This window comes from Myotis nattereri (genome assembly GCF_964212035.1).
Source record: "Myotis nattereri genome assembly, chromosome: 9".
NCBI lineage: Eukaryota > Metazoa > Chordata > Mammalia > Chiroptera > Vespertilionidae > Myotis > Myotis nattereri.
The window spans coordinates 54,045,971-54,167,866 of NC_138084.1; the positions used below are offsets into that span (position 1 = coordinate 54,045,971).

The 121,896-nt window shown below is 38.0% G+C and overlaps 1 protein-coding gene across 3 annotated transcripts; it reads right to left on the reverse strand.

Moving 5' to 3' along the window:
- Positions 1 to 10,454: 10,454 nt before the first annotated feature.
- Positions 10,455 to 121,149, reverse strand: PICALM (phosphatidylinositol binding clathrin assembly protein). Of its 3 annotated transcripts, XM_081100128.1 has the most exons (23): positions 120,764 to 121,149; positions 83,697 to 83,839; positions 77,940 to 78,015; positions 75,686 to 75,788; positions 68,338 to 68,431; positions 64,330 to 64,441; positions 63,010 to 63,116; positions 61,063 to 61,104; positions 55,858 to 55,943; positions 53,462 to 53,585; positions 53,055 to 53,191; positions 50,626 to 50,729; positions 44,792 to 44,938; positions 40,742 to 40,822; positions 36,928 to 37,035; positions 34,294 to 34,425; positions 34,162 to 34,192; positions 33,887 to 33,986; positions 30,233 to 30,256; positions 28,779 to 28,838; positions 25,473 to 25,577; positions 14,012 to 14,114; positions 10,717 to 12,601 (listed from the first exon to the last, which is right to left on the reverse strand). In XM_081100128.1, exons 1-22 carry the CDS (start codon positions 120,891 to 120,893, stop codon positions 14,022 to 14,024), a joined length of 2,139 nt encoding a protein of 712 aa, XP_080956254.1. In that variant the 5' UTR covers positions 120,894 to 121,149; the 3' UTR covers positions 10,717 to 12,601; positions 14,012 to 14,021. The 3 variants fall into 3 exon arrangements, with proteins under 3 accessions (XP_080956252.1, XP_080956253.1, XP_080956254.1); XM_081100126.1 differs by lacking the exons at positions 14,012 to 14,114; positions 40,742 to 40,822 and having other exon boundaries at positions 10,455 to 12,601; positions 44,792 to 44,917; XM_081100127.1 differs by lacking the exons at positions 14,012 to 14,114; positions 30,233 to 30,256; positions 40,742 to 40,822 and having other exon boundaries at positions 10,455 to 12,601; positions 34,294 to 34,410; positions 44,792 to 44,917.
- Between the last annotated feature and the right edge of the window lie 747 nt (positions 121,150 to 121,896).

A 121,896-nucleotide genomic window follows, 5' to 3' on the forward strand; every position in this document is an offset into this window, starting at 1 on the left:
GGCTCTGGCTTCGCTGCAGGTTCTGGGGCAAGTGTGCAATTAACTTCAGGTCTTTGATGTTCTTTGCGACATTTCATCTATGCTTCAGTCATTTTCTCCAGCTGCTTACAAAGTGTCTTCTGTGACTGGTGTGCTATTTATGTGAAAATGTCACTGTGGGGCATAGCTGGGCCTAAAATCTGGTGAGAAGGTACACACCTTCACCCTGTTGTGTGACATTTACTGAGCACGAGCAGTTTGGACTTGCCTACTGTTCATTTTTAAAGTTTTTGACACTTTTTAGCATTTCATTTCTTGGAAATATTTTCATTTAAAACTATCATTCTTTTCTCGAATCTCAACTTATAATATGCGACATGGTAGGGTATTGAAGTCTTTGATCAGAAATGAGTTCAAGAAATTAGAGATTCTTTTACTAAAAATCAAATGACTATGACAGAGGCCACTAGTTTTTCTTCCAGTCTATACGCCCCTTCTTCTGTAACAATGCATTCATTTAGCTGCTTTGGCTGAGTGGGGTCACCCAACTTAAACACTCTACTTCCAGGCTTCCCTGGCAGCCACATGACGAAGTTCTGGCCAATGGATTGTGAGTAGAAGTTGTGCCCAACATCTGTGTCTTCCCGTTTCCTCCCTTACTCTCCCGTCCTCCATCTGCTGCTGGGATGTGCTTAGCTGCTCAGCCACAGTTGATGTGAGATGAGGGGAGCACCTTAGGAAATGTGGAACAGCAGCACACCTCACGCCTAAACGAGAACACCTGCCCATCTTGTGGGCACAGCTGCTCTGCCAGCCCAGACTTCTGTGTGAGGGAAAATAAACTTCTGGCTTGGTTGAATTACTGAGTGTAGATTTTCTGTTATCCACCGCCAAACCCCATCCTAATACAGACTCTAGCATGACCTTGCGAGAAGTCAATGGTTTTTTATAGTAAAACGTAGTCTGTACTAAATAAGGTCTGGGTAAGTACAGTGGGGCCTTGATTTACGAGTTTAATTCGTTCCGAGACCGAGCTTGTTAAGGAGCTCGTTAACTCAAATTACTCTATCAACTCAATGCAAAAAATCAGCCGAGAGACAGCTGGTATCTCAAAAAACTCGTTAGTCAGGACACTTGTAAGTCAAGGCCCCACTGTACTTATTCTTGGTTAAAATAAAATAGAGGATGGAGCTAAAATTACTTTAGAAATTATTCTGTTTTATAAGAGGGCATCTAAAACTGCGGACCTAAGTCTACTTAGATGTGTGGAGCTGGCTATCTTCAAAGAAGTGTTCTCACACCCACGTGCAGTGTTATGGAGGCTGCCTCGGGCCCCAGGACTCCGCTTGTGCGAGGATGTCGAGTCAGGGGACAGGGCTCTGCTTTGGAAGCAGCTCATGGGATCTCCACCAGCACTTGGAGGACGTCAACTATGCAAACACAGCAAAGTGGACGGTTCCCAAACTGATAGTTTCAAAGGCTCTTTAGTCATACTAATAATAGCATATACTTAAATGTGCTTATTATATGCACTTACATATATTAACCTAGTTGATCCTTCTTGTAATCCTATAAGGTAGGGTCTATAATTATTCTCATCTTACAGATGAAGGGAAATTCAGTAACTTTTCTACAAGTTCCCAGCTAGTCAAGGAGCAGTGTCAGAATTTGAACACAGGTGTTTTGCCTCCAGAATCATCCCAATAAAAATGATAGCAATTATGCACTGAACCTTTATCATGTGCCAGGCTGTTCTAAATGCATCCATTTACTAATTCATTAAATACAGCAGCCCCACGAGGTAGGCATTATCATGCCATTTCCCACATGAAGAATCTGAGGCTGTGTGAGTAACTAACTTGCCCGGACGAGTGTCTGAGCGCACAGTATGCCTGCAGAGCCCACACCATTACTGTCCTGTTGCACCAGCTCATCGAGCAGCAGGGCTTCCCGCAGTGATGAGGGTGCTTTCGGAAGGGAAAAGGAATGCTCTTCATAGGAAAGCGTTTCTGTAAATTGTCCTCTGTATGTGTCCGGATGCCAGCAGTCCTTTGCCCTCTCTTCCTTTTCCTACCTCATCTCAGCCTTTCCCTTCCCCCTACCAACTCTGCAGACAGTCTCTGCACCTTTTTTTTTTTTTAACTTAACTCCTACTCTAATTAGCGCCATTAGTAGATTCTTTCCTTTAAAAAAAAATCTTAAATTTTTTTTGTTATTGTTGCAGAGAGGAAGGGAGAGATTGAAACATCAGTAATGAGAATCATTGATCGACTGCCTCCTGCACGCCCCCCACGGGGGACTAAGCCCACAACCTGGGCATGTGCCCTGATTGGGAATCAAGCTGTGATCTCCTGGTGCATACTGGTAGGTTGGCACTCAAACACTGAGCCACTCTGGCTGGGCCCTTTCCTTTTTTTTTTTTAAACTTTATTGAGATATAATTGACAAATAATATTTTAAGAAATTTGAAGTTCACAATGTGATGATTACAGAATACACTGTGAAAAGATTCCTCTCAAGTTAACATAGCCAGCACCTCACATATTTACCTTTGGGGGAACATTTAAGTTCAACTCTTAGCAAATTTCAATTCTATAATACAGTTGACCCTTGACTAACACAGGACTGGGGCACCGAAAATGTGTGTATAACTTAAGTCAGCCCTCCGCATATGTGGATTCCCACACTCAGATTGAAAATACAGTGCAGTGCTATCAACCATAGTTATCATGTTGTACATTAGATCCTTAACAACTACCCCTTTGTCTTGAGGGTCTCATAAACACAGCCTCATGGGTTTTCATAGTGAGGTGTTTGGGGGATCCATCCCTTGTATGGGAGTCTTAAAGGTTGAGTTGCTAAAGGTGGGATCCAAATCTTTCACCCCTTAGAGAAAAGCTGGAATTGGGGGTTTCCTCCGCATTGTATGGTGCTGTGGCGAAGGCAGGGTGTACGGCCAGAGTATGTCAGCCTTTCCTTCTTATTCTGATGCATTTTCTCTCTCACCCGATGTGTGGGAGTCATTCAGCTGGCTCCTGGATTTCTATCAAAGGTTAACTGGGCAGCATGTAGCGTGTATTCAGTGTGTCTGTCAGAGGGAGGAAGTCCAGGAGCCTCCTGTGCCATCTTGGTCAGCCTCTAGTTCTTTCTCCTGATTGTCTCTTACCTTTGGCCAGCCCTCCAGCTAAGTTTTGTTCATGCTGGAGGACTAGGACAATAGTCTCCCGACTAGTTCACACGTTTCTTTAGTCCCTCAATACAGCCGCCTCAGTGGTCCTTCTACCAACAAAAGTCTTTAAAGAGTCCTCTGCCCAACATCTGCAGTGCTGTCCCAGCTCAGACTGAAAGCCAAACCTCAGCAGGACCTGGCGAGTCCTGGCCCACTGCCGCCCTCTAACCACAGCTTCCACCACGCTCCCGCTCACCCACTCTGCTCCAGACCCCTGGTATCCTTGCTGCTTCTCAGAGAAGTCAAGCACAGTCCCCTTTAGGATGTTGGGTCTTTCCCCTGCTTGTGTGAGAAGGGGAATCAGTTTCTGCATCTTCCCATCTTCCTCACTTCATTCAAGTCTGTTCAAAAGTCACTTCATCAGAGGTCTTCCTTGATACCCTAACCCAGTGGTTCTCAACCTTCCTAATGCCACGACCCTTTCATACAGTTCCTCATGTTGTGGTGACCCCCAACCATAAAATTATTTTCGTTGCTACTTCATAACTGTAATTTTGCTACTGTTATGAATCATAATGTCAATATCTGATATGCAGGATGTATTTTCATTGTTATAAATTGAACATAATTAAAGCATAGTGATTAATCACAAAAACAATATATAATTATACATGTTTTCCGATGGTCTTAGGCGACCTCTGTGAAAGGGTCGTTCGATCCCCAAAGGGGTTGCAACCCACAGGTTGAGAACCACTGCCCTAAACAAAATAGTACCATATTCTTACTTCACTCTATCCTTTCACCCTTTTTCTTAGAGCACTCATCATGAGTCATAGAATACTTCATTGCCTACTACTATAAGAAAATAAGCTCATGAAAGCAAAACCCTGCCTTACTGATTTTTGCACCTAAAACTCCTGGCTCACAGAAGGCACTCAATGTGTGTGGATGAACAAGGGAGAGTGACTTTACTTTCATCCTAAAAGCTTCCTTCGCCTATACACCCTTTGCTTATTATCCTTTACCTCTTTTAGTTCCTAGCCAAGCATCTTGATACCACCACCATTCTCCATTTCATGCAGTCTGGCTCCTGTCCCTGCCAATGCCTGGGTATGGCTAGGGTAAGTGTTAAGTTCTAACTGTTGGAGCCAATGGTTAGTTTTGAATATTTCACTTACATTCACCATTCCCCACTTCTTTAACTATGTCCCTAACATCTCTTCCCCGGTTTTTCTCCAGTTCTGTTCTTTCCTGGTCTCCATTAATTTTTTACTATCCTTGAATAATGGAGATAGTCTCCAGGACTCAACATTTACCTCTTTTCTTATTCCACAAAGAACAATCGCTGTGATAGGTATTTTTCTGCATAAAGTATTTTCGATAGTTTGGATTATTTTCTTTAGATTTCCAGAAGTGAGATTACAGGGCAAAGAATACAGATGTTTTAATGATTTTTTGAAAGAGCTGTCCAATTCACAATGTCCCTAAAAATAATCAGTTCCTAGTTTTCCCTCCCAGAGGTGTTAGGAATCGAACAGCAAAATAGGCAAAAAATATAGATGCAAAGGGGCAGAGAACTCAAGTTCTATTAAGAGGCAATGAAGAGAAAAAGGCTGAGCACAAGTTTCAATAACGGAGGTACAATAAACCCTGTATTTAACAGACTTGGACTTAATGGACAAAATTTCCAGTCTGTATGTCATAACACTCTTAATTTTAAAATGCTTTTACCCAAGATTTGCTTATGTACTATAGGCGCTCCAATCCCGGGAGCACCATGCTGTTCTTTGCTAGTCGGAAAAAATCACGTGTGTGACCAGAGGGGAAAGACATAGCCTTTATAAATTACATCTGGGAAAGACTGGATGGCGGCCTGCTGGGTGAGTTTCCACATTTGGCCAGGGTAGGCTGCAGTGGTCAGCAAACTGCCGCTCGCGAGCCACATGCGGCTCTTTGGCCCCTTGAGTGTGGCTCTTCCTAAGCCTTAGGAGTACCCTAATTAAGTTAATAACAATGTACCTACCTATATAGTTTAAAAAATTTGGCTCTCAAAAGAAATTTCAATCATTGTACTGTTGATATTTGGCTCTGTTGACTAATGAGTTTGCTGACCACTGGGCTAGGGGCATCTCTAGCAGAGGGGAGAGAGAGGAGAGGGCCGTGTTGGGAAAGGCCTGCAGGCAGCCGAGGACAGAGCCTGGTGAAGCTTGTTAGCAGTCAGTGACATGGGAAACACTCAGGTCAGGGATGCTCTGCTCCTCGTGGCCGCTGCCAGGTGGACACTGTTCCACTGACTGGGAGGGGGAATTGGGCTATATCTTCACTTGCGCCTACAGCTTGTAATTAAATTAACAGGTTATTTTTTTATTCATTGTCATTTTTAACAAATGTTAGCGAGTCGGCCATATGTTGGAAAAGACACTGTAGTAATTTCACCGACATAAGTAAATATTACATATCTACAACTATAGTCTACATAATTAAGTCCAAGAGTCACCACTTGCAAACCATATTCGGTGAATGATTAGCACGTGATCACACCGCATCACACGTGGTAATTGGTTCTGTTGTCCGGTGGGGTGACTTTCTGCAGCAGTTTTAACACAAGTCAGCTGATGCTCCCACATGCGCTAAGCCAGGCCCCCACCCTGTGCATTTGTTTACTCTGGTGACTAGTTGAGGGCACGCATTTATTAGACTTATTCATTATAAATTTAAAATTACAGTAATACATGTAGAAAACTTCTGTGAAATTAAGCTTTTCATACGTAATTTTAATTACACAAACATGTCTAATAAGTAAAAACAGGTAAACGATTTTGTCAATTTTTTAACATATGCATTCGGAAAACATACGTTATGACAGACTTTCAGCTTTAACAGATATCCCCTCCACCGAATTAGTCCGTTATATGGACGTTTTACAGCTGAGAAGGGTTGGAATTGTAGGCCTTGGGCACTTGATAGGCAGTGAGCCACAGGCACAGGATTGAAGGGCAGGGTCTGGGGCCAAACACATGAATCCCCTTGTGATGGACCACCCCACCCCTCACCCTTCTCAGAAAGCAACATTTTGGGGGAAAATTATCAGTGGGAAACATGTATGTATGCTAAGGCTTGCAATTAAAAAACCATGCAGAGAAGCCGCCTGAATACTGTGAAACTAAAAATGCCTCGTGGGTCCTCTGGTGTCCCATACACAACCCAGGACGAGAGATCTGGGGAGTTGCACTTACCTCCTAAATCTCAGGACAGTAAAACTCGCTCAGTGACCGGGAAAGCTGGTTCTCCTAGGCACCTGGGATCTGCATTTCTAGTCTTCAGTCAAGACTCCCTCCTCCTACTTCATTTCCCGACTAAACCTCCCGTGAGGAAGAAAATGTCACTGGGCCATCATCCACAAGACCCTATGTTTCTCAATACCTAAACTACAGCACGATTTGCTTGCTTACAGGAAAGGATTCCCCAAGTGCAAAGACCCCGGTGTCCCGAGCACAAAAACCAACATGGTGGTGGGGTAGCGTGTGCGTCAGGGCCGTGCGCTAAAGGGCCGCGTGCCTAAAAGTACTTAATCCTACACCACCGCCTATAAACATAGAAGGCTCCTGCCAGAGTTGGGGAGATGTGATTAGCAGGTTATTTCCCTGGGTAAACTTCCTAAAGGTGTAATTTTTCGGGTAAGGGTAGGAACTCTCAAAACTTCTAACAACTAAGGCCAATTCTCCCCGCCCCCAAAAGCTGTACTGGCTTAATACTCCCCTCAGCTTTAGCTGCAGTTCGTGCACTCTTGCCTGTGCTGTTATCTATACAAATCCTCTACACCAGTTCACAGACAGGGGTATGGGCAGACCCAGGGCCAGACCAGAGGCTCAGGAACACAGCTCTACCACTTAGTTGATAAAGATCACACAGTAAGTGACTAACCTCTCTAGGCCCGTTTCCTCGTCTATAAAATAGGTATAAAAAAGTGTCTCTGCCACACACTTGAGTAAGGAACAAATATACATATAAAAGCACTAAGAATGTGAAGGAAAGCCCCTATTCTGTAAAACTACTGTTTGGAATTCTCTGCTATTCTTTGGACGGCCTCTACCATATTCTGAAAAACTTGCTTTCTAGCCTACTTGAATAGTGGGGGAGATAAACTTAGCTATCTGACCTTGTAGGCCAGAGACTAGATACACCCAATGCCATGCCAGATGCATTTTCTAATTGATAGAACTGTGTAGTTTTCAAGGCCGCCGCCAGCAAGCGCACAAAGGGCTGGCTCTTCTATAAAAAGGGAAGTTCTGCTTGTAGCTTTGCTTAGAATTTGGATTCATTTCCCTAAGCCCGCCGTGGTGAATAAAGTGTAACTCCAAACTCTCAGAGCGCTGTCTGGTTAAACAACATTACACTTGGAAAGCACTATTGTTTTCATTGAAAATTTTAGTTACTATTAAAGATGAACTTTTTTCATTGGTCATTAGTATTTGTTTTTTGGTGAACGGAGGTTTTTAGTTATTATATCCTTCCCCTTTTCCTATTTGACTGAGATAATCACCTATATTTTCCTCCTAATTCCCTACATGTATACTCTTCAACCAATTTGGAATTTATGTTGGTGTATGGGGTAGAGAATTCTGCCCCTTCTCCAAATGGACATACGCTACTAATAAAACAATTATTAAATAGTCCACCTTCTTTTTAATACTTCTGATACCAGGTGTATGGATTTTCCACATCAACCACAGAATAGCAGCTGGTGTCCTATAATTCTTACACCAACTAGAGTTAGCTCAGTCCCACAGATTGCTCCCCCACCCCCACTCTAGATGCCAATTCTAAGTCTAGGTTGTCACCGGTACTTCTGATTGACTAGCGATGCAGGGTTCCTATAACCCCCTTCTTGGGTCAATTGCTTGCTAGAATGGCTCAGAGGATTCAGGTAACCACTTAACACTGACCAGTTTATTCTATAATAAAGGCTATGATAAAGGATACAGATGAATAGCCGTATAAAGAGATAACATGGGTTCAGTGTGGAAGAGTCTCGAGTGCAGGAGTTCCTGTCACTGTGAGTTAGGGTACACCACCCTCCTGACATGTGGATGTTCACCAGCCCGGAAGCTCTCAAACACCTTGAATTGTTCGTTTGTTTTGAATGTTTTTACCGCTTTGTTAGAGAGTAAGGGGTAGAGGTAGAAACATCGATGAGAAATATCATCCATCAGCTGCCTCCTGCATGCCTAGGGACTGATCCCACAGCCCAGGCATGTGGCCTGATCTGAATCCAACCAGTGACCTCTTGGTTAATGGGTCAATGCTCAACCACTGCGCCATACCAACCTGGCAATATTGGTATTTTTATGACAGCTTCACCGTGTAGGCATAATCAATCATTATCTCAGTCTCCAGTCCCTCTCCCCTTCCTGGAGGATTGGGGTTGAGACGTAAAGTTCCAAGCTTTTAATCATGGTTGGGTCTTTTTGGTGACCAGCTCCCAATCTAAAGCTATTCAGGAGCCTGACAAGTCACCTCACCACTATCACCCAGGAAGATTCCCAGGGATTCAGGAGCGCTATATCAGAAACAGGTCAAATACAAGAACCAGAACAAAGGATGCTCCTATGCTCTGAACACTCAGGAAATTATAAGTTTTAGGAGCTCTGTGCCAGGAACCTACTTTATGACAAAAATGATCATAAAAGAGATTTTGTTTTGTCTCTTAGAACAGCTACTAGGCTAGCTGGCAGAGCCAGGGTAGTGTGCTTCAAGCTTCCAGTAATGTTCTAGAAAGGCCAAGGAAATCAATGGTAAATTGTGCGCCTGAGTGCAGAAGCCTGGAGTCCAGGTGCACAAAGGGGAGTGGGGGCTGCTCCCTTCTCGTGATACTTCCTGCCCTCCAGTCCCAGTCAAGAGCAAGATAAGGCAACGCTTGCTTATTGGTCATATAGGACAGCTGCCAACTGCCTAGGCTCAAGGGAGACAGGAGGGGTGTCTGGCTGTAGAAGGCTCAGGCCAGGCAGGGTTTAGCTCCCTAGGAGATTCTCACACAGCAATTTTTATTTCAAAACCAACTTTTGAAATTAGCTTTAACAGGTAAAGAAAACGAGATTTGAATGAGAACGTATTAGGAATCCAATTTAACTTTCTCCTTGCTTTTTTTCTATTTCTAGCTCTTTGCCTCAAGATAGTCACAGCTGCCCCAAAAGAAATACCACAGAAAGAGCTTTACACAATTTTTGACAATGTGGGTGGTTTCATATAGCATAAAAACTACACCTGTGCTACATCAATAACAATGGAACATTTACTAAGTGCTTATACCAGAATTAGACTAGAAATACCAGCTAGCAACTTAGAAAATATTTCCGATTGCTGACACACTGAATAGAACACTGCCTCTTAATAAAGACAAGAAATTAGTCGAGATTTTCTGAGATTGCATGAAGATGACATTGCAGCCTTCCCATTCAGTACCTATTCAGACAGAATTCCAACAGGGCTGGTCAGAACCACGGAAGGAGCAAGTGTGGCTGGAGAAAGTCCTAGGATCGTTGCAGAGGCCACTGATGTAAACGGTGGCGCCACCTTTTCTGGAAGGTAAGAATGAGCTATCAAGCTGAGTGCTGTGGCTCCTCATAATACTCTGTGATATATCAAACAATTTTGAAAATGATTTGGGATGAGTACAGCTGCCTTCTACTAATAATTTTATCTTTCTCTGTAGCCACTACCAACTTTGCTGGTTGGGTCATAAAATGGTGTGGACATGTACAGGTTTATAACCTGGTTTAATTAGCATTCTACGGCTGATTTACCTCACCTGTTACATTTTGATTAAAGTTAATATAAGCATATGTTTTGTGTTTTTCCTTGTCATTAATGTCTAGGCATCAGAAAGGAGGCAGGACATGTGATCCATAGGAGAAGATCACCTGGGAATAAAGACTGGTCATCAGTCTAGACCAGCCGTGGGCAAACTGGCCCACGGGCCAGATCCAGCCCGTTTGAAATGAATAAAACTTAAAAAAAAAAAAAGACCGTACCCTTTTATGTAATGATGTTTACTTTGAATTTATATTAGTTCACACAAACACTCCATCCATGCTTTTGTTCCGGCCCTCCGGACCAGTTTAAGAACCCATTGTGGCCCTTGAGTCAAAAAGTTTGCCCACTCCTAGTCTAGACCACGAGGGAAATTCTCTTTTCAGTTTACACATTTGAATTAACAACAGCAGGTCACAGGCGAAACAATGAACCACGAAACCAGACTTGACTCCTCGGTCTGTCAGCTCATTGATCTGAACAAGTTTCTTTTTTAGTTCCTGATTTTAATCTGTAAAATGGGTAAAGTATGGACAATACCTATGTATCCAACAAGCCCAAAAACTGTGTGAACAAAAAATAAGATGGAAACATTTACAAAGCATCTTCACAAACTGAAACATACCAACAAATATAAGGAAACATAAAAGGAACAAGCCACAGACCTCAAATATAACACCTACTCAAACACCAGCAGAGATAAATAAAAATCTGTGATGTTAAGGAAGTTAACTTACAAAAGAGCAATTTCCCAATTAATATGAAAATGGTTTAATAATTATGAAACTTAAAAACTGTTCAAATTAACAAAGTATATTGATTAAAGGCTATTTTTTCCAACCATGGCAAATATAATGCAAACATTTATCAATGCACAAAGCTTTTAATCCTCTATTATGTATTCTGAATCCTATTCACTGTTCAATATGACACATGATACAGTCAAAGGTTTCTTTGGCAGACATAACCACATGCATCAATATGTCAATGCTCAAAGCGTTCTCCTCCTTGAACTTACCTGACCAAAGGCATCTGATCAAAAGGCAAAAATGAAATTTTTTTTTTTCAAAAATGAAAATTTTTAATAAGTAGTTTAGTTTATCAATAAGCCTAGAAGGTAATCAGAAGTACTAAGATAAGTCTTTTCGGAAATTAAGTTAAAACAGTAAGAAACTTTACTTTCTATTAAATCAGCAAATATAATCACCTGCATATACTTTTATTAGCAAAAAAATGATGATACTGATGATAAAGAAAAAAAAATGAAAATGTACCTCAGACCAGAATAACATAAAAGTTTTGTGGAAGCTGCATTTTATTTGAAAATCCACCCATTTTTGCTAACATACATTTTAATATTGTAAACAAAAATAGAATCTGCAAAGACAATGCAACAAGTATGCTTAAACTCATGTACAGAATTGCTTTCCTACAACAAACTTTCCTTCTTAAGGCCCCTCTCAACCCAAATGTTAAGATGTATTTACACAAAGCACCGATCAACAGTGCAGTTTATTTGTTAACTAAACTCTTGGCTAGACATCAACTTTAAAGATATTATTTACCCTTGTTTAAAAGGTACATGATCATAACATGGCATGAGCCAAATAAAAGGTTCAAGGATTTTGTCCCTTTCCCTCCCCCCATAACACCTCCTAGAGTTTTACTGAAAAGAAGGAAAGTCTTGAAGTGAAAGCAATTCCTCACATTCATTTTGGAAAGGCCCTAATGTCAAATGGAAAATAATGACATGCCAAGCACAAAGCAGTAAAGTTCCTTCCCAATGCACTAATGCTGAATTTAATGTAGTGCTTTTCCTAGTCAGTGAACTGTTCCCTTGCAAAATCCTAGGCACAGAGTTGACTATAAGAATTAATGCATTTATAATGCTGTCTTAAATCCCATAGAGACTGAAAATTCTTAAGCGATTCAGACCTATGGACTTGCCTTAAAATATTTAGTGCTCTGTATGTCAGCTGAAAAGCATTCTGAATCAGATTCATTCTTGTGGATAAAAATCAAACATACTGTGTACACCCATACTCATTTTCATAAGGAGGTTTGATACAATATTAATGTTATGTAAATTGATAATCATAAATAAATACAAATACTTAAGGAATGTCTACTGCAAACTGAATATATAATTTTTTTAAAAAAGAAAAATTAACTGTAATTACTGTTTTTGTCAGGATTGGAGAAAAGAAAGATACTGCATAATCGAGAGTTATGATTTTGATCCCCCCAGAGTCCTGTTGCATTACAGTAAAGGACACAGCTCTTCTCTCCGGCAGCTTTTCCAAATACAAATTTTGCACTTTCCAAATGAGGGCTTTTCTTGGTAGGTTACTGATTATGGGTATTAATAGAAGTTGAAAGAACTGAAGGGTTAGTCACCAGAAAGACAGATCTTAGTCTGAAATCATGGCAATTCTTGGCTTTATAAACTGTATTAATACATTCTCCTATAGACTAGTCCCAATTTCCTTCATGGGCCTCCATTGTGTTACTGTAGCATTCTAATGGAAGAAGAGAGTTTAGGAGACAGCAGTTTGGATTTTGCTGCAAGTAAGTATTTGCTGCTTGAGCACTTGTCGTTTTGAAATAGTTCCATTCTCTTCCATCTAGTTACATAAACTGTATCTGGGGGGCGAAAAAAAGCATGTTAAGTTATTAATTCATTGCACTGTAGGACGTCTTCTCACAAATAAAACCGCTTTATGACTTTTACCATTCAACTGGCTCAGAAGTGTTCATAGCATTCTTATCACAAACTTCAATTATAAAACAGTATTATCAGTTTATCATGTGGCAGAACTCAATATTTGAAGCATAATTATAAATATCTTTTTAATTACTAAAAACCAGGGGGTAAAAGAAGGCAAATGAACAATTTTTTCATAAGTTCAGAAAATCTCTCCATGAACATAAATATTCCATGTAAAATCTTTTTTAGGAAAGCAAAATTTAAAACATTATTTCCAAATGATATCATAAAATTAGTGATAGTTAAAGGAATAGTAATATTATGCTTACTAAATCATTTCTTTACAATATAAATAAAAATCCAAAAGATCAACAAGGAAATACTTTTCAATTGGGTGTCACTGTTCACTCAGACCCTTCCCTCATGATATCCATTAAGCTGCTCATCCAGAGAAGTAGAAGTAATAGTAAACTATTATCAAATCAGAAGAGTACAAACTCAAGATCTAGAAGGTATACCTGCACTGTGGGCTATAGCAGCAAGAACAAATTACACTGTCTTCCAGCAAAAGCAGGCAGTGTGGATCAAATGCACAAGCCTTCTATCAAAAAGGCCCCAAGGATTCACTTGCCCTTAACAAAAATAAATAATCTGATATAATAAAGAGCTAATATGCTAATTAGACTAGACGGCGGAATGACCTTCTGGAACAACCTTCCAGCACGACCAGTGGGAGGGGCCGCGGGCCTGCGAGGGCCGAGCCCCTTGCACGAATTTTGTGCATTGGGCATCTAGTACTAATATAAGCTGTGTGTTTCAGTTGGGTTTTTTTGGGGGGGTGGAGGGGGAATGTTACTATTTTTAGATGAAAAGGCATACATAAAAATATAGCCCTTTAAAGAAACTGTTAAAATGAATTTTTCACACTAACCCTGGCCATTATGTTAAACCAACGATGCTCCCAATCAAGCTCTGAGCCGATGTGTAAAAACGGTGTTGTTTGTTCTCTATGATTCTATTAAACTGACTAAAACATCCAGTTTTTAAGGGTGGTATTTGTTCTCATCACCTGATGTGAGCAGTGGATGCTTCCATGTAAACATGAGAAATGGTCTTTTGATTTAATATCTCCTAATTATATTAAAGATATTTTCCAAAAGTTATTTGTCCCTTCTGTCCTATCTTGATCTATTTTTACTCTTCACCTAAAAAATAGAGGAGGAGGAGGAGGAGGAAGAGAGGGAACCAAGTCCTTTAAAGAACTAAGGAGAAGAGTGAATGGTGCTTCATGTTTGATAAATTTTTTAAGTACTTAAGTCCCCATCTCCCCCAACAAGCAGCAATACCTAAAGTGATTTATAAGAAATCCTCCAAAGAGAGCTCTGCAAAAGGGTCCTTTCCTGAAGCTCTGTGAGGACTGTGACTGGAGGGGCTGGATGCTGCCGACAGCTAGGGGGAAGAAGACAGAGAGAGGGAAAGAAAAAAAGAGCTCAGAATGACAGAACATGAAAGCAGAAAATGTAATGAAAGAAGTGGTTTTTGTTTTGTCAACTTTAAATATAAAGGCAGCCTTTGTAGAAAATGAAATTCAAACAAAAATTTCAGTCACATGTCAAGCTAAAGGGCATCCAATGGCATGTGTCTTTCAGAAAAATTTTGTTTCTGGAATTCCAAAGGAAGAAAGTCTTTTACCCAAAAAGGTCGATATTAAGCTGACCCACGGTTAAGATTATTATGCTATATGTGCATCAGAGAGGGAAGAAGCACACAATTGTGTTGTTGTTGTTTATAATTGAGGGAAGATGGCTTCCTGTGTCCAGTCTGTCTGCCAAAAGCTGTGCAAACTTTGACCTAGTCCAGACCCAACATATCGAGCTGCAGTATTTTTTCCTTCCTTCTTCACAGGACATGCAAAGTCCTGTCCCCAGTGCTCACACTATTTGCACAGAGTTGGCTCCTGCCTGATACCTAGACAGGGTGGAGCTGATGTGTACACTCTGGGAGGGGAAAGTGATCTTAGAGGTCACCTAGGCTAACTGCCCAGAATTTAGGAAATTAAAGATTTTTATTCTGCTTCCTGCTTAAATATGTTTGCTTGATTCTTGGAATTTTCTTCTATCATTTAATTTGGATGTATGTTAAGGCAAGTAGACTGTTGAACTCAATAACATCATCTTAGCTATTCCCTCAAAGAAAGACAGTCCCTGAAGAGCCAAGATGTTCATTTTCATACATCTATCTCCTTCACTGAGCCTACATTTAGTGTATTCAAACCAGACATGAGCCATTTTAGTTCAGAACTTGTAACTTTTCCCCTTCCCCTGCATGAGATTGCAGAGTCATGTAAGCACAGAGCAATTATAAAATGAGCTGTCCTTTTTATGGGCGTTCAATTGAGTATTAAATCAAAGTTGATTAAGTAAAAAGTTTCAATTCATACTTCAACACTCAAATCCTATAAAGGATTTCATGATCCCAAATCTGTCTTTATTGGCTCAAAGTGATCTTATTTCTACCTTTTTATTTTAATTTTTAAAGAAAAACACTATAGAGATTAAATAGCCAATGAGTTTCAGCAAACACTATATCACAAGTATATGCAATGTGCTGTTTTGGATGCCAAGAAATCACTGTCAGTTTTATCAGTGGTTGAGTCATTTTCCTAATTCATACCTTGTTCTCAGAAATAAATGTTCAAAAACAATGGAAAAGATGATGGAATTACACAAGCAGCTACAGATGGGAGGACACGGCAGCATGTCTGGGTTTGGGGATTCAAATATCATTCACACAGAGACAGATTAAGGTACAACTTAATTAGAAAGATGTCTCCTACGCCCCCTTTAGACCAGCCATGGATAACTAATCAGAGACTGATGATCATCATCACTGAACTGGAGGGAGTCTAAGATTTACTGGATTTTTCTCCAAAACAAATTTTCTCTTTTGTTAAAATAAAAACAAAAACCTTGCTTATTGCAATTAGATAGCATTCAAAGTCACAAGTCTCCTATGACAGTCTCACACTAACATGTCTTCTTAAACCACATGTTTTCATGAGCAGCAGTCCGAAGACCTGATAAAGCCCCTGAAGAATATGATAAAAGGGAACACTTTTATTCACCTCAATGTATGAGCATACAGGTAGAGAGAATTCCTAGAGACTTACAAATAATGCTGAAGAGGATCAATTTTCCTTGGGAGAAAACATGCTAATTTCTAACTATATACTTCTACTATTTCTTAAATTGGTAAAATAATTAGACGTATGTCTCACACCAATAAATATGTAGCTAAATTAAAACATGAGAAAATAAAACTTAATATTCCTGCAGTAAGTTTCATATCATCAATACCCATCTGAAGCAGGTGGCCCAGACTGGTTAGGCTGACTATAGAGAGCGTCAAGGACAGGGCCATGCAGCAACCCTGGACCATCTGGTACCACTGGTTCCGGCACATGTACCAAAGCATAGGCACACCATGCAAGGTTGAGGGCCTGCCCTGTAGGTTGACTCTAGTGCCTCTGTTAGCCACTTCCTGAATGTGTGTTCAATAAACCCCATCTTGTGCTTCTGCCCATCAGTTACATCACAGAGTTAGGCCACCATTACTCCTGTCACTCTCAAAGCACTAATCATCTTGTCTCAGGAGGCACTGGACCAGGGGTGGGCAAACTTTTTGACTCAAGGGCCACAATGGGTTCTTAAACTGGACCGGAGGGCCGGAACAAAAGCATGGATGGAGTGTTTGTGTGAACTAATATAAATTCAAAGTAAACATCATTACATAAAAGGGTACGGTCTTTTTTTTTTTTTAGTTTTATTCATTTCAAACGGGCCGTAGTTTGCCCACGGCTGCACTGGACAGTGACCTCGGAGCATTTCTCTTTGAAGGTCTGTTGTATCCAAACCTCTCTACAACTGAAGACTGCTGCTAACGTCTATAATAACTTAAAACTGTTAACACAGAGGAATACCCTCGACCTTATACAGTAGAGAAAAACCTGTCTTTTAGCCACACTTCACAGAGACAGGTGAGGAATAGCATTATCTGTAGTATAAGATATTGAAACACCACACTGTATTTTTATATCTCTATGCAAGTGCACTCAGATGCACCACCAGTGGCTTGGCCATGTTCTAGACATTATCAGAAAACAACCTACTATTCCATGATTCAGTTTTACAGCTAATGTCTCTGCAGAATCCTATTAAGTAGAGCCATTATTTCTTTTTATTTTTGCTAATCCTCACTGAGGATATTTTCCATTGAATGTGGGAGGGAGGAGAGACAGAGAGAGAAACATTGATGCGAAAGAGACACATCGATTGGTTGCCTCCCACATGCACCCCGACCAGCGCTGGGGTTGAGCCTGCAACCAAGGTATGTACCCTAGACCAAAATTGAACCCCAGACCTTTCAGTCTGCATGCCGACGCTCTAGTTTGGTTTAAAGAAAAATCCAAACTGTGTTTCATATATGAGCTTGAGGCTACCTGCTTTCACCTGATTTATATACTGGGCTTCCACTAAAAATGTCAAAGGAGACAGTTCCTTGGTCTTAGACCAGTGGTTCTCAACCTTGGCTGCACATTAGAATCACCTGGGGATCTTTTTAAAATCCTGATTTCTAGGCCTCATCCTCCGGAAATTCTGTTTCTTTGTTATGGGGTGCAGCCAAGGTTGAGAACCACTGTCTTTGACATTTTCAAAAAAGGTTTCTCTCCCCCACAAACAGGCAGTGTCTAAGCTATATTAAGTTGGAGGAAAAAAAATTTTAATTATAAAACAAAGCTTGGTACTTCAGGGTGATACCACTTCTACAAATGTTGAGTCAATTCAGGTGCTCTACTTCTAGAGCGTGATGTGTCTGGCCTGGTCTGGTGGCTTAGTTGGTTGGAGCATCATCCCATACACCAAAAAGATCGTAGGTTTGATTCATGGACAGGGCACACAGCTAGTTCAATCCCCAGTTGGGATGAGTACAGGAATTGATATTTCTCTCTCACATCGATTGTTTCTCTTTTTGTCTTGTCTGTCCGTTTCCCTTCCCTTCTCTCTAAAAATCAATAAACAATTAAAAAAAAATCCTGCATCTGGTTCCTGTGCAATGTCCACAGTCCTCAGCCCACGTGAATGAGTCAGGCCCTAATGTAGCCCATGCCCACCCTATCCTATCTATGTGTTTATCTGATGTCATCAAATAATAATGAGTCATAATTAATATTTCAAAACTATGAATTATTTATAATCAAAACAACCTGTAATTCATGGAAAGAAATATAAACTGTACTTTAATACGTTAGAATTTGGAAACAGGAACAACTCAGTGAATAGGGATAATTTCTGAAAATAGGGCAATCTTAAAGCATTTGTCTAAAACTAAAAACCTCCTTATAATAAATAATTTTTTTAAAAAACAACAAACCTCGATGTTCCTAAGTCTATTACAAATATTTTCATTTGATCCTTATAGCAAACCTATAAAGTATATAAGGTAAAAATCACCATTTTATGAAGAAACTGAGGTTCATCCAAGTTACATAAGTCACTTGTCCTGAAACACCAAATTAGTTAGGAGCTGGGTTAAGACTGTGTTGAACTGTGTCCCCTACCCAAAAGCTATGCTGAAGTGCTTCCTAACCTTTGGGTACCTATGAATGTGACTCTATTTGGAAATATGGTCTTTGCAGTTGTAATCAAGCTAAGATGAGGTCGTTAGGTGGTCCTTAATCCAGTGACTGGTGTCATTTATAAAAGGAGGAAGTGCCCTGAAAAGACAGAGACAGGGAGGATGCCATGTGACAGAGGCAGAGGTTGAAGTGTTGCAGCTATAAACTAAGGAATAACTGGGGCTACCAAAAGCTGGAAAAGAAAGGATCCTACTTCTAGAGCAGCGGTTCTCAACCTGTGAATCTAAGTCCTAAGGGGTCGCCTAAGACCATCGGAAAACATGTATACAATTACATATTGTTTTGTTATTAATCACTATGCTTTAATTATGTTCAATTTGTAACAATGAAATTGGGGGTCACCACAACATGAGGAACTGTATTAAAGGGTCGCGGCATCAGGAAGGTTGAGAATCACTGTTCTAGAGCATGGCCCTTGTTTTTGGACTTCTAACCTCGCAGAACTTGAAAGAATAAATTTCTATTGTTTTAGGCCAGTGGTCAGCTAACTGCGGCTCCGAGCTACATGCGGCTCTTTGGCCCCTTGAGTGTGGCTCTTCCACATAATACCATGTGCGGGCACACATGTACAGTGCGATTGAAACTTCGTGGCCCATGTGCAAAAGTCGGTATTTTGTGGAAGAACCACACTCAAAGGGCCAAAGAACTGCATGTGGCTCGCGAGCCGCAGTTTGCCGGCCACTGTTTTAGGCCGAGTTTGTGGTACACTTTGTTACAGCATCTCTAGGACACTAATAACAGACCCAAATGCAGCTCTGCTGATTCCAAGGTTGGTGCTTTGTTTCCTCTCAAAAATCTGCAATCCCAATTAATTTCAACTCAGCCAGAATTTATGGCTGTATTTAACATACTGGAACAAATTAAAGAAAGAGTAGAGAAACTTCTAAAAAGAGACTTCTCTACTAAATATTACACAGTCAATATAGCCCTGTGCTTTCTACACACACAATGCTCTACAATTCAGTGGTTCTCAACCTTCTGGCCCTTTAAATACAGTTCCTCATGTTGTGAGCCCAACCATAAAATTATTTCGTTGCTACTTCATAACTGTAATGTTGCTACTGTTATGAATCGTAATGTAAATATCTGATATGCAGGATGGTCTTAGGCGACCCCTGTAAAAGGGTCGTTCGACCGCCGAAGGGGTCGCGACCCACAGGTTGAGAACCGCTGCTCTACATGTTCATCATGAAGATTTTGTAGAACTTCACAGTCACCCAAGATTTTACAAATACATTCTGTTTTTTTAGCTTTTAGAAAAAACATCCTCAGCAAAACCACCATTAAAATGGTCTTATTCTACAGGTTGTCTTATTAACTACAGTGATCACTGAATGGGACTCCTCAAATTTTAGCTGTGACTAACTGTGGTGTACGCTGGGGACTCCAGAACCATTCTCAGCTATGACACTAAATTCCAATCCTAAAGTAAATTCCCTCATGCTATCTTCTACTAGGTAAGGCTGAATGAGCACAAAACACTGCTGACAGAGCAAAAGGCCTTCACAGAAATACAGCTGGGCAGACCAGCTGACAGAAGAGGCACCGCCAACAGCCACAATTAACACACCAAGAAAGTAGGGGGGGGGGGGGACCACGGACCTCACAAAACTAGCCTGAAAGCAAAGACAGCCATTAGTTCTCACACACAAGAAAGTCATTAGAAAGGCCATTTTTTGTAAGACTCAAATTATTCCAATATCTAAAGCCTACAACAGTACCCCTATTTAGAAGGGTAAAAAGTGAGTACAACAAACCATTGTTTCCTTTTAGACACTTAACTGATGTCAGACCTACTTAAAACTGGCTATTACAAACAAAAACACAGCCGCCATTTTGTATCTTCAGCCTTATCCTCCATAAACAAAACTGGCAATCTCCCATAAAAACACCCAATACCACTCAAGAAACATATAAAACTTGTAATGTGCTTATGTTAAAAATTAATGATCAAATTAAACACTCTCTGGTCTCACGTTGCTTTTGGAAAACAGACTGATGAGGAATCACTCTGAGTTTTTCATTCAAGTACGGTAGGAACATAACCAGCACAACAGCCCTCCCCGCAAGGATCTTCAACATCTCCACGGCCTTGTAAGCATTCCTCTTCAACACGTTACTTCACATCAGCGACTTCCAAAAGAAACCAAGACTAAGCACCCGGAAGAGAAGGTGTACGAGTCCCCATTCTCTGCAAGTTAAGAAACAGACCCACTGGTAACCTGCAACCACCAATCAAAAAATGAGCAAAACTGAGGAAGCAAAGAGGAAAAAAAGCTTTAACTACAGAGATCTAGTATTTTCCATGTAGTCAAACACCTAGGAAGATTCACTAATGTACTTTTTCTTTTTAAAATGCACAATGTTAGGCATGAAATAGAAGAACTCAGTACCCTTCTTTAAGCAACTAGCAGTTACAAAAAATTATCTGAAAAATAAAGAATAAGCCAGCATAAAAAATGGGGACACAAAAGGGTTGAGTGTATAGAAAGGCATAATTTCAATAATACAGTGTTGTCTATGAAATTAAAGTTATAATAAGACAATTTCCTAAAGAACAGAACCAACTTTCTCACTAGCAAGCACTAATGCAGCACTTAAGAGTAACCTAAATAATAATGTAGATCACAAAGTACAATGTTTGGAATGCTCACTAAATAAGTAGCAAGAAGATAAACATATCTGGGAGGGCTAAAGTACTCTCAAAAATATTAATTTGATTTTAAGAGTAAGTAAGCAAGAAAACAGGAGCTGTAAGGTATTCCCTAGGCAAGGAATGGCTTTTAAAACATTTCAAGGAAGCGGGAAAGATTTTTGGCAATAGCTATAGAAGTGGGATTTGATGAAAAGATTTTACTTTGATGGGATTTCATTTTATATGCAAACTACCATTTATTTTATAATGTATGAAGAGATGTCCTCTACCCTCAAAGAAGTTTCAATCTAATTGCAAAAATAGAGCAAGATGAGAAAAACTAAAAAGTAATTCATTAAGAAAAATTATGTTGGTTCTAGCTAGCATTGAATGGATAAAATTAATCCAAGGAACTGACTAAGAATCATTAATAATTAAAGTATGAGAAAAATCTCACCTACTTTAAAGATAGTTTATTTTTAAAATTACTAAAAATATTTAATCATGAAATTAAAGGTGTCTTCATTCCTCAGGCGACAGTCATCCAACATTTTAGCTTATAGTAGCTATTAACCAATAAGTTAAAGCAATTTTGAACACTGCTATATTTTCAATGGTTACAAGTGAATGAAAACAGTAAATTACATGATGGAAAAGTTGTTTTTCAATCAGATCTACTTGTTTGACAAATAATATTCAAAACCTCTTATGAGTCGGGTACCATTCTAGGAACCAGGGATACAGAACTAAACAAGCCACATAGAAGCCTGCTCTAAAAGGCTTACAATCTAGTATCAGGGTCTCTTGCTAGATTGGATGGATGGATGGATGTGCAGACAGACAGACAGACAGACAGATATCAGGTAGTAATAAGTTCTACAAAGAAAAATAATGCAGAACAAGGAAAAGAACTTCAGACTTCAGAAAGTCTGAAAAGAAATGAGATGAGCAGAGAATGAGTAAAGAGTAAATAATCCATTTTTATGACAGATTCTTATGACAGATGAAGGACTTCTGGAAAAGAAGTAGGAGCAGAACACTGGATACTTATCAAGAATTGTAAAGGCACGGGGACTGAAGACCCTGAATGACTCATTATTGCTCTTACAAGAGACTTGGGGAGGTGGCTTTAATACACAAGGAAAACTGAGGGGATGCCTCGCCTGCTCACTTGTACTTTTGAATGCAGAGATAAGATGCTACAGATACTACCTGTAGAAGGTCAGTGAAGTATCCAGGTAACTGATTAAATTAGAAAGGCAAGGAGCACAGGGGGAGAGAGGTTCAAATCCAGGTGAAAACGAGACCACGGGAGGGAGGATCTAATGCGAGCAGAGAAACGATCAGTGGGACTATATGATAGAATACATGGAGAACAAAGGGGGTAAAGGAATTCAAAGTAACATTAAAACAGTGGTCCTCAACCTTCCTCATGCCGCGACCCTTTAATACAGTTTCTCATGTTGTGGTGACCTCCAATTTCATTGTTACAAATTGAACATAATTAAAGCATAGTGATTAATCACAAAAACAATATGTAATTATATATGTGTTTCCCAATAGTCTTAGGCGACTCCTGTGAAAGGGTCGTTCAACCCCCAAAGGGGTCGCGACCCATAGGTTGAGAACCACTGCATTAAAAAGGTTCAAGATTCTAACTTTCAACTGATTCAAATGACGACTGTGAGGAGACCAAAGCCTTTCTGAGCCACTTCACTGGCACCAGATTTTCTCTTTTTCTAGTTATCAACTGATTCCTTTATGTGCTCTTTCAATCAATAATATTTATCATTAAGTACTCACTTCAAATTTGACTTCTCAACTAAAAACTGACCAATGTTCTCATTCTGTTCTACTCTGGCATGAAGTAATTAGGAAAAGGCATTTCTGTCATGGTTTCTTTTCATGCACACGGAAATTCTTGCACTTTTTCGGTGTTTCAGTGAGTTATGTTTTTTTTTATAGGCAAAAGGATATAAAAACCTGGGTTAAGGCAGATGCTAGAGGGTCAGCAATTTTTTTAAAGGTAGAGTTTTATGACAATTTCTTTTAAAACCATATTAAAAAGATTAGAAAAACTAACATAAAATGTTTCGAGGTTGATAGTATTATCCAAAATTGTAGAGAATGTTCTTGACAATCATAGTAGTTATATCCTTAATGCAGTTTATATTCTAGAAGGAAACCCAAGGAATCTGCAGAGTGGTTCTGACAAAAGGAAGACAGTGCTCCGAAGGGGTCATATATAGCCATCAGCTCAGTCCTATATTGATAAGGCAGTGTAGCACTAAGGAGCACTGGACGAGGATTAGGAATTCCCAGGGATAAGTTGAATTTCACTAGTCATTCAGTTGAAGAATCTTTCCAAGTTTCAGCTTTTTATATCTATAAAGACAGTGATACTAGGCCCATCTATCTATCTTAAAGATTTTTTGAGATAATTATTCTGTTTCTGAGACAGGAGCTTGCAAGACACCACCAGACTGGGTGCAGAGTTAAGCCACACATCAGGAAAACTCTTCTGTAGCCAGCAACTTCTGGTAAATTTATAGCTCTGGACTACAGTGTGTATTTTTTCCCTTAAATACATTTAAGTTCTTATCACTTAGTCTCTGACAGTGATACGATCCACATAACTCACGGAAACACCAAAATAACAACAAGTTAATTCTTTAAAATAAATGATATATATCTGAAGATAAAAGAACAAAGAAAAAAGTAAAGAACATGAGGAAAACATAATCTCAAGAAAACATCTACATAAATACTTAGGAAAATCATCAACATCTTAAAAGATTATCAAAATCTAATTTGTTTCTTTAGCAAATTAAGCCAGCACTTAAAAGTACTGCTGGAAAGCCCTGGCCAGTGTGTGCAGTGCATACAGCATTGGCTCCCATTCTGAAGGATCGCTGATTCGATTTCTGGGCAAGTACCTGGGTTGCAGATGCAATCCCAGCCCCAGTCAGGGTACATACAGGAGGCAAATTATCAATGTGTCTCTCTCACATCAACATTTCTCTTTCTCTCTCTCTCCCTACCACCCCATCTACTCTCTCTAAAAATTACTGGAAGAAATACCTTCAGATGATGATTAACAACAACAACAACAACAAGTATTGTTAGTAAAAGACAGAATAGAAAAAAAATCTATACATACCCATAACCCATTTTATTTAAAAGATGCATAAAGCCCTAACTGGTTTGGCTCAGTGGCCAGAGTGTCAGCCTGTGACCAAAGGGTCTCAGGTTCAATTCTGGTTGAGGGCATGTACCTCAGTTGTAGGCTCCTCCTCGGCCCGGGCCCTGGTCAGGGCTTGTGTAGGAGGCAACCAATCAATGTGTTTCTCTCACACCGATATTTCTCTTTGTCTTTCCCTCTCTCTTCCACTCTCTCTAAAAATCAATGGAAGAATATTCTCAGGTGAGGATTAAAATGAATAAATAAATAAAAATACCCCCCCACAATGATCTTATAGTTAAATGCAGATGACTTTTAATAAATAAATAAAAATTAACTGACTTATAAAAGAGTAATTATTATATCTATTACCCTGACATCCAGGTGTACAGGACTCAGCTGATTTAAGGAACAGGAAGAAAAGGTCACTGTGACATAAAAGAAGAGGCATCTGGGCAAATATATGAATTGCAAAAAGCATGGATTTTACCTCCTAATAAACTAAATTCAAAATCTGCTCCCAGTTACTAGTACTCCCTGAGATGCCAATTTATTATAATGAGTTAAATACTCAAAAAGTCTGAAAAAAATGCCTGGCCAGTGAGGCTCGGTTCGATTCCTAGTCAGGGCACATGCCCAGTTTGTGGGCAGGATCCCCAATGGGGGTCATGCAGGAGGCAGACCATCAATGTTTCTCTCTCATTGATGTTTTCATCTCTCTATCCCTCTCCCTCCCTCTCTCTAAAATCAATAAAATTTAAAAATAAATTTAAAAAATTTAAAAAGACTGAAAATGAAAGGATCTCCTAATGCTTCACTAGACTATGAAATACATGAGACTAGATTCAGACTGGATCAACACCAACTAATTCTGGCAATGTAATACTATGTGCACTGGCAAATATAAAACTACATGCATCCAGTAAAAAAAGAGTAACAGTCCATTACCAACTGCACTGGCACTCCAAATGACAAGGCAGTGGAGCTCTGAGGCCAAAGTTTCCAGGGTCCACGAAGGAGATCATGCCAAAATCATGAACAGAAACAGGTTCCTTACCCTCAGAAAAACTGTCCTCTAGATTCATCAACAGTAAGTTACCAAGCATTTTCCATCTTTAATATTTGTAATCTGCTTGTCCTTTCCTTCCAAATAATCAATAATCCTAAAAGCTCTTAGATGAGAAAGATATAAAGCACTAACTTGTTTCTCAAGTTGTATGAAAGGGCATTTTTAGCATTGTGCTCCTTCCACACCAAGCACATCAAAACAGTTACATGTAGCACATTAATTAATACCTGTGCTCCTGATACAGGGCCAAAGGGGTTTGGTGGTCTCATGACAGGCTGGTTGTATATTAAGGTTGGTTGTGTCATTACAGGTACACTTCCCATTTGAGGAGGCTGAAAAATAGAAAAATACCAAGTTAAAGAATGTGGCTCACATCTCCCTTATTATAAAACTAGAGGCCCAATGCACAAAATTCATGCAAGAGTAGGCTTTCACAGCCCCAGCTGCCTCAAGGCCCCGAAGCCCCACCCACTGGTTGTTCCAGAAGGTCGTTCCGCTGTCTGGTCTAATTAGCATATTAGCTCTTTATTATATAGGATAAGTAAACAAGAAGGATAACAGGGAGGAAAACTACTACTACTTTTGCTTTAACTCAAAGGCAAAATTCCTGTAAATGCAAGTAAGACTGATAGATAAAAATTTTTAAGAGTATTTAGTTTGGTATGGAAAGTCTTTAATGTGCCCATTTTTAAAGCCTGTATAAAAGCTTAGGTTTTTCTATACAATGAGTTGTAAAATTTAAACCTTATGACAGTATACCAGACAAAATAATTTAGACCAAAAATTTTTCAAATTTTCCATCTTTACATATAGGGAAACTTAAAACTGTAAAATGACTAAGATAGTTCAAAGTAACTGCCTGTGTATATAAAATCAAATTCTTTTTTACTTATTTTTATTTTTTAAATATATTTTATTGATTTTTTACAGAGAGGAAGGGAGAGGGATAGAGAGTTAGAAACATCGATGAGAGAGAAACATCGATCAGCTGCCTCCTGCACACCCCCCACTGGGGGGATGTGCCCGCAACCAAGGTACATGCCCCCGACCAGAATTAAACCTGGTACCCCCAGTCCACAGGCCAACGCTCTATCCACAGAGCCAAACTGGCTAGGGCTAAAATTAAATTCTTATGCCATGATGCACAGCTGATTCTTTGAAGAGTTACTTTCTGTGGATTTTTCATTTTATTTGAGACATTTTAAGAGAGAAGAATCAAGAAGCTTAGTTAATACACAGAGAGGTTAGTTCATTCTTGACTAACTGAAAATAGAATCTCAACTGACCATCTTTTGCTTTAAAAATTACCACTCCAAAACAAACAAAAAAAGGCACCACTCCAGCCCAGCCAGGGTGGCTCAGTGGTTGAGCGTCGCCCTATGAATCAGGAGGTCACAGTTCGATTCCTGATCAAGGAACATGTCTGGTTTGAGGGCTTGATCCCTAGTATGGGGAGTGCAGGAGGCAGCTGATCAATGATTCTCTCTCATCATTGATGTTTCTCTCTCCCTCCCTCTCCCTTCCTCTCTGAAATCAATAAAAACATATAGATATTAGATACCCGACGTACAAAATTCATGCACTCTGGGGGGCAGGGGTTGTCCCTCAGCCCAGCCTGTGCCCTCTCACAGTCTGGGAGTCCTTGAGGGATGTGCAACTGACAGCAGCTGGCAGTTGCACATTCTTAGTGCTGCCGTGGAGACAGGAGAGGCTCCTGCCACTGCTGCTGCGCTCGCCAGCCTTGAGCCCAGCTTTGGGCTGAGCGACACTCCCACTGTGGGAGTGCACTGACCACCAGGGGGCAGCTCCTGAGTTGTGTCTTCCCGCTGGTGGTCAGCGTGCATCATAGCGACTAGTCGTTCCAATGATTTGCATATTAGCCTTTTATTATATAGGACATTTAAAATTACCACTACATGCCCTAGCTGGTTTGGTTCAGTGGATAGAGCGTTGGCCTGCGGACTGAAGGGTTCTGGATTCAATTCTGGTCAAAGGCACATACCTCAGTTGTAGGCTCCTCCCCAGCCCAGGCCCTGGTCAGGGCACGTGTAGGAGGCAACCAATTGATTGTTTCTCTCACATTAATATTTGTGTCTGTCTTTCCCTCTCTCCGCCATGCTCTCTCTCTACACATACACAAAAAAATTGATGGAAAAATATCCTCAGGCGAGGATTATAAAAAAAAACACTTAACACTCCATGGTATAAAATTAACATAATCAGTGACAAACTAGAGCACATAAACCACTGTATTATTTGGTTAAAATGCATTATAATCTTATCTTTCTATAAGTTCTATTTAACCTTTCAAGTAGACTCTTATTTGTAGAAACTTCACTTTAACTTTATTGCCTGAGTTTTTGTATAGACTCCTTTTTTATGTAATGACCATCAACCCGAAAGCTGTGAAACTTCTTCATATGTAGGAAAAGACCTACTTCCAGAAGATGTAAATGAAAAAGTAGCACAAACACCACCATAGCAATACCAAGGGATGTAGTGCTATCTCCTATCAGCAACAGTTCCTCAAACATGTACAGGGGGCTGAAGCCACTAACTCCATTTCTTATCTAAGTGAGTCTATATATGAAGAGTTAGGAGAATAAGGGCAGTTTATAATGTAGATTATGGCCAGCTTAAAGTTAGAGAGCAGTTTTTATATGATACCAACCATTGTCATAGGACAATTTCTCTGGCTTTTACTAGACTAATTTTAACTCTACATAATTCAAGAACTATTAATTCTTCCCTTCCCCTATAGTATTAAGCTCTAAGACTTCACTGGTCACAGCAATAAAGACTTGGAGTTAATATTAATGTTTGAGTTTGTAATGAAGTATAAAATACCTAGCAAAGTTATGATGAAAAATAAGCCACTAATACTGTGAACGTTAATAAATGATTATCTGTTGTATGACTATTCTAGAAACACTTATGAAACCAATGAATGCTGTGGTGCACACAAGGTTCTGTGTTAGGCACTAATGGTTATGGGTGGCAATAAGTTCTTTTTGCAGTTACATTTGTAATAAAAACATGTTAAATATAAATCAACCTATTTTTAAAAGGCTGTGTATAGAAAAACTAAAGGCCCAGTGCACAAATTCGTGCACCATTGGAGTCCTCGGCCTGACCTGCAGGATTGGGCTGAAACCGGCTCTCCGACATCCCCCGAGGGGTCCTGGATTGCAGATTGTGAGAGGACGCAGGCCAGGCCGAGGGACCCCACTGGTGCATGATTGGGGCCAGGGAGGGACGTGGGAGGTTGGCCAGCTGGAAGGGCTCCAGGACGTGTCCGGCCTGTTTTGATCAGTCCTGATCGGCCTGACCCCAGCATTAAGCTCTAAGACAGCACTGGTCACAGCAACATCTAACCTACTGGTTGGAGCATCTGCTCCCTGGTGGTCAGTGCATGTCATAGCAAGCAATGATATGCAGCCTTAGCATATCATTAGCATACTTTGATTGGTTGAACAGATGATGGGACGACCAGACACTTAGTATATTAGGCTTTTATTATATAGGATACTTACAATTCCATATCCTATCATGCCTGTGGGTGTAGTAGCAGGATAGGCCATTACAGGGGGTGCCTGAAATAGTAAAAGAAAAAATAAACAAAAAAGTATAACTCCTGTATGTCAACTGAGTTTAAGGAATTAATAGCTGTAGTTCCACTAAAAGAATTGCTAAGACAGCTGTGATTAAATGTGACACATGTGATCATTAATAACTGTCAATTTGTCAACTATAATCAAAAAAAACTTTCAATGCTCAATGAAAAAAGGTGCCTTGCAATTAGCAGAAAAGCAGAATGATTAGAAAGAAAAAAAGTACCATTTAAACTTAGCTACTTAAACAATGATCTAAGATTTCAATAGGCTTTTACAGCTTCAAAAATCTGCAGATTTTAAAAAATATTCATAATTCTAAACTTTAAAGTCTTTTACTATAATAAAAAATGTTTCTGAATGTTTTCCTAGGCTCTCCAGTTTTTAAGCAAAGAAAAAAACTAAAGGTCCCAAATCAATGAACAATTTGATCTTCCAAAAAATTTCTACGGACCTCATTCACTTTTTTCAAAGAACCCCAAAGAGTTCAAACCATTATTGAGTATGATGATTTCTATAAAGCACACAGCTCTTACACAAAGTATGTATACTAGCATTCCTTATTAATTCCATAAATTATTTAAACTATCTTCTGCAAAGCAGCAAAGTTGAGGAGCAATGAATTTTTAAATCTGTTTATGCTTTAATGTTTAACAGAACCACCCACCACTAAGAAGATCCCCTCCTCCTTTAACTCATGCTCCATAAATATCTCTCTTAGCACAAATCATTTTAGATATTATTTGCTGTCTTAACAACATTCCCTGTGTGTGTTATCTTATAATGATAACTAAAACTGAATACAGGCGAAAGACCAATAACACTGCTAAAACATTAAAAAAAAAAAACACAACTGGAAATATATGGCAATTTGAACATATGCATGGAGAAGGTAAATGAAGCATAACTAAAGTGAATAGTTAGAAGTTTAGTATTTGGGTGAGCATGTAGGACTTATTGGTCTCTCCCTACTTAAAAACCAAGAGCTGCAAGAGCAGAAGACAAACTGCCAAGTACAGCAGAAGCCTGTAAGATATCATGCAATTGTTATTTTCAACATTACCACAATCAACATTTCCCTTCATTCAGAAGTCATCAAGTGCATAGTGGCAGCAAAGATACACACACAGACACCCAGCCATCTGGCAGCAAATGGCAGAATATTAAGCAAGAAAAAAAATCTGTATTTCCCATGCCATCATCAGAATCAATTCTGCAACACACCCATGAAATCAGTAGATGCTAGGAAGAATTTTTGGCACACTGAAAATCTGAATGTGAAAACAAGTAATAGCTGAAAGGTTATGAGATTCTGCTATAGCAGTGGTTAATAGCATGCCAATTTATTGCAAAAAGGCTAGTTTTTGGTCACTTACGTATTGTGGAAAATGCATGCCATTCTGTTTTTCCCAGGGAGAACAATTACATAATGCAATAACACTGGATTAGAACAAGTACTTACACAACGGAAAATACACAGAGCGCATTTTAGTTCACATGTACATTCACTAATTACCTAGAATCCCTTATATTTCCGGTATCTAATGGAAGACATCTATACTAAAACACTATCAAGGTTGACAAGGGAAACTTAGTCTTCGGCATTATCCCCTTGCATACATAATAGTTTAATGATTACAAGTGTCATTAAACATAAAACCTATCAGTAGTGTCAATAGTACAAAATTCAATGCATCCACTAACAAGGTGGGGTCTCTAATAGCAACAAGGATGTATCATATAACATCTAGGAAAAAAAACAAGCATAATTAAAAGATGTGTAGTATAACATTATTATATATTTTAATAAAATTCCAAATAATGTTTTAAATTTTTAAAAAATTGTAAAACCTTGACAGTGTTTAAGGATTATTAAAAAGATTAGAAATGTAAAGAAATGTAATAAGCAGCAGTTTACCTAAGTAGTAATCACATCACCAGCCCTAAATGTTAGTCATTAAAAAGAAATTCTACAAAATACATACACACAAATATTTTAACAGAATCTTAAAAGATGATACACATCACCATATATGACACAGCACCATAAATATTGCTCTTATCAACTTATACACAAATTCTAGATTGTTAGATTCCTATTATATTCCAATAGTCAATCTTAGGTAATGTGCTATCTACAAACGCCTAATATTTCATATGGATTAATACCAATTCAATGTAAAATAAAATATACATTGTATCTTCATATCAGCATTTGGATTTACATCATTCCTCATATATTATCAATGTATAATTCACACCTGAGGCTATAAAATCCACTAGCCTAACCTCATGCCATTCCCTAGTCAGTAAGGTGTGTTAGAGTGGGGAAAACACTGGATTCAGAATCAGAGAGATGGATTTCAATTTAAATCTCTTTTCTAGCTGCTTTGCACTTGAAAAAAAATCACCTGTTCAAACACCCCCAAGAGTGTACTTTTTATAGACTCAAGATAGTGCCTATGTGTGTGTAAAACCTAATTTATTTATTTATTTATTTAATATATTTTATTGATTTTTTACAGAGAGGAAGAGAGATAGAGAGTTAGAAACATTGATGAGAAATATCAATCAGCCGCCTCCTGCACACCCCCCACTGGGGATGTGCCCACAACCAATGTACATGCCCTTGACCGAATCGAACCTGGGACCCTTCAGTCCGCAGGCTGACGCTCTATCCACTGAGCCAAAGAGGTTAGGGCAAACCTAGACTATTTAAATCTAAGGTTTTATTTTTAGTGATGGTAGTGATGACTATCAGTGAAAAGTTACTGCCTTAAAAAGGTGGCTAAACCAATATTACTATCTATTTATGAAGACTGAAGATAATAGAATTCTTTAGATAATGTCCCACAAAATTTTATCAGCACACTATTTTATGATTAACATAAGGAAATCAGGGCAATGTTCTGAAAGGGATTTAATAACAAGTAGCTATAACAAGGATAATGCGGAGTTTCTAGTAACAACAGGAAGGCTAATTCAATATGTAGCTTGCACTGTCAAAATGCCGCTATTAGTACACTGTTACAAGAAAGCATGTTTCAAAATTTTCCACAAAAAGAAATTGGTTTTCTCTGACCCAGGAAGACTTATTGGGATGGTAAAAAAGCAGTTGACCAAGGATAGGAGTAAACCCATAAAGCTAATCTGGAATATTTACAACTTAGAGTAATTAAAAACAGTAACAGAACTTCTTCATAACTATATGATAATTAACATATATAATTAATCTTCATTATTCATGGATTTTGTATTTGCAAATTTATCTACTTGCTAAAATTTATTTGTAATCTGAAAATCAATGCTTGTAAATGCTTTTGAGGTCATTTAAGGTCATTTATAGACATGTAGAATGGTGAACAATTTGTCTCCTTGGGCATTCGTTACCAGCTGAAGTTGAACAAGAGAGACTCAGCCAGATTTCAGCTCTAATATAAAGATGATGAGAGGATGGAGAAGGAAGGGAACAGTGCAGTAGTGAGAAGCAAGCAGCTCCGGCTTTGGGGCCAGTTGACAGAACTAGAATTTCAACTCTGGCACCTGTTACTGGAGTTGCTTCAGACAAGTCAAGTAATACTTCTAAACCTCATTTTCTCTTTTGTAAAATAAAAAATATAAAATCTACCAGAACAAGTTTTTTTTTAGGATTTATCTAGGTAAGATGTGTGTGTGCGTGTCCGTGTGGGTGTGTGTGTACGTCCATGATTATACCCACACACAGTTGATTCTCTACTGTCAACAGTTGTTTTGCTGTACTTGTGTTCTTAAAGTTACCCTAACACTGAATTAGTAAACACTGAACCATTGTTGGGCAAATATGTATGTGTGTGTGAACCTAGCATGTTCGGGTGACTTCAAGAACATAAGTGCAGCAAATAGAATCAATGTATGCATTATATGACAATATTAGTAATAGCCAAGCAAATATAGTTTCTTTACCAATGGTAAGATCAGAAAAAAAGTAAAAATTTTATGTTCTAGATCAGTGATGGCAAACCTATGACACGTGTGTCAGAGGTGACACGTGAACTCATTTTTTTGGTTGATTTTTCTTTGTTAAATGGCATTTAAATATATAAAATAAATTATCAAAAATATAAATCTTTGTTTTACTATGGTTGAAAATATCAAAAAATTTCTATATGTGACACGGCATCAGAGTTAAGTTAGGGTTTTTCAAAATGCTGACACGCCGAGTTCAAAAGGTTTGCCATCACTGTTCTAGATAAATGAATAATAAATTTGAAACCAGTGGTAGAGGGTAGTGATTAAGGGCATATGCTTTGGGATTAGGCTATCTGGGTTCTAAACACCCATCTAATCATTTAAGAATTCTGTGATCCTGGACATAAGTACTTAACTTTGTGTCTCCATTTCCTCATTTGTAAAATGGGGACAATAACAGTTGCTACCATTTAAGTTTAATTTGAGGATTACAGAAAATAAAACCATATATATTTATTAGAATACGCTTGACACAAGTAACCTTTAAATAAATGTTAGCTGTGACCGGTTTGGCTCAGTGGATAGAGCATTGGCCTGCGGACTGAAAGGTCCCGGGTTCGATTCCAGAAGGGCATGTGCCTCTCTCCCTTCCTCTCTGTAAATAAATGTTAGCTATTAAAATGTACCTGCACCTGGTCATATGGCTCAATAGTTAAGCGTCGACCTATGAACCAGGAGGTCACAGTTCAATTCCCTGTCAGGGCACATGCCCAGGTTGCAGGTTCGATCTGCAATTTGGGGCATGCAGGAGGCATCCATTCAATGATTCTCTCTCATCATTGATGTTTCTATCTCTCTCTCCCTCTCCCTTCCTCTCTGAAATCAATAAAAAATATATTTTTAAAAAATAAAAAATATTTTTAAATGTAACTGCAAATATAGTCAACTAAGCCTCCTTAAATACAAATTACTTATACTTCTAAAACTCAATAATAACAATCTTTCCATTTATGTCCATCACTTTAAAAACATTCTTTACCTAAATTATTCGTGTTAGTATATCGTAAGTTCTTTTCACTCACCACTGTTGCAGCATTCCAAGCAGTTGTTGGCGCAACTTTTGGTTGCCAGTTAGATCCTCCAGTTAACTTCTTTTCACCTGGCTGACTCCAGTTTACATCACTTTAAATAAAGATAAATGACATTATTAAGTTCTGTTATCATGAAGTTTCTTTACTATCTATTTAGATTGAACAGATCATTTAAAATGCAAATGACATCTCTACACACACTTTCAAGATGAAAGCCAAATCCACCTCTAAGCGGCATATGGGAAAGAATACAAACAAAAACTCACTTCTTAGTGGTTCCATTGCCAATGCCAAGATCTAGGACAGGGGGGAAAAAGAAATCAGTTAAAAACTACTTTTAAAAGATAAATAAATAAAACTTATTTTAAAGAAGGTTAGGGAATCCAAAGAATACTTACTGCCCACAAGATTAGCTAAGGATGAATCCAAGTCATCAGATACCAGCTTGTTAGGTGGAAGTTTGGAAACAGGAAGACTCTGGTTCTGAGAGGCCACTGTTGGTTTGAGAAGTCCACCTAGTTCATCAAAGCCTTAAAGTTACAAACAGACGAAATAGGATTTGTAAGGAACTTTCTGGTGCTACAGCTTTCTAAAGGAGTTCTCTGCCTTTTCTCATTGTTTACCAGGAAAGTCCTCCAAAAAATGGGTACTAAGTATATTCTTAAATGGAAAAAGAAGAAATTCACCACTTAAGTGAACTGATTGAGAAGGCTATATTTGCTTTGACAGAAATAATGTCTTATTTCAGGACAATATTACAGTTAGGTTAAAGGGGATGAAGAAAGCACTCAAGTAAACTTATTCCAAAGTTGTAAAAGAGAAAGGAATGAAATACAATTCTGTCCCTTACCCAACATTTTCTTCAGACTCACTTATACCTGAAGCAATACAGGTAAAAAAAAAAAATACATCTCTGGAAACTTAGAGAAACGTTTCTTTTTTTTTTCTTTTAAATATATTTTATTGTTTTTTTTACAGAGAGGAAGGAAGAGGGATAGAGAGCTAGAAACTTTGATGAGAGAGAAACATCAGTCACGTTGCCTCCTACTAGGGATGTGCCCGCAATCAAGGTACATGCCCTTGACTGGAATCGAACCCAGGACCCTTCAGTCCGCAGGCCGACGCTCTATCCACTGAGCCAAACCGGTTAGGGCAAGAAAAGTTTAAGAAATAATATTTTAAGAAATAATATTTTACAGACCTTTTTATACTCTTCAAATGGAGAATATAAGGTGTATGTAAAATAGTACATTAGAAGCTAGTCAAAATAAATAATTTTGGGTCTTTCTAAAACCAGCTAACCTAAATTATACCTGAGAAATTGCTAAAGTATACTCCAACTGCATAAAACTATCTACTAAACTAGGACATTGCTTAGAAATGAAAAAAAAATCCCCTATGGTTCTCTACCGAAGGGTAGAAAGTAAAAAATAATCCAATCAAATCAACCCCTAAAGCACTACTAGTAAATAGCTCAATCTAGGAATACCAGAGAATCTGGGGGGGGGAAAAAAAAAAAGAATGCAGCATTAACCCTTTGAGTGCCAACCAATATCCTAGGAATTATGCTAAAATTGCCAAGGCATTTTTGATTTTACAGCAGTTTAAGAAAAAAATTATGAATCCCAAGTAAATGAAGTTACATATTCAATATCTTCCACAAAATTGTCATCTTCACAGCAAGAATTGACATATTTAGCAATATCATCATCACTAATAAAAGCAGACTTAGAACTAACTGGACACTGCAGGAGGAGCGCGATAGCGCTCCCCGCACTTTTGGCGAAAGACAGGAGGAGCACGATCGCGCTCCCAGGCACTCTAGGGGTTAAAAATGGTGTTTTAGCCCTGGCTGGTTTGGCTCAGTGGATAGAGTGTTGGCCTGTGGACTCAAGGGTCCTGGCTTCGATTCCAGTCAACGGCACAAGGGCCCAATCCCCAGCAGGGAGCGTGCAGGAGGCAGCCAATCAATGATTCTCTCTCATCATTGATGTTTCTGTCTCTCTTTTCCTCTCCCTGCCTCTCTAAAATCAATTAAAAAAAATTTTTTTTAAATGGTGCTTTACTAGTACATAGGGGGGATAAATGGTGATTGAAAGAGACTTGATTTGGGGTAGTGAACACATAATAAAATATATACATGATATATTACAGAATTATACACCTGAAACTTATATGATTTTATTAACCAATGTCACCCCAATAAATTCAATTAAAAGATGGTGGTTTACAAAATATAAACAATTGGTCTCTTTTCTGAATCTCTTTTCCCAGCAAGAGAAACTCAAAAGGAAAATGTCAAATGCATCAACAAATATAATTGTAACCCTACTAGTGTATGGAAAAAATAAATTCTACATCTACTTGCTTCTTTCTTTTTGGATGACAAATAATTGTATATTATTAAATTAAGACCAATGTCAATATATTTCTTTAAATGGCTTGAATTTAACTACTAACCAAAATCAAAGATTGTCCCATGTTAAGAATAGAAATGTCAATTTTATAAACTTCCAATTAACAAGATATTAAATGGAAATAATTAAGTAGAAACCTGGCTCTACAGATTTATAGTAAAGGATCATTCTCAAAACAATACAATGCCCCTATACCCACAACTCTGATATTTAATATAGTCTAGCTATTTATACATATACTATCTCAATAAGTACCCCAGGTTACATTTTCCTTGTTTTCAAAAAAGCCAATTTCCTTTCAGTAAAGGTAAAAACGATGAGTAATCTACACAGCCATTATCATCTCAGTGCTCTCATCTGAGCAAAATCTCTTTTTCTGCATCTCTTATTTAGCTCTAGGAGAAACAAAATCTTCCCAGAGTAAAAAATGCCACTAGGAAAGAGTAACAGTTAATAGTCCCGTGAAGCTCTCATCTAGTGGTTGGAAGGGGAGGAACAACTTCTTTGACTACTGCAATTTAATCTATTTACACATGTTAATAGGAGCATTATCTGTCCTTACACAGAACCTAATTAGAGCATTATAGTAATGTTAATAAAATAATTTTTTCTTACCCCCAGAATCTACAATAACGTTGGTAGATTTATTTCCAAACACAGATTCAAAGTCAACATTAAGGCCAGCTGAAGGATGTGGCTGTGCACCTGGGGAAGAAGTGAATCCTAAGAAAAACAAAATACAAAATGCTCAATTCTTTAATAAGTCTATATTTATAGCTCTTTAATAATAACAATAGAACGGAAAAAGCAGTAATTTCCCACAGCATAAACAAAGCCAACCCTGCAAGCAGAATGCTTCCTACACTACCACATCTTTTTTGTAGTGATTACATTTTCCATAACAAAATCATCCCACTGTCAAAGAAAACTAACATAAGAGCAACTGAAGTTGAACTATCAGTATGTTTCATTATAGGAAAAAAAAATCTTTGCTTATTTTTTACCTTAATGTTGATAATAGTTAAAAAAAACTAAACACATCTAAAACATACACAGTGTAAGGGCTCACTTGGGAATGAAATATGTAGTATGTTGCTTTAAAAATAGATGAATGTACTTAGTATCAAGAGTTGTTTTTGCTCTACCAATTCACCTTCCATGACAGTGTCAAGATTCTGAAAGTTACAACCCACTAATTCTTATGTCTCCCTCCTGTCAAGATGCCTTTCTAATATCACCCTCCCCCCAAGAAAAACATACAAAAAAATTAAAAAACAAACAAACAGATTATCCTTAACTCCCACCACTCTCTAACTTCAACTTATTGCTTCCAACAGTGGGGCTGACAATATATACAATCAAACATGCTAATTTACCTAACTCTGGTCTAAAATACCAGAACATAAATAGGAAATCTTCTTTCTTGTGTTTTACGCTGATTCTAGTATTATTAAATCAACACCCAGTTCATGCCTCTGAAACCATACTCCACTGAGGTAACTAATGTAAGGTTTTCAATTGTGTGAGGTTATATTTCTGTGAGGTAAGGTTCTGAATTTCTAGGGGCTGAGAAGAATTAAAATAATCTAAAATGATTAGGGCTATCACATGATTTGGGGAGCTTTGAAATCACCGAGTATATATCCAAATAGAGATTGGTCTAGCAAAGATCACAAAGAAGGAATTCTTTCTGTTTGTTGAAGGCTGTAATAAATGGCTCCTACATTATCTTCCATCTCTAAATTCTATAAACCCAGAATGTAAAAAAAAAAGAATAAAAAGGAAATCTGATATTAGAAGATTAACAACTATATTATTAGGGAGAAGTTAAACCTGAGTCCTAAACATAGGCTCTCTTTCTTCCTCTTTCAGCTTTCTGCTGAAGGACTTATAGTCTGTCAGAATCTCACTTTGAGTTCTTAATGTACACTACACCAAGATACAAAGAATTACAATATGATGTTGTACCAAAAATACTGGTCTTAACACATTGCGTACCGCATAGAAATCTCTAAGACATAAGCCAGGGACCGCACGTTTTTGGGCAAACTGTATGTTATTTAAATCATTATAATGCACTTTAGGTATTGTTTTTCAATAATTATAACATTTTTATTTACAAAAACAATTAAACAATTAAAGTTCCTAGTACTTTTTAAACGTATGGTACTGCGTAACACATTTTCCTCTATGAAGAGGGACCAAACAAAATTTACATAAGTATCTAGATTTGCTCCTTTTACCATGGGCGTGAAAAACGAGAACATTCGTGAGCGGTCCTTAACAGATGGCGCGCGAAACACGAGAAAACTCCTGAGCGGTACGAAATGTGATACCACGGGCTCTTCTCCTTACAAAATTAATCAATGTATCTACTCAAGAAACACAAAAATCTATCATGCTTAATTATATGTCAAGGGTATCATTACACTGCAAGAAATACACATATTGTTCTTTAAATCATTCTGGAAACAATATCTTGGCTATGATGTCACTAAGCATTAGAAAATACATGGAACAATAATTTATAACTAGGACAGTAAGGATATCAAATTTTCTCCCAACTTTCTGAAATTGGTTGATATTAGAGATAAGCTTATCTTTTATAGAAATACAAAAACAATTTTATTACTTTCTGTAAAGAGAGGAGCACTTTCTGAGGTTCGTAGGGGGAACAATCTGTGAGATCACATTATTATTACCTAAAAGTATAAAAGGTTTGAAAGTATATAAAGTAATCCACAACTAGTACCTCTACATAGACATAGAAAACAGGTAAAAATGAAATGTTTAATAAGTTATACTAGCTGATTCACTACCAGGGAAGCAACAGCATATTTTCAAAATAACTGTTTTTTAAAGTAATTTATAAAGGCTGGTAATACACATACATACCTTCAAGGTAAGAGTTCTGTGATATTTCAATGCTCATGAACTTAATGGCCTTTTGTCCCTGGGTTACTTTTTGGGAGACTGTCAAGGATTGCCAACCTTTAATTTTTAAAAGCGACTTAAAACAAAGGTACGAAATTTATATTATCATTTCAATAGGAAATTTTAGGGACAAAAAAATAAAAGATGAACTAAGACTCTGAGTTAAGGTAAATTTTATGGAATAATCACTACATTGAACTGGCTACTCTGATTTCACCAAGGCCCAGTGAAACACTGTCACCAACCATCACCACTTTGTAGATGTACATTTAGAAACCACTGCCCTGCAGGGCAAATCTTAGGAGGGCAATACTATATTAACTAAAAGGTAAATGGTGAACAATCTTTTGAGACAGGAAAACATTCTTAACACCTTTAAGAAAAATTGGCTGGGTTGTTAATGAGTTTTGGTGGTAGTTCTGTAATAAATGAGGCCTCTTTTTTTTTTTTGGTGAAAGTAACTGCTATTTTATTAATACACCATAAACAGGGTATTTATTACTTAAAACTCATAATAAACCTATAATAGTTACTATTATCATCCTCATTTTACCAATTAGGAAACTGAGAGATTTTACAACTTACCCAAGACAAAGATTTTATAAGTGGTGGAACCAAGACTCAAATCCCAATTTGTTTGATTCTAGAATCTAGTAGGAGTTTTCAGTTTATCCTAATCTTATATAAACCAGTATCTCATCTTACATAAACCAGCAGGTAGAAAAATAAATTATTATTATAGCTATAGTAATTAAATATCTCTGTTCAGCAGGACTATTCAAGATTTAGGATTTCTTGAGCTTTTCACAGCAACTGCTTGCCAAAAGAATGAACAACCCTTAGCAATTTTAAAACCTAAAAGCAATGCAAAAATAACCAGTGCTCAAAATTGTACCTGATGATTAAATACTTAGGTAAAAAGTACATTCCAAATACGAAATGATCTACATACATAAGATGGATTTTAATAGTAATTTTAATAATAATTCTATGTGCCAGGAATAGTGCTGGATATTACACAGTAATATATGTAAACCCCACAGCAATACTACAAGACATATCCCAATTTTCGTAAGTATAGAAAGCTTAAATCCTTGCTTAAAGTCACACAGGTTAGGGAGAACTGGAATCCAAAACTAAATTCACTGAATTCCAAACATACTCTCTTTCCATCGAATGCCCTCATATATGTCATTTTAAAATACTTTTAAACAGGTCCAATTCTTATTGCCAGTAAAAAAACTACAATTCTTTAGTTGTGTCAAACCTACTTTTTAATGCCAACTTAACTAAGATAACCAACTCCTATGCACACAAAAAAAATCGTTTAATTAATGTGTTTAATTAAGGAAACAAAATTTGGCAAAAATTAATCTGTTCTTTAAAAGCAAAAAAGTATTTTTCTTCAAATATTTTAAAGACTCATTTTAAGAAAAACAACAAAAGAAAATTCCTTTTATACAAATTGATGAATTTTAGAGATACCATTACCTACTTCTAAATAAACCAGCTACAATAGAAGGGTCATGGCACGTAAGGGCAGTATTAAGATAAGCTTGAGCACCAGAAAAAGAATCTGACAAGGCATATGAGGGTGGGGACAGGGCCGAGGAGTTGGGGTGGGATTTGGGAGAAGCACAGAGGAGGAACAAATAAAAGTAGAATGGAGTGATTAAAAATAAACAAAATACACATTATATTCAATTTTTTTAAATAACCAACACTGCATCTGTTTAGATTTTAAAAATATGAAGCAATTGACCTTTTAGCTAATATTAACCTGTCTTCTAATGTCCTCTTTTATATGAGGAAGCAAATCTAGACTAGACAAGGTCATGGACATGACATAGCTGGGACAAACCACTCGCCTTGACTTATAATTCAGTATTCTTTTAATGAGGAAAAGCCACCTAGTAGCCTAAGCATCACCTCAGATCGTTGTCTTCCTCTAGAAGGGCTGGAGGGTATTGTAAAGCTGTTCTCTGATTTTTCTGGGTTGGTCTCAATCCTACAGGGCAGGGGTTGGCAAACTACAGGCTGTGTGGCCTATGTTTACAAGCCCATGTGAGCTAAAAATAGTTTTTAATTCTTAAACGTTTGTTATTTTAAAAAATGACAGGAAAGAAAAAGATACAAAAGAAGAAGAATATACAATTGAGATTTTAAGTATCCTATAAAGACTAAAGTATTTACTATCTGGCTCTCTATACAAAAAGTTTGCTTGCCACTGTTCTAGAGCAGAACTAGCCAACAGAACTTTCTAATAACAGAAATGTTCTAAAATTTTGTCCTGTACAATATGGTAGACACTAGTCACACATCCCACTGAACAATAAAAAAATGTGCCTAGTATAACTTACAAAGTAAAATTAATTTTATTTAATGTTTAGTTTTTAAAAAAATATATTTTATTGATTTTTTATAGAGAGAAAGGGAGAGGCATAGAGTTAGAAACATTGATGAGAGAGAAACATCAATTCAGCTGCCTCCTGCACACCCCCTACTGGGGATGTGCCCACAACCAAGGTATATGCCCTTGACCAGAATCGAACCTGGGACCCTTCAGTCCGCAGGCTGATGCTCTATCCACTGAGCCAAACCAGTTAGGGCAACATTTAGTTTTAAGTAATTAAAGTTTAAATGACGTATGTGGTCAGTAGCTAATTAGGCAATGCAGCTCTAGGAATGACACACCTTGGGTGGTCCTTTCATGTTCTTACTCTGAATAAAAAAAACTCTTGGAATTTTTTATTACATAACTTCTCAGAAATTTTTAGGTTGTAAGTCATCTTTTTAAAAGGCCTTTTCTAGGACAGGCATCAACAGACTACATCTTTGTAAATAAAGTTTTGGAACACAGCCAAACTCATACGTTTATGTATTTTCTATGGTCACTTTCAGACTATTATGTCACAGTTGAGTAGCTGTGACAATGATTTGGCTCACCAGCCAAAAATATTTACAATCTGACTTTTTTTTTTAAAAATCCTCACCCGTGGACATTTTTCCATTGATTTTTAGAGAGAGTGGAAGGAAAGGAGAGAGATATAGAAACAGAGAGAAACATTGATCACTTGCCTCCCACAAGGGCCCTGGCCAGGACCAGGGATGGAGCCTGCAACCAAGGTATGTGCCCTTGACCGGAATTGAACCCTGGACCCTTCAGTCCGTGGGCCAATGCTCTAACCACTGAACACAAACTGGCTAGGGCTACAATCTGACCTTTTAAGAATAAGTTTGTTGACCCTTGTTCTGGACTAATGCCTAATGGTTAGTTCCCCCTTCTGTGCTCATTTTCATTTTTTTTTTAAATACATTTTTTTCTCTAATGACAAAACTTAGCAGATTTTTAAATAAAGTATACTTTAACATTCATTTGAACTATTTGCTCTCAGAAAGAGAATATAAGGATGTAAGTCAATACTTCCATAAGAGAAAGAGCACTGCAGAGCAATGCTGCAGGTCTCCTGCTTCAGGATTTGCTCCCAATAACTAAGTTATCTTGGTGCATTTAACTTTTCTGGCTCTCAGGTAATCCATCCATAAAATGGTAATAACATTCCCTTACCAGTATGAGAGTTGAGAGCTAGGCCAAATATTCTCTTGAGGTCTTTGAAAACTCTGAATTCACCAACTTTATGATTGTTATTTTTAAACTAGAGGCCCGGTGCATGAAATTCATGCACTTGGGGGCAAGGGATCCCTCTGCCCGACAGCTTAGGCCCGCTCCATGTGGGGAGCGGGCCTAAGCTGGCAGTTGGACATCCTTAATGCTGCAGCACAGGCGAAAGAGGCTCCTGCCACCGCCGCTGCGCTCGCCAGCCATGAGCCTGGCATCTGGCACACTGACCACCAGGGGGCAGCTCCTGTGTTGAGCATCTGCCCCATGGTGGTCAGTGCATGTCATAGCAACCAGTTGTTCCGCCATTTGGTCGATTTCATATTAGCCTTTTATTATATAGGATAGGATGTACCTACTAATCTTGGACTATATGGCCATCACCTTACTAATCTGCTTTGCTTTCTAGTCTTCCTCTTATGTCAATCCACAGGCCTCAAACTTGTTACAGACTTTCCTTGAAGAGCCAAAATAATAACTAAGTAACACTTTAACAATGGCTTTTATTTATTTTTTTATTCTGCTTCTGTTTAAATGTGAAATAGCCAGGACCTTTAACTTAAGGCTACTTCCCTCCATTTTGTCCCTCTTCGGTGCAAGCAGATGTTACAGTCTGAAGCCCATGCACTGTTCTAACCTAAAATATGAAACTAGCACATGGCCCCAAAGCAAAGACATATTTGTTTTATATCTCAAATTAAGAAAACTGACTAAAAAGACACAAACAGCCACATTTACTAAACATATACTTGTTCATACATAGTAAACAGAGAAAATATAAACTTGTAAGAAAAAAATAAAATAAAAATACTACAAAGATAATTCTAGTAACCCCTATTATCAAGCAAATAAGGTACTCCATTTGACAAATTTTCTGAAGAATAACAAAATGTGAAATTTAGTTTCAACCACTTTTTATATAATTTTTAATGCATTACAGTGACACAAAGGAATTACTGCAATCAATAATTATGGGTTGGAGTTATCTGACTATATATAACCACAGCATCTGCATTGGAACATTCTCAATTCCCCAACTATTGCTTTCTAGTCACCTTCCTTCCTCCCTCTCTTTCAGATATATCTAACAAAGTATTCAGAGTGTAGGTACATAGATGACTTTCCGCATGTTGCTTTAATCAAAAATTTAAATTGGTGTCACCTTAAGCTATTTTGTTGAAGTGTATAAAAGCAGTTTCACCAACTTTTAAGGCAGAATTAGCATCTTTTTAGCAGGATTCAAAAACATTTTGGTTTTGTATATACTTAAAAACTTACTCTTCTTGTACAATTTTGGTGTGAAATTTTGACTTTTAATGGATTTTCATACTGCAATTAAAGGTCACTCAGTCAATTGCTTTACAGTCTCCGCTTTTCATTTATCTCAAGGCTAACAATAAAATGAGACACTTAAAGGCATGCATAGATTTTCGACAATTTAAAATTGTACTATTCACAGTTCAAAAAGGGGGGGAGGAAGACTAAGACAGCTCCTAATATAACAAGCCTATCTCCCAAGTACAGAGGAAAAATCTAAGCACACATGAACATGTATGTAAGCTTAAGAGATATTACTCTTCAAACAGCTCTCCAAATAACCAACTCTCTAAACTAATACTAATAGACAGGATGCAGCGTGTGATGCTAGACAGCCTGAGTATTGCAACATAAGAGAGAACAAAACACTTTAAAAAGTCTAACTTTAAAGGAACTTTTCCTTCCTAAAAACTTGCATTAAATAAAATCAAGAATACTAGTATCAATTTAAAAACCTCACTCCATTATAGCTATTGTTATTTTCAAATATGGTATTAAAATTCAGAGTAATTATTGCAATGCTTTAAAAAATACTTAATGGATAGGTTAAAAAAAAAAAAAAAGGCAGTATAAACATTAACTGGAAAGAAAGGTTAAATGGTACTTTACCAACAAACATTTCATGAGTAGGTGTCCTAGTAGTAAAAGTGGGTACATCTGCAGGAATGGGAAGGTAAACATCACCACTACTTGTGATGAAAGGATTTAAGTTTGGAATGGCATCATCAACAGCATCTACAGTAGCAGAGAAAGGATCTGTGTAGTCCAAGTGCATTACAACAAAATGAAGAAAGGAAGTAAATTAATTAGTATTGTAATTAGTCAAAAGATGCAAAGTGAAAAGTAGTGGCTATATTACTGCTTATTAACCTTACATGCAAAAACACCTAATCACCAAGGAAGAACTGCATTTTAACATATTTTAAATTGAATCCTCAGAAAAAAAAAACAACCCCAAAACATTTATGTGTCCATTAATAGTAGCAAATTAAGAATAGATCTGCTTTCCAGCATTAGGAAGCCACCATCAGGTAGTTAAAAAGGAATAATAAACAAAATGCTTCTGTAAAATGGCCATCCATCTTACATCATGTTCCCCACTCTAGGTGGGACATGTATTGACTGGTGGCAAAGCTATGTTTACTCAAAAAATTAATAACTCTTGTATAAGTTAGAGGTAGGAAATAAGAAAATAAAGATGAAGAAAAGATCCAATGATGGGGAAAAGGATTTTAAGAAAATTAGAAACAGAGGCTAAAGACTGGCCATTTAGTAGACTGTGAACAGCTTTGAAGGCCAAGCTAAGAGTTTTCAAGATTTGGCTTTAAAAACAAAGAAAGGTATTGTTATTTGTTATTGAAGAAATAACAAAGGTATTGCTCCCTACTAGAATATTAGTGTATATATACTATTATCAAATTCTATATGTAAAGTTGTTTTAGAATCAGGTATTTACTATACCTATATCTTACTCAAAATAATCATCATTCTAATGATAGAAAGCCATTTATCCTACCTTAAGTAAACAGAGTGAGGAAAAAACAAAGAATAGCAAAAATATAGTATCATAACTTTTTCTATTACAACACAATAAAAAAATGAGAAGACAACAACCTGTCGTCTATTCTAGTTTGTGACCCTCAATGAAAAAGACTGTGGTACCTAAAGAGTATCAAGCACTGTATTTTATTGTAAGGCTGTATGATGGAACAAGAAGGCAGCAATGGCCTAAGACCTGCTCATTCACTATGATATATGCATACTTTCCTTAAAGTCAATAAATTCAAGGCACGTGCTCCACAAACCCCACAACTGTTTACAAAAGAAAAATATAAAGAAAATGTTGAAGTCATTGGCTTACATGTCATAAATCTTTTAAAAAGTTTTAAATTTTTGTATCATTTAAGGACCTTTCTAGGAATTATGCATTAATATGGAACATCAATTCACAACCAAAAGTCAAGTCCTTACAAAGGTATCAAAATTCACTGATGTACTACTATTCAAACTCAGATGAATCATGTTAACATATTTCCCATATTAAGTTTGGAATGGCATCATCAATAGCATCTACAGTAGCAGAGAAAGGATACATGGAATAATGAGGGAAAAGATTCAGAAAAAATAATTCAGAAATAAAAGGTAGAAAATAGATATGTTGTATTTTTTGTACTAAAATAAAAATGTAATGATGACTTCTCTAACTCCTTGTAAGAAGCCCATTTAAATTTAGAGTTGATTGGTTCAGTTGACTGTGCTATTTTTAAACATGCACTTTTTATATTACATTATACTTTGTTGAACAATAAGCAACAAAGAACCTCTCTAGATTTCTATGCAAAAAAAGCCATGAGAGAAGTCATTCAAAAAAAGAACACACAATTTTAGAACAGATCCACCTGTTTATGAGAAAAAACATGTTCGGGAAAGGTCACTATTAGTTATCGGCTATTCTACTGATTGATAGTGTTTTGCCTAAGCACATAATATCAATCATTTTCTATTATACAAAACATTCTCAAGAAGAATATGCAGATATGTGTAAGTGCATCTGTATTTAGGTAAATGAGACAATTAGAAAAACCAGTTCTTATCTACTTTACAAAACACGACAGGTACTCTATATGATGTTAATGAATGGAAAGACACTATAATACAAATAATAAAAACATTCATTAAAACAAAACAAAAAATCATGTTCCAGCTAATTTCCAACTTAAATTTTATTCACTAGACTGGCAACTTTACTCTAAGTTCTTTAAACATTTTAAAAATGAATTTTCCATTATTTTTAATCATTATTTATTTGGAAGTTTAATTTTGTTTATACTAGAGTCATAGAAAAATAATCCCCCTAAAAAAAGATTAAAATAGAACCTGTCCAGTCATATTATAGTCTTGAGATTCTAAATACTCTTTATACACAGAAAGTTTAATTTTTTTCATAACATGTTGTTTCATGCTAGTTGGGACTTAAAGCAAATTAAACTTCAGAATGGTAATTTTGCCTGAAGTAAATTTAGAAATCTTGCTTAAAACCTACAAAGTGTACTGAGTTGATAATATTGTATATTTTTTCTGTTGTAATTCAAGTTTTCTTAGTGATGAAAACGTAAATCTTCTTAGATATTAGTATTCAATACCAAGTGCTTATTTAGCCTCCAGAACATTTCTTTAAAAATCAAAGGCTCATTAATAATGCAATGAGAGGAACAGGAAAGCTTGTGTTCTCTCTCTTTTCAGTGGAATCTTAAATGCCTTTCACATAAGCATAGAACCCTTACTTCCCTTTAACTCTGTATCACTAACTTATCTGTAATTGGGAATATACATCATGTCTGTGGTGTTTATGGTAAGAATAAGAACTAAATTAAATACCAAATCTATTAACACCCATTTTTAGCAAATGAAAAGAGAAGCACAGAATGAGATTTTAGAATCAAAAATAACTATCTTTGTTTTGTCACATTATAAAAGCAAAACAATGCAAAATGTTACATATTTCAAATTTTCAATGGTTAATTTCAAAAATCTTTTAAAGATTTACCATCATGATGAAAGCTTTTTATATATGACTTATTTATTAATTTATCTCAGTCTAACTTTAGTTTTAATAATAAAGTAAAAAATCGTAATCTGAATGGCATGGAGATGAACAATATTCTAAGTCAGGAAGCATTCAAAATTTTTGTTTAAAATACTCTTATTAAACTACCAATATGCATAAGTAAAAACTCTGAAATTATCACCAACTCAGAAGCCAAATATCTTTATATGAAAGTCAAGACAAGATTTAAGTCTTCTTAAGTTGAGTTCATAGTAAAGATCATCATCTTTTCCTCATATGTAATAATTAGCTTTTCTGCTTCTGTACTTGCTCCCACTGTACTTAATTTACATATTTTTTAACATTTTTAACAGTCTCACTTGTACACAGCAAACCTAATGTTAATATATGGGGAAAATTATGATGGAAATAGTACATAGGGCAAAATAAACAAAAACGGGAAAAAACATAATTAAATGTATTTCAACATATTCTATTCACAAATAGATGGCTATGGATATCCTATATAATAAAAGCCTAATATGCTAAGTGTCTGGTCGTCTGTTCAACCAATCAAAGCGCAATATGCTAATGATATGCTAAGGGCACTCAACCACTTGCTATGTATGACCTGCACTGACTACCAGGGGCCAGACAAACAGTTGACCAGTCCCTACCTATGATGTGCACTGACCACTGGGGGCAGACGCTCCGACTGGTAGATTAGCTTGCTGCTGGGGTCTGGCTGATCAGGACTGAGGTAGGGCTGGTCACGCCCTGGAGCCCTCCTACAGTCCCTCCCCGGCTGGCCAACCTCCCGCATCTCACCTGGTCCCAATCGCACACTGATGGGGTCCCTCGGCCTGACCTGCACCCTCTTGCAATCCAGGACCCCTCGGGATGTCAGAGAGCCGGTTTCAGCCTGATCCCACAGGCCAGGCCGAGGGACCCCACTGGTGTATAAATCTGTGCACCAGGCCTCTAGTTTCCTATAACAGGACGTGGAATAATTCTTACAGGCTGAAATTAGTTAAAATTATTTTCCTACAGCAACAGTTTATTTGCCTTCACATATGAGCTCAAAATAATTTCAAGCAAAATTTTAACTTGTCATTGTTAGAATTAATTGTATATGGTGTCCAGACAAAATAATTTCCGAATTAAGTTTTTTTGAAATGTTATATTAATTTTCATTAGCCTTCTGTAAAATTTTTCACCTATTGAGAAAGACAACGTCTCAGAAAACTTCTCTTTTTTTTCTTTTTTTAACGGGAAGCAAGCTGAAATTGCTTAAACAGCCATGCTATTTCTGCTACCCTTTTCTAAGGCAATTTATAATGAGCAAAATATAAGCACGTAAGTTGTGGCAGATTAAAAATCCTAAAACTAGGACTAATTAGAATCTTAAGAAACTCCTTTCGTAATCTGAATTAGCTGTCTACAGTTCATTTAGCTAAATCTAAAATATTTATTGACTTTAAACTAGCTTATAATTTTTAGAAACTACTACTCCTAGATCTCAAGATTTAGCTAACTTTAACTTGCCTTCAGAAACCACTATTTTTTAATTAAGTTATGGCCCACAAAATGAGTCTAAAAATTTAATGTTTTAGTGTTTCACTACTCCTGTTGTTCCCTGACCAATATTTTGAACCAGAAATAACCCAGTCTAGAAATAAAGAAAATGCCATTCAACAAATATTTATAAAGCACCTATTATAAATCAGATATTAGGGGTACAGCACTGAAAAAAAATATTTGAAAACATCTACCTTTATATAGATTATGTTCTATTATACAAAAGAGAGCCTTAAGAAATAATTATAAAAAACACAAAACATAAAAGTTCTTAAAACTCAAATTATTAAAATAAAGATGAAAAAAGTCTAATTCATGTCATAAAAACTCACTATGTTCTTTATCTTTGATATGAGAGAGCCAATCAATTCAGATTTTACATATGAGCCACATATAAATTTTAAAGTAAGTTTGCCATTCTCCATAGTTCCCTAGACCAGCAGTTGCCAGCTAGTGGTCCATGGACCATTAATGTGGTCCGTGAGGTCTAAAAGGTTGGCGACCGCTGCCCTAGACAGTGCCCTTTCTCAGAATATCTCCTTTCCCTCCCAAATATTTTTTGAGTATTTGTAAAATAATACTTACACATATACAAACAAAGAGAAGGATCAAAACCTACCAAAGGAAATGATTTGAAAGTATACTAAATGTCTAAGCAAAACTGCTTAAAATCTGACATGGACTAGGCTCACTCCTTTAAAGATGCCACAGTCATGGTCATGATATAGTCATCAAAGAACTACTACAAGGTAGCAAAACATTCCTGTTGGTACTAGGAGGAAAATCTTTGAATACCAAAATCGTACAGGTCTGAATTAAATCAATATTTTAAGTACAAGTAGTATATAAAGTTTGTCATGACATTCCTGGTCAGAACATAGTTCATTCATTGCCTGATAACACCATCTGAGTTTTATTTGAACTTTATCATATACTTGCACAAGATGAGTTTTTTCCCCCTTCAAGTAAATTTTTTTCTATACCAAAAGTAAAATGACTATTACACATTTTCTGATTATGGAGTATAAAGTCAACAATGAAAGAGTAATTTTATACTTAAACATACACCTGGTCCTTCCTCTTCATCTTCATTAAACCTCATTTCATAATTTAATTGAACATGAATTCTAAAATTACATTTATAATTAAAAAACATGTCTGCAAAGGGCAAACTGACTTCATTGCCATTTTCTTATTTTTTTAAGTTCTCATGTGTCAAGTATAATCTAAACTATACAAATAAGTAAAATACCACAGAACAGGGATAGGGAGGGAAGATGCCTGTACAATATATTAAGTAGAGTTCATTAATGCTTACCTCCCCATGTACTTGCTACCTGAGAAGAAGCTGACATAGAAAGTCCAGGTGGGTGAAAAGTTGGCTGCTGCAAATCAAGCAAATCATTTGGTAGCTTCGATGAGCTAGGAAGATATTTTGAAAAGATGATTTATTAGGTAAATTTTGCCACATTAGTCACTTCCTTTTCCCAAGTAAGAACATTACAAAGAAAACTGAGGGAAAGCCTCAATAATGTAAATCTCAAAAGGAGGAACAGTTTCAGTAAGATAACAACGGCACATCCCTCACACAACAGCATTATTTCTAAGAAGGCCTAGAAAAATATTCAAGTACCCAAATCTTCTTTGCATAGGATTCAAGTAATAATAATCCTTCAGGAAAAGATCAATAACTTCCCCAGTAAAATAACTGATTTCCTTATTGAAATGAACCTAAGTGACATGATTCAAAATATGAAACATCATGGTAATTTTAATTTTTTTAAAAGTTGTGTTTTTTTTCTTTTAACCTTTAAAGAATTTCAATTGCATTTGCAGTATCAAAAAGCCTACACAAAGTAAAATATCTATTAACCTCACCTCTACTGCTTCATACTCCAAACATGTCAATAATTCAGGGAAAAATTATACATGCATCTATGCTATAAACTTATAACAGAGCCATCCATTACACAACTCCAGAGAGGAATGCTTATATATTTTTTATCACAAGACTTTTATGTAATTAAGGAATAACAACTCAAAAAACAACCCTAGGATTTCCATGAACTGAAGCATTAAGTGTACCACAGCTTAGATCACTTTTAACTTACACTTAAAACTGTTTTAAAGAAATGTCTTTTGGATATAAAAAATAGTTTTATACATTGGTAAGTTAAAAGTACAAATACATTTAGAATATATAATAAGCATTCTGTAATAGGCTGTAAGATTTGTCCTCAATTACTATAAAAAAGGTGAAAACTTCTGAGTAAATTAAGTGAAATAAAACATAGTCAAATTAGATGAAAAAATATTTTTCATCCTCAAACATTCAACATTCTTTTCCACTCATTTCCCCTAAAACAGACTTCTTTTCAAGTGCCCAAGTGGAAAATTTAATACTTAATGGGATCGATGTCATTTTATTAGGAATTAAGGAAAATGGCATACAAAAACAAAACAAAAAATAAAGCTGAAAGAAAAACACATAACTAAATTCACAGCTGAGACTTTAGGGAGCTAAACGTGTAAATCTGGGAACCTGTTGAAAATGAAAACTCTTGGTCCTCATCCGACACCAACAAATCAGAAACTCAGGGTGAGACTAAGAAATCTGTGGTTTAATTAATCCTCCAGGTGATTCTGATGCTTACTTAATATTGAGAAACTGACCTATACCAAACCGTACATTATCTTATTAGGAAACTGAGGTTTAAAAAAAAAAAAAAAAAGGAACTCTTGCCTTTTGCAACAGCATGGATGGAACTGGAGAGCATTATGCTAAGTGAAATAAGCCAGTCAGAGAAAGATAAATACCACATGATCTCACTCATTTGTGGAATATAGAGAACAACATAGACTGATGAAAAGGGACAGACCCAAAGACTGAGAAACAGCGATCAGGCTATCAATCCCCAGAAGGAAAGTAGGGGAGGGCGGGGGTAAGGGGAAGAGATCAATAGAAGGACTTGTATACATGTATATAAGCCAAACCAATGGACATGGACAACGGGGGGATGGGAGCATGAGTTTGTGTGTGTGGGGGGGAGGTTGGGGGTTAAGGGGGGGGATGAGGACACATTTGTAATACCTTAACTAATAATAAAAAAAAAAAAAAAAAAAAAGAAATAACAGAGCCAGGATTCAAACCACAATCTGACTTTCACTCTTCTATTTTAAACCACTATGAAGTAAAAGACAGAACAGATTTGAAAAAGCCAATTATTCTAATTTGCCTGGAAATATTAAGTAGCTTAAATTAAGTAACAAGATTATTCATGTTCATCTGGTAGGCTTCAATAGGCAACTAAACTATTACTATACTCCAGATTACTGAGTTTAACACCAAGGAATGGATATGAAAAAGACATTTAATACCCAATGAAAGGATATTTTGAAATACATCTCTCTCTTACACACACATCTCCAAGAGTTATAAGGGGTCTTGAACCATTAGACACCTCATAAATGTGTTTGTAAACAATGACATGTTTGCCAAGAGATAATCTACTCTATTCCAATTATTATAAATTTATAATTTAGCTATCTTGCATTTCCTAAATAGGCAAAATACAAACTCATATCACTTTATATTTAGTTATTATACCTATACTACCACTTATCAGCACCTCCTTTGTATGAATTTATGATTACAAATGTTAAATTAAACTGAAAAGCTCTGCATAATTTCTATTAGAAGTCTTTAAACCTAAGTATTCAATAGAAATCTTTACCCTGTCCACTTACCTGTTAGAAGAACTAGGGGTAGAAAACAGGTCAATGACTGGTACAGTCATTATACCCCCTGCTGAGGTGGACACAGGAGAGGCTGCAGTTGTTAAAGAGGTATGAGGTTTCTTTGCAAGTTCTTTTAGGCGCTGTTCCTGTTGAGAAAGGTAACGACCATAAGGAATCCAGAAGCAGATTTGTTTGTATGTCCTCTAAACAAAAGTCTTTTCTAATTTTGTTCTGACAGCAGAAAGGTATTCTGTTTATTAAGTCATCCAATTTCAGGACAAAAAATTAGAATAGGTACTGAGTTTTACCTCATATGGACAACTATATATTAAATACTATTAGTTTCTATACAGATCCTAATTATTTTATGAACACCTGTATTTGTTTTTCCAAATAAAAAGAATGCACACACCTACCTTTAAAGCTTTTAAACGAGCCTGTTCTTCCTCTAATGCTGCCTGCTTTTCCCTTTCATCCACTTTGGTAAGAGACAAGCCAGTACTTGCCAGGGAAGAGACTGCGTTAGAAAGTGTCGTCGCCCTATAATAATTGGACAAAGGTAATTTGGCTTTCTGCCCAACATTTCACATTACAACCTGGTTATAAAATGATCTGGCAACCAAGAGGCACTATAATTATGAACTTCTGAAGTCAAAACCAGTACTTCATATGAAATATTCTACCCAGTAACCTAGAGAAGTATTAGCAGTTAGATGATTTACACACACATTCACACTTTTTGTCATTGTTATTGTTGTTAATCCTCACCAGAGGATATTTTTTCCACTGATTTTTAGAGAGAGTGAGAGGGAGGGTAGGGGAAAGAGATATAGAGAAACAATGTGAGAGAGACAGGCACACATGTCCCGACCACGGCCAGGGAAGGAACCTGCAACCCAGGCACAAGCCATTGATTGGGAATAGAACCTGCAATCCTTTGGTGCATGACCTGGTGCTCTAACCACTGATCACACTGGCTAGGGCCACATATTCACTCTTTTTAAAGTAAGAGTTGGATTTTGGACAGGGTTCTCAATAACTGTGAGACATTGCAGACTGATGAAAATATAGTATTCCAAGCCCGAAGGAAGGGAACCTATACAATTAGTAAAGAGCTCACATACTCTTGAGAAAACCCAGATGAATAAAAAATACTGAGTTTCTCACAGGAAATAACTCCGATAATTTATAGCCTGGGTTTTTGCAGTGCTACTACAGGAACAGTAAAACATGAGTACCAGTGATAATGTGTCTAGGTATGTTTCCTTCATAATACCCAAAGATGTAGCTCCCAGAGGACCACAGGATACCTCAAAGGAAGGTCAATTTCATTCCAGTCACCAGTCCATCTGGCACCTACTTTATCTGCTACACTTTTAAATTACAATTTCCTTTTCAAGCATATTAGTCATGCACAATGCATCATCTCTCACTAGCAGATTCTCAGTAAGCTGCTTCCTTTCCCTTATATCAACACCTTACCAATACCATAAACCCCAACATTAAATTCCCAAATGTTAATTCTAGATAAAATAAACCCATGTGGCAAAGAATGCTAACCTGAAGAACTACTCTTCTCTAATGACCTTTATTCATTTTCATTCTATCCCAAACCAAGCATCATTAATTTCTAAAGCACAAAAGTGGCAAAAATATTTAAATTTTATGTAAAATTAATTTAATAAAGGAGCGAGTAATATACTTGTCACAGAAATGCAAGAAACCCAACAAATTTTTTTAATCCTCACTTGAAGATATGTTTTTATTGATTTTATTAGAGAGAGAGAAACATCAATGTAAGAGAGAAACATCAATTGGTTGCCTCTCACACATGTCCTGACCAGAGATCAAACCCACAATCTTTTTTGGTGTACTCTCCAACCAACTAAGCCCCAGACAAGGCAGGAAACCCAACAAATTTACAGTCTCCTTGGCTTTATTTTTCATTACTTTCTCAAATCTCTGGGCCTTATAATTTGGGCTTATACGTCTAAAAGCCTACTAGAAAATTCAGAGAGCATATTTAGAATTAAAAACTATTAAAATTCAGTAACAATATTTTCCTTACAAATTACTTAAATTTTGTTGCTAAAAACACCAAATTCTGAAACAATAAAAAAGTCTAAAAAGAAGGTTCTCATTGAATTTCATACAAAATTTTTTCTTATTGTTAAAAAGAAATCTTTGTAAGAATACATGAACATTACTTCAATCACTACCCAACACAGAAATCATGTTACAAGACTGATGTAAGATGGTCTGTGTTACTTTCAATTTCCTAAGTTAATTGGTCTTTGTCTTGGAAATCAGCCTAACAGACTGATTAAAATATAGTATGTCAATAATTAACCCTGTGAACTGACATTAGAGAAAGATGATAAAATCTGATGTCAGACATCCTAGGTTTGAGGCCCAGAGTTACTACTAGCATAGTTCACAGGGCTATTGTGAGGTTTAATCAAATTTGTAAAAAAGGCAATTTATAATTATAAAACATCATACAAATCAATGCGTTATCATCTTTAAGAGAACTCTTCACACTATGAACACAATTCTACACCAAGTAGTCACTGTCATCACCTTAACAGATGCTAACATTTATTGAAGATCAGGAACTATTCTAAGAATTTACATGTATTAACTCATTTTAACTCTTCACAGCAATTCTATGAGGCTGATACTACTGTTAAACCAATTTTATAAGTTATTAAATCAAGATACAGAGACATTAAATAACTTAGAATTTGAGCTGGATTCATCGACTCTCTCAGAAACATCACTCCTGCTCTTTGCCCTCTGAAGAATAATGTACCTGCTTGCAGCTGTAGAATCTTTGATTTTCTTTCCTTCCAAGGAAGCTAAATGTTGTTCCAAAGCATCAAGAAGACTACTGGGGGCCTGAAATTATAGAAATAAGACTTTCATGATGATCAGGCCATTGATCAAAATAAATCAAGTATCATCTGACATAGGAGGGAAACAAAAATAATGAACTAATTAACAATGGAATTTTAACTACCTAAGAATGACACTATTATTATTGTTATACTAGAGGCCCGATGCACAAAATTCATGCAAGGGGCTCGGTTCTCACAGCTGCAGCGGCTTGCCTTGGCCCTCGCATCCCCGGCTTCAGTCGGGAAGGTTGTCCAGACGATTGTTCAGCTGTCTGGTCCAATTAGCACATAATGCTTTTATTATTATAGACTAGAGGCCCGATGCACAAAAATTGTACAAGAGTAGGCCTTCCTTCCCCCGGCTGCTGACACCGACTTCCCTCTGGCACCCGGGACCTGGGCTTCCCTTGCAGACCCAGTCATCTGGAAGGACATCTGGTCTAATTAGCATATTACACTTTTATTATTATAGATAAGAATGACCTAGTAATTAACACCCCTAGTAAAGGGTATTAATAAACATAATACAAAATATGAAAACTAAGATTATGTAAACATTTAAGAGGACCCTTAAATTTTTAAAATATTTAACTTATTAAAAGAGAACCATACTCCTAAAAGCTAGACACACTGTTGAGCATGTTCTTGGTACTTAATAAGTACTTTCTGATTAATTTCTGAATAATGATTGATAAATGAAACTGAAGACTAACATCAAAGAAATAAAAATTAAAATCACAATGAAATACAACTTTTACCAACTAGAATGCCTGAAGTTAAATGGACTAGCAATATCAAATATTGGTGCATCTCCCATATAATGCTGGTAGAAGTATATCCACCATGAAAAATGATCTGGATGTTTTTTATAAAGTCAAATATACATCCACCTTAATTACCCAATTCCATTCCTAATTATTCACCCAAAACAGATACAAAAGTGTTTCTCCTCAAGAAAAGACTTGTTCAAGAATGATTTAAGCAGCTTTATTTATAAATAGTAAAAAACTGTAAATAATCCAAAAGTCCATCATTTAGAAAATGCATAAACAAAATTGTGGTAAATATGCAGCAATAAAGAATAATTTAATGGTACTTTCAATGACATGGACAGATCTCAAAACACAATGATGAACAAAAGAAGCCAGACACAGGAATAAATACTTGCATGATTCCATTTATATTAAATTCAAGATCTGATAAAATTACATTATTAGAAATCTAAATAGTGGTTTGCAGAGAGTAACTGGAAAGGCACACAAGAATTGAGGTGATAGAATTTATTTTTATCAAATGTTTATATTTATCAAACCTCACTGATATATTGACCTCAATTTTTTTTTTTAAAAAAAAACTAGCTTTTAAACTCTCAGGCTCTATGGCAAATCTCAACTTAATATAAAGAGTTAATCACTTTCAAACGGGCAACTTTTCAATGATCTGAGAAAAAACTATTACTAAGTGAAGCAAATGCATCGGTGGCATTTAATTACCCTAAATACTGAGATAAAGTTTCTGGATAACAGGGATCTAACAATAGCTGTAAGAGGCAAAACTAGCTAATTTCTCTAACAATTATAACTTGAACAATTTCCTTCAGCCTTTATTTGCTATACATATAAAGACCTTAGCACTAAGCAGATACAGTAGAAAATCAACTAAAACCAAAAATATTGTATTGTAACATTGACATCTATGTTGAATTGAGAACACATGTGCAACTCACCCACCCCAACAAAACCTTTGCAGAATCAGCAGGCAAAGCACTATCCCAAGAGTTATTATCAGAGATGATGAGAATGTTGATAACAGTAGTTAAAATTTTAAAAAATCCTATAACACAACAGGCACTGGGCTAGCTACTTTGTATAAATTCACTGCTATGAAGAAGACACAACTAGTATACCCTTTACAAACAAAAGACCTGAATAGTGAAAATTAAGTTATTTATCCAAAAACATGTATCTAATACATAGTGGGAGCCAACATAGAGTCTAAAGCAGCCGTGGGCAAACTACGGCCCGCGGGCCGGATCCGGCCAGTTTGAAATGAATAAAACTACTGAAAAAAAAGACCGTACCCTTTTATGTAATGATGTTTACTTTGAATTTATATTAGTTCACACAAACACTCCATCCATGCTTTTGTTCCAGCCCTCTGGTCCAGTATAAGAACCCATTGTGGCCCTTGAGTCAAAAAGTTTGCCCACCCCTGGTCAAAGCATGTCTGACCTGAAAGCCTAGAAAGCAATTACTATGCTACAGAATCCTAAACTAAAATTGTGGTCATTTAAACTACAGTTAACATTTTTCTGAAAGGTTTAAGCGGAGGCTTACAAATATTAAACTACCAGGTTAAGATAAATAACAACAAACTATTTCCAAAATCCCTTCTACATACATCTTGCTATTTTTTTTTAAAGTAATCTCAAATTTCCATTCCTGTGTATAATAACCACCATTATCTTCCCTGAAGTACAAATAGCTTTGTTTTAGTTCACTTTTGAAAAATTTCTGAATCATTCAGAAATCATCAATTAAGAGGGAGGGAAGGAGGGTCAGGAAGCTGGTGAATCCTACCCAATTTCAATGCCATGGATAAAGTACAGAAATATGACAGTCTGGCCTGGGTCTTATATTTTTATAACAAAAGATAGGTGAAAGTGACTTGACAAATGGCATAACAGGGAATCTGAAACTGCCAAATCAGTTTATATACATACTAGTGGCCCGGTGCACAAATTCGTGCACATTGAAAGGAAATTAATTAGAAGAAATATTTTAATATTACTATTCGCCCTTTCTCTATAATAGAAGTGTCAACCAAATTCACGATCGACAATGACAGATGGAAACACACGCATGCGATTGGTGCCAGCGAGAGCTTTATATGTACCGTGAATGAGGAAGTCAACTTAGACTTTTATATATCTAGAATAAACTTGCTTAATTAGACTTGCTTTCTGATGTAGCTAAACTTTTTCCAGCCCAGTGAAGCACCCCAACTTCTCTTTCAGGTAATTATCAGCAACACAGCAGTAAATATCAACCGAAGCAGATTATTATTGTAGATCACACAGGGAGAACAAAAGGTAAAGTATTTAACTGCAGCAGTGTTTGACTATGTTCTGCGCAGTGAGAAAACCTGAAGTCATTTTCAAGGTCCACCATTTCTTACTTTTTTTCAGTAGGGTTAAGTTTCTAAGCTTTCTAAATCTCCATTTTACAGATAATGAAAGAAAAATAGGATTCCATCGAGTCTATCTACCAACTCCAGGACTTCTGTGAGGATCAACTGAGATGAAGCACGGGAAAAAGCTTCACAGACATTTGGTTAGTGTGAAATGTTTCCACCTGGCTGTAAAACAAGTCATATTCCTGAGCTGAAGAAACTACAAGGAGGCTAGTTGCTAGGGAGAGGAAGCCGGGTGTTGCTACATTACGTCATTACCCAGCATCCACAGCCACCATTTCTGGGCTGGCCATGGGGTCTCGGTAGCGTCAGCTGTGATTTTGTGGGGTGTTGCTCCAGGGTGGTGGCGGGGCCTGTGTCCCACTTGGGGGAAGCTGAGTGTTGCTTTGTCGGCGCCAGGTCCGCACTGCCATTTCTCTGTAAATGGCCAGTGTGCGTCACAGCAGCTCCTGCATTGAGCGTCTGCCCTCTGATAATCAGTGCACAGCATAGTGACCAGTCGGACGGGTGGAAGGACACTTAGCATATTAGCCTTTTATATAGATAGATAGATAGATAGATAGATAGATAGATAGATAGATATAGATTGTTCTAGCAATGATTTTTCTCACATCTTAGGAATAATGTCAATTTATCTCAAATGCAGAGTGTTTTATTTACATATAACCCATAACTAGATCTATTATGTACTCTTGGCCTGGAAATCAAAGGGATGAAACAGAACAAGTTCGGTACAGAGAAATACAAAAAGACCTTTATTTAAAAGATGTCCCAGAGCAATTTAAAATGAGGTAAAAGAGTCTCTTAAGGAGAGAGGTGATACAAATGTTACAAGGATAGTTTATGCCAGGTACTTTCATTCCTAATATTCAGTAAAAACAAACAAAAACAGTAAAAGTCAGAAAAAAGATCAAAGCAGGTTTAAAGTTTCTTTCCTGTAATTAAAAATATATATATTTATTGATTTCAGAGGGAGGAATGGTGAGGGAGAGAGAGAAACATCAATGATGAGAGAGAATCATGGATCAGCTGCCTCCTGCACGCTACCTCTACTGGGGATCGAGCCTGAACCCTGGGCATATGCCCTGACCAGGAATTAAACATCCTGGTTACCTCCTGGTTCATAGGTCAATGCTCAACCACTGAACCACACTGGCCAGGCCCTAAAATATTTTTTTTATGATGATAAAATCAATGTAATAGCTAACAATGAGTGCTTAAAGCTGTGTTTAGGTATTAACTCATTTAATCGCCCCAACTACCTTATGAAGTGGGTATTACAATATCTCCATTTTAGAGATGATGAAACTGAAGCAAAGAGAGTAACTTCCCCAAATCACAGGCAAGCTAGTGGCACAGCCGGGACTCAAACAGATTATCAAAGCCTGCTCTCTTCTTCCAAATCATGTTTTGAGGTTTATCTCTATTTAATACTCCTACCTGAGACAAATAGCCAAAGCAGAAGGTTTAAAACAGGAAACATAAATCCTGTATAAAATAATTATCTATCTTCAAGTGGGGCAAAGGAAATATCCTTTGAAAACAAACAAACTGGGTGTTTGTCTTATATCCTATCAGAGGAAACAAACTGGGGGGAAAAATTCTCTATCAATAGTGCACATTTTGTTTTAAAAATACCATTCTCTAAGTTCAATTCTTCCTTTTGATAATGACAGGAAAGAGATTAAAAAGAATAAACTAAAAGAATGATATAGCAGTGGCTAGCTCCACCAATATAAGAGGGGAATAGATCACCCTATATGATCATGCTAGAACAATTATCATCAATACATTAAAATATTAAAATCTGTCAAGAAAAATCACACTGATTTCCTTGTTAGCATGAGCTGAATATTATTCACTTGGTGCCTTTCACACCTACCTAACAATACATAGCAGACAGTGAACTGATATAAAAATATACTTACCTGTGAAAGGTCTGGTATATCACCTCTGTCAATTCCAACTTGCTGTAAGAAGAAGCAACATTGTATGTAATAGATAAAATTATAACAAAGATGTTATATAAATAACAACTAGAAAATGACATTTATGACTAGTTCTGTGAACACTATTTTAGATAGACTTCAGAAAAATATTTAATCTCCAAATATATCATTCAGTATTTCCAGGGACTTAGATGTTATTTGATGGCTCTAAAGTTGTAAGAGGAGGAAAACCAGAGTGTTTGGAAATTCAGTAAGACTATTAAATTACCATCTCCGTATCTTCTAAGCACCTGTACCTTGTCATAATCTGAAAAATCCATCACTTCATGATGCTATATGATAAAAACTCATGGCAAGAATGAAGGCTGACTACAAACAAGTTTCCTGCGGCATGAAAAGAGTTAAAAAAACACACAAACCTGATGACAATAACTTTGTCTTCCTCAGTAAAATATGCTTTCCCAGGCAATCACCATAGAGAACAATTTTGTAAAACCTATGTTCACTCAAGTAGGCCAGTTTTATACAAATGCAAACTGGTATCTAACCAGGATGTAATTATTTTCACAAAGCAATCCCAAACAGGCTTTCATGATGTTCAAGCACTAGACAATTTCCAGCAAAAGAAGATAAAAACGATTCCTATTTATTATTCTAGTACCCAAATTAAAAAACTCTTTCCCTCCCTGGGTTTGTGTTTCATTTTCTAATCATTCTCTCTTCTCAAGGGCCAGCCCCAGAATGACATCAGTAGAAAAGTTGACAAAATAATTCAAACTGAGATCATAATAGCTAATCAATAACTAATACATATGTCCCTTTCAAACACATTTAAAAATGTTACTTGTGCCTTTTTACTCCAAGAACTAAGATCTCATAATGAAATTACAATCCCAAAGACAGCATCATGAAAAAGTATTTTAGGGCAGGAGAATTTTCTTATTTCTCAGATAATATGGAACAGATGGTCTATTCCATCTCAAAGTAAGACCAGCAGATCTGGAGGTAAACAAGGACTTAAAACTTAAGTCAATAATTATAACTATCAAATACAAAGGATATAACAGGCCAAAAGGGAAAGTTAACAAATTAAAATGTATTTAAAAAATTTACTGGAATCATAGCACAAACTTTTATCTTCTGCTTTTAATGTGACTGGCCCTACAAAAATGGGGGGAAAAACATCAATTTCTCTGAAAGATACTTTAAATTCAAAATAAACTGCAGTAGACTTTATAAAATAGCTGATTAACACCACAAAGCACATTTTTTTTCAAAGGTCTCACCATCCTGTTGTATTCATCTGCTACAGAATAAAATCACTATGGTAAATAGAGCTAAAATCACCAACTTGCTAGTTCCAATTTAACTACTTTGATATAACTATAGCCTAGCCATCTTCCAGAATTATCCTAGTAAGACATCTCTGGTGGTGACAGGTAGAAAGAAGGTAAAGAAAAACAACAAAAGCACTTTAAGACCTGACTCTATACAAGCAAGATAATGCCTGTAAGCATTACCACAACTTTTTTGTGACAATTTCACAAAATTATTTCTTAACTAGATTTGCAAAATTAGATTATTCTACTACCCATACTCATGGTTTTTATAATAACTGAAAAACAATAAATACACTAAATTCACTTCTGCAGGGGAACAAAACATTTTGAACAATGTGGCTCCAGTTACAAGTCTCACTGAAGAGACTTTAGCATTATCATTGAATAGTCTTTACCATATTTAAAACAATAAATCTTCTAAAATACATGACTAATTCCAACTATAAAAATCGCTGACACTACTGTGTGCCACCTACCTAATTTTAAATAAATTTTAAATTACCTGTCAATGTTCAGTATTGAATTAAATATACACTTATAGACAAAAAAGCAGGTTAAGAAATATAGTCACTTAAAGACAGTTTACCTCTGCAACTTTGAGAAACTCTGAGATTCTTGTCATCCTCGTCAGGAACTTCTTATAGATGTCAAGACCTTCTTTGCACTGGTTCTTTTTCATATCAAAATATTTTTCTGCCAAAAGAAGATATAAAAATACTTTTACTCACATAAAATTATAACAATCAAAAAGAAATGGGGACACATTTGATATATGATATTTATACTTTAGCACTCTTTGAAAACCAAATCCAAATCCCACTGGGAAAAACAGAGCGTTTCTAGGCAAAATAACTGCATTCCATATACAGTTAACTCCTGAACAATGCAGGGAGGTTAGGAGCACCAATTCCCATGCAATTGAAAATCTGCATATAAATTTTGACTTCCCAAAATTTTACCTACTAATAGACTGGGAAGCCTTAAGAATAACAGTCAATTAACATATATTTTGTATATTACATATGTTATATACTGTAGTGTTATAATAAAGTGAGCTAGAGAACAGAAAATTGTAAGAGCCCTAAAACGATGTTGCTCAGTGGTAACAGCATCGTCCCGAGCACTGAAAGGTCGGTCTCAGGTTCTATTTCCAGTCAAAGGTACATACCTGGGTTGCAGGTTCGCTCCCAGCCCTGAGTCAGGGCACATGTAGGAGGCAACCAGCTTCACATGGATGTTTCTCTCTCTCTCCTCCTCTCCCCCCGCCCCCCAACTTCGACTCTCTCAATGGAAAAAACTATCCTCATGTAAGGATTAACAAAACAAAAGAACAAAAAAAAGAGAGAAAATAATAATAAAATTATATTTACTATATTTGTTGAAAAAAATATCTGTGCTGTTCAAGGATCAACCATATACCAAATACACAATAAAGCACCATATAGTCCTAAAATGCCTCAAAACACCTCATCCTTAAAAAAAAAATGTTTAATGCATTTAAAATAATTATCCATTTTAAAATTAAGTTTAGAAAAAATATCAATTTTATAGTTAAAGTTCATTATGGAGTAAATTAAGAAGAAATAAGATTTTTCCTGGACAGAAAATTCCAAGTTAATTTTAAAGGAATTTTTATATTTCTACAAATTATAAAACTGATAGAAGAAAACACAGATATATCTAAAAAATATAAAGTTCATTTAGCTAAACATTCTAGTTGTAAAAGTATATTTAATAACTTAGCATATGTAACAGGTATAAAATTTCTGCCCAAATAAATTGTTACAACAAATGAATATATCTCAATAAATATTTATTCAACCTTAAGTAACAATTCAGACAATATTAGTTACCCATATGGCACAAGATAAGAAATAAAATGTCATTAAGCTACAGCAATATTTACCTAATAGGTTAATAATTCCTTCATTGTATGCTGCAAACAGTCTAATGGCATCTTTGAACAAGAGCATGAAGGCAGCATTTATTACTCCATTTGTAAGTTCATTACTATTAACCTGGGGGGAAAATTAGAAAAAAAATTAGCTAATCTTATGTTTTAAATAACAATGACTTCCTTCAAATTAAAATACAGTGAATTCATATATTTAGATGTATTAAAGAAAAAGACATTTATTTCTTGCAATTAGAGTTACAGCCAAAGAGTGCAAAAATCTTAATCAAAGAGTTTAGTTGTAAAAGCCACAAGCAAACAAACATCCTACAACATTAAATTTAATTTTGAAATAAATAGTTCAGAACAAAAGTACCGTTAACTCTTGAAATTCATGGGCTATATCTCAGAAGTCTTTTAGTATAAGTTCACTTCAACATTAAATACTTCTACTCGCAAAATAAGGCCCCTTTCTAGATGGATGTTCACTTTGAGTCATGAAGGACTTACTGAATATTTTTAAACCAAAAGATATTTATTTATTAAATGGTTACTATAATCACCAAGGCACTGAGCTAAATAAACTAGGTAGAAGATACTTTTAAATATACTACAGGCCCGTTGCACGGGTTCGTGCACCGGTGGGGTCCCTCAGCCTGGCCTGCGCCCTCTTGCAATCAGGGATCCCTCAGGAGATGTCGGACTGCAGGTTTCAACCCGATCCCCACAGGGGCTAGGGCTGGGCACTGCACCACTCTGGCGCATCCCGGGCCTGCTGTGCTCTCCAGCTGTGAGCCCGGTGCCTGGTGCCAGTCAGCTGAGCGGCACTCCCACTGTAGGAGTGCACTGACCACCATGGGGCAGCTCCTGTGTTGAGCGTCCCCCTGCTGGTTAGTGCATGTCATAGCGACTGGTCGAATGGTCGGTCACTTAGGGTTTTATATATATAGATATACCTTTTCTTAATATTACAGACGAACTGATCTTCAAAATAGTTATGATAATATTAATTTTATCTCATCTGGTTACTGGGAGAATTTGGTTACTGGGAGAATTATATGATATGCTGAGTATCAAGAGCCTAGTGCAGTACCTTACACATGAATAACCAGTATTTATTATTATTGAATTATGCTGTAACAACAAAAAAATCACTTATTTATCTATCGAGAATACAAAAAATAATTTTATTTTTATCTCAAGGAATGAATCAAAAGGATAAGCCAAAGTAACTTTTAAGCTCTTTTTTAGATAATAAGGATATGTAGTACATGAAAATTAATTTGTTAGGTATATAAAAGCATAAGCACAAAGTTAAATAGTAAGCAACCAATTGGTAAATATGTGCAGAATATCTAACAAGGCTGATTTCTATTATGGAGAGAGAATCCTAATAATAAAGCAAGTAACAGATAATTCATATGACCAGTAATATGTGAAAAGAAGCTCACCTTTGCTTACCAGATAAATTAAGATATAATAATAAAATTAAGATATAATAATAAAAATAATAAGATATAATAATAAAATAAAATAAAAAACTATCCTTTTTTGGAGCACCAGACCAGTAGGTATCAAAATAATCAAGACCAAGGTATTATTGGGTAAAAATTAAGAAAAACAGGCACCTGCTGACATGTGAATGGCTCAACCCTTTCAGAGTGTAAATTGGCAATAGTTTAAAAGTATAAATGTTTATGTCCTTTGAACCAAATTCTTTTTTTAGGCATTAACCCTACAAAATAGGTTTAAAAATGTGTAGATACACACATCATCTAACACACACACAAAATTAGTGTCCCCTCTCTTCTCTGTATCCCCCCTCCCCCCAATAGGCATAACAGGTAAATTGTTACATACAATGAAGTACAATACAAACACTGAAGAGAGTAATTTTATAAAGTGAAAACAAATTACACGGTTGGACCCTCTTCACTATCAAAACCAAAATATCATTCAGTAGTTACATCACTCTCTTGTGTCTTTCTAGTCTAGGGGTTAGAAAACTTTTTTTGTAAGGGCCTGTTTGTATTGTAGACTCTAAAGGCTATATAGTCACTATCACAGCTATTCAACTCTGTTATTACATCGTGATAACAGCCACATACACTATGTAACCAGTGAGCCTGGCTGTGTTCTAATAATATTATTATTGTAAACAATATTAAATTTCATAATTTTCATCTGTCAAAATACTATTTTTTAAATATTATTTTCAACCACTTATTAAACATGTAAAAATCATTCTTAGCTCACAAGCTGTACAAAAACAGGCAGCAGGTCATAGTCTGATAACCCATTCTAGATTATGAAGCACTTACAGGATTCATTTACTGAATATTTATTGAACAGTATCTATGTGTCACACACCTCTGATAATCGGGACACAGTAGAGAAAAAATAGACTTGGTGCCTGCCCTCAAGCAACTTAAAGACTATCAACAGCAAGAATTAAAGGAAAAAAACAATTTCAGCATGAAATTGCTACGGTTCCATTCACTAACTTGCACTTACAAGCTCTAAAATAAAATGTCTTAAAATAGATGCCTCCCCCTCAAAGAAAAGACTTGAAAATACTAATATTTAACCTATTACACACAAAGACAAAGTTGGAAACTTGGTTCAAGTGATGGTAGTTAAAACAAAAATTCCAGAGAACACAATATCCTTGGGCAATCTCTACAAAACAGGCTGTTACCAGCCTATTTGAACTTCCTTTTATTCCTTAATAATTGAATGCTTTGAGTCCTACAAAAGTGAAATACTAAGTTGGCTATACCTAAAGAAAATTGTCATATATTTTTTAAAAATATCTAAAAACCATTATCAAAAGAAAGCAGATTTTCAGATCAACACCTTAACCTCTCCATCACTTTCTTTAGCTTGTACAGTAAGTGCTTCATATACAAGAACCCATGTATAGAAAACATTTAGGGGGAAAAAGCTACATGTACTAGTTAAGACCTACAACGGTTGCATCTCTACTAAACATGTAGACTTATTTTCTTGTCATTTCCTAAACAATAGAGTATAACAACTATTTATGCAGCATTATAAGTACTCTAGAGATTATTTAACGTTTATGGGAGGATGTGCATAGATTATATGCAAATTCTAAGCTATCCTATATAATAAAAGCATAATATGCTAAGTGTCTGACTGATCAGTCGACCATTCAGTTGACCGCTTGACCAGTCGCTATGATGTGCACTGACCACCAGGGGGCAGACGCTCTGACAGGTAGGTTAGCTTGCTGCTGGGGTCTGGCAGATCAGGACTGGGAGGGCTGGACACGCCCTGGAGCTCTCCCACAGTCCCTCCCCGGCCGGCCGGCCGGCCCCCATCGTCCCCAAATGGGAATGGGCAAGACAGCTCCGATCTGCCCCGATCACCAACCAGGCCAAGAGACCCCACCCGATCACCAACCAGGCCAAGAGACCCCACCCGTGCACAAATTTGTGTACTAGGCCTCTAGTTTTATATAAGGGACTTGAGCATCTGTGAATTTTGTATCCACAGGTGGTCCTTGAATCAATCCCATATGGATACAGAAGAATGACTGTATACCTCTAATTCTAGAGCTAGAGAAGCACTATCCAAGAAATCAGGGTAAATCTAAAACAATTATAAAAATGGAAAGTAAGCCCTAACCAGTTGGGCTCAGTGGATAGAGCGTCAGCCTACGGACTGACGGGTCCCAGGTTTGATTCCGGTCAAGGGCATGTACCTTGGTTGCAGGCACATCCCCAGTAGGGGGTGTGCAGGAGGCAGCTGATCGATGCATCTCTCTCATTGATGTTTCTAATTCTCTATCCCTCTCCCTTCCTCTCTGTAAAAAATCAATAAGATATGTATTTTTTTAAAAATGGAAAGTAATCTGATTTGAGCCCACATTTATAGAAAACACTTAGCCAAATAGGATATTAGTATGAAAAATCAGAGTCTGTGAAAATAAAAACCTCAACCAATTATAACATTTTTAAAATCTTAAGTTACAAAAGATTTGTGCAATCAACTTACATTAAAATCGAGAAGGGCATCCATTTGATTTTGAATAATAGGTACAGTTTTTAGGAGTTTTTCTGTGTTCATTGTCCTCATAACTCCATCAGCCCTAAAAAAGAAACAACTGAGTTTGTTATTAAACCTACATTTCAAACTCCCATATGGTTCTCTAAACAGAGAACAAGTTGCTATAAAACATCACATATTTTTAAAGTCATTACTGAGCCTGAAATCTCAAGCATAAATCATAGAGAAAAAACAAAAACAGAAAATATGTCTATCAAGATGCTCATTTAAAACTGAAAAAAAAAGAAAAGTAAAATAAGAGAATAAAAATCAAAGTTTACATCATACCACCAGGTTTATATAATTTACTTTTTACATGAGGAAATCATCTGATCCTCACATCACACATGTGTATACCAGTAAATAGCAATTTTACTATTTTTTTAAAATTACGAATAAAATAATTGCCTCAAATCACTTAATAGTCAGGACTTAATGGAGTTAGCACTTAAACTCAAGTCTATTTTATTCATTACTCAAATACCAATGCTTGTTATACAGAAAATTATAACTAAAATCATTTTATTATAAAATAAGACAATTTTACCAAGTCATTCTAATCTGATCATTAAATAAGTGAATATTAAGAGGAATGTTTTTAATAAAATATTTTTTAAGTAATTCCAAAAATATTCCTTTGAATATTTTAGATATTTCTAAACATAAGAGAAATATTAGCAGTACCAAATAAACTAGAATTTTACAAAACTAGTACCAAAAACACTAGATAAAAAGTACTGAGTGAGGCTAAGCTATATCACTAATACTAAGTGCTTATTATGTATCAGGCTCCACATTAAGAACTTGCTATGTTTTCCAAATCCTCACAAAAATCCTGTAGATGGCCTGCCCCATTTTATAGGTGGTGAAATTTTAGGTTGTGGGGTTATATGACAGTCTATGGTCAGAGAACTAAACAGTGGTAGGGTCATTATATAAATCCCGCTATATTAGACTTCAAAACAGTGCTTTTTGTAACCTTTTGGCAGAGTAACAAGGCACTTTCAAAAAGTGCGCAAGCTTTCTCTAATTTATAAATAAACCATACTATAACCAGCTGCTCCAACCCTGAGTTACTCTCTTCAATCACAACCCCAGAAGCCAGAAAAGCAACAATAGAGCTTTGTGCTACACAACACTGGACTGCCTTGGGTAGGCAGCTACTGACTAACTTTAGCCCAACAACTCTCCCCAATAAGGCTAGGTAACCTCTCAAATACTAAACTACATGGATTGGTACTAGCTGCTGGAGTTTGGAATAGGACACCATTCCCTCATTGTAACCCTTTTTTTATTGTCATCATACACTCATTTTATAAGTCATTACTTGGTCCCCTTTTCGTTCTCCCTCTCTCTCCTTGCTGAGGTCACTTTTTACTTCTGGTCACTTCCCCTCCATCACAAGAGACTTAAACTCTGCCTCAGTTTTTCTTAACTTCAACATCTACATGGATAACAAATCCAACATCCTTATCTCAAAGTGCCTTAATAGCAGTTCGTATTCCCATGGTCAGATCCTGAGTTTACTGTCCCAAAAGCCACATCAACCATCCCCCCCCCCGCCTTACCACCAAATGAAAAAAACAAAAACAAAATTCAGATACCATATCCTATAACAATAACCTTTGAACCTTCTAGCAACCTTGGTCAATTATCCCCCATGACAAAAGCTATTTGACTTCATCATAATTCAACGTACCAAACCCACTATCCACATTGTTCCCATATTTTTACTTCCTTCATCTAGTTTAGAATTCCAAAGATTACTATTAAATTCCTCTGTACTCTCTTCTTCCTTTGCAGTCACCTGACAAATTCACAATCCTGGGTGAGCCAACATTTACCTCATCCATGACAGTAAGATGCAGCTGAGTCCTGGTAAAGAAAACCACAAAACTGAGCAAACTGATAAAACTATAACAAATTCATAATCAACTTCAAATGAGGACTCAGCATTGCCAGTAATTCTCTTAGCCTTCTCTTAAATTCCTCTCCTCAGTACTTATACTTCAAACTTCCTTCTCCCACCACTCCCTTCCTTGTATCCCACACCCAACACACAAACTCTCAGCATTTAACTCTCAAAATATATCATTCAGAAATAGAAAATGATAAAGAGAGATTGGCTGGTCATCTTGCCACCAAAACTACATCTATCTTGTCTATTCCTATTATAGTAGCAAAAGTATTTCTTTCTAGCAAATGTAAACACCATTCACACAGGTCCTCTGGATCCCACTCTGTCACATGCTTTAGTTGTCTTCTTCTCTAACACAGCACTGACTGTCCAACAGAACTATCTGCAGTGATGGAAATGTTCTGTATCTGCACCATTCAATATGGTAGCCACTAGCCATAAGTGGCTACTTAGCATCTGTAATGTAGCTGATGCAACAAGGGAAATGATTTTTTAAATTTGATTTTATTTTAATCAGTTTAAATTTAAATAGCCACATGTGGCAAGTAGCTAGCATATTGGACAATGCAGCTTATTAATTTTTTCTTTTATACTAGATCATTCCCATGAACATGCAAGCACAGTTTCTAGAATCACCATTCTTTAAACAGACACACACACACCACCACCACCACTAATCCCGTATTATTCCCTTGCAGAGTCAAGCATACTTCTCAAAAGAGTGGCCACTTCCTCACATTTTGTTCATTATTCAATTCATTGCATTATGAGCCCCACTCCTACCATCCAGTTCAATTTCTCTAGTTTAGGTTATCTAGGTATTCCATGTTGCTTCTCCAATGGGTACTTACCTAATATTATCTGACTAGACTTCTCAGCATCATTCAAGTTTTCTTCATTCTTGAAATATTCTACTCTCTCAGCATCTCTTATATAATTCCCTCTTTGTTTTCTTCCTACCTCAGGATCACTTTCCAATCTCTTTTGCTGGCTCCTCATCTTTTATCCATCCTCTAAAACAGTTGTATATCTCAAGGTTTTCTGGACCCTCTTCTCTCATTCTGAATTTATGCCCCAGGTATGCTGTCCTTCCCAAGACAGAAATTAGCAAAATGCCATTGACATATTTATATTCCCAGACTAGAACTCTCAAGTTCCAAGTTAGTATATTAACTGCCTACTTGATATCTCAACTTGTACAAATCACTCAAAACTAGTATTTCTAAAACTAAATCCTTACTTTTTAGCACTACACCCTACCTTATACCACTCCCCAAAATCTTCCCTGTAAATAGTGCCATGTACCCTATGACTTATGCCAAAAACTGTGGGGATATTTCTGATTCCTCCCTCTCTCACTAGCCTCCACATCATTTCTTCCCAGAGAACTTTAAATTTTTTAATTAAGAAGAATCTTAACAATTATTACATGATTATATCAGACTTCAAAAACCACAAATAATTCACAATCCCACATGCTTGAACATGATTCAAATCAAATGTATGACAATTCATACTCCATGCAGAGCACAGGTTCTTATGACTTTTTAAATAGATTACAATTAAATTCAGATACTTGCTTCCCAAATATAACAGCAATGGGTTAAAGGCTAATTATCCATGTCCTTATTCACATACAATATCTTGATTAATTTACACAATGTCTTGTTACTTTGAACTGTACTAATTTAGAATTCAAGATAATTCAACATAATACTACCAAATAGAATGTTAAAACAAACAAATCAAAATGAAGAGTCCAATGTTTAACCAACTAAAAAGACAAATCTATGGGCAATTTACTGGATCTATTTTTCTTTTTTTCTTTTTCGGGTCTATTTTTCATTGAACCATTTAATGTACTGTTTACAAACTCATCTAGTCATCTTTTCGAAAACTATTAAACAGCCACTATGTCAGTGGTTCTCAACCTTCCTAATGCCGCGACCCTTTAATACAGTTCCTGGCTGAAACTGGTTTGGCTCAGTGGATAGAGCGCCGGCCTGCGGACTGAAAGGTCCCGGGTTCGATTCCGGTCAAGGGCATGTACCTGGGTTGCGGGCACATCCCCAGTAGGGGGTGTGCAGGAGGCAGCTGATCGATGTTTCTCTCTCATCGATGTTTCTAGCTCTCTATCTCTCTCCCTTCCTCTCTGTAAAAAATCAATAAAATAAAAAATAAAAACAAACAAACAAAAAATACAGTTCCTCATGTTGTGGTGACCCCCAACTTCATTGCTACAAATTGAACATAATTAAAGCATAGTGATCAATCACAAAAACAATATATAATTATATATGTGTTTTCCGATGGTCTTAGGCGACCGCTGTGAAAGGGTCGTTCGACCCCCAAAGGGGTCGCAACCCACAGGTTGAGAACCGCTGCACTATGTTTCAGCAGTCTGGAAAGTCCTAAATATATGAATATGGCACGACTATACTCTCATGGGTGTGAGCATGTCATATAAAATTTAACAACAGAAATAAGGCTTCCTCAAAGAAATGTCGGTGTGAATTCTTGAAAAATAACTAAGAATTTCTCAGAATAACAAAAAAGGGCTTTATAAAAGGAGTATAGTTGGCCTTGAACAATGCAGGGGAGTTAGGGAACATAACTTGTACTTCAGTACTAGTGGGAACTGGCTCTAGGACACACATCCCCGCCATGAATACCAAAATCCACAGACGCTAAACTCCCTTATGTAAAACCTAATTAAAATACAAGCAAAGGACTTGAACAGACATTTTTCCAAAGATATACAAATGGCCAATAAGGACATAAAAAGACACTTAACATTATTACCCATCAGGGAAATGCGAACCAAAAAAATCATAATGATATACTACTTTATACCCACTAGGATGACTATAATAATAAAAAAAAAATAAGTATTGACAAGAATGTGTGGAAATTGAATCCACAGATATTGCTGGTAGGAACATAAAACAGATCAATTGCTTTAAAAACAAAATGAAACAGTTTGGCAGTTCCTCGAGAAGCTAAACCTAAGAGTTACAATATAGCCCAGCAATTCCACTCCTAGATACATACCCAAGAGAACTGAAAAGATTCCACAGAAAAACTTTATCACCAATGCTCATAGCAGCACTAATCCTAATAGCCAAAAAGTAGAAACCATTCAGAGGTCCATCAGCTAATGAAAAAATGCAGTATAATCCATACAACTGAATATGATTAAGCCATAAGTACTGATCCATCCTAAAACAAGGATGCTAAAACTTAATACATTAGGCTAAGTCAAAGAAGCCTGACCCAAAAAGCCACATATTACATGATTCCAGCAGGGAAGAAGAAAAAAAAAAGACATAGGAACCATAAAAAAGAACCAGTCAGAAATGAAAATACAATAACTGGAATGAAAAATACACTAGAAGGAATCAACACCAGATTAGATGAAGCACAGAATCGAATCAGTAATGTGGAAGTCAAGGTAGAAAAACCACCCAATCAGAGCAGCAAAAACAAAAAAGAATTTTTCTAAAATGAGGATTTTTAATGAACCTATGGGACAATAATCAAGTGTAACAGTTGCATCATAGATGTACCAGGACGAGAAGAGAAAGAGCAAGGGATTAAGAATCTATTTGAAGAAATAATGACTGAAAACTTTCCTAACCTAGTAAAGGAAAAAGACACACAAGTCCAAGGAAGCTCAATACAAGTTCAAGAAGCTGATAAGAGTACCCCACAAGATGGAACCCAAAGAGGCCCACACCAAGACACATCATACTTAAAATGCAAAATGTTAAAGACAAGGATAGAATCTTAAAAGCAACAAGAGAAAAGCAGCTAGTTACCTAAAAGGAAGTGCTAATCAGATTGCCAGCTGATTTTGCAACAGAAACTTTGCAGGCAAAAAATATTCAGTGATGAAAACCAAGGACCCACAACCAAGATTACTCTATCCAGCATGGCTATCATTTAGAATTGAAGGTCAGATAAAAGAGCTTCCCTGACAAGAAAGAGCTAACGGAGGTCATCGCCATCAAACAAGCAATATAAGATATGTTAAAGGGACTTCTTTAAAGAAAAAGATAAAAAATATGAATAATAAAATGGCAATAACTACATATCTATCAACAATTACTTTAAATGCAATGGATTAAATGCTCCAATCAAAAGACATACAGTGGCTGAAGAGATAAGAAAACAAGACCCTTACACATACTGTGTACAAGAGACTCACTTCAGATAGAAAGGTATACAGACTGAAAGTAAAGGGATGGAAAAAGATATTTCATAAAAATGGAATAAAAAGAGCTGAGGTAGTAATACTTGTATCAGACAAAATAAGACTTTAAAACAAAGGCTACAAGAGACAAAGAAGGGCTCAAAGAACTGGCCTGATATTCCATAATTCATAGTCTAATATTTTTTATGATTTACATTTATAAATATTCAAATCTATTGGATGTCAAATTCCACTTCTGGGTATTTTTCTGAAGAAATCCAAAACACTAAATCAAAAAGACATATGCATCCAATTTGTTCATTACAACTTTACTTACTATACCTAAAATATGGAAGCAACTTAAGAGTCCATCAACAAATGTATGTATGGATAAAGTAGTGGTGTATATATACAATGAAATATGATTCAGCCAAAAAAAAAAAAAAAAAAGGAATGAACTCTTGCCATCTGAAACATGGATGTACCTTGAGGGTATTGTGCTTAGTGAAATAAATTAGAGAAAGACAAATGCCAGGTAATTTCACTTATATGTGAAATCTAAAAAATTTTTTAAAAATAAATGAATAAGTAGAACAGAAACAGATTCATAGATACAGAGAACATTTTAATGATTGCCAGATCAGAGGGGTATTGGGAGGGGTGGGTGATGAAAAAGATGAAGGGATTTAGAAGTACAAACTGGTAGTTAGAGAATAGTGATGGTGATGTAAGGTATAGTATAGGGAACATAAAGTAGTTGTATCAGGGTGATCACTTTGTAAGTTATAGAAATGCCTAATCACTGGGTTGTACACCTGAAACTAACATAATATTGTATGTCAACTGTAATTAAAAAATAAAAATAATTAAAAAATGTTATGTTTTCGGATTTGATAGTAATGATGTTGGACAACTTTTTAAATATACTAAAAACCACTGAATTTAAAATCCTAAATACAGCACATTTTAGGTTATGTAAATTCTATCTCAATAAAGCTGTTACCAAATTTAAAACTCCTAGTGCAAAAAGTATCTGTTGTACATTTTCTAGGAAATTTGAAGTTCAAATTTTTTCAACTGGCCTGATATTCCATAATTCATAGTCTAATATTTTTTATGATTTACATTTATAAATATTCAAATCTATTGGATGTCAAGAAAAAGAAAAGAAATGAAGCTTAACTCACCCTCTTTTCACTTTTGTGAAATCAAATGCAACTTGTCTGTATGAAACTGCTTTTTCATTTAGATATCTACTATACCGCCTAATAAATGTAGACATGTCATATCCTGTAAATAAAAAAATAAAAAAGTTTTTCATAAATTATTAAAATCCAAATTTGCTTAAGAAACCAACTCATTTCATCCAATGGCCATGTCTTGATATTTCAACTCAATTTTGTGATGTAAATGTAATGACTAATGAAAAATATCACATTAAAATCTCAACGACTTAACATTTTTAAGTCAGGTATGTCATATGTGGCTTTGAAAAAACCTTCCCCCACAGAATTTCACTAAAATAATTGTGCTTCTGATCATCATTCCTATCTTTTACTTATTAGGAATTAGAAAAATACGTTCTACACTACTTGACAACCTCATAACTCAAATTTAATATGACATGGAATCACAACCCCACACATCAAATCATTAAGCACTTTTATAATTTTCATACCTAAGAAATTATTAGTTGTTTATTATTTAGAACAACCATTACCCTTGTATGCCAACCTTATTAAAAACTACAGAAAGTAAGTGTATATGGTACAACAGAAATGTCAATATGCAAGTTTAAGGCACAACAACAACAAAAAAATTTATGTTTTCAATAAAACTTTCTAAATGAGCTAGCCCTAGCTAATTTGTCTCAGCAGATAGATCATTGGCCAGGGGACTAAAGGGTGGAGGGTTTGATTCTCGTCAAGGGCACGTACCTTGGTTGCAGGCTCCAACCCTGGCCCCAGTCAAAAGTAAACAAGTATTGAACTGGACAGTCCCTAACCCAAAAACAGCTAGTCACTAAATTCTATTGAAGTTTTTCTTCACAAGAGCCACAATTCAGGTTCTCATTAACTCTCCACTAGATGACCGGAATGATGGCCAGAACAGTCTTGATGTCTTCAAGACTTTATCCACTCTAATCCAACCTGCACTGAGCTATGATGCTTTCTTTATTACACACATTTTCTCTCCCCTCAGCCCTCAACTCAAAAAACTTTTGATGGTTTCTCATTGCTTTACAAAATCCCAACTCTATCAAATCCTTCTGTGCCTAATTTTGGCCCCAAACAGCTTCTTGAGGGCTATCTGCCACTTCTTATTCTTCAATACATCAATCACACAGTCTATTCAAAATTACCTGTTCTATAAATCTCAAATACCCTATGTTCTTTTACATCCATGTATACCTGTGTACTTTGTGTAAGCCAACTCTTCCATCCATTTTTCAAAGCCCAGCACAAATCTCACCTTCTCTAAAGACATTTCCCAGGTAAAGCCTTACTGCTGGATATTCCCAAGTCATTTGGTATATCTTTTATGAGGTTCTTCCTAGAGTTGGCATTCTATAATGCTAATGAACTAGTTCAGAAACTAAGTACAACAGATCCTATTAAGACAGAATGTGCCCTTCTGGTGTTGCTCAGTGGTTGAGCATCGACCTTATGAACCAGAAGGTCACGGTTCAAATCCTGGTCAGGGCACATGCCCAGATTTTGGGAGGGCATGGAGAAGGCAGCTGATCAATCAATCTCTCTCATTATTGATGTTTCTATCTCTCTCTCCCTTTCCTCTTTGAAATCAATAAAAAAATATATATTTTTAAAAGACAGAGTGTGCATGGAAGGCTACACCACCAGATTACAGCAATTTCAAGTCACTAAATTAAAAGTGAAATAAGAAAATAACAGATGTATCAATGAGCAATTCATCTGAATAAAATACCTTTGCTACTAAATATATAATATTCCTGACTACATTTTTTGGAATAAAACAATAACATTAACAATGAAAGGAGACATGTACATAGTGTTTCTTGTTGCTAAACATTGTTTTAAGCACTCTGCATTTATTAACCAGGCTAAGCCTCATAACAATCTTATAGCATAGGTGCTATCATTATTCCTGATTTTACAGACCCAGAGAGGTGAAGTAACTTGCTCAAGTTCATATAGCAAGTATGTGGTACCGATGGGTTGCAAACCTAGGCAGTTCAGTTCCAGAATCCATGCTCTCAAATTATTACCCTATACTGTTTTGCAAAGAACTTTGGGCATCAACTTGTAAAGTCAATTTTAAGCTTCACATTAAAATACAGTTTTTTTCTTCACTACAACTACTAAAATAAGGTTCCTCTACAGCACATGTTCTAAAAGACAAAAGGGTTCAACTCTGCAGAAATCATTACACAGGGGTACTCTATAAGTAAGTTGTCTTTACCTTGTAATCCACTTTTATCCAAAAAATTGCTTAAGTTAAACAATGTGTTTCTTGAAGCCAAATACTGAATAAAACGCTGGAAAAACAAAAACAAATAATTATGTCAAATTATTTGTTATACTGCCATCTAACAAACTGTAATTTGAGAATCAGGGAGAAAAGTGGTTAACATATTCCATTAAGCTTATCTAGTTTAAATTTATCATTCTCAATCTTCCTATTAACTAGTTAGCAAACCTAAAAACACGTATTTTTCACTGGCATATAGGAATTTGTTAAGGACTAATGCCCACAGCCATTTAAACCAAAATAAAAAGAAACAGGCACATTTAAATCGAAATCTGTAATTTTGTCCTTTTTTCCAGCATATATGGGCTACAGCTAATCATACTCAGGAGACACCTAACTTTTTTAAAAAACAAAAATACTTATAATCATACAAAAGAACAATATTATAGACAATCTCTTACCCACTGTCCAGCTTAAACACATTAAAATATTCATTTTAGAGCATCTTAGAGAGTCAAAAATTACAGGCTATTGAAGACACACACCTTTAATCCCATTCCCCCTTTCTCCCTCTTTGGAGGCAATCACTTTTCTGAATACCTATATGTCATTCCCACATTTTTATAATTTTACTACATATATAAGTATCTATAAACTCTACATAATTTTGTTTTCTATTTTCATTTTATAGAAATATCATACTATACTTTTCTAATATGCTTGGTTACAATTTTTCTCTAAGAATTATTCATTTAATTTATGTAGATCTAGCTCACTCATTTTAAATGTTCTAGTATTTCAATGAACATAAGATTATGTATTAATTTCTTATGGATACTATAATTCTTGCCAATTTCACTATTATTAACCACTAGAGGCCTGGTACATGAGATTTGTGCACTGGTGGGTCCCTCAGCCCAGCCTGCGCCCTCTCACAGTCTGGAAGCCCTGAAGGGATGTCCGACTGACAGCTTAGGGAGCAGGCCTAAGCCCTCAGTCGGACATCCTTAGCGCTGCTGCGGAGGCAGGAGAGGCTCCACTACCTCTGCGCTTGCCAGCCTTGAGCCAGGCTTCTGGCTGAGTGGTGCTCCCCCTGCATTGAGCGTCTGCCCCCTGGTGGTCAGTAAACATCATAGTGACCGGTCGTTCTGCCATTTGGTCAATTTGCATATTGAACTTTTATTATATAGTATGTTTGACATCTTTGTACTTGGTTTCCATGTGCAAGTGTATAAGAGTTTATCATGATACATAGTTAGGGATGAATTGTTGGGTCAGCATATATGTAAAAGTTCACATTCTCTAAATGCTCTCCAAAGTGCTTACCACAGAACATTATCTTAACTTCCCATTATATACAACCTCAAAAAAAAAGAGCTAAAGCAACTCCTTTCAATTTCACTTCTTCTTAGGATTTCCTTTTTTTTTTTTTTTTAAGTATGCAGAGGGGGTTACCATCAATTAGGATGTATTCCATTCCTCTCAATTCAATCTTGTTGATCTGCGATCACCCTAAATAAACCAATCAAAGACTCACCTTTCATCACTTATCCTAAAATAACCTGTTCAAATGGCAATATTAGACTCTGATTTTCATAAGTTTTGATAATTCTTTTTTGTGATGATCTATCCTATGCATTATAAAACATTCAGAAGCATCCCTGTCCTCTATTCATTAGGTGCTAGTTGCATTCCTTCCAGTTGTGACAAATGTCCCCTGGGTGGGGGGAATCATTCTCCTCCTTTGCCCTAGTTGAGAACCACTGGCATTCCGAACACCGCAGCACAGTAAGATCCTATGCATACTCTCTCAAAAGACTAATAACAACTGCCAACGTGAAAACCTGAGGGTTGCATAAACTAGCACAAAAAATGAACAGAGTACTGAATTTGTCTTGGCTGCTTAAGGGAAACTAAACATGAGTTTATCTAGAGTAAAAACCATACTGAAATGCTATCTTTCTCTTCCTGTCAGTCAATTGTAAGGAAAGACAGTAAATGCCTTTATCAAGGTTTTGCTTCTAGTATTATCATCTCATTTACAGCCTCTTTATCTGGCATTGCAGTTGGTTATATTTGTAGCTTTTTCTTTTTAAAGAATAAACTACAGTTGACCCTTGAACAATGCAGGGGTTGGAGTGCCAACCCTGAGAGCAGTCAAAAAAATACACCATAACTTCTGACTCCCCCAAAACTTAACTACTATTAGCTACTGTTGACTGGAAGTCTTACCAATAAGAAACAACCAAACACATATTTTTATGATATAGGTATTATATACCATACTAGAGGCCTGGTGCACAGATTCATGCACTGGTGGGGTCCCTCAGCCTGGCCTGCGCCCTCTCGCAATCCGGGACCCCTTGAGGGATGTAGTAGTGCGCGATGTGGCAGGCGGCTGGGGAGGAACCCGAGACCGAGCCAGGCACCACACGACTCCCACTCATCCTGGTCCTGCTGCGCCTGCTGCCTCCACCACTTAGTAGCGCTGCCATGAAGGTGGGAGAGGCTCGTGCCGCCACAGCAGCACTTGCCAGCTGTGAGCCTCATGTCTGGGGCCTGTTGGTCAACTGAGCAGTGCTCCTGCTGTGGGAGTGCACTGTGTGTGAATGTCTGCCCCCTGGTGGTCAGTGCGCATCATAGCGACCAGTCTACCAGTCGCTTAGGCTTTTATATATATAGATTCTTAGAATAAACTAGAGAAAAGAAAATGTTATTAAAAGTCTTAAGGAAAATACATTTACAGTATTTACTGGAAAAAAATTCCACATATAAGCATACCCATAAAATGTACCAGGTATACCGGTTAATAATGCGGAGTTTGTAATCAAAGAAAACATGATAATTTCAAGAGAAACATCAAAAGTGCTTTATTGAAAGTAATGTCTAAAGCTAGCTACAAATTTCGCCATCTTTCAGGTAATTTGTGGATACCGTCCCAATAGAATTTTTCTTGTTTTGAGGCAAACCATTCAGAGACCCAATTTTCCACTTCTTGGTATGCTTTGAAGTGCTGCTTAGAAAGTGCATGTGCCATCGATCAGAACAAGTGGTAATCTGAAGAAGCAAGGTCTGGTGAATACAGCGAGACCTTTTAACGTGTCTTTAACTGGTTTTGAAGTGTGTGATGGTGCGTCATCATGAAGCAAAATTACTTTGCTGTGTCTTCTGGAACATTCTGGCTGTTTCATGATAAAAGCATGGTTCTAATTGATTATTTGTTGTTGGTAGCGATCAGTATTAACAGTTTCACCTGGTTTTAGAAGCTTATAATACACCACACCTTCCTGATACCACCAAACGCAGAGCATTGTCTTTTTTCCAAAGCGATTTGGCTTTGCAGTCCATGTTGATGGTTGACCTGGATCAACCCATGATTTTGTGCATTTGGGATTCTCAAAATCCATTTTTCATCGCCAGTCACAATTCAATGCAAAAAGAAAGACTTTCTTTCGTGCCACTGAAGCAACATTTTACTGATGACTTTTCGGTTTTCCATTTGTCTTTCGTTCAGTTAATGTGGCACCCATTTTCCTTCCTTTAAAATCTTTCTCATTGCTTGTAAATGATCGGAAATTGTTTGCTGAGCAATATTTAATCTTTCTGCAAGTTGTTTTAGAGTTTAACATGCATCTTCATCCAATAATGCTTGTAATTGTTGGTCTTCAAACTTTTTCGGTTGACCTGGATGTTCTTTGTCTTTCACATTGAAAATCATCACTTTTAAAGAGTTTAAACCGTTGTTCACAAGTATCTTGAGATGGAACATGTTCACCATAAGCTTCCCGAAGTATTCAGCAGCACTTTTCTTCAAAATAGTAATGAATTATAACTTCCCGCAAATGCTCTTTTTTTGGCATGAAATTTGATATTTTTAAGTGTAAAAGTATCTATGATGTTAACACCTTCAGCAAAGTTGACATAAGTTTTGAAGCTTGTTGTCAATACAATAAATTAGCATACATATAAAATCGCATCTATACCAACATATGTATAACTCCACCTACTAAAAAAAATCTGCATTATTTATCGGTACACCTAGTAAGTCCATGTTGTTCAAAAGTCGACTATATATTTTTTTAAAAGTTAAAAGTACATATAAACCTGATATTCTTTCAATTAAATGATCATGATCATAAGTAAACACATACAGATAAATTTACCCTAGTTAAGATCAAAATGTTTCAAGGTACATTGAAATGAATATATCCAAGCATTTCTACTGACTCTGTATACTGGGTATAATGAATTAGAAAGCAATTGAGTAACATATGGCAATATATGTCCTAAAGATGGTCATGCCTATTGACTAAGTAATCATTTACAGGTAACACTTCTGGAAATAATGATTAAAACTTAAAAATTACAAATAAACGCAGTCAATGAGTGTTAAAACAGTGAATAATAAAATTTAAATTTTCTAGCGAAGGGAACAGTTAAGAAAATCATAGAGTATATGATCAACTATGTAATAACTAAAGATAAATACAAAGAATATAGAACATGGTGATGCTTATGATGCAATATTTTTAAAAAACTAAACAATATTACATCTAGATACAGCTATAAAAATACTTTCGGACAAGGACCAAAACAAACAAACAAAACACACCAAAATGTGCAAATGGATCTGTTGCAATGACAAAGTTGTAGGTAAATACCTGTTTTAATTCTGAATTTTAATAAAGCTTTATTGGTATATGTCAAAGATGACAGAAAAGTCTCATGACCAAAAAGCACAAAATAATGAATGAGTAAAGTGATGGATGTCAGAAAGTCTTTGGGCTCAGTCGACCTATGAACCAAGAGGTCATGGTTCGATTCCCAGTCAGGGCACATGCCCAAATTGCGGGCTCAATCCCCAGTGTGGGGCGTGCAGGAGGCAGCCAATCAATGATTCTCTCTCATCACTGATGTTTCTCTCTCTCTCCCTTCCTCTCTGAAATCAATAAAAATACATTAAAAAAAAAAGTTAAGTCATTGTGCTTAGAAGTCTAATACCAATGACCAAAGCCCCTCCCCATCTCTATGGAAGTTATTTCCCAGTGGGCAGCATTTTTCTAAGGTACATACCAATGTGGACTTGTCTAGTTCCATGCAAATGTTTTTGTAACACAATTTTAAATGTTGCTTTTAACAGAATTTTAGAAGTATACTGAGAAAGTCATTTAAGGTAAGAACTCAAAAGTGAGTTCCTAGACTTTCATAGAAAAAAAAGATGATTCTCTCCAAACATTAAACTGAAAAAGCTTGTGCATCTTATTCGTTCCCCTTTTGGGTAAGAGAGACTTCAGATACACATCTTGCCTCTGCTGAAGAAGGCATTCTTCAATCAGTCCTTCTAAGCAAAAGGACATCACTCCCATGAATTAGGCAAAGTGCTTCCACAGACACTATATGAGATCAGACAAATCTGACTGGTCTGTAGTAAAAAAGCAACTGGATATAGACAAACATACAGTCCATATACAAGGCCTGCAAAGACTAGTGCCATTTACAGAACCCATTTCTAGGCATTCATCTTTGCTTCTTGATCCCATTATTGAAGCCCTCTGTGCTCTGACCCACTTTCTGCTTTCTCGCTTACAAGCCATCTTTGCCCATATTATACAATTATTTTTTCCTTAGGCACCTTGCCCTTTCCACCTATATTACTCAGTTGCTGAAGCCATTCCTGAAGTTTCAGGGTAAGAAAATGAACAATCAGTCCACACACCAGTATGCTTGTTAACCAAAAATTCTGCTTACCTCATTTCCATATACCATCAAATGATGAGTTGTAATGAGAGATTTGAAGACCACTACCCAACTACTGTTAGTAGTTCTTTCAAATAAACTGTCTGCCAACTGTGGGATGTTCACATTCATCTCATTTGTGCACTGAATTAAGTCTGCAATAAAAAGAAAAAAGATTAATTTATTCACTGGCTTTATTTTACTGTTAATGCCAGATTTGCATACTAACAGATGAAAGATCTAACAGAGTAAAGCAACAATAGGTAGTTTGGAAAAGTTGTAAAAAAACCTCTCAGAAGAAGAACTGAGACCACTATAATCTACCTGAGAAGTAAACATGGTATGAATAGAATCACATAAATGATCAATAATACCAGAAAGTAAATCAAACTCGCCCACAGAGTAATTCAACCTCAATATTTTTATTTATCTCAAAGGAAATTATTTCAAAGCCTTGAGGAACTTTCAGTTTTTTAAACTACTGATAAACATTCAGAGTTACTACTATTATTCATCCCTACCTTTTAAAAAACTTTTAAAGAAATCATGTATGTGGAAGTATGAACAAGCTGAAGCGTCCTAGAATACTGTTTGAACTAACAGAAAGATAACAGATATGTTGTATGGTCTCTGAGAGAGTAGAGTGATTCTCATTCTTTTCTCCCTTCCATTATACTGAGTTGTCTCAAATATCAGCTGATAGCAGCTAGCTAACACTGACAAAACTGAAAAATGGACTGAAGTTTCTTATTGCAATAAATTTCCAAATAAGAAACAATCCGGGAATTCTACTAAATATTACCCTGAAAAAGTTAAAACAAAAGTTCTAATTTTATATTTCAAATTAGAAAACATTACTATAAAATATTCTAATATACAATTTTTTAACACCAAAACGAAAACAACCCCCCCCCCAAAAAATGCTCTGTAAGACCACAAAATTTCACTCCCAATCTGCTTAAGAGATTATTATTGGCAAATTCAACAAAAGAGAAAATACAAAATATGATCCAATTTAGAGAATAGAGAGAAGACCAAGAAATGAGTTGTTTTACTTTTAAAGTATATAAAGTATCTATAAGTATTTTAGTTATGACTACCATAAAGGGGGACAAATTTGAACTTATTCATTACTCGCTAGCAGTTTGCCCATTTTTAATCTTCAGTGAATAATGATTAATTATGAATTCAAGTGACCTAAGTTGGCCTTGACTGCTAGCAAGAAATATCAATGTAACTAAGACCAATTATCTACTTATAATCTTTCAAAAATGTTTGTTCTAACAGGTCCAATTATTATACAAAGTAACATTTGATAAGCAAATCCATTTTTGATAAGCAGTTACCCTGGCCAACAATGCTTAAAGAACAAAGCACATGCCGAGACCGGTTTTGGCTCAGTGGATAGAGCATCGGCCTGCGGACTGAAAGGTCCCGGGTTCGATTCCGGTCAAGGGCATGTACTTGGGTTGCGGGCACATCCCTGGTGGGACATGTGCAGGAGGCAGCTGATCGATGTTTCTCTCTCATCGATGTTTCTAGCTCTCTATCTCTCTCCCTTCCTCTCTGTAAAAAATCAATAAAATATATTTAAAAAAAAAAAAAAAAAAAAGAACAAAGCACAACAGTCAGACAGAGTGCCATGGAACAGAAGCATGACAAGGCTTTCATAATTCAGACTACTGCAACAAAACTAAATAGCACATTCAGCCTGCTGTGTATGGTTCAGTTCCTGATAGTAAGAAACAGAATATGATTTCTGCCTTCTCTGAATCTTCTTGAATAGTACTTTATACCCGTCTTATGGCACTGAAAATACACCGCATTTGCCTTATTTCCAAAGTTAAGTTTTCTTTGCCTCTCAAAATGTAATCTACTAAGGGCAAGGCCTATCTAACTCTTGCTTGTGAATTCTTTAAAACTTCAAGCACAGTTGTCAAGTTCTGAACGAAATTACAAGAAGTTATATTCCTAGCCTTTTTCCAATGTTTTTTTACATAATCTAATTTCCTATATCCTTACAGAAATTGTCTTGATAATCCATTCAGTTCTTAAAAATAATAGTTAATTCCTCATGGTCACATCAACAGTAATTTTACTCTTCAGAATCTTATTTTAATAGTTTTTTTAAAAAAAAATTTTTTATTGATTTCAGAGAGGAAGGGTTAGGGCAGTGGTAATGCCGCGACCCTTTAATACAGTTCCTCATGTTGTAGTGACCCCCAATTTTATTGTTACAAATGGAACATAATTAAAGCATAGTGATTAATCACAAAAACATTATGTAATTATATATGTATTTTCCGATGGTCTTAGGCGACCCCTGTGAAAGGGTCGTTCGACCCTCAAAGGGGTCGCGACCCACAGGTTGAGAACCACTGGGTTAGGGAGAGAGAGAAACATCAATGATGAGAATCATTGACTGGCTGCTTCCTGCACACCCCAACCTGGGGATGGAGCCCACAACCCAGGCATGTGCCCTGACTGGAAATCGAACTGTGACCTCTTGGTTCATAGGTCAACGCTCAACCACTGAGCCATGCCAGCGGGCTTATTTTATTAGTTTTCAAAATTTAACCTGTCACAAAATCTCTTGTCACAATACTGCCCCAAATGTACTCCTATCTCTCTGTGTATGTATATATACTCCCTAAAGTCCATCAGTATCAAGCCTCAAAAACCTCCACCAATTCCACTTTTTCCTCTTCATCCTACTACCACTGCCAAAGCCAGAGTCCAAATCTTACTTATTTCTGAACCAGAGTATACCACTTCTCCTGGAAGCATTCAAAAATTGGGGAAATTATAATGCTCACTGAGGGGCACTAGCCAGGTTTGACTCAGTGGATACAGTGTTGGGCAGGTATCTCATTGCAGGCTCCTGGCCCTGGTTGGGGGCATGTGGGAGACAGCCAATCGATGTGTCTCTCTCACATTGGTGTCTCTCTCTTCTCTCCCTCTCCATTCCACTCTCTTAAAAAAAAATAAATCAATGGAAAAAATATCCTCGGGTGAGGATTAAATAAATAAATAAATCCTATATACTAAAACCCTAAGATGCAAATTGAACGAACAGCAGAACGACCGGATGCTATGACATACACTGACCACCAGCTGGCAGACGCTCAATGCAGGAGCTGCCCCTGGTGGTCAGTGCGCTCCCACAGGGGGAACCCCACTCTGCCAGAAGCTGGGCTCACAGCTGGCAAGTGCAGTGGTGGTGGCCAGAGCCTCTCCCACCTCCACAGCAGTGCTAAAAACCCCTCAGGGGATGTCCGTCTGCTGGCATTTAGGCCCAGCGGGCAGGCGAACATCCCCTGAGGGGTCCTGGACTGCGAGAGGGCGCAGGCTAGGCTGAGGGACCCCCCCACTCCAGTGCACAAATGTTGTGCACCAGGCCTCTAGTAAGTAAATAAAAACAATGTTCACTGAGGGGTTTTATTGGCAAATATTGAGTGAAGGAAACTGTTCTGCAATGTACAGTTAGCACTCCACAATTAAAAACCTGCCCCACCCCACTGAGAAATATTGGACTGACTGATCTTTACTTTTAGTGACAACTGATTTGGGGACTCACCCACCCCACACACAACACTGATCTACAACACAACACTGACTGTCGCGGCTTAATTTCAATGATTTCCTCACTGCTTAAAGGATAGCATACATTTCATCCTTGTCAATATCCTATTTGAATCTGTTTCCAACACAAACACACTTTACAGTTTTCTGTCATGTACTTTGCTGTTTTACACCCAAATCTTTCCATTCTTGCTCACTCTTCATAATGAATGCATCCTTCCCCTCTATGAGGTCTTCCCCTTCACAGACTAAGGCCTCCACATAGTCATTAAAGCTGGCACATAATTCTACACTATAGAATTACTCTGCACTATAATTATTTACTTCTAAATCATTCTCTTCTACTAGATTGAGAAAACTGAAAAGGAGCCTGCAAACATTTTTGTTAGCAATTTCCATGCTATTCATCCCAGAGCTAAGTAAACTGCTACATTAGTCAGATAGAGCCTGGCCTTAAATAAAGCCAAACGTATATATTTCAGTTTCAACTACAATATATTGTATTAGAATTAAAGGCCCGGTGCACAAAATTCGTGCACTCAGGGGCCCAGCCTGTGCCCTCTTGCAGTCTGGGAGCCGACGGGGAGTGGGCCTAAGCCATCAGTCAGACATCCTTTAGTGCTGCTGTGGAGGCGGGAGAGGCTCCCGCCACCGTCGCTGTGTTTGCCAGCTGTGAGCCCGGCGTCTGGCTGAGTGGCACTCCCCTTGTGGGCGCACACTGACCACCAGGGGGTAGCTCCTGTGTTGAGCATCTGCCCCCTGGTGGTCAGTGCGCATCATAGCGACCAGTTGTTCTGTGTTCGGTTGATTTGCATATTAGCCTTTTATTATATAGGATATATGTAATCTATGTTACATTTCCTTTGTGATCAGCTCTCCCCTAGCATCACTCTGCTTCAGTTATTCTGCTGTCTCCTTTGAATTCCCTCCAGTAAGCCAAGTACTCTTACCTCAGGTGCCCAGCACTGCTGTTCCTTCTGCCTAGAACACTTTTCCCAGATATCTATACTCTTTGCCCCCTCACTTTAATTCTAATAGATCTTTGCACAAGTGTCACCTTACTAGATAAACATCTCTGAATATTTACAAAAAAATAACAAAGCCTCAGGATATTCCTCTACCTCCAAACCCTCACTATACCCTCTAACTTATTTACTCTGCTTTATTTCTCTCCAAAGCACTTATTATTACCTAACTCATCCTAATTTATTTAAAGGCTTTCTATCCTAGTTAAAATATAAATTCCATGTGGACAGAGTTCTGTTTTCCTCTCTGCTATATCCCCAAAGGCCTAAAATAGTGCCTTGTGTACTGTGACCACTCTTACTTTTTGAATAAATCATTGATTTTTTTAGTATGCATACAGACAATCCTAACATGACTTTTTCTTTAAAAAAAAAAAAAGCATCCAAGTGTTTTTACATAGACTAAACCAATACTATCTGCACAACCTGCTCTTCTCAAAAGATTGAAAAAAAAAGCTGAGCCCATTACATGTGAAAATTTTCAAATTTCAAGTTAAGATATAACAAATAAAGATTTTTATTATAATGCTTATGAAAACAACTAGAGGCTTGATGCACAAAATTCATGCACAGGGGGAGGAGGACTGTCCCTCAGCCCGGCCTGCATCCTCTTGCAATCCGGGACCCCTCGGGGATGTCAGGCCTAAACTGGCAGTCAGACATCCCTCTCACAATCCGGGATGCTGCATGCACCAGTGACAATACTTTTCTTGCTGTTGTATGGGCAGCTACTTTTTTTTCCCCTTGATTATAAAAAGCAGTACATAATATGATCCTTCTGAGGCAGTAGTACCATTTTCCCCATCTTATGGGTGGAAAAACTGAAGCAGAAAGAAGTTAAGTAATTGGCTTTGTCACACAGTTATTAAGTGTCAGAATCAGGGCTGACCACAGAATGTGCAAGCCAGAGTCCATGCATGTTATCGCTGCATCATCCTGTTTTTTCAGTGTTAGAGTAGCCTTGCCAGGTTTTAACTTTTAAATGTAAGAGACTGTTCCCAATATATAGGGTAGGATCCCTAGGCCTGGCCGGCGATCAGGGCCATCTGTGGGGTTACCAGTGGGCAGAGTGATCGGGGCCCGCCGCTGGCACCTGCCTTGGCTGGCAGGCTGGTGGCCTGGCGCCGCCTGCTGGCAAGCTCCGTCCCCCGACTGCCGCCGCCGCCAGTCGCCTCCCTCCCGGGGGGGCAGACGCTCAATGCAGGAGCTACCTTGGTGGAACAAATATCCACCAAGAAACAGCTACCTCCTGCATTGAGCGTCTGCCCCCTGGTGATCAGTGTGTGTCATAGCAACCAATTGTTCCACCAGTCGGTCAATTTGCGTATTAGGGTTTTATCATATAGGATTATATAGGATGTTTTAGAAATGGCCACATAAAAGTTAAATAATTTCAGACACTAAAATATAACAATTCACATATAACAGGGTAAATGAAATGAGTTCATGCTGACATTATGAATCCGGCATAAACCAAATGCAAAGTGAAAGTTATACAAATATTACTGAGAGAAAAAAAAACTGAACAGTTACACAAACTCTGTAGGACATACTTTCCCACAGTATTTTAACTTAAGCAAGTCATTTTCTCCATGCAGTAATTTTACCTCCACACAATGTTTCTACTATAGTAACTTGAAAATGCTTCCAAGTCTGAGCTCCAACAACTCAGGAAGGAAATGTTTTCCCCACCTCTGACTAACCAAAAGCAAACTGTTCCAAAGAAAAGTCCAGCATAACCCAGGAATCTTCATAGCTATTGCTTTTTCCATTCTCACTCCAGGAGATTTCATTTCTTAAAAAGCACAAACTAGATATTAAACTTTCCTTGCCAATCAAAAGGGTTCCAAAGTAAAAAATACATCGTATGTTTTGTTTTAGCTGATTAACCTTAAGAATATAAAAAACGAAATACCTTCTTGAATATTACATTATTAACAACTCTTAAACTCCACACTAAAATAACTACTTCATGATCATTAGGGTCTTTGCTTTAGGTCAAGATGAGAATTCATGTGGATTCCTAATATTTAAGGATAGGAAGAAACTAGACCTACCATGGAAACAAAGAGCAATTTTCCAAACAGAGATGACAGAAGGAACTAATCCCCACTATACAAAATGCTCTCTCTTTTATTTAATACTAGAGGCCCAGCGCACAGTTAAATCGTGCGTATGTAGGGTCCCCTAGGCCTAACCTGCCATCAGGGCCATGTCCGCCAGCCCACAAAGCCTTGCACACACTGCGGATGCTGCTGGCGTCCCACCATACTCATCAGATGCTGCCAGCTCCCCGCGACTTCCAGAAGTCCCGTCCACCACGGGACCCATCAATGCACCTCCTGGTGAGTCCGGTAGTTGGTCGTGACGCCATGATGGCATTACGACCACAGGCCTTTTATGATATAAATGTCCCTCCAGCAAACAATGTCTGGGGTAGATAATGTTAATTGTATAAACATACGTAAGGCACTTGCCCTCAGGTAAGGTGACAGGAACTTGCTACTGACAAATTTATTAATAAAATTAAATTTTTGTAAATGATAAGGGTTCTTGGAATCATATATACAAAGTGAATACTTAATTAGCCACTTTAATGCAAGTCCTAAATTTCTAATTAATTTAAAACAAAAACAGTAAGTAATGAAATGCAAAACAGTATTTTAATATTCAGGGAAAAGTATTTAGCAAAGTACAAAAATTTTAGAAGTGATCATTAATAAATAATTTCGTTAATCTCATAGCCATATTCCTAATGCAGGCCACAAACCTGTATAGACCTCCCCAGGCAGTTTACTAACCTTAGAAACTTAGGGTTCACTTCCACAAAGTCAGGCAACACAGCCAGTGGCATGCATCATTACAAAATGTAGAGGCCTAGAGTTCCCATTTAAACAGGCACTCACTAAGCTAGATCAAAATATGCTGATACCCAAATAGATTTTCTAATAGATGAGCTTGGCTAAAAAAATACATACATATTTACTAGTCCTTTCTTTAAAACAATCTATAATAATAAAAGCATAATATGCTAATTACTGAACGTCCTTCCGGACAAAGCTGGGGCTGTGAGGGATGCCTGGGTCCCGGGTGCCTGCAGGCGGCCAGAGAGAAGCCAGTGCTGGCAGCCGGGGGAAGGAAGGCCTACTCTTGTACGAATTTCGTGCATCAGGCCTCTAGTATACCATAATCATTTAGCCAAATGCTGCTATCTCTTTCAAAAGGGTCACTTGGAATGATATTTTTTGCAAATGCCTTCAGAAACAACTTTGGTAACGTAAGACTAATTTCTTCCATCATCTAGAAAATTGTAGATATACTCAATTTGGAAGGCTAATTAAGTGGTTCATCAAAATGTTACTTCACTAATCAGATCTTTGAAATTTTTTCTGGGTAAGAATACAAATAAAAGGAACAAATATCCACCAAGAAACAGTAACTAGAAGGTAAGAAAATAGTTTTTGGCCCTGGCCTGTGTGGCTCAGTTGGTTTGAGCACCACCCTGTGCACCAGAAGGTCACTGGTTTGATTCCCGATCAGGGCACATGCCCAGGTTGTGAGCCCCAGTAGAGGGCAGTGCAGGAGGCAGCCAATCAATGTTTCCCTCTCCCTCCCCCTTCCTCTCTCTCTAAAATCAATAAAAACGTGTGTTTTTTTAAAAAAAAATAAGTTTTTGAACTTGTGATATAAAGGATCAGCAACATTCTTTTCATTTAACAAAAATTTGAAAGTATTCAGGAAATATGCTCATTGATATCAGACTAAAGCCAAGAGAAACTGCACACACAGAGACAGATCTGACCTGTCAGAAGTGTCAAATGTCTGGGAAACACAATGAATTCTTATATCTTACTGCACTCAATTTTTTGTGTTTGGGTCACAAATTAAGATGTAAATGTTATAATTTTTATCTTTAAAGTTTGTGGGGACCTCTGTGAGAAACATATGTTAAAACTTTAACATAATTTCCATAAGAATTAACAAAAACTAACTTCACAGACTAATAATTTATACCGTAAGAAATAAATCTAACCAACAAGTTAATTGGATGTTAAGATAAAATCTGGGAAAAGATTCACAGAATACAGAATGCTCAGTACAAGTAACAGGACTGATTTCACTTGAAAAGAGGAGAAAGGAGGCATGGAAAGTATTTTTAAAAATTTTTAAAAATATATCCAAATGGCTTTGATAAAAGTACTATGAATGTAAGTGGACATATCCAATTAAGGTGGGGTAATTCATTAAATTACAGCAATCTGACAATGAAATACTGAGGCCAACAAACATATAGCAAAAAAAAAAAGTGAACAGGGGGAAATGCTCACAGTATATTAAATCAAAACCATGTTTAAAAAAAACAACAGAGTAAGATTCCATTTTTTAAATTGTTGGTGTATATCTTCTGATATATACTGTTTTCCTAAATATAGGGTGATGCAAAAAAGAACACTTTCAAAATTATTCAGTAACTAAGTTACATATGAGCAGGTAGTCAACCACTAAGGAACTATATCACTATTATTTTCATAATTTTACAAATCTCAGTAAGCACCTCTCATGTCACACAACAGACACCAATCCTGTACTGTAATTCAGTGTAGACCCTTTTGGAGCACATTATGCTCAATGGCAGAAAGGACAGCAATAACATGTTACTTTATTTCCTCAAGGACTGAGGCAGAGGTGGTATAAGCACAAAAGTTGCATCACAAGACAGCTGGAAATTTTGTAGCCACTGTTAAAGAGGTAGGCCAATATTTTAAACTATTTTGAACAGAAGTTTAGTCTCCCACCATAATAGATGATGAGCAATCTCCAGATCCCACAAAGAAAGTAAAGCAAAGTCCCATTTTATCAAACCTACAAAGAAAGTAAAGTCCCATCTTACTAAAAAAATAAGTAGGAAAAAATCAATTTATTAACACAACTAGATAGGCTATTTCTATTACTGTGTTCTTTGCAAAATGAGTGGATTAAAGCTTCATACATGTGAAAACTAAGAAATATAAAGACAACTCTACAATCTAGTAATACTATTATATTTAACCAAGTTAAGTTTTTCTTTCCTTTTAACTGATTTTTTAAAAATCACTACGTAAAAGAAGAGCCCTCCCTCTCCCCCACACACACACCTTTTAACAACTGTTCAAAGGAAAAGCTACTGTTAAGTCTTCACAAATTCTCTCATTACCTGGCTCTCTATTTTACACAAACAAAAAAAAATTTTTGAAGAAGATATACATTAACCTGAAAAGACCTCCATCAGTACTAGTTTCAGGCACTTATATGGATCACATAAATAAACCAATATTTTTTAAAAAGAGGAATGAAAATGTAACAGATTTAGGAAACATTCCTGGGGATACATCACACAACTATCAAGTGTTGCTTGTCTTCAGAACACTTTGAAAAGCAACAAAAGAGAAAGAACTGACTTCCTTTATATATGTAGCAGGAGAAAGGAGCAGAACTAAAGGAGGAATGAAAAAAAAAAATCAAATGGAGCTAGGTAAACAAAACCAACTCTAAGGTACTTCTACATTAATGTCTGGCTAAAATTTAGCCTCCTAGGTCATAGCTGAACACAAGCCAAGTTCGCTGAATTGTCCATGCTTTAATTTTAAAAGTGCAAAATAAATTTTTAGTTAATGAAATCATTATGGAATTGCCATAAAATTTTCATCATATACATAGCATCCTTTTCAAATCAGCCCAACTGACTGCCTCTTAAAAGTATCTACCATTATTTATACATTGCCTCTTCACCCATAAACTATCAAAAAAATACATAAAATCTTACCAAAAAAAGCAGAAGAAAGTTTAAATCATAGAAATGCTCCATAGAAAAGCACATACCTTTGGAATACTCTCAGAATTCACTGCCACTAACCTATTTTTCAAATGAAAGGGTCGTTTCCCACATTAACAAAAGGTTTTGGTCTACCATGTAAGCATCTATAATGATAAAAGTGTAATATGCTAATTAGACCGGATGTCCTTCCAGACATCCTCTGGACGAAGCCAGGGTCAGAGGGAAGCCAGCCCGGGTCCCGGGTGCCTGCCGGTGGCCAGAGGAGGGAAGCAGCCTGGGTCTTGGGTGCCTGCTGGCAGCGGAGAAGGGAAGCCCGGGTCCTGGGTGCCGGAGGGAAGCCAGTGCCAGCAGCAGGGGGAAGAAATTTTCATACATTAGGCCTCTAGTTACTAATACAAAAAAAGTCTAAAAACCTAAAGCTTCTCTTTGATGTTCTGGTGTATTCTGCATTCCTACCACTAGATGAAACACTATACAAAGAAACAATAGGACTCTGGGCAAAGACAAAAATGGGTTCAAGCTTATATATAAACAAAGCCCTTAATTTTGAGATTGTTTAGGATGCCATTCTAGTAGTCCAAAGTGGTGGTTTTCAAATCTAGATACCCTATCCTCAGATTCCAAATAAGGATATCAGAGGTGAGGAGAATCATATTTTGATAAGCACTACCTCAACAGCAACTATTTATGTTAATTTTTAATTTGTCAGGAAATATAAGATAATAAAAAGTTACTTAATAGAATAAAAACACATCACTTAACATAAGAATTAAAAATTTTATTTAAAATGATAGAGAAACAAAATGAAAGCATTACAGTGCTCCAACATAAAAAAACGTAATAATAATCCTATCTAATAAAAGACAAAAGGGTAATTAACCGTACCTCGGCTACGCTTCCCATGGGCTAATCAGGGCGATATGCAAATCAACTGCCAACAACGACAGCAGCCGGCAGCCATGCAGCTGAAGCAAACATGAGGCTTGCTTGCTCCAGTGATGGAGGAAGCCAAGGTTCCCCACCTGCCGGGGTCCGGCTCTAAGCCTGAAAGCAACAATGTTTCAATTATAGAAGCTAAACAAACCCCAGATACATGCTTTCAGCCAGCCGTGGCCTCAGAGCTGGGAGCGCCAGTGATGGCAACAATGTTTCAATTATAGAAGGTAAATAAATCTCAGAATTAAAAAAAAGAAAAAAAGAAAAAAAGGAGAGGCTGGGAGCTTCAGTCGCTGGCCAGCCTGAAAATAGCCCTCAGCCCCTCACCCAGACTGGCCAGGCACCCCAGTGGGGACCCCCACCCTGAAGGGGGTGTGGCCAGCCTGAAAACAGCCATCAGCCCCTCATCCAGGCTGGCCAGGCACCCCAATGGGGACCCCCACCCTGATCCAGGACACCCTTCAGGGCAAACCAGCCGGCCCCCACCCGTGCACTAGGCCTCTATCCTATATAGTAACAGGGTAATATGCAAACTGACCCTAACAGCAGAAGGACTGGGAATGACTGGTCATTATGACCACTAGGGGGCAGACACTCAATGCAGGAGCTGCCCTCTGGTGGTCAGGTTGCTCCCACATGGGGGAGCTCTGCTCAGCCACAAGCCAGGCTGATGGCTGCCAGTACAGCGGTGGTGGTGGGACCCTCTCTTGCCTCCTCAGCAGTGCTAAAGATGTCTGACTGCAGCTTAGGCCTGCTCCCCGCTGGCAAGTGGACATCCCCCGAGGGCTGCTGGGCTGCCAGAGGGATGTCTGATTGCCATCTTAGGCCCTATCCCCTGGGGAGCAGGCCTAAGCCAGCAGGTGGTCATCCCCCGAGGGGTCCCAGACTGCAAGAGGGCACAGACCGGGCTGAGGGACCCCCTCACCCCCGAATGCACAAATTTTTGTGCACCGGGCCTCTAGTCCTATATAATAAAAGCTCAATGACTGAAATGACAGAACAACCAGAGACGAGAACGACCACGGACAGCCCCACCCCACAGTGGGGACCCCCACCCTGATCCAGGGCTCCCATCAGGGCAGGCCGGCCGGCCTCCACCCATGCACTGGGCCTCTATCCCATATAATAAAAGGGCAATATGCAAATTGACCCTAATGGCAGAATGACTGCTGGACCAGTCACTATGAGGCGCACTGACCACCTCTTGGTCCCTTCCCCTGGCCAGCAGGCTCCAATCACCCAATGGCAAACGGGGAACTGGGGTGAGTGGCGGCAGGGGGCGGGGCCGGGGAGCAGGCAGAACAGCCGACCTCTCAGTCCCTCTTTCCCTCAGCCATCAGGCCCCGATCGCCTGATGGCGAATGGGGAATTGGGGGTGAGTGGTGGCGGGGGGCAGGGCCGGCTGCAGGCAGCTGGGGAAGATGGCCCTGATTGCAGGCCAGGACTAGGGACCATACCTGTGCATGAATTTCGAGTGCCAGGCCTCTAATAATAATAATAATAATTAATAATAATAATAAGTCCAAAATTACAAATTCTCTTTTTTTGTATTACATTCTAAGAACTTACTAATAGTTCATGAGCCCAGTTAAGGAGGTATAACCAGGATTCTCAAAAACAATCTAATACTGGATCAGAAACACACAAAACCGGATTTCCTTAAAATAAAAATGAAAAACCAAACATGCGTGTGTGTAGCCAACTAACAACACATTATAAGTAGTGTATTTACCTCTACATGCTGTAAACCAGAAACATTCCAGAGGGGGAGGGAGGGATGGGCAGAAAAAAATGGGAAGAATTCTTTCATTCCCAACAAGACCAGGATATAGGAATTAAAGCTTGAGAGGATCTGCGAGGACAGATCAGAGTACTCTAAAGGGAAAAAAACAAATTTATCTGGAAAGGTTCAAGGAATTGGGACTAAGTCTGGAGAAAAGTATGTTATTAGTAGGGGGGATCAAGGGTCCTATTTTTCCTAGAGTAGTCCTTTTCACACCTGTTGTTCCATTCAAATAGCAAATCCTTTCACTCTGAAGTGACCCAGTTTGGAATACATTATATGTCATCCTAGTTATAAGTGACCTAATAAAAGCCTACATGCAGCAAAGGAATTAATACACTACCACCATCTACTCCTAGTGTATTTGCATTTTTTCCTTCTATGATCACTGTATTCTGTTTCTCCCCCACCATTTCCAAAACACAAACATGAAAATCATCTAACCACCGAACTTCAACAACACCTCTATGCAAATGATTCTCAACTATCTTCTCTGAAAATCAATCTAAGGTCTTAGTTGGAGATATTAGAATTTTCACCTCTATGTCTAAAAATATCTCATGCTTAAAGAACAGGAATGTAACCTCAACTGTCACCTGACTGTCCCATTTTTGTTTTAAGCAATCCAGACTCGATCCATTCTTTATTTTGTTAAAAATAAACCTAGGAATCTTTTGTTTTCTTTTCTCATCCACAGTGTGTGTGGCATGGTACCCTGTACACGTGTTAATAGACAGTATAAATATTTGTAGATATATAGGTGAAACAAAACCCCATTTCTCCACTCATAAAGTTTGGGGGAAGAACAGAAAATAACGGGCAAAAATTCTCCCCATAGCTAGATTAATGTTATTCTGTAACAGTCAAGCCTAAGTCTAAAAAGTAGGAATCCAAGAGAATTTTCATGGCTTCTCTAAACAATTTAAATTCTGCCCAGTCAGAAAAAAAAAAATAGATTGCAGTTAGCCTCTCTGCCAGAGTCCACCTCACTCAGAAAACACAAGTTTCATGTCCCCAATGCAATAAGAACAACAGAATCTTTATATTCCTTCTTCCCACAGCTTTCCAAACATCAGTAAAAACAAGCTCTTTTTATTCAATAATATTCACTGCACACTATAATATGCCAAATAGTCTTCAGAGTTAAAAATACACACTAGTGGACAAAGTCCCTGCCATTTTGAAGCTTATATGCTAGTGGTCAGAGACAAATAAACAAATACACGTCAGATGGTGATAAGTGCAGGATGGGGCATATGTTTGGGAGAGCTGTTATTTATACTATAATCAGAAGTCTGGGATAAAGGAGAGTTTTGAAACTTACAGTAACAATGGCAGTGTGCCATCAGTGGCCTAGAGGCCTATGGAACTGACCACCATGATCAACTACCATCTCCACATAATGGGAAGTATGAAAGCATCCCATTCCTTCTATATCACACGTCTGCTTCACCCTTGCCAAATCAAAGTCATGTTGAAAATAATTCTCGTAGTGATTCTGCAAAGCCTCTAGTTTTATGTAGACAGTAAGTAGAAACCACTTATTAATTCATATACTTCACAATTTAGTGAAAGCAATCTTTTCACCTTGAGTCAAAATTATACCAGCCATTTACTACAGTTCATTAAGTGCCACACCTGTGGCAAGTAGGCATCAAGAGATCCCTTTAAGCTATTGGGCAACATTGAAAGCCATTTCTGAAAAATCTTTTTTCGAACTGCTATAAACATAATGACATATATAGCCAAAATAGTAAGTACCAAATAGTAACCTATCCACATAGCTTTAAGTTTTGAAACAATGCCCCATAAATAAAAAATGCGAGCAATTATTATTAATACACTATTAATGCATCACCATAAAATAAAGCCAAGGTATTTTTCCTAATTAGTTTAAGCGTAAGTCTTTAAGTTTCCACAAAAAAGAACTAACCATTTAGGAGTACCTCAACAACAAAAAAATCTCTATCCTCACACATTTCATTAAAACATAACTACTGTTATAAAATTCCATATGACCCATGTTTGCCTGTTTCTTGACATTAAAAAAAAGACAACTTCAGCCCGACAAATGCCTTTAAAATGTATACACACATGTGTACATGTATACATATATGTATGTGTACATACATATGTGTATACGTATACATATACATATATATACACACATATGTGTGTATACATATATGCACACACACACACACACTCTCTAGAGGCTCAGTGCACGAATTTGTGCACCAGTGGGGTCCCTCAGCCTGGCCTGCGGGATCAGGCGAAACCAGCTCTCAGACATCCCCCAAGGGGTCCCAGATTGCGAGAGGGCACAGGCCAGGCTGAGGGACCCCACCAGTACACGATCGGGGCCAGGGAGGGACATGAAAGGTTGGCCATCCGGGGAGGGACTGCGGGAGGGCTCCAGGGCATTTCCGGCCTGTATCGCTCAGTCCCGATTGGCTGAACCCCAGCAGCAAACTAACCTACCAGTTGGAGCGTCTGCCCCCTAGTGGTCAGTGCAGGTCATAGCGAGTGGTTGAGCGGCCTTAGCATATCATTAGCATATTATGCTTTGATTGGTTGAGCAGCAGAGCAGCCAACCAAACACTTAGCATATTAGGCTTTTATTATATAGGATGGCTTTAGCCCTAGCTGGTTTGGCTCAGTGGATAGAGTGTTGGCCTGCGGAATGAAGGGTCCTGGTTCAATTCCCATCAAGGGCACTTGCTCGAGTTGTGGGCTCAATCCCCAGTAGTGGGCGTGCAGGAGGCAGCCAGTCAATGATTCTCTCTCATCATTGATGTTTCTACCTCTCTCTCCCTGTCCCTTCCTCTCTGAAATCCATCAAAATATATTTTTAAAAAATAATATATGGTTTTATTGACTTTACAGAGAGGGGAAGTGAGAGAGAGAGAGAGAGAGAGAAACACTGATGAGAGCAAAAACATCGATTGACTGCCTCTTGCACATACCCTAATGGGGATTGAGCCTGCAACCCGAGCACATGCCCTCCCAGGGAATCGAACTGGTGACCTCTTTTTTCTAAATATATTTTATTGACTTCAGAGAGGAAGGGAGAAGGAGAGATAAGAATATCAATGATGAGAGAGAATCACTGATCTACTGCCTTCTGCACTCCCCGCTACTGGAGATCGAGCCCACACCCAGGGGCATGTGCTCTGACCTGGAATCTAATAGTGACCTCCTGGTTCATAGGTCAATGCTCAAGCCCCTAGCAACACCGGCTGAATGCAAATGCCTTTCTTAAAAGGCATAATATCTTCTGAGATTTAAAAAAAGAAAAAAAGAAAAAGAAAAAGAAAATCTGCTTTCTTCAGCTGCCAAAATTAGCTTTATAACTTTCCATGTAAATTACTCCTCAATAATGTTAATGAAGTGGGGGTGAGAAGAGAAACCCACCAGTGTGAATCTGAAAACCCAATCTTTGGTCATCAAAAAATATTAATTGAGAGGTGGAAAAACAGTTTTTCAAAACTGCACAAGTATAGGGAATTTGGTATATTTTATTTAAATCCCAAAGTAAAGTTATTTGATTCACAATGTTTAAAAGCCATCAATCTTAAATATACTATAGAAAAAAAAATATAAGTATATTAAATGATTACAGAAAAATATAAAAACATTTAATATTTTGAAGATTTTTCCTTCTATTAAAAGTTGACACAATCACAACTTACTTTGCACACTGCACAGTTAATTATGAATTTACTTCCCCTAAATATAGGCTTTAAGTATTTCTCAATAGTAGGCATTGTGATAAACAGATCTCTGCTACTAGAGAATTTAGAAACAACAAATTTAACACTTAGTATATAATATTTAAATGATTTTTTAACTTAAAAGTTCTGCTTCTCTATACCAACTACAGTAACAATAATAATAAAAGACTAAGAATAAAAACAGGTAATTCTTTCATGCAAGTATCTACTTATGTTTAGGTAGGTAGATAATATCACATATATTTCCAAAATCTACATTCTACCTATGGCTGGGTATCTGAAGAATCCCTCAAATCCCTGAATTTATCTTTCTCTTATTTATGAAAATGTAATATAAATTTTAAATGGTCTAGACAAGAAGCAAGGAAGAAAATAACCACCTTTCTCCCTTCATTCTATAAGACCTATCTTTCACCAATTTAGTTTTGCTGTTGTGACAAAGGCTCTCCAAATAAGCCTTCTACACAACTAAAATGCTATTACTTTTAATACTATTTTTCAAGTATGATTCCTCCCTAAACCTAACAAATACTGGAAACCATTAACTAGTTTTTGCTCCCATTGCTAACTGGATACCTTCTAAAAGAACTGGGATTGGTAGGTGGGAAGAAAGGGTGTCTGCTTTTTGTTTGTTTTTCTATTCCTTTCAAGTTCTTTCTCCCTAAAACTCTTCTCTGACTCACACTTATTAGATAGTCCATCCTAAGTGCTATTCATTTCTAATCTCTGCTTCAAACAGTAATGATGCTGTTGCTAATTTCACCATCACAAAAGTTATGTTCTAGGCTCTCCTACCACCACTTCTGTGTATGGCCCCATCCATTCCATGTGCTAAGACTGGACAATAACAGGATAAAGTGACATCAGAATGAGAAAAATAAAATCTAAACTCTCAATCAAATTCCAGATTCACTATTTACCATTAAGACTTCAGGTATGTTAATTAGCTACTCCATTTCAATTCCTCCATTTTAGAAGTAGGAATATCAATAATTTTCACAATAATATATTGTAAAACATATTTACAGTACTTTGTAAGTTCAAAGCATCATTATCAATATTAGATATTGTTAGTTGTACTTAGTATATTTTATTGGTAAGCTTTTCCTTCATTTTAATAGACTATTCTTTCATCACTTTTCCAATAATATATACTTCAAGAAACATAGTCCTTCTAACAAACAAATTAAGAATCATTGAAACAATAATAATGTTTAAATGCCTATGGTTCTATGAAGTTAAAATAAGAGATAAAATGAGGTTTGAGGCGTTAATTCACAAATTCATCACTTAACCCAGTAATTTTAAAATGATGTTACTGTGCATATGATGATAAATTAGTGATGCTACATTATGTAACTTCAACTGATCTCCCATTATGACAAAGAGCCAACAAATGAAAGACAATTAGCCAGTGTAAATCATTTAGTCTGTGACAGGAGTCCTCAAACTACGGCCCGCAAGCCACATGCAAATACAAATATTGTATTTGTTCCCGTTTTATTTTTTTACTTCAAAATAAGATATGTGTAATGTGCATAGGAATTTGTTCATAGTTTTTTTTTAAACTATAGTCCGGCCCTCCAACGGTCTGAAGGACAGTGAACTGGCCCCCTGTTTAAAAAGTTTGAGGACCCCTGGTCTGTGACAATAGTTAAAGAACCACCACCACCTTTCTTTTTCAGGAATCAAATTTATAACCCTGTCAAGAACACCATGAATTAAACAAGTAAACCAACTAACTAAAGACCAAAATAATACCTGAATATTTTAAATATAAAGATTAATTCTATCCAAGAACTTCACGTTTAAAAAAATAAAACAAAGCCCATCCACCCATGAACCAGGAGGTCACCAGTTTGACTCCTGGTCAGAGCACATGCCTGGATTTTGGACTCAATCCCCAGTAGGAGGCATGCAGGAGGCAGCCAACTGATGTTTCTCTCTCATTGATGTTTCTATCTCTCTATCCTTCTCCCTAAAATCAATAAAAACCTATTTTTAAAAAAAATAAAAAACCGTTGACAAAACAGTTCATTACCCCAGGATATTAAGTCCATTATCTTCATCAAAGATTTATTAAATATTTACTAAGATACTATTATGCACCGAGCATTATTTTCTGGGTACTGGAGATACCAAGATGAATAAACCCAAGTCCCTGTTTTCAAGAGAGATAAACATGCACAGGATGCTACGAGAATAGAAATAAAAGAAGAAAATGCCTATGCAGAGGGATAGAGGAGCAATTTGATTTCAAATGCTATCTATCCATTACTTGCCAGTGATGGCTCATTTGGCCAACTGGACGGGGGAGGGGAGGTGTCAATGGGTGGAGAGAAGGATCCTGTCCTCCCTAACCAAACAAGGGCATCCAACATATACATACATGCCCAATGGAGACAAACCTGAAAGGAAGATAAATATCCCTGAAAGGAAGATAAACAACCTGGCTGACATAAGTGAAAAATTCAGAAAAGCAAACATTTGTGACATGGTTGAAAAGACTAATATGAATGAAGTCTTTTACTAACAAAATAAGAAGTCTTTTACTTATCAAGTACTTTTACATTTTATAATGTTCACATATCTATATCCTTCCTATACAATAAAAGGCTAATACAGTGGAGCCTTGACTTACGAGTTTAATTCGTTCCATGACGGAGCTCGTAACTCAAATTACTCGTATGTCAAATCAAAAAGTGAACGAGTGAGACATGTGATGCTGGGCTGATGTTGTGGCGTTCACTGTGACGTTCACTGTACCAACTAGCAGTGGGGTATCTGAAGCTGGCTCATAACCCGAATTTTAGCTTGCAACTCAAAGCAAAAAATCGGCCGAGAGGCGGCTCGTATTTCGAAAAACTCGTTAGTCGGGACACTCGTAAGTCAAGGCCCTACTGTATGCAAATTGTCCCCTCGGGAGTGCAACTGACCAGGAGTTCAACCACTCGCTATGGCGTGCACTGACCACCAGGGGGCAGCACAGAACAAAGGAAGACCCCAATCGGCCCTGATCGCCGGCCAGGCCTAGGGACCCTACCCATGCACGAATTTCCTGAACTGGCCCTCTAACATATCTATCTTACCTAATAATAGACAAACATGTAAATTAATCGTCCCTCTGCTATGCTCACCAGCCAATCAGGAGAGTATGCAAATTAACCCAACAAAGATGGAGGTTAATTTGCATACGTAGGGGCGAAGTGGCTGAGCGAAGACTGAAAGCTCCATCCGGAGCAAAGGCCTGGGTACCGGGTGCCAGAGGAAAACTGGTGCCGGTAGCCAGGGGAATGGAAGGCCTATTGCTCAAATCTCTTCGTGCAACAGGCCTCTAGTATATATATAAACTGGGAATGTGCTAATTAGCCGAGCATCACAACTGCTCAGGAGGAGACTGCGTGCCACCCCCACTCCAGCAGCTGTGGAGCGACTGGGGCTGGGGGCGGGCCAGAATGGAGACAAAACACACAGGAGCGCCTGCCCTCATCCTAGCGGACACAACACAGCAGCCGGGGGCATGTTCCGAGTGGCCACTGCGCAGCTCAAAGCACACAACGCAGCAGCCAGGGCTACGAGGGGCCAGCGTGGATCCCGGCCCCCCGTGGGGCACCTCTCGTGCGCTGGGCCTCTAGTGTATATATGTAAAAAAGCCTAAGCGACCATTACGACCGGTCGACTGGTTGCTATGATGTGCACTGATCACCAGGGGGCAGACGCTCAATGCAGGAGCTGCCCCCTGGTGATCAGTGCACTCCCACAGTGGGAGTACCGCTCAACCAGAAGCCAGGCTGACCGCAGGAGAGCAAGTCCAGCTGCAGCGGCAGGAGTCTCTCCCACCTCTGCAACAGCATTACCAAGTACCCCCTGCCCCCACCCCCCCCCCCCCCCCCGCAGGCGCAGCAGGGGGCCGGAATGAGCGGAAACGGCATGGCGCCCAGCCCAGCTTGGGCTCCCCTCCCAGGCTGCCTGCCTCTTGCACACTGCTATATTCCTCAGGGGATGTCAGACTGCTGGTTTCAGCCCGATCCCACGTTGCCGGCCCAATCCCCAGCAGGGGCATGCAGGAGCCAACCAACTGTTTCTCTCTTATCTATATTTCTCTCTATATATATATATCCTTCTCTTTCTCTCTAAAATCAACAAAAACTTTTTTTAAAAAAATCTAACTTCACATCAAATTAATGATGCATTATTTCTGTTTAGAAGACTTTTTCAAATACCTGTGCAATCTATAGACTGAAATCCTCAAAACTCATATGTTGTCACTATTAACACAGTCTATAATCAACTTATTATAAAAAGCTTGAAGGAGCAAAATTTCATTCTCAGCTTCAAGATCAACAAAACTCCTTGCCTTCCCTATTTTAGCACTGGCAGCAGAAAATATACATACACTATAGGCACAATTTTGAAAAACAATTCTAATCATGGACAAGCTTCACCTAAAACAGCCAAAAGCTACCTGGAGATGAGATATACCTAAAAGTCATATGATTAAAATCCATACTCTCTCCACAATCTCATCTCAGACAACTGCTCTAATTGTATTACTCCTTACAAACAACCTGTCCTTCCCCCAGCCACAAAGCACCCTATTTACCCTCCATAGTTAAACAACCTCTTTTGTTCCCCAGAGTTCCAGCAGTACTAAGCAGCTACAAATGTTTGCTCATACTCTTTCCTCTACCTGAAATGTCTACTGCTCCTCACTGATTATCATTTAAGCCCCACTTCTCCCCCTTTTCAAAAGCAGTCTCTCTCTCCTCTGATTTTCAATGAACTTATCTCACATTTGCCTGGTACTACAACTATCTGTATATGTCATCTTCCCTACTAGGCTGAGGACATAACCAGTGATTTCACTTTTGGATTTCTTAATCTTTCCCAACACAGTGACTTTGTTATATAATAGACACTCAATATGCCATTGCTAATGAGTATACTATTTCCCCCAAGATTAATATCTTGTTTGGTAGAGATCCAGCTTTAAACATCTAGGAATGACTGATAATTAATGTATCATTTGTAGATAAATAGATGTTGAATAGTTAAATCATATACATAAAAAACACCAAGAATCTTATTGACTTTAGCTGATTTATCAAACCTTTTCTAGTCATACTGAACATCATCAGATATTTTGTCTTTAAGTTCATTCATAAATTTGGAACTCAAAAAGACTTGATTTCCCAACAAGCTCACAAAAGTCATGAGATCAGAGTACTTGATTTTATTTATTTAGTGGTCCAAATCACCATGTATAACAATCTTCAGAGGTTCAAGTTCAGGTGCCAAACCTTATCTAGCCCCCTGCACAAATGGCAATAGGATTGTGCATTCCTTCCTTCCTCTCCTCCTCCCCTTTTTAAATATATTTTTATTCATTTCAGAGAGCAAGGGAGAAGGAGAAAGACAGAAACATCAATGATGAGAGAGAATCACTGAGCAGCTGCCTCCTGCACCCTCCCACCTGCCACAATGAGGATCGAGCCTGCAACCCAGGCAAGTGCCCTCGACCGGAATCAAACCCAGGACCTTCCAATCTGCAGGCCAATGCTTTATCTACTGAGCCAAATCAGTCAGGACCCTTCCTAATCCTTTCAATAACCCTACCACAAATTACCTGGGAAAAGGAAAGAGTACATTCTCAGTTCTATAACATTGGCATCTAAAGCTAGGAAAGCAGCTAATTAGTGAGAGAAAAGGGAATTCTATAGTGAGGATTTGAGGAGGGTTGAAGAGACGAGTCTATAAACTCTTGTCCCCATAAGACATTTAAGGGATCTTTTTCAAGCCTCATTTTCCCATTCCCATTAACATTTTGCATTCCACCATGTAGCACTAAAGTTTTCCCCAAATATATCATAATACTCTTTCTTGCTTTTATGTCACTGCATGTGGTCATTTAAGAGAAACCCTTCTGTCCATCTGGCAAATCATTATCCATCCTTAAAATCTGCTACCTCCTCTATGAAATCAATACTTACCTACTTCAAAATTAATTACTCCAGCCTCTACTACTTTATGTAAAAAAATAATGCATTTATCTCAATGTATTACAATTATTTGCTTGAACATTTTCACAATTAGATCTCATATTCCTTTAATATAAGAATCAAGTGTCATTCATCTTTAAATTCTTGTCTAGACCTTCATCGCTCTCCCTTAGCACTACACTTACTGCTTCTGACCAGGGTTTTTGCCGCTATTGCTCAATGTTAAACAGAATTCAATCTCAGAACCTTTCCCCCATATTCTTGCTCATTGAGCAAGCAAAAGATTTTAATATCCTTTCCTAGAGAATTTTACTAAAATAACATGAAATAAATTATTTGCTCTTATAATTCTTTCTCCACTCGGGCCCTTCTCTAAGAAAAATAGTCACAAAAAATGGTAACTCTTGGGTCTTCAGGTACATAAATGAGTTAAGATTTATCTACATTTCATTTTCAAAAGAAAATTCATTTGGATTTTCAAAGGGCAATTCATTAGAGTCAATTCAGGAGAGAAAGAGTATATAGCTAAAGTGAGTAAAGGAAAAAGCCAACCAAGGCCAATGCTCAGTTCATTCAATATAGCATATTACAGTCAGATATTTCATTTCTGACTATATTTTGCACTTTAAATGTTTTGCCAGTGTCATATAACAAAACACACAAGCACTTAGCAAACAAGGCCTTATAGCATTCTGCTATCAGATGTGGTAATACAAAGTCTAAAATCCAGGACTCCCTGAAATTCACTTTTAACCACACACAAGAAAATAATAATCTACACTAATAAAAGAGAAAGATGCAAAATGACTGTACCTTCACAATGCCCCACAGCCAATCAGGAGTGAGTATGCAAATTAACCCAACAAAGATGGCAGGTTAATTTGCATACGCAGGTGCCAAGCAGCTGGGGGCGGGGCAGCTGCGTACCGGCGCCAAGCAGCCTGTGTCCCGGGAACAGGCGTCCTTGGGAGCCAGGCCGCTCTGAGCCTGTAGGCCCGCAGCAACCGGGGTCCTGGAACGCCCCCGGCCACTCCGGGCCTACGTGCGCGGACGCCAAGTGGCTGGGGGCGGGGCGGGAACATCCCCGGAACTCAGGTGCTTTGAGCCGGTCCCCCACAGTGAGCGAGCAGACAGCAGGGCCCCGCTTGCCCCTGGCCGGGGCAGCATGGAGCAAGCAGTCCCCCACAGGGCCCCAACAGAGAGCAAACACCAGGGTCTGCGGTGGCATCAAGCAGGCAGGTCCACAGAGAGCAGACAGGGAGCAGGCCTAAGCCGTCAGTAGGACATCCCCTGAGGGCTCCCAGATTGGAGAGGGTGCAGGTCAGGCTGAGGGACCTCCCCCCCCCCCGCCGTGCACGAATTTCGTGCGCCAGGCCCCTAGTCATAATAATAAGAGAAAGAAAAGCAGAAGAAAACCCAATATTTGACTAGCTAAGCCCATTTGTTTTTAGCCAAATATATCAATAATAGGTAGGGAATGAAATAAATAATATTTTAGAGTGTCAAGCTGCCCTAATTTTACATAGTCTTCTGGAAGTTTATTTCCCAATTTCCATAATTTCTAACATTTTCAACCAATAAAAATGTTCTTGATCATGAAAACAGAAGTTCAAACAACCACTACTCACAACAAAGATTATTACTCCTACAGTAATCTCTTTTATATAAAAAAAAAAATCCTAAAACTGTTTGATAACACATTAGAAACTACCCATGAAAATTTCATCCTCCTTCATCTGTTCAGCATCTTTTTACTGCATAATTGCTAAAGGCTGTATTTAGCACAGTATAAAACATACACAAGGGCTCTCTATAAATAAACATAAAAGTATAAATAATTACAACATATAAAGTGTCATCATGAGGAAGTATAAGATACTATGGAAGCACGCTCACTATTCTGTGTGGACAAAAATAACTGCTTACTGATACTCATGCAACCATGTATTTATCTCAACATATTTAAAAGACTACATTGAGAATCTAAAAAAAAGTTTTAAATTAGATTAAGGGGTCCATCCAGCTGAAAGAATGTTTGACCCAAATATTTTCATTTATCAGTCAATTAATTATACACAGTATTTTGTAGACTGCCATTAAGAAAAATTTTCCTCTTGCTCACTAATCTCTATTTCCACATTACACAGAGGTAACAGGGTTGTACTTCAAGTCAACTTCAAAGGAATAAAAAAAACCCTAATATCCTTAATTTTCCTTAATATCACCTAGCCTCCTCACACCATATATAAAAATTAACTCAAAAGTGATAAAATCTAAAAGAGCTAAAAACTATAAAACTCGTAGGAGTAGGATTAAGTGTAAATCTGTGTAACTCTGGGTTATCCAATGGCTTCTTAGATATACCAAATGCATAATCAAATTAAAAAAAAACACAAAAATTAAGCAAAATTAAAAACTTTTGTTTATCAAAGGACACTATCAAAAAATTAAAAAGGTAAGCCACAGGATAGGGGGGAAAAAAATCTGCAAATGATATAAGGATCTAGTATCTGAAATTTGTAAAGACTTTTTTAACATCCCAAATATATGAAGAACCAAATTTTAAAATGGGCCAAGGGTCTGAATAGGCATTCTCTCAAAGATATACAAATGGTCAATAAGCACATAAAAAGATGCTCAGCATCATTAGTCATTAGGGAAACAAACTAAAACCATAATATACCACTTAACGCCCAAGAGGTGACTACAACAAAACTTTTAAACTAAATATTTAAAAAATCTGAAAACAATGTGGCAAAAATGTGGAGAAATTGGAACCTTCACACATTGCTGTCAGGACTGTAAAATGGTGCAGCTGCTGTGGAAAACAGTCTTGTAATTCCTCAAAAAGTTAAAGTCATATTTGACCCAGCAATTCTTCTCTTAGGTATTTACCCAAGAGAATTGAAAGCACATGTTCACACAAACACCTGTACATGAATGTTTATGCCAGTATTATTCTTAGTGGGTCTGAAGGAGTAAACAGCCCAAATGTTTACCAAAGGGTAAATAAATAACCCAAATATGGTATATCCACACAAGGGAATATTATTAGGTTATAAAAAAATGTGATGTTACATGTGACAACATTGATGAACTTGAAAATATTACACTAAGTGAAAGAAATCAGGCATTGAAAGTTACATACTGAATGATCCCATTTATATGAAACTAGAGGCCCGGTGTACAAAATTTGTGCGGGGGGGTGGGGGGGGGGGCGTCCCTCAGCCCGGCCTATACCCTCTTCAATCCGGGACACATCCCTCTTGCAATCCGGGACTGCTGGCTCCTAACTGCTCACCCGCCTGCCCCTAACCACTCTGCCTGCCTGCCTGATGCCCCTAACTGCTCCCCTGCCAACTTGATCGCCCCTAACTGCCTCTGCCTGCCTGATCACCCCTAACCTCTCTGCCTGCCTTCCAGATCGCCCCTAACTGCTCTCCCCTGCCGGCCTGATCCCCCTAACTGCTCTCCCCTGCCAACCTGATTGCCCCAACTGCCTTTGCACCTTGGCCCCACCACTGTGGCTTTGTCTGGAAGGATGTCCAGAAGATGCCCAGTCTAATTAGCATATTACCCTTTTATTAATATAGATGTCCAGAATAGGAAAATCCATTCTGTTACATGAATTACATCTCAATTTAAAAACTGCAAACACTTTACCTCACAATTTCCTTTTCACATTAGCTTTGGATTGGTTAAATGACAATATTTCAAATTTTTAAATGACATGAACACCTTAAATTTCTGCAAACAATTGTTTCAAGTACATCAAAAAAGGTCTGCCAGGTCTGGATGGTGTGGTTCAGTTGATTAGGCGTGGTCCAGTGCACCACTCTGGGCATACGTCCAGGTTGCAGGCTCGATAGCCAGTAGAGGGGGTGCAGGAGGCAGCTGATGGATGTTTCTCTCCCTCTCCCTCCGTCTTTAAAAATCAATTTTAAAAATCTTGGGGGGAGAAATAGTCTGCCAATCCTCTCCAACATAAGTACCACCCGCTATTTACTTTTTGGTATATACTTGAGTTACAGTAAAATTTCTGCATATTAGATGTATTTAAAAGGGATATTTCTATTTGTTAAATATCCACAAGATAGCTGACTCTATTACCAGCACATGAAGTTTTTAAATATACACACACATCATGAACCTTGTTCTCAGAGCTTATAGTCACATGAGACCACCTAATTATTGATATAATCACTAATTATATAATTAATCAGTAGAAACATGTACATTAAAACATAGCAACTAAGTATACCCTATGAAGTAATTTGTAAAGTGTATCTGCAGTCTTTAGTGAGGAAAAAAGTTTGGAAAGCACTTCAGGCTTTCTCAACCACTACTTGGAAGTGTCCCTTGATAAAATTATGGTCCCTAGGTTGGTTACAAATAGTAAGTTTATGACTATAAATACCAGTACAATTTCAGAAATCATTGCTGAAATTCCAAGTGTTCAGAGGGTGTTCCCACTGGCCTCTGAAATCAATGATGGTCTAGATTTAGTGTTTCAACTATCATAATCATCAATACTACCACTCTAATCCTTGCCTCATCTATCTATCTATCTATCTATCTGCCTAATATGAAAAGTATCTCGAGTCCTGAAGCCATCTGAGGCACTTAGGTAAACGGGATCTTCTCTCAAGGGCCCTGGTGACAGGCACAGGGTGATCGAGCCTTTCTACCTCCATGAACACGGTATTATCAAGCCGGATTTCAGTTAAGTTTTTCTTTTCATATTACCAGGTTTATAAATGAATAAACAGACACTTTAATTACTCTTACCATGTCCATGAAATATTCATCTGTATGTGTTTGCCATCACAAAAGATAGACATAATATATAAAACTTGTGTTGCCCTAGCCAGTATGGCTCAGTGGAGAGAGCGTCGGCCTGCAGACTGAAGGGTCCCAGGTTCAATTCCAGGCAAGGGCATATGCCTGGGTTGCGGGCTCAATCCCCAATAGGGGGTGTGCAGGAGGCAACCAATCAGTGATTCTCTCTCATCATTGATGTTTCTATCTCTCCCTCTCCCTTCCTCTCTGAAATCAATAAAAATATATTTAAAAAAAAAAAAAAGTATCTCGAGAGTTCAACCGACTGTGAGTTCCATTGCTCGCTATGATGTGCGCTGACCACCAGGGGGCGGCAGGGAATGAAGGGAGGCCCTGGCCGACAGCCACTAGGGACCCTATCCATGCATAAATTTCATGCACCGGGCCTATAGTACCTTATAAGGTTTCATTCTAGGCCTTGGCCCAGTAACTCAGTTGATTAAATGTTCCTCCCGATAAGGCAAGGTTGTGGGTTCAATCCTGGGTCAGGGCACCATACAAGAATCAACCAATTGCCCAACCAGTGTGGCTCAGCGGTTGAGCATTGTCCTATGAACCAGTAGGTCACAGTTCGATTCCAGATCAGGGCGCATGCCCAGGTTTCATGATCGATCCCCAGTGGGGGGGGGCATGCAGGAGGCAGCCAATGATTCTCTCATCATTGATGTTTCTATTTCTCCCTCTCCCTTCCTCTCTGAAATCAATAAAAATATTTTTTTATAAAAATCAAGTAATGCACAAATAAGTGGAACAACAAATTAACACATTAAGCGCCATGTGAGTCACCGGTGACTGACACTATACTTTCTGTCCGGACCTCGTCAGTCACTGGTGCCACCAGTCTATCGGTGAAATTGGATATTGCGGGCTAAACAGAGAGGAAGACAAAACAGGCTTGGAGCTTAACGTGTTAATGCTTCTCTCTCTCCCTTCCTCTCTCTAAAATCAGTAAAAAACATATCCTCGGGTGAAGATTAAAAAAAAATAAACTTGACCTCTTAATGCAGCGGTTCGCAACCTGTGGGTTGCGACCCTTTGGTGGTCGAACGACCCTTGCACAGGGGTCGCCTAAGACCATCCTGCATATCAGATATTTACATTATGATCATAACAGTAGCAACATTACAGTTATGAAGTAGCAACGAAAATAATTTTATGGTTGGGTCACAACATGAGGAACTGTATTTAAAGGGCCAGAAGGTTGGCCGAAACCGGTTTGGCTCAGTGGATAGAGCGTCAGCCTGCGGACTGAAAGGTCCCAGGTTCGATTCCGGTCAAGGGCATGTACCTTGGTTGCGGGCATATCCCCAGTGGGGGGTGTGCAGGAGGCAGCTGATCGATGTTTCTCTCTCATCATTGTTTCTAACTCTCTATCTCTCTCCCTTCTTCTCTGTAAAAAAATCAATAAAATATATTTTAAAAAAAGGGGGGGGCCAGAAGGTTGAGAACCACTGTCTTAATGCCTCAAGTGTTTCCATAACAACTTGTTATAAAGTGTTTATCAATGTTACTGATTAACTTTATATATAATTTTGTAACCATGTAATTACCCTTCATTGCAACTAAGATAACTGCTATAGTAAATATCTAGTACTAGAATAGATCTCTATGCTGTGTTTAGAAGTTGTTCATGGAAAAGTCTGAGCTGTGAAAGAATACCTGTCATCATTCAATATTTACTGAACACCCACAGGATTACTGTTAGGTATTTTGGGAAGAGATATAAAACAGTACAAAAACAAAAAACAAACAAAAAAAAACCCAGTTCCTATTCTACAGAGAAAATATACATGAACCCAAAATACATATAAAGGCATGATATTAACTACAGTTAAACAAAATTATAAACTTTAGTGATAACAATGTTTGAATGACAAGACCAGCAGGAGTTAGTCATTAATGTCTTTATGAAAGAGAATACTATAAATGTGAATGTTAACAAAAGCAAGTTAATTTAAAGAAGGGAAGATGGAACATTTGTGTCTAAGGAATGGTACATGCAAAGTCTAGTAGTGTGTGAGTGTGTGTGTGTGTGGGGGGGGGGGGGGTGTGTCAAGAACTTTTTTGAGCACAAATGGTATCTAACCTGATTGGCTGAAAAGGAATAACTTAGGTGTTTTTTAAAAAGTGAGGAAAAATGGATTAAGAATCTCAAATAATGACAAGCTTTATTAAGACGTTTTAGGAAAAAAAATAGATATTACTGTTAGACTTCTTTTTGCCTCCAGCCATCCGCTTTCCAAGTCACAAAGCACATTCTTTCCAATATACTTAACACGGTAAGCGCCCAGTCAGTCACCGGTGACTGACACTATACTTTCCGTCCAGAAGACAAACAGGAAGGGCACTTAACATGGGGGCAGACTCAGCAAGCCGAACAGGGGGCGGTAAAGAGCGAGGGATCCCGGACTATGAGAGGGATGTCCACCAAGGGGTCCCGGACTGTGAGAGGGCGCAGGCCAGGCTGAGGGACCCACACCCAACTCCCCCAAATTTCGCGCACCAGGCCTCTAGTTCTAATATAACGAGAAATCCTTAATATTCTGGTAACCTGGCAAATTACAACCCTGAACGTAATATTTAAGACAAAAGTTTAGGTTCATCAAAATTCCCTATTAAAGGAATATTAGTAAAATCTAATTGCTCAGTAACTATTCATGAAAAGAACCATGTACACAATAAAAATACAAAATTCTAGAATGTCAAATCCGAAAATTTCAGATCTCTAGAGAAACGTATAAAGCAGTTTAACTGGGAACACACTGAGACAGAACACAAAGTAACGGAAATGCCACTTCAGCCATCAAAAAGGACAGGAAAAGCCAATAATAAGCCTTTCCTTTGAAAACCTAAGCCTACTTTTTCTTGCTAGGGTTCTAACCTCTTGCCAAGAAGCTTTTAAGTTTATTTTTCTTCTTCGATATTAAGGGAGAAATCATGGAATTAAGCACTTTGGAACTGAAGAAAAAAGAACAGAAGTGACTTTCCAGGCATCACAGAGAACTTTCACATTAAACATCTAAATGATAAGATCAAAATAAACAATTTTACTTAAAACAATTCTGACAATTTAAATGGATTATTTTTTAACAATAATGTACTTTGAAAATTTCTAATGAAATATTTTATCCAAGTGATTCATAAATCTGATGAGAAAAAAGGCCGAGTCATGTCATATGAAGTTTAACTTCTCACCCAGCACTCTAAATTCAAAGACACCTTTAAAAATTATTCAAATACACAAAACATATAGTAAACATAAACAGCATTTCTATAAGGATAAAAAACAAACATGTAAAGTCCAATAGCAAGTATTTTTAAAGCAAGCTCACCAGTGAAGCCTAATTACTTCACAAAGATATTTTAGAATTTGCTAATCTACATATAAAAGGCTAATAAGCAAAGTATCCCCTTGGGAGTTTGACCGAGAGACCAGGAGTTCAATCACTAGCTTTAACACATTGTTTGCGGGTAGCTTTTATCGCACACTAACAGGTGGCACGGGCCATTTTTGCTAAATTTTGCGCAAATGGCAACGTTCAGTAAAATTACAATAACTTTAGTTTACGTATTTATACGTTACCCGCATTCTACCGCTAGTCTATAAAAAACGTATTAATACGTGTCCCACGCTCTACCACACTGGTAGAACGTACAAATACGTAAAGCGTATAAATACGTTTCCCGCATACAATGTGATAACATGAGCTGACCAGGGGCAGTGCAGAATGAAGGAAGGCCCCGGCCGGCAGCCAGCAGCCAGCAGCCAGGGAAGGGAGGCCCTGGCTGCCAGCCGGGAGGCCCCAATCAGCCCTGAACACCGGCCAAGCCTAGGGACCCTACCTGTGCATGAATTTCATGCACTGGGCCTCTAGTTATAAATAAAGCAGCTACAAAAATGGCTCTATGTCACATTCTCTTCAGTTTCTCTTTTAAAATACATAGTATTCCGTAACATAATTAGATAGATCATGGAGGAAAAACATTTTTACATTTATGGAGTTCTACTATGTAACTCGGGTTCTTGACATTTGTCATATAACAGTCAGATTTTATCCATACCCACTTAAATGACTCCATTATCATTTTCTGTATTTCAGAACTCTTAAAGACTGACAGAATAGGTCAAATAATAAAAAATGAAAATATAAACTATACTAGAGGCCCAGTGCACGAAAATTCGTACACTCAGAAAGGTCCCCCTGCCTGGCCTGTGCCCCCTCGCAGTCCGGAACCCCTCAAGGGATGTCCAATTGATGGCTTACGCCTGTTCCACGGGGGATTTGGGCCTACGCTGGCTGTCAGACATCCCTCTGGCAGCCCGGGAGCCCTCGGGGGATGTCCACTTGCCAACTTAGGCCTGCTCCCTGGGGGGATCGGGCCTAAGTTGGCAGTCAGACATCCCTCTGGCAGCCTGGGAGCCCTCGGGGGATGCCTGAAGAGCGGGCCTAAGCCATTAGCTGGACATCCTTAGCACTGCTGCGGAGGCAGGAGAGGCTCACGCCACTGCCGCTGAGCTAACCAGCCATGAGCCAGCTTCTGGCTGAGCTGTGCTCCCCCCGTGGAAGCACACTGACCACCAGGAGGCAGCTCTTGCATTGAGCGTCTGCCCCCTGGTGGTCACTGTGCATCATAGAACCAGTCATTCCTGATTGTTCTGCGTTAGCATCAATTTGCATATTACCCTTTTATTATATAGGATAGTTAATTCTTATGGGAAAGAATAGTAAGCCCATATATTAACTATAAAATAAATGTGAAACAAGATCCATTTGGAAAGCCCCAGTAACTTTATTTCTAAACAAGAGACATCTTGGTACAGATTTTCCACTTAATATCTTCCTCACATGCATCTTGCAAATCAAATCCTGGTTACTAGACACTTTCTTGAAAGTATGCAAACAAAGCACCCATTGGATCACAAGACATTAAAAATCAATACATCTATGGGAAGAAATCAACCAAAGAATTTATATGCATATATGCATAACCCACAGACAAAGACAATAGTGTGGTGAAGGACAGAGGCAGGAGGCGAGCTAGTGGGGGGCTGATGGGAGAAAAAGAGGGGATATTTGTAATACTTTCAACAAGAAAGATTTTAAAAATCAATACATCTGCTTAAAAAGGTAATTATCTTGAGTACATTTCAATATCTTATATACATTTTCAATGGTTACAGAAACCACTAATTGAAATTCACCTTCTATATATTCAAGATTCACAAATTCTTTAAAAATCCACACAAATACATACTATAGGGTGTCCCAAAATTCACGCAAGATTTGAATTTTGCGTGAGCATTAACAACAACAAAAAATAAAACCCTAATTTTACTTGGGTTTATTGAATCAGATTCTAATATCTGTTGCCCTTCGATTTCAATCCCTTCAATTTGATAAGCATTACCAAGTACCAATTATGGCCCAGGAGCAGGGACAATGAAGACCAATGAAGACCACGGCTTTGCATATGTGACAGCAAAGCCATGGAGGCCATTTACCCGATGTGCTATTCCATATATAACCCTATTCTGTATACTTTATAAATCAATAAAAAATTTACAATTTTTAATTATAACCCTGTGTTTTCTATCAAAATTACTTCTTGCGTGAATTTTGGGACATCCTATATATCTGCGATAGAGATATGCTTATAATAGACACTTAATAAGAACACGACCTTGATTTTGTTGTAGAGAATGTAAGGCAGATGGTGGTTGGAATGAAGTGTCCCTGAAAATTAACTGAAAATATATGGTTAAAAAAGTGAAACCAGTCCTGGCTCGTGTTGTTCAATGGTTAGAGCATCAGCTGGGGTATCAAAGGATCATGGGTTCAATTCCAGGTCAATCAAGGACACATTCCTTGGGTTGCAGGTTCCACCCTGGCAAGCAATAGATATGTCTCTTTCACATCGATATTTCTCTTTCCCCCACTCCCTCTCTAAAAAAAAAAAAAAAAAAAAAAAAAAAATCCTTGGATGAGGATTAACAAAAAAAAAGTGAAGCCATTATAGCCATTAACATAAATGTTATATTCCAGTGAAATGTCATCATGTAAATGCCCAAGGACAGTAAATTAAATATAAAGAAAATTATTCATATAAAAAAACAAAACTAAAGGTTGTTAAATCTTTAGAATGTTAAGAATGTTTTTTAATTAAGAATTTATAAATTTAAAAACTGTGTTTGTCTATACTTCAATCATTATGGATGTTTTAAGTATTCTGTACGTTCTTTACCTGGAGTTAGAGACTACTTTCCATGCATATGGCTTGCCTCTCCCATAGCTGAGAGAGAGGGTTAAATTAGATAATGGTTATGAAGTGCCTAGCAAATTGAAGTCCTTTAAATTTATGTTTGAACTCTTAGGGGCTGCCATTCTTCTATCTTGATTATAGATGGCCACAAAAGGCCTGGAATTAAAAGCAAATCATGTTCAGTTTTACAAATATGTTTCAAGTTTGACAACTCTAGACACACTAGAGACTCTAGTTAACACTATTATCTATTGATGCCTATAAACAAAGCAAAACACCTTTCTTACACAAGTGTATAATATAAAATGAGTGAAGCCATAATTCATGGATTATAATAATCACTTCCTAATATGGAAAGACCTCAGGGAAGTACACAGAAACCACATCCACACTGTAAGGATTATAAAGGTGAAAAGTCCTAAGCATATTTTTGTTAAATACTAATATTTAAAAATTGAAATTTTCAGGAAAATTAAATAAATAAATAGATCATTTTCATTAGATTCCACTAAGTAGGCAATAGGTTTGAGGGTTCATTAAAAGGTGCAAGAGAATTAAGCCTTCACTAGAAGAAAAACTTCCCATTAGAGGAAAAATTATCTATACATTAAAGCCTAAAATTCCTGGTGTCAAGACCCAGATCTGTCTGTAAAAGACTTCAATTTTTTTCAAAAGTAGATTAATGTGTGTATGGAAGGTGTTTAGAAAAAAAAACCAAAATACTGATTGGTCAGACCACACTTAAATTTATTTCATTAGTGAGAAGTGGTTGGAAATGCATTTTAACTAGGAAAAATAGTATCACTGGATTTTAAAAACCTCACTGAAAAGAAAGAGTTGGGGCTCCTTATTTATATGAATTTTTTTAAATCGAACATTACCAGAAATAATCAAGTTCTGAATAAGTGGGAGTTTATAAACACAAGTGGTAGAGAAAACGAACTACAAATGTGAGAATACGCTCCTAACTTAACCCCAGTTAGCATCTGCAGTAGCTTCTATTACAAGAGAAAAGGTTAACATGCAAAAAAACCCAAGTAAATATCACCATCCTAACCTAACCTAGACTATTTTCTGACCTTTTTGGTAACGTGTTTAAAAAAGTTGCTAAATCTGAAGTAACACAAAAACCTTTATAAGGACTTTTAAAAGCTCTACATTCTTGTTATAATTTATCATCGTGAAGTGAGGGAAGAAGACAATAGCTCACAGTTATTAGTAAGTTCTTCACTTGTCCCCATCATCAAAATAAAAATAAAAAACACACTGTTGGGCAAACCATAAGGTTGGGCAAAGCAAGCCAAGTAGTCATTTGAACAGAAATGTCTACTTCAAATACCAGATAAACTCCCAAAATCAGATTTTATGCATTTTAAATAATTTTTGTTTATTAAAAATGTCGCCATTTAAATATATTCTGCTCTCTCTACACAGGCAAAGACTGAGTGAAAAAGCAGCCTGCATGGCTCGTGCATGAGAGAGAAGAACCAAGCAGTGATATATATTTTTTTCCAGCGAAGGAACCAGTCACAATGAATAATGGGTTTGTCTGTAGCAATAACTTGTTCTAGCAGTACTTCATGAGCAAAGTATCTTGGAAGAATTCACATTTTGTACTTTTTTTTAAAAAAAGTTCAAGCCTTACGGCCAGAGTCCAAATAAGAAATCAAAACAGGACTCCCTGTCAGTGAATTTCCTTTCAGGACATGCTCACTCTTGCTTTGATCAGTAAAGCAAAGTAACTTTCATGCAGAATGAAGTCAGTCAGGCTAATGTGTCTAGTAGATTTGTAAAAGAGGAACTTATTATTGTACCTATTCCCTGCAAAGTTTCAGGTCAAAGCTCCACTGAGTCAAAGCTTGAGTAATCCACTGAGCTTTGTACCTTGAGGTAAAGGAGTGGAAAGAAAAAGGAGGCTATTACAGGTGCTTCCAGGTTTGGAAAAAGTTGGGAGGAGTTAGGTCTACTGGTTGCATACAAGTTAATAAATGGAGTAATATTACGCCGTGTAAGAAAAGCTAAGCCCCCAGAAAGATAGCCAGCATAAAATTAAAACGGAGTCCAAACCCAAGCATCATCTCACACCTCTCACCAGTTTTTAAAGAGATGTACGTTATTTGTAGGGTTGATCATTAATCCATTTTGTACTCCAGAAGTCTACGCTTCACTCAAGCCTCTAAATTCAAACAGCCAGGTTTGCTAACAGTCCCAGGAAATGATACAATGTTACCAGGATCAGCAAACCCTCTCCCAGACAGTATCCCCATCAGAACAAACAACAACAAGGCGGGATTAGGTGGCTGCCTGGCATTCGCAATTTACCCCGGTGGTCAAAGGCAGGAAAATACAAGGATGAAATTCCACCAGAGGTAACTAAAAATCCTAACTTTCCACAAAGCTTTCCCTGCCCCAAACGGAATCCCCTTCCTTCCGCTCCGACGCAGAGCGCCATCCGGGACAGGGGTCGGGAACTGACATGCTACTGGAAATAGGAGGGTACGAAGGAACCTAACGGCAGCTGCAGAGGCAACGACACGGAACCCAAACGTGGGTGGCAGAGGCGGAAGGGCCGGCAGCCCGGGCAGGGACGGAAGGGGCCCGTGGAGCGAAGCGAGTGGGGATCGCTTCGAGGGAGGCAGCGGCGGGGAGAGAGAGAGAGATCCGGATTCACGCCACCAGGCGTTCACGGAAACCCGGAGGAGGCTAACGGGAAACAATGGGGCAGGGAGACCCGGGGCCAGCGGGGAGCCGCTCGGGACAGGGAGACGGGCCGCCCGGACCGGCGGGAGGAAGGGGCCGAAGGCTGCAGTCCAGGCGGGCATCGGGGAGGTGAGCGGCCAGGTGCGGGGGGCCAGTCGGTCGGGGTGCCGTGGCGCACCCGTCGGGGAAACGAGGGTCCCCGGAGCACCCGGAGGGGAGTGGCTTGTCACGGGTTTTTCGACGGGGAACGGAAGCCGTGAAGGCAGGTGTGTGCCGGGAGCCACGAGCGCACAGCGAGGTCGAGCTCGGCACCCGCCGCGCCAGACCCGTCGGCGGGGCGGGGAGGGGAGAGGAGAGGCGGGGAGGCGGACGCGGGCCGCGGGGCCGGCGGGCAGCTTCACTCACAGTCCAGGTGCTTCTTCTTGGGCCCCATGATCTCGTGGGTCGTGGCCTTGCATACTGTCTTGGAGACCGCGGAGCCGGTGACACTGTGCTGGGCGGCGGTGATTCGGTCCGTCAAGCTCTGGCCGGACATCTCGGCGGCTCCTCCGCCACCCCTGCCTTTCCGCAGCCGGCGGGGACCGGGACCCCCAAGCGCCGGAGGACCCCCACCCCCCACCGCACCCCCTACCCCCACCGGCTCCTTCTCCGCCCGCCGGCCTGGGGCGGGGCTCAGGGCCGCGCGCTGACACCCAGCCCGGAAAAAAAAAAACGGCTCGTGTCCCCCGCGGGGTCAGGCACGGCGCCGGGCGCTCCCCGGCCCCCGCCTCAGCTCAGCCCACCCCTTCGCTGGTCAGCTGGAGCCGGGCAGGCTGAGAGGGACAGGCAGCTGCAGGAAAATGGCGGCGCCAGGCTCCTCCTCGGAGCTTTCCGGGCTGCCCCGGGTCACGTGACTGGAGCGCCGCCCCGCCTCCTCCTCCCGCCCCTTTGCCTTCCCTTCCTTTTCAACGCCCGCCCTCCCTCGCTCAGCGAGGGAAGAGCGGGGCGGTACCCGCGCGTTACGTGATGGAACCCGCCCGGCGGGCGCAACAGGAGGCCCGCCCGAGGCCGGGGTGCGGGGTGCGCGGCCGGCCGCGTCACGTGACGCTCCCAGCCAACAGGTCGCCGGAGGCTGTCCGCAGGGTCACAGAGGGGGCGGGGCGGATCAGGGGGCGGGGCGACGGAGGGGCGGGGACTCCGGCGCGCTGGGGCCGGCCACGCCCCTCTCCCACCCGACTCCAAGGTTGTCCTATGATTGAAACCAAAAGCATGACAAAGAGGAGGTGCAGCTGCCTTAACAGCCCTCCTTTCGGCCCCCATCGCTCCCCACCCCCCGAGGAAGGAGCTGTCAGACTCCTGGCTTCCCAGGCTTCCCTAGCAGAATCAAGAATATGTTCAGGGACGCCCCCAAGGCCATCCTCCTGACTGTAAGGGAAAGGAAAAGGCTTCAGTCGCCCAGCTTCTGATTCTGCCACAGGCCTCTCCCTGTTGTAGAAGCTCCCCTGCTTACTGAACCCAGAAGTGTTGGAGGTTTTCCCCTTTTCTTGATAGACTTGGAA

What these genes read in the sequence shown, in the direction of transcription:
- PICALM (XM_081100128.1), bottom strand. Translation starts at nt 120,893, where the DNA reads ATGTCCGGCCAGAGCTTGACGGACCGAATCACCGCCGCCCAGCACAGT. An exon ending in AGTTTCTCAAAGTTGCAGAG is followed by an intron (nt 61,105 to 63,009) that starts GTAAACTGTCTT and finishes TTCTTCTTACAG; the next exon opens with CAAGTTGGAATTGACAGAGG. An exon ending in ACCCCTAGTTCTTCTAACAG is followed by an intron (nt 50,730 to 53,054) that starts GTAAGTGGACAG and finishes ATATCTTCCTAG; the next exon opens with CTCATCGAAGCTACCAAATG.